This window comes from Oncorhynchus tshawytscha, linkage group LG22 (genome assembly GCF_018296145.1).
Source record: "Oncorhynchus tshawytscha isolate Ot180627B linkage group LG22, Otsh_v2.0, whole genome shotgun sequence".
In the NCBI taxonomy this organism is placed as follows: domain Eukaryota; kingdom Metazoa; phylum Chordata; class Actinopteri; order Salmoniformes; family Salmonidae; genus Oncorhynchus; species Oncorhynchus tshawytscha.
This window is the reverse complement of record NC_056450.1, coordinates 21,048,224-21,175,121: the sequence shown is the minus strand read 5'-3', so window position 1 is coordinate 21,175,121 and position 126,898 is coordinate 21,048,224. Positions and strand designations below refer to the sequence as shown.

The following is a 126,898-nucleotide window of genomic DNA, read 5'->3' as shown; positions in this document are numbered from 1 at the left end:
GTGGTAGATTGTTCCACTCAACAGTGCCGGTATATTAAAATGTGTTCTTACCAGATAAAACAGTGAATATTAGAGTCTCAGGTATTATGCTGGTGGACATCTCTAACAAATGAAAAAGACACTGAACAAAAATATAAACGCAACATGTAAAGTATTGGTCCCATGTTTCATGAGCTGAAATAAAAGATACCAGAAGTGTTGCATATGCACAAAACCTTATTTCTCTCAAATTATGTGAACACATTTGTTTACATCCCTGTTAGTGAGCATTTCTCCTTTGCCAAGATAATCCATGCACCTGACAGGTGTGGCATATCAAGAAGCTGATTAAACAGTATGACCATTACACAGGTGCACTAAAATGCGCAATTTTGTCACACAAGATAATACCACAGATGTCTCAAGTATTGATGGTGCATACAATTGGAATGCTGACTGCAGCAATGTCCACCAGAGCTATTGCCAGATCATTTAATGTTAATTTCTCTACCATAAGCCTCCAACATTTAGCAGTACGTCCAACTGACCTTACAACCGCAGACCACATGTATGGAGTCATGTGGGCGAGTGGTTTGCTGATGTCAACGTTGGGAACAGAATGCCCCATGGTGGCGGTGGGGTTATGTTATGGGCAGACATAAGCTAAGGACAATGAACAAAATTGCATTTTATCGAGGGCAATTTGAATGCACAGAAATGCACAGAGATACCGTGACGAGATCCTGAGGCCCATTGTCATGCCATTCATCCGCCACCATCACCTCATGTTTCAGCATGATAATGCACAGCCCCATAATGCACACAATTCCTGGAAGCTGAAAATGTCCTAGTTCTTCCATGGCCTGCATTCTCGCCAGACATGTCATCCATTTTTCAAATTTTATTTCACGATTATTTAACCAGGTAGGCCAGTTGAGAACAAGTTCTCATTTGGAAGGAGAGTTTACAGTCTAACCAGACACCTAGGTATTTGTCGTTGTCCACAAGTCAGAACCGTCCAGAGTAGTGATGCTAGGCGGGCAGGTGCAGGCAGCAACCAGTTGAAGAGCATGCATTTAGTTTTACTAGCATTTAAGAGCAGTTGGATGCCACGGAAGGAGTGTTGTATGGCATTGAAGCTCGTTTGGCATTGAATGGCATTGAAGCTCGTTGTTAAAACAGTGTCCAAGGAAGGGCCAGATGAATACAGAATGGTGTCGTCTGCGTAGAGGTGGATCAGAGAATCACCAGCAGCAAGAGCGATATCATTGATATATACAGAGAAAAGATTAGGCCCGAGAATTGAACCCTGTGGCACCCCCATAGAGACTGCCAGTGGTCCGGACAACAGGCCCTCCGATTTGACACACCTCCGATTTGACACAGTCTATCTGAGAAGCAGTTAGTGAACCAGGCGAGACAGTCAATTGAGAAACCAAGGCTATTGAGTTTGTCGATAAGAATGAGGTGATTGACAGAGTCGAAAGCCTTGGCCAGGTCGATGAAAACAGCTGCACAGTCCTGTCTTTTATCTATGGCGGTTATGATGCACCCATGACCAGCTCGGAAACCAGATTGCATAATGGAGAAGGTACGGTGGGATTCAAAATGGTGGGTGATCTGTTTGTTAACTTTGAAGACTTTAGAAAGGCAGGGCAGGGTGGATATACAGTGGGGAGAACAAGTATTTGATACACTGCCGATTTTGCAGGTTTTCCTACTTACAAAGCATACTATATCATTGTGTTTACTTGATAGCTACCTACACAAATAGCTAGCTAGAACAAAGTGTTAATAAGATAAATTCATTAAAAAGATTAAAAGCAATACAAATAAGTTCTCCAGTAGGCATCTACTGTCATTTTTTATCATAGGTACACTTCAACTGTGAGAGACGGAATCTAAAACAAAAATCCAGAAAATCACATTGTATGATTTTTAAGTAATTAATTAGCATTTTATTGCATGACATAAGTATTTGATCACCTACCAACCAGTAAGAATTCTGGCTCTCACAGACCTGTTAGTTTTTCTTTAAGAAGCCCTCCTGTTCTCTACTCATTACCTGTATTAACTGCACCTGTTTGAATTCGTTACCTGTATAAAAGACACCTGTCCACATGCTCAATCAAACAGACTCCAACCTCTCCACAATGGCCAAGACCAGAGAGCTGTGTAAGGACATCAGGGATAAAATTGTAGACCTGCACAAGGCTGGGATGGGATACAGGACAATAGGCAAGCAGCTTGGTGAGAAGGCAACAACTGTTGACACAATTATTAGAAAATGGAAGAAGTTCAAGATGACGGTCAATCACCCTCGGTCTGGGGCTCCATGCAAGATCTTACCTCTTGGGGCATCAATGATCATGAGGAAGGATAGGGATCAGCCCAGAACTACACGGCAGGACTTGGTCAATGACCTGAAGAGAGCTGGGACCACAGTCTCAAAGAAAACCATTAGTAACACACTACGCCGTCATGGATTAAAATCCCACAGCGCACGCAAGGTCCCCCTGCTCAAGCCAGCACATGTCCAGGTCCATCTGAAGTTTGCCAAAGACCATCTGGATGATCCAAAGGAGGAATGGGAGAAGGTCATGTGGTCTGATAAGACAAAAATAGAGCTTTTTGGTCTAAACTCCACTCACCGTGTTTGGAGGAAGAATTAGGATGAGTACAACCCCAAGAACACCATCCGAACCGTGACGCATGGAGGTGGGGATGGGGATGCTTTTCTGCAAAGGGGACAGGACGACTGCACCGTATTGAGGGGAGGATGGATGGAGCCATGTATCGCGAGATCTTGGCCAACAACCTCCTTCCCTCAGTAACAGCATTTGAGATGGGTCGTGGCTGGGTCTTCCAGCATGACAACGACCCGAAACACACAACCAGGGCAACTAAGGAGTGGCTCCATAAGAAGCATCTCAAGGTCCTGGAGTGGCCTAGCCAGTCTCCAGACCTGAACCCAATAGAACATCATTGGAGGGAGCTGAAAGTCCAGATTGCCCACAACAGCCCCGAAACCTGAAGGATCTGGAGAAGGTCTGTATGGAGGAGTGGGCCAAAATCCCTGCTGCAGTGTGTGCAAACCTGATCAAGAACTACAGGAAACGTATGATCTCTGTACTTGCAAACAAAGGTTTCTGTACCAAATATTAAGTTCTGCTTTTCTGATGTATCAAATACTTATGTCATGCAATAAAATGCTAATTAATTACTTAAAAATCATACAATGTGATTTTCTGGATTTTTGTTTTAGATTCCATCTCTCACAGTTGAAGTGTACCTATGATACAAATTACAGATCTCTACATGCTTTGTAAATAGGACAACCTGCAAAATTGGCAGTGTATCAAATACTTGTTCTCCCCACTGTAGGTCTGTAACAGTTTGGGTCTAGAGTGTCTCCCCTTTGAAGAGGGAGATGACCACGGCAGCTTTCCAATCTTTGGGGATCTCAGACGATACAAAAGAGAGGTTGAACAGGCTAGTAATAGGGGTTGCAACAATTTCGGTGGATCATTTTAGAAAGAGAGGGTCCAGATTGTCTAGCCCAGCTGATTTGTAGGGATCCAGATTTTGCAGCTCTTTCAGAACATCAGCTATCTGGATTTGGGTGAAGGAGAAAAGCGGGGGGGCTTATTGAAATTCTCGATTTTCTTAGATTTATCGGTGGTGACAGTATTTCCTAGCCTCAGCGCAGTGGGCAGCTGGGAAGAGGTGCTCTTATTCTCCATGGACTTTATGGTGTCCCAAAACGTTTTGGAATTAGTGCTACAGAATGCAAATTTCTGTTTTAAAAAGCTAGCCTTAGCTTTCCTAAGTGACTGGGTATATTGGTGCCTGACTTCCCTGAAAAGTTGCATATCGCAGGGGCTATTCGATGCTAATGCATTATGCCACAGCATGTTTTTGTGCTGGTCAAGGGCAGTCAAGTTTGGAGTGAACCAACGGCTATATCTATTCTTAGTTCTACATTTTTTTGAATGGGGCATGCTTATTTAAGATGGTGAGGAAAGCACTTTTAAAGAACAACCAGGTATCCTCTACTGACAGGATGAGGTCAATATCCTTCCAGGATACCCGGGCCAGGTCGATTAGAAAGGCCTGCTCGCTGAAGTGTTTTAGGGAATGTTTGACAGTGATGAGGGGTGGTCATTTGGCCCCGGGCCCCTTACAGATGCAGGCAATGAGGCAGTGATCGCTGAGATCCTGGTTGATGACAGCAGAGTTGTATTTAGAGGGCAAGTTGGTCAGGATGATATCTATGACGGTGCCCATGTTTTACTGATTTAGGGTTGTACCTGGTAGGTTCCTTGATCATTTGTGTGAGATTGAGGGCATCTAGTTTAGATTGTAGGACGGCCGGGGTGCTAAACATATCCCAGTTTGGGTCACCTAACAGTATGAACTAGTAAGATAGATGGGGGGCAATCAATTCACATATGGTGTCCGGGGCACAGCTGGGGGGCTGAGGGGGGTCTATAATAACAAGGGGCAACAGTGAGAAACTTGTTTCTGCAAAGGTGGATTTTATAAAAGAAGAAGCTCGAACTGTTTGGACACAGACCTGGATAGTATGACAGTAGATTGCAACTCGAGGCTAGCTCAAGGCTAACTGGTGCTTGCTTCGGGACAGAGGCGTTAGCCAGCGGTAGCCACTCAATTGCAGTTAGCTATCTGCGATGATCCGGTGTAATGGCCCAGAGCTTGAGGCAGGAATCCGGTGATGTGGTGGAGAAAAGCAGTCCGATATCACGCTGTGCAGACTGGCAGGTGTCGACCGAGCTAAAGCTGGCTGGTGACCGAGCTAAAAGTAAAGTTTGCTAGACGTGGCTAACAGTGACTACTAGCTAGTAGCTAGTTAGTTGGCAAGCTGCTGATGGAAGTTCCACTTATAATGAATAAAAATAGCAGATCCGTACCACAGTGGGTGGGGAGTTTTGCAGGAAAGTATATTTAGATCATTGAACATGTTTGGGATGCTCTGGTTCGACGTGTACGGCAGCGGGTTTCAGTTCCTGCCAATATCCAGCAACGTCACACAGCCAAAATCAACAGCCTGATCGACTCTATGCGAAGCAGATGTGTCGCGCTGCATGAGGGAAATGGTAGTCACACAAGATACTGACTGGTTTTCTGATCCATGTCCCTACCTTTTTTTAAGGTATCTGTGACCAACAGACCTAATTCATTTATTTAAATTGACTGATTTCCTTATATGAACTATAACTCAGTAAAATCTTTGTTGCATGTTGTGTTTATATTTTTGCTCAGTAAAGTTGGATCGGTACTTGGGGGCTGAGTCCATGATAATTGTGTGGAGCAGACCTAGCTGAATTAATAATACAATTTTTTCCACAGATAGCCAGCCTAGCTGCTTAAAATGTTCAACCACCAGATGAGTGTGAGGGGTAATTTAAGTACAATTCTTACAAGCTTGTTTTGGCTGGTCTGTAGCTTATACTTGAGATGTTTGAGGTTGCTGGTGAACCATGATGTGCATGCCATGATGTCCATGATGTGCATGAAACTGCATGCTTTAACATAATGTTGTGACATTTTTTTATCCAACATGTACAGTTGAAGTCGGAAGTTTACATACACCTTAGCCGAATACATTTAAACTCAGTTTTTCACAATTCCTGACATTTAATCCTAGTAAAAAATCTCTACATTAGGTCAGTTAGGATCACCACTTTAGTTTAAGAATGTGAAATGTCAGAATAATAGTAGAGAGAATGATTTATTTCATCACATTCCCAGTGGGTCAGAAGTTTACATGCACTCAATTAGTACTTGGTAGCATTGCCTTTAAATTGTTTAACTTGGGTCAAACGTTTCGGGTAGCTTTCCATAAGCTTCCCACAATAAGTTGGGTGAATTTTGGCCCATTCCTCTTGACAAAGCTGGTGTCATGACGTTGGCCTGTGGGTAGGTTTATGACAGTCATAAATACCTCTTCCCCCCTTTTTCCTCTCTCTACCCTACTGATGTGAAATTTGAAAACCCCTTGGTTAACATAGGAACATCAGAAGGTGGGGGGAAATGAACTATATTCTGGTAATCTGACCAATTGAACATATGCGGTGGTACTTAATGAATATGATGTCAGTTTGGTTGTCATCTGAGACATTCTCATCAATGATAAGATGACATAAACTCTACAGTGGAAAGTCTGCAAATTGTAGTTATCGGATTCACATGGAATTGTTGTTCAATTTAAATGTTTGTATATAAAATTATTGGTGAAGAGATTAAATGTAATTTTAGCTTCCAAATGAGAGATTTGGGTTTTCATAAGGTTAGGGCTCTGCTCAATCAGTGGCCCGCCCCTGTGAAGGGACATGGGTTATAAAACAGAAGTTTCTAAAGCCATGACATAATTTTCTGGAATTTTCCAAGCTGTTTAAAGGCACAGTCAATTTAGTGTATGTAAACTTCTGACCCACTGGAATTGTGATACAGTGAATTATAAGTGAAATAATCTGTCTGTAAACAATTGTTGGAAAAATGACTTGTGTCATGCACAAAGTAGATGTCCTAACTGACTTGCCAAAACTATAGTTTGCTAACAAGAAATTTGTGGAGTGGATGAAAAATGTGTTTTAATGACTCTAACCTAAGTGTATGTAAACTTCTGACTTCAACTGTACTTTCCTCACATAGAAAGGTTGGATGGAACCCTGGTTAATGCCAAGCCATTTTGAGGATGCTGGAATTATATTTTGGACAAATGTACACATGCCTATAGGAGACTTATGGTACATTTTAAAAGTTAAATGACGCTTGGATTGGAGAGGAAGCAGAGCGCATCTCAGTATCAAAAGTAAAAACACTGCCAGACTGACCTGCTACTGTGCCTTTCTAGACCTTATAAACTGTCGAGAGTAGACCACAACTGATCCAAATGGAATTAAACATTCAAATCACAGGGATTACTCGTTGTTATTCATGACATTTTCACTGCAGCCTAGAGTAGAATGTTGTACTCCCTTCAAAATAATAAGGCAATTGTTCATTGCATTGTGGTGTTGTAGGCTAGTCTAGGTAGGGTTATTGTATTGTCCCTAAACAAGATATTTTAGGGGAGCTTTTTGAGCTGCGTGTCTCATGTCTTCAATGTTCTTTCATGCACAATGTTGCACCTGGGCTTTCCACTGCCTATCAGCTATTCCTATTTGTTCTGGTGGATTCATATTGAAAATGTATGCAGCTATTAATTTATATTTTATTTAACCAGGTAGGTTGACTGAGAACACATTCTCATTTACAGCAATAACCTGGGGAATAGTTACAGGGGAGAGGAAGGGTGATGAATGAACCAATTGTAAACTGGGGATGATTAGGTAACCAGGATGGGAATTTAGCCAGGACACTGGGGTTAACACCCCTACTCTTACGATAAGTGCCATGCGATCTTTAGTGACCACAGAGAATCAGGACACCCGTTTAACATCCCATCCGAAAGACGGCACCCCTACACAGGGAAATGTCCCCAATCACTGTCCTGGGGCATTTTATTTTAGACCAGAGGATGGAGTGCCTCCTACTGGCTCTCCAACACTACTTCCAGCAGCATCTGGTCTCCCATCCAGGGACTGACCAGGACCACCCTGCTGAGCTTCAGAAGCAATCCAGCAGTGGGATGTAGCAACTGCAGATTAGCCAATGTGGTTTGATTTCTAGTTAGCCTATAGCAGATCTGAACAAATGATCCATCTACCACTTCTGTGGATAGAGGGCAGGCTAGACAGAATAGACACTATATTGACCTATGGTATTGTGAAAGTTAGCAGTCGGAAAAGTGTGGGGCATAAGGGAAGTACCAAAACACCTTGATATAGGGGAGGCGCATGCAAGCCGATGAGTAAATTCAGCTAGGATGCAATAAATTATATAGTAAAACCTGCAAGAGTGAATGTAAACCAGGGAAAAAAATGTAATACCCTCCTGTGTACAATTTTTTTTAAAACACACAACCTTGCCGAAAGCAACAATAAAAAGTTTGGATGGCAAACCCCCCCAGTAAATGTCGAACTGTCCCTAATTTGTAAATAAACTTCATATCACCCATCATAACCCAAACACATGAATCCTGTTTTTGTTGTCATAAACAAACAATGCATCTCATGTACAGAAACATGTGTGTTTTTACCTAGCCAACTGTGTTTAGATCAAAGATTACTTCAAGAGAGAGAACTTCGAAGAAGGAAAGGAGTGTCTGGTTTACAAGAATTCTAACACGAACCAAATTTGAGATGTACTAGTCTAAACCATTGTAACCCGGATGTTAATACTGCGTAGTGTACCGGATGTTCTTTCATTTTAGCTGAGATACGAAAATGGGCATGCTAATTGTTAGCCTCGTGAAAGAGTGTGAAATTATACACTTTAATTGTGTTTTCTGATCTTGAAGGAGCTAGTTAAGGGTTCAACCAAAAACGTTGAGTAAGTATCTACGGTATTTCAAGTTAAATTACTTTGAATCAAGGTATTAACTCAAGGAAACGTAGCTACGGTAAGCATCAATAGCCAGGTAACGTTATCTACTTTGCCAAAGTTAGCCAACAAGCATAAGCGACCAAGTCCTTGTTAGCTAACTAGCTTTTTTTGAAAACTAGTTAGTTACTGGTGGTGTCGTTTTAATGATGACTAAACATTTTTGTTGCATTTTGTGTGTAACTGAAATATTTGGCTAACTAGTTCATCTAAATTTAAACTAGTTGCCGTAACTAACGTTAGCTGGCTACGTTTTCACAATAACAAGCTGCTTATTTGTAACACTGTGGCTATCCAGTTAGCTGCATGGTTTAGCCAGCTAGCCATTTAGGGTTAGCGACAGTCAACAATGTCATAATGTAGGTAGCTAGTTAGTACCCTAGCGTTAGCTAGCTGGTCATTACTGTTTACAACAAGCTACGCTAGCTTCCCGACTGTTGTGATTAGTTAGCGGTAGCTTAGTTGAGGAACGCCTCAATGTAGCCAGTTTTCCGAGGCGGAGGTGAGTATTGATAACTGGTAGCGCAATTATCTAACAACATTGGGTCACCATCAGTCGATACTTGTGAACATGTCAATTCTGAAAACGCTTACATATACCTATGTTTGTCCTGTACAACTGCAGTCTATCCGCGGGGTAAGAGTTACTGACATTCATACTTAAGAAAAACTTTGATTCCCAACCTTTTTCGTTTACTGTAACATCAAGTACATTTTGCTCTGCCCAGGGTACCTTTGAAGTACCCCCTCATGTGCACTTTACCAATAAGCCTATGGTCTCATGAGTCTTCTCAAGTACCCCTGGTTGGGAAACACTGGAATACAACAACCGACGTTTTCCTAATTTTGTGTTGCTTAACTGGAGACGTAGCGGTGGTGACTGACGTACTACATACACAGATATTCAATTGGCACAAGCGCATTCGCGCTAAATTGAACTCCCAGGAAAATTCGGTGTTTGCGTTCAATAATTTAAAAAATACAAGTATGAATTTCAACACATAGTTACAGGTAAGCGTTTTTCAGTTAGACATTCCAGCGTGTCTTTTGCAGTCACTTTGCGTTTATGAAAATGTACATTTCATAAGGATGTGGTAGCCTAAACCTACCGGTGACGTTAAAACTCAAATGTATAAGGTAATTTCGTCAATTTTGTGAGGCTCATCAGTTGCTTATTCAATATATTTGCAGCTACTTCACTCAATCCCGTTTTAAGTCTCCCTTCCCAGCTGTTTTACATTCCCTGAGAAGAACCAGAAATATTCCCAGATTTTCATAAAACAGCCACCATCTGCTCTAATGTATTCACGAAACAGCAATTCAAGAACATCTAATCTATATTCCCAATTAAACTGATTGAGATCAAACGATTAGAATGCAGACACATTTTTTACATTTCACTGGTAAAACACGATTGACATTGATCATGCCATGGTCTATTTTGAAATGTATTATGCCTAATTTGGTGTTTGAGGGTAGCCTATTAAAAATAGAAATGTTGGGCATATGCAAACGTTGCAATTGAAGGATGCATTTTTATGCATATTCTATAAATATATTCAATAAGCTACATTTGTAGGTACAACCTTTAAGAAATTATGATGAAACCATTAACATTTGGCGGGGGGTGTGTGTGCTACCAAATGTTTGTATTTATGTAAGCTCACACTGTCCTGCAAAATCATTCTGTTGTCCCGCATTTGTGTATTTTAAATGTGGTCACTTTAGGTGTGAATAGTGTTTTGTCCCTCCTTTTCTTGTAGGAAAGCAGTTGAAGTATTCAGACACAACACAGAAGTTGTTGGGATCGTCCACCCCTAACACAGTGATGACCTCACAGCAGCATTCCCTCCCCAATGCAAATGTCAACCCTCCCCTCCTCATCCCCCAGAACTCAATAGCTCACCCGGGTAGGCCTCACATTCATCCAAACCAGCTGGACTCTACTCAGAGTAGTGCTGCGGGGCACCCTGCCTCCCACACAGGTCTGATGGGCGGTGTGGGGTCCTCGTCGGTGGGGACCTCCAGCGGAGTTGCAGTGAATAGGGGCACGTTGGCCTCCTGCACTAACTCTGCCTCCTCAAGGACGCCCTCGTCAGGACGCTTTGAACCCTGGCCCGAGGAGGCCGTAGACAATACTTACGGCTTGTACTCACTGCACCGCATGTTCGACATAGTGGGAGCCCAGCTCACGCACCGCGATGTGCGAGTGCTCTCGTTCCTGTTCGTGGATGTCATTGACGAGTATGAGCGCGGTGGCATCAGGAGTGGCCGGGACTTCCTGCTGGCTCTGGAGCGCCAGGGGCGATGTGATGAGACCAACTTCAGACACGTCCTGCAGCTGCTTCGCATCATCACACGGCACGACCTGCTGCCCTACGTCACACTCAGGAAGAGACAGACCGGTAAGTGTTGGTTTCCTTCTCAAACTTTGCCTTTTTCAGGCCCACTGTCATTTTATATTAAAAAAAAATATGAAAGACCAAACTACATGTAATGGTGTTGAGACCAAGAAACGTAGATTCCCCATCTGCAAAATGTGATGTTGTCAATCTCCTAAATGTTATTCCGAATATTTCACTCCACTTCTCGCCATCTTGAAAACACACTTTCTAGTCCCTTAATTAACAATTGACAGTTTACGTTAAATTGAAATATTTTAAGTCACTAACCAAAAGCCTTCATGTGCTTTACATTTCAGTGTGCCCAGACCCAGTGGATAAGTACCTGGAAGAGACGTCGGTACGTTATGTGTCCCCCAGAAGAGGAGGAGAGAGCAGGGAGGCTGCACCCCACAGAAGGACAGGTGGGTTTGACTCTGCATGTATACAGCTACATATATACAGTATACTGAAGTATGTGGATACTGCTTCAAATTAGTGGATTTGGCTATTTCAGCTACATCAGTTTCTGACAGGTGTATAAAATTGAGCACACAGCATGCAAACGCCATAGAAAAACATTGGCAGTAGAATGACCTTACTGAAGAGCGTGACTTTCAACGTGGCACCATCATAGGATGTCACTTTTCCAACAAGTGAGTTAGTCAAATTTCTGCCCTGGTAGAGCTACCCTGGTCAACTGTAAGTGCTGTTATTGTGAAGTGGAAACGTCTAGAAGAAACAATGGCTCAGCCGCGAAGTGTTAGACCACAAAAGCTCACCGACTGCGAAGTGCTGAAGCGTGTAAAAATTCTGTCCTCAGTTGCAACACTCCCTACCGAGTTAAAAACTGCCTCTGGAAGCAACGTCAGCACAAGAACTGTCCGTCGGGAGCTTCATGAAATGGGTTTTCATGGCTGAGCAGCCGCACACACGCGTAAGATCACTATGCGCAACGCCAAGCGTTGTCTGGAGTGGTGGCCTGCCACCATTGGACTTTGGAGCAGTAGAAACGCGTTCTCTGAAGTAATTAATCGCTTCACCATCTGGCAGTCTGACGGACTAATCTGGGTTTGGTAGATGCCAGGATAATGCTACCTGCATTACAGTGCCAAATGTACATTTTGGTGGAGGAATGACATGTTTAACGAGCAGGTGTCCAAATACTTTTGGTGATGTAGTCTATGTGTGTTGGGGGAATTAATAGAATTGGTGGAAATAGTGACATAAATACATCTGTAAATGTCTTTGCCCCCCACTCTACTAACAGGTCCCCAGCCAGTGATCTGCTGTTCTCCATCGGGGACCCAGGTGGGCCCTTCCCGCACCAAGCCAGGCCCCCCATTACCCAGCCGCAAAAGAAAGAGGGCCTACGCCACAGGTGACTGCAGGGAAAAGCAAACCTGTGGTAAGGGCATTTTGAGTGTGTATCATGAAAGCACGGAAGAAAAATACTTCTTAAGTAACTTTATGCTTTCAAAGGTTGTATCTACTTTTTGTCAGTTATTTCATGACAATGAATGACAAAGGACTTGGCTAAAGCACATGCATACAGATCTGCGCCAAATTATACAGACGCTGATTAAAAATTAATGATTGCGTCATGATTCATTGACAGTATAATTTCCAATAGACGGCACACCTCTTCCTCTGTGTCACCCCTCCCCTTGTTCTTCCCTATTCACCCCACACCCCTGCAGACATCCGCCTACGAGTGCGTGCTGAGTACTGCCAGCATGAATCAGCGCTTCTGGGAAACGTTTTCTCCAACAAGCAGGAGGCTCTGGAGAGGCAGTTTGAGAGGTTCAACCAGGCAAACACTATCCTCAAGTCCCGGGACCTGGGCTCCATCATCTGCGACATCAAGTTCTCGGAGCTCACCTACCTAGATGCTTTTTGGCGGGACTACATCAACGGCTCCCTGCTGGAGGCCCTGAAGGGTGTCTTCATCACAGACTCACTCAAACAGGCAGTGGGCCATGAGGCCATCAAACTCCTAGTCAATGTGGATGAGGAGGACTATCAAGCTGGCCGCCGCAAGCTGCTCCGGAATCTGGTCACAGGAGTGGGGGCAGGGTCTGCAGCTGAAACCGCAGCCGCACTTGGAGGGAGCAGAGGGACTCCATCCTAGAAACGCATGCGTCTGCTGCTTTTAGCAGAGGGGGAACCCGTGTCCCAAATAAGAGAACTTGACTTCATGGTGAGGACAGGAGCAAGAAAAGTGAAAAGGCTGTTCTGTTTCAGGAAGACGTGTGAGGGAGAATGCTGGGTGCCCTGCCCTTTCATCTATGAAGGGAATGTGAAATAAAAGTGATCCAAAGCAAGTGAGTCAGGAGATGTGGAACACAGACCGAAGAGAAGTGCTTTGAAAGTTGAAGGGCTTTGTTCTTTCTGCTGGAGGGACAATGCTAATATTTTCTATTGTAACTTGTGAGTTGACTATAAAATCAGATTTTACATTTTCTTTTGTTTTCACACATCTATTTCCCAAAAAGTGTTTATGAAATGTCCCCTTGTAGACTTTCTTCACATGGCTATAAGCAGGCAAGTCACTGTTGGGACATTTTGCATTTTGTTTATTGCCAGGCTAGGACAGAATCCTTGTAAGCCAGAGACATTACCATCATACAATTATTTGGTAGTAAATAAGTCTGATATTTTCTCACTGCTGGTACCTTGCTGTCAAATGAACAAATATTGTGAACCAAATCAACAAGAATGATTCACAATATTTGCTCATTTGACAACAAGGTACCAGCATTTTGAGAAGGGAAAAAAATATTAACCTTACCGAGAAGTGCTTGAAAATTGTTGCATCACAAACATACATTCAACAAAATATAGAATGCAATTTTTTTTAAGCGGTAAGTCATGTTGAAGTCATTTTGCTCCCTAAATACTGTATCTGGGCAATTCCACGGTAGCAGTAACACTGAGATGCCGATGTTTCACTTTAAAATGTATGCCAAACAAAAACCTATGATTACAAAGTTAAACAAAGCATACAACTCTATGCACAAGAACTTGTTTTAAAAATTTCCACAGAACATTGCATATGCAACGTTTGGTAACTGAATTACAGCACAAATTGTTATTCTGTTACCAAACTTTGCATCGGTACTGTTCTGTGTTTTTGTAACATTTTCAGTTGGAATTGTAAAAATAGGCATAGAGTTGTAAGGTTTGATTAATTTTGCAATCATTGGTTTTTGTTTAACGTACATTTTAAAAAGTCTCAATAGCTATGTTTCCAACTTGTCAAGTGAATTATATATATTTTTTGCTGTCGACATTTACAAAGTTTGCATAGAAAATGGTTGCGACAATTGCCTGCTATGGTGCGTTTCCATTTAACTGTTGTGTGTATTAAAAAAAACAGCTGGGCGTAATGACGGCACTTTAAAAAAAACTGAAAGTGTTGAATAAAAATGAAATGGTTGAAGTGTTTCCATTATCCATTTAGGCAAATTGCGCGTGACTAAATTGGCGACAGCCTGTATGCCCTCCCACCTATCTGTTTCATGTCTCAGGTAGACCAAGTTATCTGGATAGAATGCAATAGTTGACCAATATTTGCCGTAGTCTTTTTTAAATATTTATATATTTTGGGGGGGGGGGGGTACATTTTACCCCTTTTTCATAATATCCAATTGGTAGTTAGTCTTGTACCATCGTTGCAACTCCCGTACGGACTTGGGAGAGGCGACGGTCCAGAGCCCTGCGTCCCCTGAAACAAAACCCTGCCAAGCCACACTGCTCGCTTAACCAGCCGCACGAGTGTGTTGGCGGAAACACAGTCCAGCTGGCGACCGCAGTCACCGTGCAAGCACCCGGCCCGGCACAAGGAGTCGCTAGAGCGCGATGGGACAAGGATATCCCGCCGGCCTAACCTGGACGACGCTGGACCAATTGTGTGCCGCCTCGTGGGTCTCCCGGTCGCCTGCGACACAGCCTGGGATCGAACCCAGGTCTGTAGTAATGCCTTTAGCGCTGCGATGCAGTGCTTTAGACCGCTGTGCCAATCGGGATGTCTTACTTGCCATATTCTAATCATAATCGTGCCAATGTAGCGCCACGGACCGTGCCATGGTGACTCCTGTAGATTTGTAATAATTGGATGGTGAAACTTCCAACCAGAAAAGCAGGGCGAAGCAATTCAGGGAATTTTGAAAGTCAAAACAATCCTTGTTCTGCAAAGAAACATTTTTTAAGTTGAAAAATAGATTTAGCAAGCAGTAGGCATTTACAATGAAATGTGGAGTGGAGCTTTTGTAGTTACGTGTATCACATGCCCGCATACATAAAAAATTGCCAATCATAATTCATTTGAAAAAGTTTCCATAATTTGTTGCAATAAATAGAGTTAGACGACAGAAAAATCCACCTATGTCGAACGGATAATAATTCTCATATCTGCCGTTTCCATTACACGTGGCACATTCTTTTGACGTGACATTGCTTGGTCAATGGAAACCTGCCTCATGTCACTTACCGTACTGTGGAATTGCCCATCTACTCTCCCGTATGAAAAAATGTTAAATTGTATTCACCCATGGCTCAGATTTCTTACTGATTTTGTATGTCAAAATTTGCATTTAATTTGAAAAAATGCTACATTTATTCTTTAAGCAATTGTTTTGTTATCGTTATATTTGTAAGAGGTACAACCTCTCTGTCTCTTCTAAATCCACATGAAATCAATCATCCGTTTACTATACCTTTTTGATGTCAATGTAAATTATCATGAATATTCGCCTCTAATAGAGAAGCAGGTTGGCATTTATTGTCATGAGTCCTTAACCAGGAGACAGCGATTCTGCAGAGGTCACTATAGCTGGCACAGCCACAAAGTCATAAGATCTGATTTTAAACCTAACCTTAACCACACTGGTAACCCTAATGCCTAACCTTAAATTAAGCCCAAAAAGCAAATATTTGTTTTCATGAATTTTTCAATATAGCTAATTTTGACTTTGCAGTTGGCCCATCTAGTGGAATTTACTCTGACATTACTTACATTAACCAATCAGGATTAGACATGATGTTATTTTGGAATTTGAAATGGAAAAAATACTTCATTTTGATAATGAAATGCATAAATCAAACTTTCAGGGAAAAAAAGAAAATTGATTCAGTCTTGATCTGCTTTCCAAGTCATCTCAAATTTGACAATTGCTCATTTTGTTTCGTGCAAATGTTCAAGACCAAAATAATTGGTGATTTATTTTGGACCAAATTTTCAGGGCATGTCTGCGTTAAGGATTCTATTATGTTTGGCTGGCATAGATTAATCTTTGTCCACAGTTCAATAGCCTACAATCAGACACAATTTAGCATGTGCTACCCCAGTTAAGAGCCTCCAATACTTACTTTAGGAAGTTAACATTTTTTTTTTACATTTGACCTTTATTTAACCAGGCAAGTCAGTTAAGAACACATTCTTATTTTCAATGACAGCCTGGGAACAGTGGGTTAACTGCCTGTTCAGGGGCAGAACGACAGATTTGTACCTTGTCAGCAATGACCCTAAGCACACAGCCAAGACAACACAGGAGTGGCTTCAGGACAAATTTGTACCTTGTCAGCTCAGGGGTTTGAACTCACAACCTTCCGGTTACTAGTCCAACGCTCTAACCACTAGGCTACCCTGCCGCCCCATTGAGCAAAGACTGCCATTTGAATATTTAATACAGTTCCCCTCATTTTGTAATTTGTTGGTAAATTAATGTTATAGATGAGCATTTTTCGCACTTTTGCAGAGCAGCCATTAAATGTTTTATGGAAGATGAAACCGCTTTCAAAAATCACTCTTGATTTTAACTCTAGTTAATAAAATGATCAGGGACATTCCCCTTTACATGGTCATTTAATAAAATAGCTAGTCCTAATTGGTGCTAAAATCTTATCTTGGTACATAAAAGGTTATGTCTGGTAGTTTGAAGTAAGAATGCCAGAAATTAGGGTTGTTTAGCAATTTGACACATGCCATCTTTTATTTTAGGATCAGTTTTACTGCTACCTTTTCTTGCTAACCCAATTATCTTTAGATAGATAGTTGTATAAATAAGTCCCCTCGGCCAACTGAAGTTATTGAGGAGTTTCCCATACCAACCCTTGGGCACATGTCAGAAAAGGACACACCACACTTTAAAGCCACTGTTACGATGGGATATGTTTTTCTAATGGAATATAGCAAAGTTGCAAACTGGTATCTATTGTACACAGTGTACAAAAAAATTAGGAACACCTTTCTTTTTGAGTTGCACCCCCTTTTGCCCTCAGAAGAGTCACAATTCGTCTGGCATGGACTCTACAAGGTGTCGAAAGTATTCCACAGGAATACTGGCCCATGTTGACCCCAATGCTTCCCACAGTTGTGTCAAATTGGCTGGATGTCCTTTAGGTGGTGGACCATTGTTGATACACACGGAAAACTGTTGTGTGAAAAACCAGCAGCATTGCAGTTCTTGGCACCTACTGCCATACCTCATTCAAAGGCACTTAAATATTTTGTCTTGCCCATTCACACTCTGAATGACACATACACAATCTATGTCTCAATTATTTCAAGGCTTAAAAATCCTTCTTTACTCTGTCTCCTCCCCTTCATCTGCACTGATTGAAGTGGATTTAACAGGTGGGATCATAGTTTTCACTGGTATTCACCTGGTCAGTATGTCATGGATGGAGCAGATGTTCCTAATTTTTTGTGCACTCAGTATATAGGTTCTATATTAGTTTTTAAATATCTGACTTAAGATAGATTGCATGTCTGATCATGATCCCTAGAAACTTGAGACAACTTTTGTAACCTGTAGATAATTCATTAGGTTATATTTAATTTGCTTTGCAAATTTTTTACTGCATTTTTCGTGCGTAGTGCAAGCAAATGGGACTGTTCATAAATTGGAGAGATGTGTATTGTCAATACCATACAGCTGATGGGCACTTTATTTTTTTAACTGTTTAAAATATTTAGCTGTACCACACAAACATTAGTCAAATCCACCACTCAGAAATCTAGGACATAAAAGCAAAAAATGCATCACATTGTTGTCGACCATTTTATTTTGTAATTATTTTGTGTTGACCAAGAAAGAGATTGTGGTATTATCTGAATATGAACATGGTTATAGGTGATGGGTACATTTTAATGTCTGGAGAAAAAAAATAAAGTTCTTTAAAAATCTATAAAAATGTTGTATTAGCAATATTGTGACATTGACAAGATTGCATTGATTTAACATTTGCTAAATTGCTCTTTTTATTTTATTACAAGAAAGAGTGATTGATTAATCATCTATAGTCTGATTTTGACAAAGTTTCATGCCCATTTGTCTTGTAGTGGATTTCAATTGCACCAGATAATTTTAATGTACTGTAGAATGTAAAACAAATTCTTCAGAAATTACTGCACTTTTTCCTTTTTCTTTCGGCAAAGAGCCCTGCGTAAAACCTTGCAAGTCATTAGCGTTAGTAACAGGACAGAGACTACAACAGTCAGGAGAAGTACCAGCACATCCACATTGTGGTAAGCATACCAGGGCATCTTGTAGGACTCAGTGCGCAAGTGTGCTGCACCCTTGTGTCTCACAGCAAATTCTAGCCAGAAAATGGCGTTGTCCATTGGTTTGAGAGGTGTATCATGGTGGAGCTTTGACATCCTGCGCATATTGTTTCTATAGTGCTTCCTGTTGTCCAGGATGTCTGTCAGTGCCTGTGTCATAGGTTCCACCTTTAGGGTTGTCACCTCGAGAACCTTAGCCACACCCCTGGCCTGTAGACGCAGCATGTTGTCAAACTGGTCAAAAATTAGAGGAAGGCCTAACATGGGAACCCCATGGTAGATGGCCTCATAGATCCCATTGGTGCCCCCATGTGTCACAAAGGCTCTAGTTTTGGGATGGCCCAGTAGGTCATTCTGAGGCAGCCAGTTCACCAACAGTGTGTTGTTGCCTAGAGTAGAGGGCTTCTCTCCCGTGTGTCTCCACACCACCTTCTGAGGCAGGAGGGCAAAGGCAGTGGCAATGACCTCTGAGATCTCCGGTAGGAGGCTACCCAGCAGACTCCCCAAAGACATGACCACAACCCCATGTTCCCCCGAGCTTTGCATAAATGCCTCTAACTCTGCTGGCAAAGGCTTAGAAGGCTTACACTGGAAGCCCCCCATGTAGACCACGTTGGGCATGGTGGGGCGTGGGAACTCGAACACAAAGTCCACTCTCATCAGCCATAGGTCAGCCCCTTGAATGAGAGAATAGATGTTGGTGTTTGGATCAATGAATTTGTTGATCACACCCTGGTATAAGGGTCTTGTTATGCCATAATCAATATAAAGAGCGATTCCATAATGCAAGAAGTTTTTCAGTTTGTTGGCAAAACTCATTTTATCTGTGACCAGTGACCCGATAGTTGGTATGTAAGAAAGGGGCGAAGGTGCAATTGCAAAGTGTCCCTCTGCATTAGTGATCCAACGAACGTTAAGCACAATAGGAAGACCCAAGTAAGTCCCTAATACAACTCCTCCTGCAAATCCAGGATCAGTCAACATTAAATCAAAGTTGGCTGCCTTCAGCTTCTCCATTAATTGTTTGTCCTCCATGGCTAAGAGGGCCATTTCAGCACTGCTGCGATGGGCCTCCTCCAGCAAATTAATAGTCTCCTTCTGTAGCTCAATGAAGGACAAAACGGAGCGCTCTCGTGTCCATATCTCCAGGCTCCTCTTCAGGAAGTATGCCATGTACTGTGGGTCCTCCAGTCTGCTGGCCCTGGGCACCCGCACTGTGACGGAGGAGTAGTGGGGAGCGTGTTCAGGGACGTACCAGCTGGTGGACGAGCGGACCACCATTAAAGAGTGCCCCCGCTGGTGCAGCTCTCGCAGGAGGATGTCCATGTTGAGCCAATGGCTGCCGTCCACAGGGTACACCAGGATGTTGCCAGCATGGCTCTGAGCTGGGAACACCCACAGGAGACAGGTCAGGAGGAAGAGAGCAGGATGTGGAGGGAAGCAAAGTGGGGCTGCCACGGTGACTAGCATGGTTTGTCTGGAGAGGACAAAGAATGTAACAAATATTGTTGCTTTCTGTGTTTGAACAGTCTAAAAGTGTTTTCATCCACCACACACAAACACACACACACACACACACACACATTAAGTAATGTGACTAGTTGTTTATTATCTCAAACATGAATTCAATGCATTGGTTGCATATGTTCTTTTATATTTTAGCTACATTGGCGGTAACAGACTGATAAAAAGATAAATCAGTGAGATGCTGCAACTTTAAGATTGCCCGGCAGAAGAGGATATGAAGCAAGCTAGGCAGATATGTTGGTGAGGCCATTATTGAGAATAAATAGTGGTTAGGCCAAACACAATTGATTCACTGTTTAATGGATTTAACCCCCCAGAAAAGTGAGGCAAGTGAGAAAAAAACCATTAAGTGGATAAGGAATAACTTTACCACATTGTCCTAGGCACTTGTGCAGGCTCTAGGCCTAATGTGAGCTTCAAAAGTTATATTATTCCATGGGAAAACCTACAACCTATTTTTCTTAAAAAGAGTGCAGATGTTACAATGTTGTTATAACCATGAGAAATGAAACACAATGGGAAGTATAACAGTTTCTTTATTCCTATTTATTTATTTTATTCCTATTTATTCCTATTAAAAAAGTGCAATCCAATCTCCTAATTGAATGTGATGCATAGGGCAATAGAGTAAACTACTTTAAAAAATCTAATTACAGAATGATTGACAATACATGTGTAATAAATAAATGTTAATGTATAATAATAAGTTAATTACTTGAATGCATCTCTATAGCCTATAGGCGAAATAAACAAAATATCCATACAAATATGATTAGGCCTGTCATAGACTAGGTCTTGAAGAAAGAGGGTCAATCAAGTTAGGTCTGCCAAATTAATGTTAAAAAAAATACACATATCCAGCCGTAGAGTATAGCCTATCATCATCAAAATGGGGCGGCAGGGGTAGCCTAGTGGTTAGAGCGTTGGACTAGTGACCGGAAGTTCAAATCCCCGAGCTGTTGTTCTGCCCCTGAACAGGCAGCTAACCCACTGTTCCTAGGCCGTCATTGAAAATAAGAATTTGTTCTTAACTGACTTGCCTAGTTAAATAAAGGTTAAAAATAAAATAAATGTTGTTTATAACATGCACAATTAGAGGCATCAATCTATAGAGCTAAAGACTAAATTCGAGCCCAGTAACTTTGCTCAACGCATCCTCCTTCGATTGTCTCGTCTGGCTGCCCCACCTTGGAGACCTCATATCATATCATGGATCTGCGCGAAGCGTGTGCGCACTTCAAACGCATTCTGTCTTGGTGTTATCAGTTGACCTAGTAACGGTAAAATGTAAATTATGAATCGCAAAACACCATACAGCTAACACACTTCGATTTCATCAATCATTTTGACTTCAATTTGGTTGTCCAAAATACTATCAGCTTGCACTGCGTCTTTGCTGATGAATATATCTGAATATATCTGAAATTGATGCATTTAACTGACTGTTTGTTTATAATGAGGGACGTCCCACGTTTAACCTGGACACATAAATAGTTCAATGACGTTGTTGTTTCGTCTATTAATCACTTCTAATATATCTGAAATTGATGCATTAACCATGCATTTAACTGACTGTTTGTTTATAATGAGGGACGTCCCATTATAGTAGGCATTTGGCGCTGGCTTCAGCCATGACAGTATGAGATAAAAATTAAACATCGGCAAGTGATCTGCAGATGCAAGCCTGTGTGTTTCACTGTCTCGAAGCTCGAACATGATCTGAGCACGTGATCTGAGGCTGTTTGGTCTCTTGAGCTTCAATTTGGGAAAGCCTCAAAGGAGAGCGGACAGTGCATTACAAGCAAATCATACATTGCCCATATATTTGTGGGGTGTGGAGAAAAGTAAGGCGGGGCATCCGTTAAACAGTAATTCAACTTTGGCCGGCCTTAGATTATAAAAAGCGAGACTAGCATTCAAATAGCAGTAGTTGTTGTCCCATGGAGGCTCTTCAGAGGAGGAAGGGGAGTACCATCCTCCAGTGAATTTCATTTAAAAAATGGTTAAACATTTAAAAGGTTATCCTTTTTAGATAAAACTATACTAAATGTATTTACGTCACCAAATAATTTATTAAACACAGTTTTTTTGCATTGAAGGTCTACAATAGCCTCAACGGCACTCTTTAGGGTGGCACCATGGTGTAGCCGGAGGACATCTAGCTTCAGTCCTCCGCTGGGTGCATTTACTTCATTACAAAACCTAGGAAGCTAATGGTTCTCCCCCTTCCATAGACTTACACAGTAATTATAACATCTTACGGAGGACTTCCTCCAACCTATCAGAGCTCTTGCAGCATGAACTGACATGTTGTCCACCCAGTCAAAGGACCAGAGAACAAATCAAGTACTGAAAGCATAAGCTACAGTAGTTGACTCAAAGAGAGAAAGACAATAGTTGAACAGTTTTTAACAAATGAATTTCTTCCAAAATGAAAGACAAGAAGGAGAGAGAGATTATTATTTTATTTTTTTACTTTAAGTTTCACTTACTTAGCTAGCAAATGCAGCTAGTGAGTTTAGCCTACTCAAGCACCCTGCTCAAACAGAGGGATGCTATGTTAGCTAGCTGGCAATGACTATCCAACACAACACTGGAACTCCTCCAAGTCAAGGTAAGCTTTTGGTTTGACTAATTTATTGCCACCGGGCCCTCCGGTTTAAGTGCTAAACTACTTACTGACTACACTAACGTTACTGCATGATCGTAGCGGGTTTACTAACGCATTAGTTGTATTAGCTATGTTGACTATGACGTTACTTTAGCTAATATGGTGACAACGATGTAGGATGTGTGTAGAGGTTAAGATATGGTTTGGCTTGGAAAGGTTTTTTGTCTGGTCACGCACAACTGATGTGTTGTGGATTGAAATCCACAAGCAAAGGGAAAAGGTGAGAGGAGGAGAGCGCATAGATGCGAGAAGGAATACAACATGGCTGCTATGAAAGTGAACTGTCTTTACACGTGATCAGGGGTGTATTCATTCCGTCGATTCTGTTGAAAAACTTTTCTTAAACAGAAGCAAACGGAACAAAACGGGAATATACATACCTACATTTGTCCTATACAAACTCTGGTTTGCAACTGTTTGACTAATGATTACACCCTACATCAGCTAGATGCAGGCAAGAGTGTGCAAGGCAGTATTGAACGTGTCACTGTTTGTCCATGTGTCACTGTCTGTTGCCCCAACATTTTTCTCTCAACCTTCTGTCGCCTCAACATTTTCTCTCAACCTTCTGTCGCCTCAACATTTTCTCTCAACCTGTTTGCACCTACGTTGTAAACTTTCATTCATAGGCTAGGTTGTAGCAACTTCATGATAGGCATAGAGAAAATTTGAGTATCATGTAGTAGCCTTAATCTATTGTAGTTAAATTGAACTGGGTGAATGGAATATGAATGACAGTCATCCAATACGCTGTAATAGAAATAAGGCCATGCTCATGAAAAATATATATTGTCCTCCCTCATCTTAAACTGCACGGACTGCCACTGTTGTAGTCACGGTGTACACTTGAACTGAAGTTGGATCCCTTCCTTCACCTGACACCAACCTTTGTGTGAGCCACAATGGACATGGCCAAACAAGTTTTTACAAGATAATGGACTTTTATGTGATGATATACACTGCACATAGATATCTCATTCAGTGTAATCAGAATTTAGTTGTTTGAAGGAGGGGAGAACAATGTGCTCATAAATGTGAAGCTCTTTAGGCTTGAGGATGTTATGTATAGGTAGCAGTATACCTTTGTTACTCATTTGCAGAAAGTCATAACATTTTGCATCCACTTGTGTAACGTAACTTTCCCTGAACCCAAAGTAGGGGCGGCTCTGCAAAAAGCAGGGGTTGGACCACATTTATTTGAAGTTATTTGGTACAGTATTATGGATATTTTTTTTCAAAGAACAGAATGTAACACACACACATACTATACCAAAATAAAAGGCCACATCTTACCTTGGGTAGGAAGATATGAGCACCTTGTTGAAAGTGGCCCCAAAAAGTCCCTTTAAGTATGAGAAATAGGGATGAATATCTCCAAGGCAAAGAAAAATGCAATCCTGTCAGTGGCTGTTTCTTCACTACTGCTCAACACAGTTTTTCGGAGACTACTAAAACAAACACATATGTTGCACTTTGACACACCACAGGAAAAGTACAAATTAACTTTGACCCAGATATGTGACATTGTCTGGGCCATAGCCAAAGGAGAGAAGGTGTGCCTGATCTGAAGCATGTGTTCTGGAATATAATGCCTGCCCCAAAAACAGATTATGCATAGGGGATTATGTACAATTCATTCACAATGACTCAGCCTCTCATAATCCATAATCCAAAAACAATGTGATCATGAAAAGTGCAAGATACGAGATTTATTCCCATGCAAGTATATTCATTCATAATTAAATATTGTTTCAAAACCAATAGTAAAAGCATTAGCAGTTATATGATCTCTAAAGGGGAATTATATATCTAACATTGTCACGATCGTTTGAAGCATACTCGGAGCAACGTGCAGCGTGATCTGGGTTCCACATCTTAATTTAGTGAAATGCACAAAACAATAAAGCAAGAATGAAACGTGATGACAATAGAGTGCTGACATATAACTACCCATAAACAATATCCCACAAAACACAGATGGAAAAAAATGCTACTTAAATATGATCCCCAATTAGAGACAACGATTACCAGCTGCCTCTAATTGGGAATCATACAAAATCACAACATAATCAAAACATAGACAAACAAAACTAGAACCCCACATAGAAATAATAAACTAGACTAAACCCAGAGTCATGCCCTGACCTACTCCACCATAGAAAATAAGGGCTCTCTATGGTCAGGACGTGACAGTACCCCCAAAGGTGCGGACTCCGGCCGCAAAACCTGAAACCAGCCTCGGGGGAGGCTTTGGTGCGGGACGAAGAACCTGCTCATCCCGCGGATCCAGCTATGGACCCAGGCTGAACACTGTGCCTGGACTGGACCTAGATACCGAGGAAGGCTCCTGTCATGGAGCGGGACTGGACGCCGTGTCTGGACTGGACATCGGCGCAGAGGAGGGCTCCTGCCATGGAGCTGGACTGGATGCCGTGTTTGGACTAGACATCGGCGCAGAGGAAGACTCCTGTCTTGGAGCTGGACTGGACACCGTGTTTGGACTAGACTTCGGCGCAGAGGAAGACTCCTGCCTTGGAGCTGGACTGGACACCGTGCTCGGACTGGGCATCGGCACAGAGGAAAGCTCCTGCCCTGGAGCTGGAGGTTCCGGACCGTGGACCATCGCAGGAGGTTCCGGACTGTGGACCGTGGCAGGAGGTTCCGGGCCGGGGACCATCGCCGGAAGTTCTGGACTGGGGACCATTGCCGGAAGCTCTGGACTGGGAATCGTTGCCTGAAGCTCTGGACTGGGGAGGCGCACTGGAGGCCTGACGTGTGGGGCCGGCACAGGTGGCACCGGACTGGTGACACGCACCTCAGGGCGAGTCCGAGGAGCAGGCACAGGACACATCGGACTGGGAAGGCGCACTGGAGACCTAGTTCGTGGAGCCGGCACAGGTGGTGCCAGACTGGTGACACGCACTTCAGGGCAAGTGCGGGGAGCAGGCACAGGACGTACCTGACTGGGAAGGCGCATTGGAGGCCTAGTGCGTGGAGCCGGCACAGGTGGTGCCAGACTGGTGACACACTTCAAGGCGAGTGTGGAGAGCTGGCACAGGACTTATTGGGCTGTGAATGCATACTGGAGACCTGGTGCGTGGATCCGGCACAGATTTCACCAGACTAATAGCACGCTCCTCAGGACGAGTATGGGAGCCACTCAGGTGGCATTAAACTGATGACACGCTCCTTAGGGCAACTGTCGTGCATCTCCCACCAACTCAACAACTCTCTCTGCTCTTTCTCCTCCAATACCTCCATCCACTCCTCTCTGACGTTCTCTGACTCTCTCCTTTCACTCACCTCCAGTTTCTCCCTCTTTTCCCAGACTGGCTCTGGTTCACTCCTCAGCTCTGCCAATCACCCCATGTGCCCCCCCCAAAAAAATTTGGGCTGTCTTTTGGGCTTTCTCTGTGGATGCAAACCCCGGCGTCGTCGCTGTCCTCCCTTCTCTCCTTGCGTCCCCCGCCAAGGAAGGCGATCCTGTCCTGCCAGGTTTTCCTCCCAAGTCCAGGATCCCTTCCTGTCCAGAATCTCCTCCCAAGTCCATGTTACCCTCTCCTCCTGGGCACGCTGCTTGGTCCTGTTGTGGTTGGATATTCTGTCACGTTCGCTGGAATAATTATCGGACCAAGCTGCAGAGTGATATGGTTTCCACATATTATTTATTAGAAACGCACAAAACAATAAAGCAAGAACGAAAGGAAGGTGACGACAATGGAGTGCTGACATATAACTACCCATAAACAATATCCCACAAAACACAGGTGGAATAAAATGCTACTTAAAAATTATCCCCAATTAGAGAACGATTACCAGCTGCCTCTAATTGGGAATCATACAAAATGACCAACATAGACAAACAAAACTAGAAGCCCCACATAGAAATAATAAACTAGAGTAAACCCCCAGTCACGCCCTGACCTACTCCACCATAGAAAATAAGGGCTCTCTATGGTCAGGACGTGACAAACACGCAATTTGCGCATCACCAGTTAGAAAACAACTTTGCATAAAGCGTTTTATGACTGGCTTGAACTGAGTTATTGTGGGTGGCATTATATTTCTGTTATATATCTAACATGCAATTTGCGAATTACCAGTTAGAAAACAACTTTGCATAGAGCTTTTTATGACGGGCTTGAACTGAGTAATTGCGGATGGCATAATTTTTTATTTTTTTAAATAAATTGTTTTCCCCCTGCTTTATTCTCTCATTTACATAATGCATGTGCATGAATCCTAATTTAGAATTGGGTCCTTAGTGAAAAGGGAGTTTCATTTTAAGGTGTAAGTAAGTGACCCCACCCCACTATCTATCATGAAACAGGCCTACCCCTCAAGGAATTGAAAGTGGGAAGAGGAAAGCACCTCGAACATACTCATTTGGCTCTGAAACAACCATTTCCCAATTAAATTCATTATTTTTTCCAAATCTTGTATTCCGTTTTGATAAACAGTGTGTTAGTCTTATTCCTAGAGAAGATGCCTTCATGTTGTTTCTTCAAATAGTAATATTCACGGGTGTTATATAATGTGTATTCAGTGATAAATATATGCCACGTTTTGTTAGATATCAGTTTTTTTCTTTGTAGGAATCAGGTGACACACAACAAAAGGTAACAAAATCTGTCTATAAAAAGGTTCATACATGACAATACACTCATTCTCAACGTTGATCATGACTCTTACACCCAAGCGCAAATGGTACGTAGCATTTGTGATTGCAGGTGAGCGAACTGTATTTTAACAATACCATTTATTAATATTTATGTTAACTATTTATGAATGTGTTTGTCCCATATGAGCAAATAGTGTGTTTCACAAAATACTTAATGCACAATTCATATTGTGTGTACTACATGTTTACACAGGGCTCTAAGATTTCATGTAGTAGTTTTGTGCATAGGTTCTCAGCAAATAATAATTTATTTAATATTATTGGGTTAATCGACATGTGACTCTACTCACTAACATTTCCATTGTATAAACACCCTATTGCTTTGCGGAAGAAACAGCACTGTTAGGTATATGACTACTAATATCCTGGTCTACTTTGCTTTCCAATTAATCTGTTAACTAAAAGCAAATGAGAACTGAAACACGTCCGCGTCCATCTCTTATCAACTCACACAGACACAGGACTTTTGACATGGCAATACAATATAACATCTTTACCTCATTGTATGTTTATCATTATTTTCCACTCATGTAGTTGTTTGCACCAATGAAGGAGCATCTCGAGTTCTAGATAGAAGTAAGTATAGTGAAGCAGACTTGCAACTAATTCTGTTATTAAGTTTAATCTTAATAAAAATACAACATCAAATGTACAGTGCCTTGCAAAAGTATTCACCCACCTTGGCATTTTTCCTATTTGTTGCATTACAACCTGTAATTTAAATTGATTTTTATTTGGATTTCAGGCAATGGACATACACAAAATAGTCCAAATTGGTGAAGTGAAATGAAAAAAATAACTTGTTTCAAAAAATTTAAAAAAATAAATAAAATATGGAAAAGTGGTGCGTCCACCTGTGTGCAATCTAAGTGTCACATGATCTGTCACATGATCTCAGTATATATACACCAGTTCTGAAAGGTCCCAGAGTCTGCAACACCACTAAGCAAGGGGCACCACCAAGCAAGCGGCACCATGAAGACCAAGGAGCTCTCCAAACAGGTTAGGGTCAAAGTTGTGGAGAAGTACAGATTAGGGTTGGGTTATAACAAAAATATCAGAAACTTTGAACATCCCACTGAGCACCATTAAATCCACTATTTAAAAAATGGAAAGAATATGGCACCACAACAAACCTGCCAAGAGAGGGACGCCCACCAAAACTCACGGACCAGGCAAGGAAAGCATTAATCAGAGAGGCAACAAAGAGATCAAAGATACTCCGCAGCGGAGATTGGAGTATCTGTCCATAGGACCACTTTAAGCCGTACACTCCACAGAACTGGGCTTTATGGAAGAGTGGCCAGAAAAAAAGCCATTGCTTAAAGAAACAAAATAAGCAAACCCATTTGGTGTTCGCAAAAAGGCATGTGGGAGACTTCCCAAACATATGGAAGAAGGTACTCTGGTTAAATGAGACTAAATTTGAGCTTTTTAGCCATAAAGGAAAACGCATTGTCTGGTGCAAACCCAACACCTCTCATCACCCCGAGAACACCATCCAGTGAAGCATGGTGGTGGCAGCATCATGCTATGGGGATATTTTTCATCGACAGGGACTGAGAAACTGGTCAGAATTGAAGGAATGATGGATGGTGCTAAATACAGGGAAATTCTTGAGGGAAACCTGTTACAGTCTTCAAGAGATTTGAGACTGAGACGGAGGTTCACCTTTCAGCAGGACAATAACCATAAGCATACTGCTAAAACAACACTAGAGTGGTTTAAGGGGAAGCATTTAAATGTCTTGGAATGGCCTAGTCAAAGCCCAGACCTCAATCCAATTGAGAATCTGTGGTGTGTCTTAAAGATTGCTGTACACCAGCGGAACCCATCCAACTTGAAGGAGCTGAAGCAGTTTTGCCTTGAAGAATGGGCAAAAATCCCAGTGGCTAGATGTGCCAAGTTTATAGAGACATACCCCAAGAGACTTGCAACTGTAATTGCTGCAATAGGTGGCTCTACAAAGTATTGCCTTAGGGGGGTGAATAGTTATGCACACTCAAGTTTTCTGTTTTTTGTCTTATTTCTTGTTCGTTTCACAATAAAAAAATATTTTGCATCTTCGAAGTGATAGGCATGTTGTGTAAATCAAATAATACAAACCCCCCAAAAATCTATGTTAATTCCAGGGCAACAAAATAGGAAAAATGCCAAGGGGGTGAATACTTTCGCCCAGCCACTGTAGTTCCATGATGACAATCATACACTGTAGTTCCTATATATGTGACTATCATATAAATACCCAGTCACTTAATGTGGGACTTAACAAAACAATTATTTTCCAGCCTCCACAGTCAGTGCTGGAGGAGTACGTTTAGTGGATGGCCCAAACAACTGCTCTGGCAGGGTGGAGGTTTATTATGCAGGCCAGTGGGGTACAGTGTGTGATGATGACTGGGACCTGCTGGATGCCAAGGTAGTGTGTAGAGCGCTGGGCTGTGGGGTGGTGCTGGAGGCCCCGGACCAGGCTCACTTTGGCCAAGGCAGAGGGGAGATCTGGCTAGATGATGTGCAATGTTCTGGGAATGAAGAGGCACTGCTTGGCTGCAGCTCAGATGGACTGGGGTCACACAACTGTCGACATTCTGAGGATGCAGCAGCGATATGTGAGGGGCAGTCAGGTAAGTGTGGGGTTGAATCTTCTCAGAAGATTTATCTAAACTACCAACACCAGCCAGGGGCTTGTGTAATGCTACCATTTTTCCTCTCTCTCTCTCTCTCTCTCTCTCTCTCTCTCTCTCTCTGTCTCTCGCTCTCCCTCCCTCTCTCTCTCTCTCTCCTCCTCTCTCCCTTTCTTTCTCTCTCCCTCTCTCCCTCTCTCTCGCTCTCTCAGGTCCATCCCCTTCAGATTTCCATTGTGAGTAATTTCAAAATTATTCCCCAGACATCAATTCAACGTATATTCCACGTTGGTTTAACGTAGTTTCATTGAAATGATGTGGAAACAATGTTGATTTAAACAGTGCGTTCCCAGTAGGTCTTTATGTTTCAATTCCAGAAAAACTCACTATATGCAAAGAAATTATAGTCACATCAGATATCTTGTATATTCACACGTCCTGAGAAGAAACCCTTTACTGCAAGGGCATATCGACAGACTTTTCACCTAGTCAACACAGGAACGCTATTACCCGCTTGGCTACCTACCGCCTTTAACCTTTGACAATGGTAGATGCTGTCTGTCTCTCCAGCTGTAGTTGAAGAGGAAAGATTCAAATCAAATTTATTGGTCACATACACGTGTTTAGCAGGCTGCTCAGCAAGGAAGAAGCCACTGCTCCAAAACCGCCATAAAAAATCCAGACTACAGTTTGCAACTGCACATGGGGATAAAGATCGTACTTTTTGGAGAAATGTCCTCTGTTCTGATGAAACAAAAATAGAACTGTTTGGCCATAATGACCATCATTATGTTTGGAGGAAAAAAGGGGAGGCTTGCAAGCCGAAAAATACCATCCCAACCGTGAAGTACGGGGGTGGCAGCATCATGTTGTGGGGGTGCTTTGCTGCAGGAGGGACTGGTGCACTTCACAAAATAGATGTTATAGTGAGGCAGGAAAATGATGTGGATATATTGACGCAACATCTCAAGACATCAGTCAGGAAGTTAAAGCTTGATTGCAAATGGATCTTCCAAATGGACAATGACCAAAACATACTTCCAAAGTTGTGGCAAAATGGCTTAAGGACAACAAAGTCAAGGTATTGGAGTGGCCATCACAAAGCCCTGACCTCAATCCTATAGAAAATTTGTGAGCAGAACTGAAAAAAGTGTGTGCGAGCAAGGAGACCTACAAACCTGACTCAGTTACACCAGCTCTGCCAGGAGGAATGTACCAAAATTCACCCAACTTATTGTGGGAAGCTTGTGGAAGGCTACCTGAAATGTTTGACCCAAGTTAAACAATTTAAAGGCAATGCTAACCAATAAGAATTGAGTGTGTGTAAACTTATGACCCATTGGGAATGTGGTGAAAGAAATAAAAGCTGAAATAAACCGTTCTCTCTACTATTTTTCTGGCATTTCACACTCTTAAAATAAAGTGGTGATCCTAACTGACCTAAGACATCTAATCTTTACTAGGATTAAATGTCAGGAATTGTGAAAAACTGAGTTTAAATGTACAGTGGGGCAAAAAAGTATTTAGTCAGCCACCAATTGTGCAAGTTCTCCCACTTAAAAAGATGAGAGAGGCCTGTAATTTTCATCATAGGTACACTTCAACCATGACAGACAAAATGAGTGAAAAAAATCCAGAAAATCACATTGTAAAATCACATTGTAGGATTTTAAATGTATTTATTTGCAAATTATGGTGGAAAATAAGTATTTGGTCAATAACAAAAGTTTATCTCAATAATTTGTTATATACCCTTTGTTGGCAATGAAAGAGGTCAAATATTTTCTGTAAGTCTTCACAAGGTTTTCACACACTGTTGCTGGTATTTTGGCCCATTCCTCCATGCAGATCTCTTCTAGAGCAGTGATGTTTTGGGGCTGTTGCTGGGCAACACGGACTTTCAACTCCCTCCAAAGATTTTCTATGGGGTTGAGATCTGGAGACTGGCTAGGCCACTACAGGACCTTGAAATGCTTCTTACGAAGCCACTCCTTCGTTGCCCGGGCGGTGTGTTTGGGATCATTGTCATGCTGAAAGATCCAGCCACGTTTCATCTTCAATGCCCTTGCTGATGGAAGAAGGTTTTCACTCAAAATCTCATGATACATGGCCCCATTCATTCTTTCCTTTACACGGATCAGTCGTCCTGGTCCCTTTGCAGAAAAACAGCCCCAAAGCATGATGTTTTCACCCCCATGCTTCACAGTAGGTATGGTGTTCTTTGGATGTAACTCAGCATTCTTTGTCCTCCAACACGACGAGTTGAGTTTTTACCAAAAAGTTCTATTTTGGTTTCATCTGACCATATGACATTCTCCCAATCTTCTTCTGGATCATCCAAATGCTCTCTAACAAACTTCAGACGGGCCTGGACATGTACTGGCTTAAGCAGGGGGACACGTCTGGCACTGCAGGATTTGAGTCCCTGGCGGCGTAGTGTGTTACTGATGGTAGGCTTTGTTACTTTGGTCCCAGCTCTCTGCAGGTCATTCACTAGGTCCCCCCGTGTTGTTCTGGGATTTTTGCTCACCGTTCTTGTGATCATTTTGAACCCATGAGGTGAGATCTTGTATGGAGCCCCAGATCGAGGGAGATTATCCGTGGTCTTGTATGTCTTCCATTTCCTAATAATTGCTCCCACAGTTGATTTCTTCAAACCAAACTGCTTACTTGCAGATTCAGTCTTCCCAGCCTGGTGCAGGTCTACAATTTTGTTTCTGGTGTCCTTTGACAGCTCTTTGGTCTTGGCCATAGTGGAGTTTGGAGTGTGACTGTTTGAGGTTGTTGACAGGTGTCTTTTATATTGATAACAAGTTCAAACAGGTGTCATTAATACAGGTAACGAGTGGAGGACAGAGGAGCCTCTTAAAGAAGAAGTTACAGGTCTGTGAGAGCCAGAAATCCTGCTTGTTTGCAGGTGACCAAATACTTATTTTCCACCATAATTTGCAAATAAATTCATAAAAAATCCTACAATGTGATTTTCTGGATTTTTTTCTTCTAATTTTGTCCGTCATAGTTGAAGTGTACATATACGGCAGTGTAGCCTAGTGGTTAGAGCGTTGGGCTAGTAACCGGAAGGTTGCAAGTTCAAATCCCCGAGCTGACAAAGTACAAATCTGTCGTTCTGCCCCTGAACAGGCAGTTAACCCACTCTTCCTAGGCCGTCATTGAAAATAAGAATTTGTTCTTAACTGACTTGCCTAGTTAAATAAAGGTCAAATAAAATAAAATAGTATAGAATGCAGTATATACATATGAGATGGGTGAAGCAATATTTACACACAATTACAGTGACTAAGATACTGTAGAATAGTACAGTTTATATATATGAGATGAGTAATGCAAGTTACGGAGACATTATTTAAGTGTTTAATTTCCTTAAAGTGGCAAGTAATTTCTAATCTATGTCTATAGGCAGCCACCTTTGATGTGCTAGTGATGGCTGCTTAGCAGTTTGATGGCCTTGAGATAGAAGCTGTTTTTCAGTCTCTTGGTCCCAGCTTTGATGCACCTGTACTGACATGGATGATTTTGGGGTGAACAGGCAGTGGCTCGGGTGGTTGATGTCCTTGATGATCTTTTTGGTCTTCCTATGGCATCGGTGCTGTAAGTGTCCAGGAGGGCGGGAAGTTTTCTCCCGGTAATGCGTTGGGCAGACCGCACCACCCTCTGGAGAGCTTTGCAGTTGTGGGCCGTGCCGTTGCCCTATCAGGCGGTGATACAGCCCAACAGAATGCTCTCAATTGTGCATCTGTAAAAGTTTGTGAGGGTTTTAGGTGTTAAGCCAAATTTCATTAGCCTCCTGAGGTTGAAGATGTGCTGTTGCACCTTCTTCACCACACTGTCTGTGTGGGTGGACCATTTCAGTTTGTCAGTGATGTGTACGCCGAGGAACTTGAAACTTTCCACCTTCTCCACTTCGGTCCCGTTGATGTGGATAGGGGAGTGCTCCCGCTGCTCTTTCCTGAAGTTCACGATCATCTCCTTAGTTTTGTTGACATTGAGTGAGAGGTTATTTTCCTGGCACCACACTCCCAGAGTCCTCACCTCCTTCCTGTAGGCCGTCTCATCGTTGTTAGTAGTCTAGCCTTCTACTGTTGTGTCGTCTGCAAACTTGATGATTGAGTTGTCTGGACCGGCAGCCTTGCAAAGGTTAACATACTTAAATGTCCTACTCATGTCGGCCATGGAGCAGGAGAGCCCACAGTCCTTGATAGCGGGCCGCATCGGTGTCACTGTATTATCCTCAAAGAATCGAAGAAGGTGTTCAGCCTGTCCGGAAGCAGGAAGCAGGATGTCGGTGTTCCTGGTTTTCCTTTTATAATCCGTGATTGTCTGTAGACCCTGCCACATACGTCTTGTGTGTGAGATGTTGAACTAGGACTCAACTTTGTCCCTATACTGACGTTTAGCCTGCTTGATTGCTTTGCGGAGGGAATAACTACGCTCTTTGTATTCTGCCACATTCCCAGTCACCTTGCCATGGTTAAATGCGGTTCTTTGCACTTCCAGTTTTGCGCAAATGCTCCCTTCTATCCACAGTTTCTGGTTGGGGTAGGTTTTAATAGTCACAGTGGGTACAACATGTTCTATGCACTTCCTGATAAAATCATTCACCGTATCGTTATATGTGTCAAAATTATTTTCTGATGTTACTCTGAACATATCCCAGTCCGTGTGATCAAAACAATCATGAAGCGTGGATTCCGATTGGTCAGACCAGCGTTGAATAGTCTTCACGACGGGTGCTTCCTGTTTGAGTTTCTGCCTGTAGGAGAAAGATGTAATCGTGGTCCGATTTGCCTAATGGAGGGCCGGGGAGGGCCTTATATGCACTCTGGAAGGTAGTTTAATAATGAGAGAGTTTTAGCAGCGCGAGTACAACAATCAATATGTTGATAGAATTTCAGGAGCCTTTTCCTCAAATTTGCTTTGTTAAAATACCCAGCTACAGTAAATGCAGCCTCGGGATATGTGGTTTCCAGTTTACATAAAGTCCAGTGAAGTTCTTTGAGGGTCGTCTTGTATCAGCTTGAGGGGGGAAGTAGACCGCTGTGACTACTATTGAGGAAAATTCTCTCGGGAGATCAGCATACCGTCAGCATTTGATTGTGAGATATTCTAGGTCAGGTGAACAGAAGGACTAGAGTTCATGTATGTTATCACAGTTACACCATAAGTCGTTAGTCATGAAACATATACCGCCACCCTTCTGCTTCCAGGAGAAATGTTTGTTCCTGTCGGTGCAATGTACTGAGAACACAACTGGCTTTACAGAGTCAGATAGTATGTCTCGAGAGAGCCATGTTTCTGTGAAGCAGAGTGGGTTACAATCCCTGGTGTTTCTCTGAAAAGCAACTCTCGCCTTGAGCTCATCAACTTTATTATCCAGAGATTGGACATTAGCGAGTAAAATACTCAGGAGTGGTGGGAGGTGTGCAGAAGACCGCCTTGAGTACCTTAATTACTCTGGGGAGAGCAAACAAAGGATCTGCTCCAGGGAAGTCGTAATCCTGGTCGTAATGCTGGAAGTTCTGGTGAGTTACCGTCGCTCTAATATCCAATAGTTCTTCCCGGCTGTATGTAATGACACCAAATAATTCCTGAGCTAACGTAAAAAATAGTACATAAACAAACAAAATACTGCAAAGTTTCCTAAGAGCTAGTCGCGATGCTGCCATCTCCGTCGGCACCATCATAACACCATACCATACTCGTTCTCTCTCTCTCTCTCTCTCTCTCTCTCTCTCTCTCTCTCTCTCAGGTACGTACCCTTCAGATCCAGATTCCCATTGTGAGTAATCTAAAAATGATTCCTTACTTTGTTTCAGTTGCAAAACAAGTTATAATATGTATTTGTAAAACAAAAAGTCAGTGCCGTTACAAGTTTCTTCCTTTCCCTTCCTCTTAACTCAAACAGCTGACTTGACAGTGCGCCTAGTTGATGGTCCCAACCGCTGCTCTGGCAGGGTGGAGGTCTACCAGGATGGGAGTTGGGGGACAGTCTGTGATGATAACTGGGCTGTGCTAGATGCCCAAGTTGTATGTAGAGAGCTGAGCTGTGGACCAGCCACAGAGGCTCCTCACCAGGCTCACTTTGGTGAGGGGAGTGGCTCAATCCTATTGGATGATGTGGCGTGCATGGGAAGTGAGGGATCTTTACTGGAATGCAGCTCAGGAGGGATAGGAAACCATGACTGTGGCCATGATGAAGATGCCAGTGTAACTTGCATGATGGGTAAGTCTCAGTCTACATTTACAGTAGACAAAAAATAGTTTATGTTCAGATGAATTAAGGATAATTTAATACCTGTTTTTCACAATATCTCACTTTCATTGTCAATGTCCCTTCTCCATATTTTCCTATTTTCATAACCTCCAATTCAAGAACAAGAAGATGCATTTAGAAACAGTAAGATAAATTCCATACAACTATATTATACGTGTGTCATTGGGGGCAGTGTGTGATGATGACTGGGACGTGAGCACTGCTGACAGCTCCACTGTATGTGGGCAATCTATTTATTTATTTTTTACTAGGCAAGTCAGTTAAGAACAAATTATTATTTACAATGATGGCCTACCTCGGCCAAACCTGGACGACGCTGGGCCAATTGTGCGCCGCCCTATGGGACTTCCAATCACAGCCGGATGTGATACAGCCTGAGTTTGAACCAGGCACTGCATCTCAGTGCAAGAGATGCAGTGCCTGGTTCAAACCCAGACCGCTGCGCCACTCGGGAGCCCTTAGGATGGCCCCGGATTGACCTAGTTTGGTATGGGAGGTGGTATTCCCATTCTGCTAGAAAACATGGCCTGTGTTGGACCAGAGGACTCTCACTTTGACTGCCTCTCTGATGTGATAGGTCAGTCATGGTTATATGCTGTGGGATCTGAATTTATTGACAACCTTGATAAAGATGAGCAAAAATGACTGTATGAAATAAATAATTAAAATACTGAACTAAATTGTATGCTCAGAAAAATGGGGAAATTATATTATTTATACTAATAAAATTTCTTAGAGAAAGAGATTTTGTTTAACAAGTAATATTTTTTTCTCTCAAAAAGGTAGGGGTCAAAATGATTGACACCCTTGTTTTCAATACATTTCAATGCTTCACCTTGCGAGGATAACAACACTGAACCTTTTTCTAAAATGGTTAATGAGTTGAGAACACATTGGGAGGGATCTTAGAACATTCCCCATACAGAATCCTTCCAGATCCTCAATATCCTTTCTCTGAGCTTATGGCCTGCCCTCTTCCATTCAAACCACAGGTTTCCAATGGCTTTCAAATCCGGAGACTGAAATGTTGATTTTTGTGGCTAATTAACAATTTCTTTGTGGATTTTGATGTGTGTTTGAGATTATTGTCTTGCTGGAAGATCCACTTGCTGCCAAGTTTCAGCATCCTGGTAGAGGCAACCAGGTTTTTGTCTTAAATGTACTGGTTTTGGGTAAAGTTCATGATGTCATTGACCTTAACAAGGGCCCCAAGACCAGTGTAAGCATAATAGCCCCATAACATAAAAAATACACCACCATATTTTACAATAAGTCTGGGCTTCCTTTCTGCTCATGCATTTTCATTTCGAAGCCAAACCCCACCACTGGTGTGCATATCCGAAGAGCTCTATTTTCATGTTATCCAACAAATAACAACACCTGGAGTTTGCTAAACGGCATTGGCACTTGGATTAGAACCGGTTCTTTGGTCAGATGACATGAAAATAGAGCTCTTTGGCCACACACACCAGTGGTGGGGTTTGGCCTCGAAATGAAAATGCATGGGCAGAAAAGAACCCCATACTTATTGTAATATATGGTGGTGTATTTTTTATGTTATGGGGCTATTATGCTTCCACTGGTCTTGGGGCCCTTGTTAAGGTCAATGGCAAATAATCCTGGAGCAATAGGAAATGTGAATTATTATGTGCATTATACTTACTTTTCATTTTTGTAGAAATTGTTAAATATTTCATAACGGCAAATCAAGTCTGAGATTTCAAAGTGAAAATTGCAAACTTCAGAAGCCTTCTTAAACCTCAAATAAACTACAAGTTCTAAATTTACTGCACTGCAGGAAAGTTATCCTACAGCAGGATGATCAAATTAAGATCCGTTTCCATCAGTTTTCAACTCAACAACAGTCCCACACCCTGTCATCTTCACAGTTCTACCTGTCTATTACAGATGGCATTTCCAGAGTGCGTCTGGTCAACGGTCTCAACAACTGCTCTGGTAGAGTGGAGGTGTTTGACTCTGGCCAGTGGGGTACAGTGTGTGATGATGACTGGGATCAGAGGGATGCTCAGGTGATGTGCAGAGAGTTGGGCTGTGGAGAAGCACTAGAGGCCTTTGGATCTGCCAGGTTTGGAAAGGGCAGTGGCTCCATCTCTCTGGATGACTTGGCCTGTTCTGGCTCTGAAGACTCTTTGCTACAGTGTCCCCACAGTGGCCTGGGTAACCATGACTGTGGCCACCATGAAGATGCAGGAGTCACCTGCGCTGGTGAGATAAATGTTTGTGGCAGGACGTTTATACATCATGATATTGTCTATGTTGGTAATAGGGCTAGTGTTACACTGTAAAAACCAAATTCTACAACAGGTATTTCTGTAGACATCCAGCCATTGAACTCCCTGTGGACTTTCCTATTCTCTTTTTGCAGTATTGGCTCGATCTAATACGGGATCTTACTTTATTAGCTGGATCAAAACCATGTATAAAAAACCTAGCGCCATATTCACTAATGATGTCCTTTAAAAAGAATTCCTTCAGTGTAGAGGAACTAGTCAAATTTGCAGTATTTTGCCTTTGCTTTTTGCAATGTTTATAAAGCTATGGTATATGCAAAGAAAAACAATGCAAAATTGATGAAACATGCACTCACCTCAGTATTGTTCGTTAACCCAATTGTACCTTAATAAAGCGAACAGGGATGCACCTAATTTCTAATCAAATCACTTAGTAAATGGAGTTAACAGTTATCTTTGTTTACAGGTCCTACAGAGAACAGCAGCATTTCCAGAGTGCGTCTGGTCAACGGTCCCAACAACTGCTCTGGTAGAGTAGAGGTGTTCTACTCTGGCCAGTGGGGTACAGTGTGTGATGATGACTGGGACCTGCTGGATGCCAAGGTAGTGTGTAGAGCACTGGGCTGTGGGGTGGCGCTGGAGGCCCCGGACCAGGCTCACTTTGGCCAAGGCAGGGGGGAGATCTGGCTAAAGGATGTGCAATGTTCTGGGAATGAAGGGTCACTGCTTGGCTGCAGCTCAGATGGACTGGGGTCACACAACTGTGGACATTCTGAGGATGCAGCAGCGATATGTGAGGGGCAGTCTGGTAAGTGAATGGTTGAAATTTCTCAGACAACTTATTTAAACTACCAACACCAACCAGGGGCTTGTGTAATGTTACCATTTTTTCCCTCCCTCTCTCTTTCTCTCTCTCTCAGGTCCATCCCCTTCAGATTTCCATTGTGAGTCATCTAAAAATGAATTACCACTGGGCACAGACAATGTCTATTTCACATTGGTTCAACGTAGTTTCATTGTAATGATGTGGAAACAATGTTGATTTAAACAGTGTGTTCCCAGTGGGTCTTTACTTTATGTTTCAATTGCAGGAAACCTCACTATATGCAAAGAAATTATGATTCACACATCATGAGAAGAAACCCCTAACTGACATAACCAGTTTGCCTCAGTGCAGTTTGTTTTCACTTAATCACCATAAATCTGAGCATTGTTTATGGTCGGTATATTTTAGGTTTGAATAAGAGATTTACATTTACATTTGAGTCATTTAGCAGACACTCTTATCCAGAAAGATTTACATGTGCAATTAGGGTTAAATGCCTAGCTCAAGGGCACATGAACAGATTTTTCACTTAGTCGGCTCGGAGATTCAAACCAGAGACCTTTCGGTTACTGGCCCAAAGCTCTTAACTGCTAGGCTACCTGTCTCCCTTGACCTGGGTCCTGTAATTCAGCTGGCAGACAATGGCAGGGGCTGTCTGTCTCTCCAGCAATAATTGAAGGGGAAAGATTTAACACCATACGATATTCTCTCTCTCTCTCTCTCTCTCTCTCTCTCTTCATCTCTCAGGTCCATCCCCTTCAGATTCCCATTGTGAGTAATCAAAAAATGATTTTTTACTTTATGTTTCAGTTGCAAAATGAGTCATAATACGTATTTGTAAAACAAAAAGTTAGTGCCCATTACACATTTCTCCCTTTCCCTTCCTCTTAACTCAAACAGCTGACTTGACAGTGCGCCTAGTTGATGGTCCCAACCGCTGCTCTGGCAGGGTGGAGGTCTACCAGGATGGGAGTTGGGGGACAGTCTGTGATGATAACTGGGCTGTGCTAGATGCCCAAGTTGTATGTAGGGAGCTGAGCTGTGGACCAGCCACAGAGGCTCCTCACCAGGCTCACTTTGGTGAGGGGAGTGGCTCAATCCTATTGGATGATGTGGCGTGCATGGGAAGTGAGGGATCTTTACTGGAATGCAGCTCAGGAGGGATAGGAAACCATGACTGTGGCCATGATGAAGATGCCAGTGTAACTTGCATGATGGGTAAGTCTCAGTCTACATTTACAGTAGACAAAAATAGTTTATGTTCAGATGAATTAAGGATAATTTAATACCTGTTTTTCACAATATCTCACTTTCATTGTCAATGTCCCTTCTCCATATTTTCCTATTTTCATAACCTTCAATTCAAGAACAAGAAGACCCATTTAAAAACAGTAAGATCAATTCCATACAACTATATTTTAAGTGTATCATCCGGGGCAGTGGGGTACGGTGTGTGATGATAACTGTGACGTGAGCCCTGCTGACATGGTCTGCAGACTGCTCCGCTGTATGTGGGCTATAGATGCCCCCGTATGGGCCTGGTTTGGTATGGGAGATGGTATTCCCATTCTTCTGGACAACATGGAAGAGAGGAATCTCTCTTTGACTGCCCCTCTGATGTGATAGGTCAGTACAACTACTTGCATCCTGAGGATGCGAGTGTTGTCTGCTCAGGTAAGATTTAAGGGGAAGTTCCATATTCAACTGCTAGATGGTTCCTGATCCTGAAAGTAGTTTATTGGCCAGGAGAACTGTAATCTATGTTTCAGTTTTCTTTAAACAGCCACTGCAACCTTTAGCTAATTTAAAACGCAGGTAGCTTTATTTATTATATAGCACATTTTAAGGTTACATACAATGGGTTCCAAAATGTTTTGACAACCTTGATAAAGATGAGCAAATATTACTGTATAAAATAAATCATTAAAATACTAAGCTATATTGTTTCTTTGAAATTATGTTATTTTATACTAATAAAACTGCTCAGGGAAAGAGATTTTGTTCAACAAGTAAGACTTTTTTCTCTCAAAAGGTCAATACCTTTCAATACCTCACACTGTGAGGATAACTGCACTGACCCTTTTTCTAAAATGGTTTATGAGTTGGAGAACACATTGGGAGGGATCTTATACTATTACTCTATACAGAATCCTTCCAGATCCTTGACTTATGGACAGCCCGCTTCAATTGTTTTAGTATTTTACCCCCTTTTTCAATCTTGTCGCATCGCATCAACTCCCCAAAGGGCTCGGGGAGAAACGGTCAAGTCATGCGTCCTCCAAAACAATGTCCCACCAAATCGCGCTTCTTAACCCAGAAGCCAGCAGCACCAATGTGTCGGAGGAAACACTGTTCAACTGACGACCGGGGTCAGCCTGCAGGCAGCTGGCCCGCCACAAGAGCGCGATGAGCCAAGTAAAGCCCCCCCAGCCAAACCCTCCCCTTATCCGGACGAAATTGGACCAATTGTGCGCCGCCCTATGACAGCCGGTTGTGATACAACCCGGGTCTGTTGTGACACCTCTAGCACTGTGATGTAGTGCCTTAGACCGCTGTGCCACTCAGGAGGCCCTGCGCTCTTCAATTTAAACCACATGTTTTCATGGAAAATGTTGATTTTGTGGCCAATTTATAATTTCTTTGTGGATTTTGCTGTGTGTTTGGGGTTATTGTCTTGCTGGAAGACCCACTTGCAGCCAAGTTTCAGCCTCCTTCACAGGCAACCATGTTTTTGACTAAAATGTCCTGGGACTGGGTAAAGTTTCTGATATCATTGACCTTAATTAACAAGGGTCACAGGACCAATGAAAGCAAAATAGCCCCATAATATCAAAGATCCTCCACCCTATTTTACAGTACATATTGTATGGGTTATTTTCTGCTCATGCATTCTATTTTCGACACCAAACCTACTACTGGTAGATTATTACATATGGGAAGAACTATTGGATATCAGAGTGGCGGTAACTCACCATCACTACCAGCATTACAACCAGGAATACGACTTTCCCGAAGCGGATCATTTGTTCACACCACCCAGAGCAATTGAACTGATTCCAAAGAGCGACCCAAAACAACGCCTGTGAAAAAGAGGGACTGGAAGTGGTCTTCTAGTCCAATTTAGGGGAGCGCACACCACCCTCTGCTTCCGAGTATATTACTCGCTAATATTCAGTCCCTGGATAACAAAGTTCACGAGTTCAGGGCAAGGGTTACTTTCTGGAGAGACATCAAGGATTATAACATACTCTGTTTCACGGAAACATGGCTCTCTCAGGATATACTGTCAGAGTCGGTCCAGCCATCTGGATTCTCAGTTCATCGCGCCGACAGAAATAAACATCTCTCCGGGAAGAAGAAGGGCGGGTGTGTATGTTCCCTGATTAACGACTCATGGTGTAATGGTAATATCATACAGGAACTCAAATCTTTTTTTTCACCCGACCTAGAATACCTCACAATCAAATGCCGACCGTATTATCTCCCAAGTTAATTCTCTTTGGTTATTGTCCCAGCTGCGTATATCCACCCTCAAGCCGATACCACAACTGCCCTCAAGGAACTTCACTGGACATTATGCAAAATGGAAACCATATATCCTGAGGCTGCATTTATTATAGCTGGGGAATTTAACAAAGCAAATTTTAGGAAAAGGCTACCTAAATTCTATCAGCATATCAACTGTAGTACTTGCGCTGGAAAAACACTCAACCATTGTTATTCCAACTTCCGGGATGCATACAAGGCCCACCCCCGACCTCCTTTCAGCCAATCTGACCACAACTCCATTTTGCTCCTCCCTTCCTATAGGTCAAAACTCAAACAGGAAGTATCTGTGCTAAGGACTATTCAACGCTGATCTGACCAATTGGAATTCACGCTTCAAGATTGTTTTGATCACGCGGACTGAGATATGTTCTGGGTAGCTTCTGAGAACAATATTGATGTGTACACTGAGACGGTTACTGATTTCATCAAGAAGTGTATAGGAGATGTTGTACCCACTGTGAATATTAAAACCTACCCTAACCAGAAACTGGATAGAATGCAGCATTCGCGCAAAACTGAACATGCGAACCACAACAAAGTAGTCATTCCCTCTGCAAAGCAATCAAACAGGCAAAACATCAGTGTAGAGAAAGTGGAGTCTCAATTCAATGGCTCAGACATGAGACGTATGTGACAGGGTCTACAGACAATCAGGCTACAAAAGGAAAACCAGCCATGTCATGGACACCAACGTCTTGGAACCGGACAAGCTAAACACATTCTTTGCCCGCTTTGAGGATAACACAGTGCCACCTACATGGCCAGCTACCAAGGAGTGTGGGCTCTCCTTCTCCGTGGACGACGTAAGTATGACATTTAAACTAGCTAAGCCTCGCAAGGTTGCCGACCCAGATGGCATCCCTAGCCACGTCCTCAGAGCATGCGCAGCTGGCTGGTGTGTTTTCGGACATATTCAACCTCTCCCTATCCCAGTCTACTGTCCCCACATGCTTCAAGATGGCTACCATTATTCCTGTACCCAAGTATGCAATGGTAACTGAACTAAATGATTATCGCCCCGTAGCACTCACTTCTGGCATCATGAAGTGCTTTGAGAGAATAGTTAAGGATCATATCACCTCCACCTTATCTGTCACCCTAGACCCACTTCAATTTACTTACCACCCCAATAGATCCACAGACAATGCACTCGAATGCTGTTCATTGACTGTAGTTCAGCATTCAACACCATAGTACCCTCTAAGCTCATCATTAAGCTCGAGGACCTGGGTCTGAACTCCGTCTTGTGCAATTGGGTCCTGGACTTCCTGACAGGCTGTCCCCAGGTGGTGAAGGTAGGAAACAATATCTCCACTTCGCTGATCCTCAACACTGAGGCCCCACAAGGGTGCTTGCTCAACCCCCGCCTGTACTCTCTGTTTACCCATGACTGCATGGCCATGCACTCTTCCAACTCAATCATCAAGTTTGCAGACGACACAACAGTAGTATGGTTGATTACCAGCAACGACGAGACAGCCTACAGGGAGGAGGTGAGGGCTCTGGGAGTGCGGTGTCAGGAAAATAACCTCTCACTCAACGTCAACAAAACAAAGACTATGATCATGGATTTCAGGAAAGAGCAGAGGGAGCACCCCCCTATCCATATCGACAGGACAGCAAAGGAGAAGGTGGAAAGTTTTAAGTTCCTGTGTACATATCACTGACAAATTGAAATGGTCCACCCACACAGACAACTTGGTGAAGAAGGTGCAACAGCGCCTCAACACCTTAAGAGGCTGAAAAAAATTGGGTTGTCACTTAAAACCCTCACAAACTTACAAAATTGAGAGCATCCTGTCGGGCTGTATCACCGCCTGGTACGGCAACTGCACTGCCCACAATCGCAAGGCTCTCCAGAGTGTAGTGCGGTCTGCACAAAACATCACCGGGGGCAAAGTACCTGCCCTCCTGGACACCTACAGCACCCGATGTCACAGGAAGGCCAAAAAGATCATCAAGGGGAACAACCACCTGAGCCACTGCCTGTTCACCCCGCTATCATCCAAAAGGCGAGGTCAGTACAAGTGCATCAAAGCTGGGACAGAAAGACTGAAAAAGAGCTTCTATCTCAAGGCCATCAGACTGTTTAATAGCCATCACTAGCACAGAGAGGCTGCTGCCTACATACAGACTTGAAATCATTGATCGCTTTAATAAATGGAACACTAGTTACTTTAATAATGTCACTTTAGTAATGTTTACATATCTTGCATTACTCATCTCATATGTACAGTGGGGCAAAAAAAGTATTTAGTCAGCCACCAATTGTGCAAGTTCTCCCACTTAAAAAGATGAGAGAGGCCTGTAATTTTCATCATAGGTACACTTCAACTATGACAGACAAAATGAGAAAAAAAATCCAGAAAATCACATTGTAGGATTTTTAATGAATTTATTTGCAAATTATGGTGTAAAATAAGTATTTGGTCACCTACAAACAAGCAAGATTTCTGGCTTTCACAGACCTGTAACTTCTTCTTTAAGAGGCCGCCAGGGACTCAAATCCTGCAGTGCCAGACGTGTCCCCCTGCTTAAGCCAGTACATGTCCAGGCCCGTCTGAAGTTTGCTAGAGAGCATTTGGATGATCCAGAAGAAGATTGGGAGAATGTCATATGGTCAGATGAAACCAAAATATAACTTTTTGGTAAAAACTCAGCTTGTCGTGTTTGGAGGTCAAAGAATGCTGAGTTGCATCCAAAGAACACCATACCTACTGTGAAGCATGGGGGTGGAAACATCATGCTTTGGGGCTTTTTTTCTGCAAAGGGACCAGGTCAACTGATCTGTGTAAAGGAAAGGATGAATGGGGCCATGTATCGTGAGATTTTGAGTGAAAACCTCCTTCCATCAGCAAGGGCATTGAAGATTAAACGTGGCTGGGTCTTTCAGCATGACAATGATCCCAAACACACTGCCCGGGCAACGAAGGAGTGGCTTCGTAATCAGTCTCCAGATCTCAACCCCATAGAAAATCTTTGGAGGGAGTTGAAAGTCCGTGTTGCCCAGCAACAGCCCCAAAACATCACTGCTCTATAGGAGATCTGCATGGAGGAATGGGCCAAAATACCAGCAACAGTGTGTGAAAACCTTGTGAAGACTTACAGAAAACGTTTGACCTCTGTCATTGCCAACAAAGGGTATATAACAAAGTATTGAGATAAACTTTTGATATTGACCAAATACTTATTTTCCACCATAATTTGCAAATAAATTCATAAAAAATCCTACAATGTGATTTTCTGGATTTTCTTTCTCATTTTGTCTGTCATAGTTGAAGTGTACATATGATGAAAATTACAGGCCTCTCTCATCTTTTTAAGTGGGAGAACTTGCACAATTGGTGGCTGACTAAATACTTTTTTGCCCCACTGTATATACTGTATTCTATACTCTCTACTGTATCTTAGTCTATGCTGCTCTGACATTTCTCGTCCATATGTTTATATATTCTTAATTCCATTCCTTTCCTTAGATTTGTGTGGATTAGGTATTTGTTGCAAATTGTTACATATTACTTGTTAGATATTGCTGCACTGTCGGAACTAGAAGCACAAGCATTTCATTACACCCGCAGTAACATCTGCTAAACACGTTTATGTGACCAATAAAATTTGATTTGATTTAATTTGGTGTGTGTGGCCAAAGAGCTCAACTTTCATGCCATCCAACAAATGTAAACACCTGGAGTTTGCTTAATGGCATTGGCACTTGAATTGGAACCGGTTCTATGGTCAGATGACATGAAAATAGAGCTCTTTGGCCACGCTCACCAGTGGTGGGGTTTGGCCTCGAAATGAGAATGCATGGGCAGAAAAGAACCCCATACTTATTGTAATATATGGTGGTGTATTTTTTATGTTATGGGGTTATTTTGCTTCCACTGGTCTTGTGGGCCTTGTTAAGGTCAATGGCAAATATTCCTGCATCAACATGAAATGTTAATTGTTATGTGGATTAGAAATAATGGACATTTTTGTCGGGGTTGATACATTTTTCAGAAGGGAAAATCAAGTCTGAGATTTCAAAGTGGAAATTACAAACTTCAGAAGCCGTCTTAAACCTCAAATACACTACAAGTTCTACATTTCCTGCATTGCATGTTATCCTACAACAGGGTGATCTAATTAAGATGCTACATCTGTATATTTTCTACAAAGTTTTTAACTCAACATCAATCCCACACCCTGTCATCTTCACAGTTCTACCTGTCTATTACAGATGGCATTTCCAGAGTGCGTCTGGTCAACGGTCCCAACAACTGCTCTGGTAGAGTGGAGGTGTTTGACTCTGGCCAGTGGGGTACAGTGTGTGATGATGACTGGGATCAGAGGGATGCTCAGGTGATGTGCAGAGAGTTGGGCTGTGGAGAAGCACTAGAGGCCTTTGGATCTGCCAGGTTTGGAAAGGGCAGTGGCTCCATCTCTCTGGATGACTTGGCCTGTTCTGGCTCTGAAGACTCTTTGCTGCAGTGTCCCCACAGTGGACTGGGTAACCATGACTGTGGCCACCATGAAGATGCAGGAGTCACCTGCGCTGGTGAGATAAATGTTTGTGGCAGGAAGTTTACATATCATGATATTGTCTATGTTGGTAACTGTACTTACATTTGTGACACAAATCCTATTCAAGTCATGGTACTGATATTAACATTTTTCCCACGTCATGTTCAAATCATCTATAGGTGACTTTGTTGATTTTCACAATACATATTAGATACTTTCGGATGATTTGGACATGATTTACAAAAAATGTCGGTGCCAGGATTTGGATGGATTCGTGCCACAAATTCTAAAACGTTAGCATTTGTAAAACAATCCCAGGGAAATGAACCAAAGCATGGATTTCTGTCAAACCTTGTTCTTTATCCTTTACAGGATAAAGAAACCAATTTGATTTTGTACTATGGGTGAACTATCCCGTTAAGCAGAAATCAGTCAAGAAGTTGTTGCTTGCTCATACGTAGATGCTGTGTAAAAGTCTGTGTGAAAAGTAATACTTTTGCTCATTTTAATATGTGGTGACCCTATGTGTCAATGTTTCACTGTTTTTCTCATTTTAGGTTCTGCTTCCGGGGCCTTCTGAATGCATGTACTGTAGAGCTCTCATCCATCCAGTCTAGTAGAAACAATGGTCAACCATATATACTGTATGTACATTCAAATTCTATTTCTATGATACCACCTCTCTCCTCCTGGGACATGCTGGTGTGCAAATCAAACACACTATTAAAAATACAGTACGGAAAACCATTATCTGTAACAATTGAATTCTGACCAGAGGGGATTTTCTTGCTTTCAGCAGGGAATGTGGCATCCAACTATTTAAAATCCTGCCTCATGTATCATTCATAAAAGCCCTCTTTAATGACACAATGCCAAGAAGGTTGCTGTGTCAGAGTTTCCAGACTGAGAAGGTGAAGACAACCCAGGCCAGCCAAGCCCCAAAGGCCTTCTAAATTTGAACTCCAATATAATTAAAATGCAATCACATGAGGTATAAGATTAGTATGCATAAGGTGTTGAAAATTATTTGTGTAGTGTTGACAATACTGTAACGTCAATTAGGAAGTGAACTGAAATACAATTTTTTTAAATCATCAGAGAAAATAATGGGCCATTTTTTATTCATGGTTTTAATTTAAATTCATTACATGATATTTAGACATTTAAAAGTTTGTGTTGACATTTTTCTAGTTCTACAAAACATTGTATTTGTTATGTCCCTTGCATAGTTTGGTTTCTACAAGTAACAGGACCTTGAGTCATATTACCAGGCTAGTGTACTGTGAATTATTATAATTGACTGTATCTTGGATTAAATCAAAGTAATGAATACTGTATTGTTCTTCCAAGGTATTTACCATTTCTTTATTTTCTTTGGGATTTTACCCATATATTCACAAAGTTGCAAGAGTAAAGTTCACCTGCTAAATTCCTCTCCATCCACTCCATCAATAGAGAGCAACAATAGGTCATTGTTAGATGATCAAGGTATCTAATTAAGCTTTACAATATAGGCTAACTTGAACATTAGACTTTTCCCAAAATATCAATAGGAATATATTTTTCATTTTACATTCTTATTGTCCTCCTATTTCTCACCCACAATCACCATAATGGTTTCACATTGTCATGTTAGGCTTATGGGAGGTGCACTGCTGTTCAATGAATTAACATTAGTCAGACAATCACATTTATGACATGAAAGAGGCCCAGCAACTCAGCTCATTTCACAGGGAGCCTTAATAATCTCTATTTAGATTCTGAATATGCAATCAGGCAATTCCATTTTATGCCAGAAGAGGGATACAGTCCAGTTGTGGTGTGCTAGAGCCGGCAGATCTCAATTCACATCTGCTACAATTCTGATAGGACATTTAAAGGATTTCAAATTAATTAATTGATTGTGTAAATTGTTGTTTGGGCTTTACTTTAAAAAAAGATGGTCTCTTTTTATAGAGGGATGAAGAGACCAAGTGTATGCCAGACTCATGCAGGTGAAGGTCATGGACTCAATAACTTCCTTCCTCCTTCCTCTTCCTTCTTCCTCACCCCACTCCTGTGTTGGCACTGGGCTATGTTTTATTAATGGGGAAGTCGCTGGCTACATGGCTACCTCTATAATTAATGTAGTTTAGCATTAGAAGGCAATGTGTTCTGGGGAGAAGGACAGGAGAAATCTGATTATGATGAATGGACAGTGCATATCAATGAGACCAGAGAAACAACCTGTCATTTTGTCTATGTGTAATAAACTACGTAACACTATATGGTCTGATTGTTTATTACATGTTCTGTAGACAAAATGTTTAGCTAATTATTATGATGATAATAAAAATATTTAATTGTGATGAGGCAACATAAACATGTTACAGAGCCGTTTTCAACGTAGGGCTATCAAGTAGCTTATATAGGCCTATCTACCTCCATGAATTGATGAAAGTCATTCTGATTATTATTTATTGTATGATGATTTGATTATTATTTTTTATTATATTGACATTTTGTTTTACCAATGGCTGTCTAAAGCTCAGACAGTCTATATAGGGATATTAGTACCAATATTCTGGACTAACGTGGTTGTAAAGTCTGGGTGAGCAAGGGGAGGGGTTGCAGGGAGGGATAGCTAGGAGCGTCAGCTCGGCAGTCGCAGCATCCATCCACCCCTCCCACTCCTACCCGTCGCATAGAACAGCCCATTTTAATGTTGCCATCATCATAGGACGAGTGCGGTAAGCGAGGAATCGTTTCAGCATGTAGACCCAAATTCTTGCTCACCAATTGGAGCTTATGTTGTATAATCAATTAGACGAAAAAATTACAGCAACGAGAATAATTGGGACCAACGACCAGAATAACAGTAATAATATCAAATAGCTACCTGCGGTCCTTAACCGTTAATTTATGCAAACACGCTAATATCTGCCTTCCATCATATAATTTTATTCCGCATTAGAGGAATTCCACATATACGTCTGCACAATTCCGTGCTATACATTGTTATCTCCTGACCAGAAACAACAGATGGAACATCACGTCAGTACAGTCTACATCCTTCAAACGTTTTTGTCTGTCGGATATGAAGCGAATTTAAAAGTAAAGAACATTGGATTTCCTGTTTTTCGAAACTCTCCTTTGACGTCCTTGGACATGGCCGGGTGAGTATTTTTTTTTTTATCTCAGTTCAATGGTGGTGTATCATTATGGTGGACTAAGGATAATATGGCATCAAAATGCCTCATGATATTGGAGTGACCTGTGAAAATGGCGAATATTTGCACCATTTATTAGACCTAGGCCTATTATTATAGCCTATACCTTTCTCGGTAGAACACTAGTATTGATAGCAGTCATCCAAAATAGTATGGTACAGGTAAGCTATGAGATAAAATGTATTCATGAATCCAATATAGTTAATTGGCTACGTAACCTTTATCAATACGACATGCTATAAAACATTTATTTGTCAGTTATTACAGGCAATTATAATTTATTACCGAGTAGACTAGGTAGGCTACATTAATGTTGTGTGCAACAAGAATAGATTATTATTCATAGTAGGGCAGCATTGCCATCTGGAATATATAAAATCCCGATTTGGCGTATTCTGGGAATAGGGTATAGGTTTACGGGTCACTTCTATGATTTTTATGAGTATGCCGTTATTTTATGTCTGAATGAGTCAAATCCGTGCACAGAGATAAATTAGTCCGCAAATGAGCCAGTCAACACGGTTATAACCTTGTAGTAGGCCAGCTCACAGATTAAATGTAGAACATTCACTCGGGCAAAATTGTATAATTTTCCCACCATAAAGAAACACACTATGTTCCAATCGTATTTTTCCATGAGCTGCAATTCCTCTGAAATCTGTTGCCTCGAAAATATGTTCTCATTCATATTGGGCCCATTATATCCCCATTCACCTCTGGAAAAACAATTATAAAAATTATAAATATAAGGAAAGGTGTTTATTTCCCTACTTTAGTGTGCATTTCTATCGTAAGGGATGGATATCGCTGACATAAGAGAGAATTTGTGCAGACCAAGGTTAACACTGATATCTGAAGGTTACAAGTAAAGGGCATGGTGGATTTTGACAATGTACTAAAACATGCTCCGTCTTGCAAGGGAAATTGAGGATTTTTTAAAGTTATGATATATAAACACATGTTTCCATTCACATTTTGATACCGTGGAAATATAAAAACATCTTAATAAAGCCTACTCCTTCGTGCCACGATGGAGGCAATTTTCGCCTCGCATCACTCGGAGGAGAGTATCCTCTGTATCCCAGATCGCTGAGCATCATGGCTGTGCGCGTCGCCTTGGTAAAAGCCCATTCTAGACATGGATTGGCTATTTCCATACGAGCGTCACGACGCTCGTTTAGGAGACTGTACTGTGATAACAAATATTTTCTGGAAATGTGTTTAACCTTAAAAATGTTGTTGGGATTTTGATGATTCCTGGGCCCATATAGCAAGTATGGGTGGAATAGCATAAAGGGAATGCAATTCACTGTTTGAAGATGAGGAGGAGAGGGGTTATTATGCAAAGGTCATTATACAATACTCAGAATAGTGTAGGTCTGATGCATTACCTAAAGGCTTGTAAAATTCATGAGGAGACAAAATAATCAGATAATTCCATGCACACCTTTAGATTATTTGCAAATGCCTCTAAAACATTGAATAGGTCCTAAAACGTATAAAATCATGATCATGATCGTGATTACAATTTGATGCCAAGATTCAAGGATGTAACTTAGAGTCATAGATAAATAACATTATGAAGATATTGTATATTTGCATGGGTTTTCATCCCAGTGCCTTTCTCCTCCTATTTTTAGTATGAACATTCATTGCGGTTAAATATGTCCTCCTGATCAGAGAGCCAACCCGCTACTAAGCAGTTAGAGGCCATAACATCCTAAATCAATAAACTAAAAATCAATAGACTTTTTATAAATAAATTATATCTGTTTTTTTGTTTCGTTTGATTTGTGTCCCAGTGAGGGAGGGGGTGGGATGGCAGCAACTCCTATTGGCTCATTAATAATTCTCTTTGGTGCAAATTATAGACTACATTTTTATATGATAGAGTGAAATCCTGTCAAGATGCTGAAATCCTTACAATCTGAGAGTTCTTTTCAGACTTAGGTTTATTGTAGCAAATGTTGACAACTCAACATCTAGATAGGGTTTAATGATGTAAGAATATTCCCTACAAAACCCATCTTCTCCATCTTCTCCAGCCTTTAGGTGAATCCTACACAGCACCTGCCAAAGCATCTTTCTCTTCACCTCCAAACGCTTGAGCCCTTCTTTCTGTTTCTCTCCTTACAAATATCTGTTTCTATGGATTGGTATCCCCCTTATCATTTTGTTTGATTCTCTTTTCTCTTCTGGGGTTGTGAGACAGACCAGATTAAAGTCTTTGGTGGAATAAACCCCCAACAAATCACACAACAAAAACATTTCCAAATGTTCTTCCACACATGCCCTGATATGGAGAATCATAGAAGGGGCAAAGGAGGGAGTGGCATGGGGGAACATTAATCTAAAAATCACATAGTCAAGCATTTCCTACCCGGGCCTATCCTGGCCTATCCTGGCCTACCCTGGCCCTTTTCAAAGAAGTCCATCAGAGAATCATTGTTTTTTGAAGAATCAATACACCTCTATTACCACACATTATCATGGGGGACTTAGCCAATAGTTCGGTGGAGTTCAAACCCAAGAAGCGAGGTAGTGGAGGGGGAACAGAGGTCAACCATGCAGGGGACTTTGGGGCCACCCTGGAGGACCTGCGGGACCTTATGGAGCTGAGAGGTGCAGAGGCCATTCAGAAGATCCAGGAGAACTACACGGACACAGAGGGCCTCTGTCAGAGACTGAAGACCTCCCCAGCCGATGGTGAGAGTCTCACTCAGACACACCACTCTCAGTGACATACTTCACTGGAAACATACAATGCACTTTATTAGTCTACCTTACTAATAAAATTCAAACCAATAGGTCAAATCAACTGGATTTTTTATGAACAACCAGTTGATGATATTTTATGCTATAGCGCCACTGCCATCTTGTTTGCATAGATGGTTTCTACCAGATGTCCTCATTTGTACTGTCCTCATCCGCCTGGTTTTCTATCTGTATTTGTGCATTCCCAACTCAGTCTGCCCGAACAGGCTTTCATGTTATGTTGCTAAGCTACAAAAGCATCAGCAATCTGGTGGGTGTGAGGCAGAGAGACAGACACCTCCTCTCATTCATCATGGCCTCCTGCAGCAAACATAAAATAGTCCTGAGGAGAGATGTTCAAACCACTATATGAGCCGTTAATGTTTTCAGCGTATTGCTTTATTTTCACCATTATAGTTTAAAATTATGTAATTTGTCACTTTTTAGATTTTGTTAAATTATACAAGCGCCTATGATTCAACAAACTTCTAATATCGGCACACTTTTATGATGATTACAAAACTATTTTTATAATTCAGTAGAGATAAATGTAGGCTGTTTCAGTTAGAGAGATGAAGGGGAAATTGTTCATGAACCTTTCATTACCATGGCAACTGTGAGAATATTGTCTGAATGAGTAAAATGTGACTTTTCACAGAGAGTCAGATTAATTATTCATTTGCATATCTCATCGCCCTGAAATGTTCCTACTCACGTGTCTTTTTATCACCAGACTGTTTCACACATCATTTCTGAATTCGGTTATAGTGCGACTACATTTTGACTACCCCCCAAATGGGATTGGGTGAAAAAGTGACAGAGAAAGAGAGAGGGAGAGAGAGAGAGAGAGAGATGGCTGGGTTGACAGTAGCAGCAGGTGATGTTTGGCAGAGGAGGACATGAGGTGGGTGTGCCAGAGCACACACCCCACAGAGAAGCAGACACACACTGACTTAGCCATCTGTGCCATTCCCACCCCATCTATCTCATTCTACTAAAAGAGCACCCAGCACCCAGTGTCAACACTCAAACATTTATATGTCTGTTATATGATTCATATGAGTGAGTCTATTGCAATGTATTTACAGAAGTAATTGAAAGATGGTTATGCTGTGTTTTGTCTGCTCTAATGTAGACATTTTGAAAGCATGTTATTTTAATGCTCTGTCATAATGCCTACACAAGGCTGTAAGAAACATGGCCTAAACTGTAACTATCTCAAGTTCTATGACCATGTCCTATATAATGTAATGACTGTTTATGACAACAGTATTTTTATGGTCAGTTTCTAATATGAACCCTATTATGAAGTGTTACAGACTAATTTTCTGAAGCATGATTTGTTGAAACGGATTCCGATTCGTGGCAGAGACCTACAATTTGACAAATGTTTGGTCGTTTGTAGGCATCCTGATAAAACATCCAAATAACGTTTCACTCTACAGTAATCTTCAACAGTTCCTTAACTACCCACTTACCTACTGAATTCACACACGACTCTGATACCCTCAAATAGTGTTTTAAATGAAATCCAGTGAGGTGGATGAAGGGATGCCATGCACCATGTTCAGTAGCAGCATTCCCTGTCCTCTCTAGGCCTATCGGACAACCCGTCAGACCTAGAGAAGCGTGGCCAGGTGTTTGGCCAGAACTTTATCCCTCCAAAGAAGGCCAAGTCGTTCCTGGAGCTGGTCTGGGAGGCCCTACAGGATGTAACTCTCATCATCCTAGAGATAGCTGCCATCATCTCCCTCGCACTGTCCTTCTACCAACCGCCTGGAGAGGAGAGCGAAGGTAGGTGTGACTGACTGTCCAGGTATCAGACTTTGGCCTTCCGCATGCCTTAATAAAGCATTAATTAGCCCTCTGAGCTAAAGCCTAGGCATTAGCTATGGGAGTTAACACAGGTTTTCAGTTCTCTCAGTTAAGGTAACTCATCAGGTGAGCGGAGTCCCCTCTTCCCTCACTTCTCTGCCCTATCTCTCTCACTCTCTCTCTCTCTCTCTCACCTCTTTCTTTCTCTCTCTGCTCTATCTTTCTTCCTATTTCTCTCTCTCTCTGCAGCGTGTGGGAATGTGGCATCCGGTGCAGAGGACGAGGGCGAGGCGGAGGCTGGCTGGATTGAGGGCGCGGCCATCTTGCTGTCTGTCGTCTGCGTAGTGCTGGTGACGGCCTTTAACGACTGGAGCAAGGAGAAGCAGTTCCGGGGGCTGCAGAGCCGCATTGAGCAGGAGCAGCGATTTGCCGTGGTGCGGAATGGCACCGTCATCCAGATCCCTGTGGCTGAAATGGTGGTTGGGGATGTGGCTCAAATCAAATACGGTCAGTCCAGGATCAGGAGAAGTCCCCTGATGTAGTATACCTGGTTGGACTATCTATGTAGCTACCTGTGTATAATGCATTTATAGTTCCTTTGACTGTATCTTACCGAAGGTCTATTAAGAATCAAACATTCATAACAGCTCAACTATAAATGCATAAATAATACATTAAACATATCTGGTTTTGTGTAGATTCCTATTAAGCAGTCATAACGATGTTTGGATCCTTATATTTCCTTATAGATCCTTATAAGTCTCTGGTCCCTTGTCTCCTCCTGCTTCCACTCCCATACAGGTGATCTCCTGCCTGCTGATGGGATACTGATACAGGGCAACGACCTGAAGATCGATGAGAGCTCGCTGACCGGAGAGTCTGACCATGTAAAAAAGTCTGTTGACAAGGACCCCATGTTGCTGTCTGGTGAGTTGTTTGCATATAATACAGTAGTCATGTTACAGTTGGGCGAAAGAGGCCATGCCAGAGGTGTTTGCCTCTGTGCAGTATATTTGTGTGTGTCTCTGATCACAGAGATAGTAGATTATGTAAACCAGCTAGTAAGCTAGCTAGCTAGTTAGCTATGCTGTTGAAACAATCTAACTAGTCTTTGACCCGTGATTGGAGTTTGTTGTGCTGCTGACACCTGCCTCTTAAGCATACTATCAAATTGAAACCTTCCCTTTTACTGGCTGTGATATGACACATGCAACTCAAAACAGAGCCACTACTTACACTACCGTTGGGTGCCAGTAGCTTCTGCCTGCAGGATGAGTGCTGTCAGTGGGCAGAGGAGCGGGGGAGGGCGACTTTGTGTCTCTGTGTGCTGGCTGCAGTGCCGAGAGGGGAAATCTCATTGCCTCTCCCAGTGAGAGAGCGACTCCTCCCTGTTCCCTGGAGCCTGACAGGGCTAATCGGATTGTAGCCCCTGGTCAGCATCCTGAGCACCGGGTCATGAATCCATTAGATCCACAGGGGACCCTCACTCATCCTCTACCCAATAATGATACTCGGAACTGGACTCTGCTACTCACTCCATAGGTCCACCAGGCTAGGTCTATGCAGAGATCTAAATTAATCATGCTGTTGTGATGGTGATGTAGCAGCCTAATCCACATTGGTGATGGTGCAGAAGATCAAATATTGAAAGAATTCAGCTGCAGGTTCAGCAATATGTATGATGTGATTTTATCAATCAATATACACAATTCCCTTGTCTTACCATTGATTGTTTTTTTTTCCCAGTATCTGTCACACTTACCTCTCGAGGTGCTCATACATCACTTGATGTTTAGGCCACCACACATTGGATTAATGCAAACTCTGTAAATGCTGTGGAATTTTTTATTTTATTTATTTTATTTATTTCATCTTTATTTAACCAGGTAGGCCAGTTGAGAACAAGTTCTCATTTACAATTGCAACCTGGCCAAGATAAAGCAAAGAAGTGCAACAAAAACAACAACACAGAGTTACACATGGGATAAACAAACGTACAGTCAATAACGCAATAGAAAAATCTATATACAGTGTGTGCAAATAAAGTAAGGAAGTAAGGCAATAAATAGGCTAAGAGTGGCGAAGTAATTACAGTTTAGCAATTTACACTGGAGTGATATATGTGCAGATGATGATGTGCAAGTAGAAATACTGGTGTGCAAAAGAGCAGAAAAATAAAAATACATTTGGGGATGAGCTAGGTAGTTGGTTGGATGGGCTATTTACAGATGGTCTGTGTACAGCTGCAGTGATCGGTATGCTGCTCTAACAGCTGGCACTTAAAGTTAGTGAGGGAGATATAAGTCTCCAACTACAGTGATTTTTGCAATTCTTTCCAGTCATTGGCAGCAGAGAACTGGAAGGAAAGGCGGACAACTTAGGTCGTGGCTTTGGGGAGGACCAGTGAAATATACCTACTGGAGCGTATGCTACGGGTGGGTGTTGTTATGGTGACCAGTGAGCTGAGATAAGGAGCGGGGGAGGGCTATACAGTGCCTTGCGAAAGTATTCGGCCCCCTTGAACTTTGCGTCCTTTTGCCACATTTCAGGCTTCAAACATAAAAATATAAAACTGTATTTTTTTGTGAAGAATCAACAACAAGTGGGACACAATCATGAAGTGGAACGACATTTATTGGATATTTCAAACTTTTTTAACAAATCAAAAACTGAAAAATTGGGCGTGCAAAATTATTCAGCCCCCTTAAGTTAATACTTTGTAGCGCCACCTTTTGCTGCGATGACAGCTGTAAGTCGCTTGGGGTATGTCTCTATCAGTTTTGCACATCGAGAGACTGAATTTTTTCCCATTCCTCCTTGTAAAACAGCTCGAGCTCAGTGAGGTTAGATGGAGAGCATTTGTGAACAGCTGTTTTCAGTTCTTTCCACAGATTCTCGATTGGATTCAGGTCTGGACTTTGACTTGGCCATTCTAACACCTGGATATGTTTATTTTTGAACCATTCCATTGTAGATTTTGCTTTATGTTTTGGATCATTGTCTTGTTGGAAGACAAATCTTCGTCCCAGTCTCAGGTCTTTTGCAGACTCCATCAGGTTTTCTTCCAGAATGGTCCTGTATTTGGCTCCATCCATCTTCCCATCATTTTTAACCATCTTCCCTGTCCATGCTGAAGAAAAGCAGGCCCAAACCATGATGCTGCCACCACCATGTTTGACAGTGGGAATGGTGTGTTCAGGGTGATGAGCTGTGTTGCTTTTACGCCAAACATAACGTTTTGCATTGTTGCCAAAAAGTTCAATTTTGGTTTCATCTGACCAGAGCACCTTCTTCCACATGTTTGGTGTGTCTCCCAGGTGGCTTGTGGCAAACTTTAAACAACACTTTTTATGGATATCTTTAAGAAATGGCTTTCTTCTTGCCACTCTTCCATAAAGGCCAGATTTGTGCAATATACGACTGATTGTTGTCCTATGGACAGAGTCTCCCACCTCAGCTGTAGATCTCTGCAGTTCATCCAGAGTGATCATGGGCCTGTTGGCTGCATCTCTGATCAGTCTTCTCCTTGTATGAGCTGAAAGTTTAGAGGGACGGCCAGGTCTTGGTAGATTTGCAGTGGTCTGATACTCCTTCCATTTCAATATTATCGCTTGCACAGTGCTCCTTGGGATGTTTAAAGCTTGGGAAATCTTTTTGTATCCAAATCCGGCTTTAAACTTCTTCACAACAGTATCTCGGACCTGCCTGGTGTGTTCCTTGTTCTTCATGATGCTCTCTGCGCTTTTAACGGACCTCTGAGACTATCACAGTGCAGGTGCATTTATACGGAGACTTGATTACACACAGGTGGATTGTATTTATCATCATTAGTCATTTAGGTCAACATTGGATCATTCAGAGATCCTCACTGAACTTCTGGAGAGAGTTTGCTGCACTGAAAGTAAAGGGGCTGAATAATTTTGCACGCCCAATGTTTCAGTTTTTGATTTGTTAAAAAAGTTTGAAATATCCAATAAATGTCGTTCCACTTCATGATTGTGTCCCACTTGTTGTTGATTCTTCACAAAAAATACAGTTTTATATTTTTATGTTTGAAGCCTGAAATGTGGCAAATGGTCGCAAAGTTCAAGGGGGCCGAATACTTTCGCAAGGCACTGTACCTAGCAAAGACTTATAGATGACTTATAGATGACCTGGAGCCAGTGGGTTTGGCGACAAATATGTAGCGAGGACCAGCCAACGAGAGCATACAAGCCGCAGTGGTGGGTAATATATGGGGCTTTGATGACGAAACGGATGGTACTGTGATAGACGGCATCCAATTTACTGAATAGATTGTTGGAGGATAATTTGTAAATGACATCGCCAAAGTCAAGGATCGGTAGGATAGTCAGTTTTACGAGGGTATGTTTGGCAGCATGAGTGAAGGAGGCTTTGTTGTGAAATAGGAAGCTGATTCTAGATTTAACTTTGGATTGGAGATGCTTAATGTGAGTCTGGAAGGAGAGTTTACAGTCTAGCCAGACACCTAGGTATTTATAGTTGTCCACATATTCTAAGTCAGAACCGTCCAGAGTAGTGGTGCAAGTTGGGCGGGCGGGTGCGGACAGCGATCGGTTGAAGAGCAGGCATTTAGTTTTACTAGCATTTAAGAGCAGTCGGAGGCCATGGAAGGAGTGTTTTATGGCGTTGAAGCTCGTCTGGAGGTTTGTTAACACAGTGTCCAAAGAAGGGCCAGAGGTATACAGAATGGTGTCGTCTGTGTATAGGTGGATCAAAAAATCACCAGCAGCAAGAGCGACATCATTGATGTATACAGAGAAAGAGTCGGACCGAGAATTGAACCCTGTGGCACCCCCATAGAGACTGCCAGAGGTCCGGACAACAGGCCCTCCAATTTGACACACTGAACTCTATCTGAGAAGTAGTTAGTGAACCAGGCGAGGCAGTCATTAGGGAAACCAAGGCTGCTGAGTCTGCCGATAAGAATGTATCAGTTCCAGTTAAAATACATTCACTTTACTTGTTATAACCATTTTCATGCTGTGGTTTAGTGCACAAGTTCATAACAGTCCCAAGCCATTACATATGAAAGCAATCATCAACATCAAACATATTTAGCAGTATTCTGAGCTATTCCACTCCCTGGTATTAGGCAGTGTGAACACTGTTATTGAACAACTCCTGTTCTCTTGTGATAAAGTATTTTAATTAATGGGAACATAATGGAGCTCTGCTGTACAAAAGTAATTAGATCACCGGTCAGTAGGCGAAACAGAGGAAAGTGACCTTACTCAGTGATTAAAAACACAAACTTGCAGTAGCTCCAGAGTGTAATTGGTGAGTGTAATTCTGCGTTGCCTCTGGATTCCAACCTGCCTTCCCAACTGCACACCACACTCAAGCCACCCATGCAAAACTCTAGAACAAGAGTTGAGCTTGTCACTCCAGGAATGAGAATTGGCTTTTAGGTCTCAGCGAAGATGACGTCACTGTGTAATGTGAACTTAGCAGTCAACTATGTCTACATCATAGAAATAAACACAGATTTTTCCACAATAACCTTCTTTGAACAGCATATCGATTGCAAACAATATTAATGGAAATTCTCCCTTCTGTTTGAGGTGCGACATGATTAATACAGTGCATTCGGAAGTATTCAGACCTCTTCACTTTTTACACATTTTGTTATGTTACAGCCTTATTCTAAAATGTATTAAATCATTTTTTCCCCTCATCAATCTAAGCACAATACCCCATAATGACAAAGCAAATTTATTCAAAATAAAAACAGAAGTACCTTATTTAAATAAGTATTCAGACCCTTTGCTATGAGTCTCGAAATTGAGCTCAGTTGCATCCTGTTTCCATTGATCATCCTTGAGATGTTTCTACAACTTGATTTGAGTCCACCTGTGGTAAATTCAATTTATTGAACATGAGGTCTCACAGTTGATAGTGCATGTCAGAGCAAAAACCAAGCCACGAGGTCAAAGGAATTGTCCGTAGAGCTCCTAGACAGGATTGTAATAAAGGCACAGATCTGGGGAAGGGTACAAACAATTTCTGCAGCATTGAAAGTCCCCAAGAACACAGTGACCTCCTTCATTCTTAAATGGAAGAAGTTTGGATCCATCAAGACTCTTCCTAGAGCTGTCCGCCCGGCCAAACTAAGCAACGGAAGACGGAAGCCACTCTTCAATAAAAGGCACATGCCAGCCCACTTGGAGTTTGCCAATAGGCACCTAAATACTCTCAGACCATGAGAAACAAGATTCTCTGTTCTGATGAAACCAAGATTGAACACTTTGGCCTGAATGCCAAGCGTCACATCTGGAGGAAACCAGGCACCATCCCTACGGTGAAGCATGGTGGTGGAAGCATCAAGCTGTGTGTGTGTGGGGGGGGGGTTCAGTGGCAGGGACTGCAAGACTAGTCAGGATCAAGGGAAAGATGAACGGGGCAGAGTACAGAGATCCTTGATGAAAACCTGCTCCAGAGCACTCAGGACCTCTGACTGGGGTGAAGGTTCACCATCCAACAGGACAACGGCCCTAGGCACATAGCCAAGACAACGCAGGAGTGACTTCAGACAAGTCTCTGAATGTCCTTGAGTGGCCCAGCCAGAGCCCAGACTTGAACCCGATCAAACATCTCTGGAGAGACCTGAAAGTAGCTGTGCAGCGATGCTCCCCATCCAACCTGACAGACCTTGAGAGGATCTGCAGAGAAGAATGGGAGAAACTCCCCAAATACAGGTGTGCCAAGCTTGTAGCGTCATACCGAAGAAGACTCAAGGCTGTAATCGCTGGCAAAGGTCCTTCAAAAAAGTACTGAGTAAAGGTTCTGAATGCTTATGTAAATGTGATGTTTCAGGGGGGTTAGGGTTTCAAAAATTGGCACAAATTTCTAAAAACCTATTTTTGCTTTCTCATTATGGGGTGTGTAGATTGCTGAGGGAAAAACAAACAAATAATTTAATCAATTTTATAATAAGGCTGCAACGTAAAAAAAATGTGGGAAAAGTGAAGGGTTATTCCCATGTCTATTTAGGAATTTCATCTTTGTATCCCTTTAGGAACTCATGTGATGGAAGGCTCAGGAAAGATGCTAGTTACTGCTGTGGGAATCAACTCTCAAACTGGAATCATCTTCACTCTACTGGGGGCTGGAGAGGGGGAGGGGGAGGATGAGAAGAAAGACAAGAAAGGTAAGATAATAAGACAGGCTGAAAGTGTAATGTCATTAAGACGTTCGGTATAATTTTTGTGAGTATGAAGCAAATATAGTATATTTGAAACACAATACATATACCAGGGATGCTTAAAATGGATATGAAGAGTTTCGTTCCAAAACGCTATATATCCATTTTCAGAAATGTTAGTAAATGAGCTTTTTTGAAGAACTTATTGAAAGTGATTGGTGTGTTTTTTTCCCCATATCTAATCATGGCATGTTCAATGACAGACAGGTATTTGTTAAAAATCGATCAATTGATGGTTTTATTTCAGAGAGACAATCACATTTTGTTGCAAAATTAGATATATCCTCCTCCCTCTCAGAGACAAAAGTAGCAGTGCAAGGTTTTACACAGTCAAATGTGACAATAATTACAACTGTACAAATGATACATTTGTGACATACATTTTTTGTTATATCTTTTAAACTGTATCAATACAGTAATATGAGATCTGTGTTCTTGTCACATTTGTGTTGAGATCTGTAATTGTAATTTGAGATCTGTGTTCTTGTGCGCTATATAGGGAATAGGGTGCCATTTGGGACGAGGCCTAACTCTAACCAAAGACTATAGCCTCAGGCTAGATTTATGAGGAGTTGAATTTATATGTTAATTATACAGGATATGAACAATCCATTCCAGCTAAACAATGGATATACAGTTGAAGTTGGAAGTTTAAATACACCTTAGCCAAATACATTTAAACTCAGTTTTTTTTTTTTTTACAATTCCTGACATTTAATCCTAGTAATAATTCCCTGTCTTAGGTCAGTTAGGATCACCACTTTATTTTAAGAATGTGAAATGTCAGAATAATAGTAGAGAGAATTATTTATTTCAGCTCTTATTTCTTTCATCACATTCCCAGTGGGTCAGAAGTTTACATACACTCAATTAGTATTTGGTAGCATTGCCTTTCAATTGCTTAACTTGGGTCAAACGTTTCGGGTAGCCTTCCACAAGCTTCCCACAATAAGTTAGGCAAATTTTGGCCCATTCCTCCTGACAGAGCTGGTGTAACTGAGTCAGGTTTGCAGGCCTCCTTGCTCGCACACGCTTTTTCAGTTCTGCCCACAAAATTTCTAAAGGATTGATGTCAGGGCTTTGTGATGGCCACTCCAATACCTTGACTTTGTTGGCTTTAAGCCATTTTGCCACAACTTTGGAAGTATGATTGAGGTCATTGTCCATTTGGAAGACCCATTTCCGACCAAGCTTTAACTTCCTGACTGTCTTGAGATGTTTCTTCAATATAGCCACATAATTTTCCTGTCTCATGATGCCATCTATTTTGTGAAGTGCACCAGTCCCTCCTGCAGCAAAGCACCCGCGCAACATGATGCTGCCACCCCCGTGCTTCACGGTTGGGATGGTGTTCTTCGGCCTGCAAGCCTCCCCCTTTTTCCTCCAAACATAACGATTGTCATTATGGCCAAACAGTTTTTTTTCATCGGACCAGAGGACATTTCTGCAAAAAGTATAATCTTTATCCCCATGTGCAGTTGCAAACTGTAGTCTGGCTTTTTTATGGCGGTTTTGCTTTATGGCGGTGCTTCTACACCTGCATTGCTTGCTGTTTGGGGTTTTAGGCTGGGTTTCTGTACAGCACTTTGAGATATCAGCTGATGTACGAAGGGCTATATAAATAAATTTGATTTGATTTGATTTGATTTTGGAGCAGTGGCTTCTTCCTTGCTGAGCGGCCTTTCTGGTAATGTCGATATAGGACTCGTTTTTACTGTGGATATAGATACTTTTGTACCTGTTTCCTCCAGCATCTTCACTAGTTCCTTTGCTGTTGTTCTGGGATTGATTTTCACTTTTTGCACAAAAGTACGTTCATCTCTAGGAGACAGAACACGTCTCCTTCTCGAGCGGTATGACGGCTGCGTGGTCCCATGGTGTTTATACTTGCATACTATTGTTTGTACAGATGAACGTGGTACCTTCAGGCGTTTGGAAATTGCTCCCAAGGATGAAAGAGACTTGTGGAGGTCCACCATTTTTTGTAGAAAGTAGATGTCCTAACCGACTTGCCAAAACTATAGTTTGTTAACAAGAACTTTGTGGAGTGGTTGAAAAACAAGTTTTAATGACTCCAACCTAAGTGTATGTAAACCTCCAACTTCAACTGTATATCGTTTCGCAACAAAACTCATTTTAATACACATCTAAAATATATTAACCAAAATATGAGACCAGTGATATTTTACACACCCATAAGCATTCACTTCTGATGAAAAAACACACATGTAAAAAATGTGTGCATATAACGTTTTGGAAATGAACTTTTCATATGGATGTATTTACATATGATTGACTCACAATGTCTGTTTCTTATACTGTATATACACAGACATATGTATATAAGTATCATGCATTGGCAGTTTCAATAGGTGTATTGAAGAGATGCTCCATTAAGCTGTGTCATTCAAGGCCTGATGTTCCTTCTGCTTATGAGAAAGAGAGAGCAGAGCATCTCTGAACTGTACAGTGTGCATTTACAGTACATGGGCAGAGACTTTTCTCCTCCCTGTCTCCCTCTCCTTGATATGAAGAGTGGTAGCTAGCTGCTTAATAATTATATCTAAAAGCATAGGAGTCTGCAAAGCAATCAATACTTGAATGGAAAGAGGGAGAGCAAGATGGGGATGGGGTTACACAGAGGGGGGAGCCTCTGGTTAGGACGAAGCTTCACAATGAAGACCACAGATGATGCAATGGTTTACTTATTTGCTGCTCCAGAGGTCTCATACATTCATTTTTTTTCATTCCTTGTTTGTTGTTTCTGTTGCTCATCCTTTTTACTGTTTTGATTGTTTTTGTCTCTTAATTTGATAAAATCTCTTATTGTCCCTGTCCCTATCTCAAATCCCAAACCACTATCTCATCAGAGGGCAATAATACCCCTGCAGTCGAAGCAAAACAGATCAGCATCACGAATGGTAGGTGTTTCCCCTACTAGACTAGTTAGATTGGTGAAGGGGTTTGCTAGAGATATTCCATGGGACTCCCATGGGAAATTGTGGACCCCTATAATGTAATTGAAAAAAATAAATAACAAACTGTAAAATACTTTGAAAAGTTTAACATGTTTAAATAAGTCGTTGCGATTTCTTCACACGTTTCTGTCACTTTCATTTTGTCTATTCATTTTCCCATTCGATTTTTACTCCTTTAGGGGGGTTAAAAGGGGAGCAATGTTTGCCTCCCATGCAGCAATATGTCTGTCACATTCAGATGTATCAGTCTAGATATTTCTCTCTCTCTCGCCTAATCTCAGGCAAGCAAGACGGGACACTGGAAAACAATCAGAACAAAGGTAAGAAACAGGGGGATTCCAAAGCAGAGGAATCATCCATAATTTCAAGTAGGCTACTTTATGTAAATCCTTTGGGGAACTATGCAAACAACAGAAGGCATGAGGTAATAATTTATACAAAATAGTTTAAAACATTTTACTTCTCAAATAAGATGGAAGCAATATCTTGATTTATGTTGAAAACATATTACCTGTACGTTTGATAATAATGGGTTGTATGTTTACAGCCCTTTTCATTAGGTATCATAAGTGCTTTACATCCTGTTACAGTTGCATACTGTAGCTGTAGAACCCACCTGGGGGAAGCATGGCAGCCATTTTGTGCCGATAACGCCCACTAGACCTCTTGGCTTTTCTCTAACCGTCCTAACCACTCCCTAACTTTGTGACAACCCCCAACCTTAGCCAAGAAACAGGATGAGGCTGTTGCCATGGAGATGCAGCCCCTGAAGAGCGCTGAAGGTGGGGAGGTGGAAGCGGAGAAGAAAAAGGGCAACGTGCCTAAAAAAGAGAAGTCTGTGCTCCAGGGCAAACTCACTAAACTGGCCGTGCAGATCGGGAAGGCAGGTGAGGGCTGATTCTAAACGTTCAGCATTCATAATCTATTTTTTGCTGGCCTGCTTGTTCACTCTGACTTGACCTGTGTATGCACAAGGTTGGCTAGCAGTGCATACTCTACTACCGACAAACTCTTCACATTGTTCTTTGATCTAAGTAGCCATGTCTGTGTGTCTGTCTGTCCTCTTCCTCAGGCCTGGTCATGTCAGCCATCACAGTGATCATCCTGGTGATGTACTTTGTGATTGAGACCTTTGTGGTGCAGGGCCGGGAGTGGCTCACTGAGTGTACCCCCGTCTATGTGCAGTACTTTGTCAAGTTCTTCATCATCGGCGTCACAGTGCTGGTGGTGGCTGTGCCTGAGGGGCTGCCACTGGCTGTTACTATATCACTGGCCTACTCTGTCAAGGTAAGGGTAATAAACTGTGTGTGTGTAATGTGTGTTGTGTGTGTGTGTGTGTGTGTGTGTGTGTGTGTGTGTGTGTGTGTGTGTGTGTGTGTGTGTGTGTGTGTGTGTGTGTGTGTGTGTGTGTGTGTGTGTGTGTGTGTGTGCGTGCGCAAGTGCTTGTCTGCGTGCGCGCTGCTGTAGACATTATGTGACAATCATGTTAAATCGTGTTTTTGCTCGAATATCCCCATATGGCAAAATCAAGGCACGATTACACTATACTATATATTGTACATGCAGCTGAATTGTATTGTAGTTTCTCAGGTGGAGGCCTAACAGTAAGATCCATCTCCATCTGTTTCCTCCTCCTTCCCTGTAGAAAATGATGAAGGACAATAACTTGGTGCGCCACCTGGATGCCTGTGAGACCATGGGCAATGCCACGGCCATCTGCTCCGACAAGACAGGCACCCTCACTACCAACCGAATGACCGTGGTGCAGGCCTACGCGGGCGACCAGCACTTCCACAAGGTCCCACACCCTGACCAGATGAATCCTAAAGTGCTGGACACACTCGTCAATGCCATAGCTGTCAACAGCGCCTACACCTCCAAGATTATGGTGAGAGGGTGGATTAGGAAAGATCGATAGATACTTGCACATTGTTGAATGCTCCCACATTTTAATGTCTGTAATGCGGAATGGTAAAGGGACACAACTTTATATTTTCTGGTTATTTTCTGGTTAACTTGCAAAGACATTTACATCTTTATTGGCCATTTGGATGGAAAAGTATTTTGTTCATGTTAACCCAACATATATAAACCATTCATAGAATTCAGAATTTACATACAAATTTACATACAAATGTGCGTTTTGCCCAGTCTCCTATTCTCTTTTTCCTCCACACGTATTGAGCAAAAACATGGTATCTTCATCTTTTAGCCCCCGGATAAGGAGGGAGGCCTACCCAAGCAGGTGGGCAACAAGACAGAGTGTGCCCTACTTGGCTTCATCCTGGACCTGAAGAGGGACTATGCCCCTGTGAGGGAACAGATCCCTGAGGAGAAGCTCTACAAGGTCTACACCTTCAACTCTGTGCGCAAGTCCATGAGCACGGTGGTGCAGCTGCCTGATGGATCCTTCCGCCTCTACAGCAAGGGGGCCTCTGAGATCCTGCTCAAGAAGTGAGTCTGACTTTCAGGCTGGAGACGGCCTGCCTTGTCTGCCTGCCTTGTCATGACAAGTAGGAAAAGTTGTTTCCTTGTGAATCACGCATACAAATAAAGGGCTCTATTCAATCCCTACTGCTGAAGCTTGATAGAATTGTAAAGGTAGATTCCGATTGAGCCCAACATATGCAGCATTTACCGTGAATGCAGTCTCTAACATGAGAACATTGCCTTTAAATTTAAATCACGCTGTAATGCGGAACTTCCGCAATACGGATTGAATGAAGCCCAAAGTTGGATTTGATAGAGGCTACAGCTTTGATAGAGCAAGGGGTGGTAGGAGCCTCAAGATAAAGTGGGCCTTGAATGAGAATTGATGATCAAAACAAAATGACAAACATTAATATTGTGCCCTAACATACAGAGCATCTGTGTCCTGACTCTCTGTCTCTCAGATGCTCCTCTATCATGGCTGGTGGTGGCGATCCACGAGGTTTCCGCCCGCGGGACAGGGACGAGATGGTGAAGAAGGTGATCGAGCCCATGGCCTGCGATGGCCTGCGCACCATCTGCGTGGCCTACAAGGACCTGCCGGCCAGCCCTGAGCCCGACTGGGAGAACGAGGCTGGCATCGTCAGTGACCTCATCTGTATCACAGTGGTGGGCATCGAGGACCCTGTCCGCCCAGAGGTAACCAAGAACTTACGCAGAGGGATTCTCTATTGGGGTGCATTTGTTTTCACAGATGTAGGTAGATTTGGAGTGGAGTTTTTCCACAGGGATGACAATTGCCTGTTACTTGCTCTTCATTTCAAGTGGATAATTCTGTTGAAAAATGTCTAAATAAGAACTTGTAAAAACCTAGGATTATAGTGGGGATGACACAACAGGTTTTGTTATACTGTAGGTATATAATTATAGGTATTGTAATCTCTCATGGACCGACGCACTTAACATAAATGGCACCGTAGCGTCTGTCAACAGACTGGAATGCGACAACTAACAAGGAACATTGTTCCAGTACCTTGATTTTTTGTCACTGATCATTTTGACAAATCACAATGTTGCAAGATTTTAATTCTGGGTTTCCAAATGATAGGTTTTGTTATAGTTGTAGGTTTAGTAAATATTCAATCATTTCTCTGTAGTATCATGTACATCAGCAAGTAAGAGGGTGTGCCAAGTCTTTAGCAAAACTCTGGTGTCTTTTCTAACCAGGTCCCAGATGCTATCAAGAAATGCCAGCGGGCAGGTATCACCGTGCGTATGGTGACAGGTGACAACATCAACACAGCACGCGCCATCGCTGCCAAGTGTGGCATCATCCAGCCTGGGGATGACTTCCTGTGTATAGACGGGAAGGAATTCAACCGACGAATCAGAAATGAGAAAGGAGAGGTAGAGTTCATCATTCATGTGTTGTTTGATACTCTTTTACTGACAAAAAATGCAAGTGCCCTGACTCAATTCATTAGCTTCAATAACTCAGTGTTACAAGACTCAACAGTTTCTGTGGATACCCCTATAATACAATCTTTATTTCTTACAGGTTGAGCAGGAGCGCATTGATAAGGTTTGGCCCAAACTAAGAGTTCTGGCTAGGTCTTCACCTACAGACAAACATACACTGGTCAAAGGTGGGTCAGAGACACTCCACTCAAAGCTACAGTACGATTTTTGTAAACAGATGGTAAACCATGCAGCTGTATAATTTCCAATGATAACTTTCTCTTCCTGCAGGCATCATAGACAGCACTGTACTGGAGCAGCGGCAGGTAGTGGCAGTGACAGGGGACGGGACAAACGACGGACCTGCCCTGAAGAAGGCCGATGTTGGCTTTGCCATGGTGAGTCATGTAAATGATGATTATGATGATGATGATGATGACACCCATCTTTAGTAATTTTAGTACATTTTGGGAGATATTAAATCCCATACTTAATGCTACATTTCACTAAATGTACCCTATGTATTTACAATATAGTTACATAGGCATGGTATGTACTTTAGTATTGTTACATTAGTACTTACAGTACACTACTACTATGTAACTATCATACACATAAGTAGGTATTACTGACATGTATTGTTTTTTAATGTGAGACCTGTGAATACTTTTCAAAGCAGTGTACATTTAAAGTGGCTCTTTTTTGTGGCTCTGTGTAGGGCATCGCTGGTACTGACGTAGCCAAGGAAGCCTCTGACATCATCCTGACTGATGACAACTTCTCTAGCATTGTGAAGGCGGTCATGTGGGGCCGCAACGTCTATGACAGCATCTCCAAGTTCCTCCAGTTCCAGCTCACTGTCAACGTGGTGGCTGTCATCGTGGCCTTCACCGGCGCCTGTATCACACAGGTACTCACTCCATCTCTGACTCTCGCACTCCACACCACACCACAATTCACTGTTGTGTAAATTACAAATGGACCACTTACTGTAAGTAACTCACTAGGAAATGGTCAAAGATATACACTACTGTTCAAAAGTTTGGGGTCACTTATACATTTCCTTGTTTTTGAAAGAAAAGCTAATTTTTTGTCCATTAAAATAACATCAAATTGATCCAAAATACAGTGTAGACATTGTTAATGTTGTAAATTATTATTGTAGCTGGAAACGGCAGATTTTTTATGGAATATCTACGTATGCGTACAGAGGCCCATTATCAGCAACCATCACTCCTGTGTTCCGATGGCACATTGTGTTAGCTAATCCAAGTTTATAATTTTAAAAGGCTAATTGATCATTAGAAAACCCTTTTGCAATTATGTTAGCACAGCTGAAAACTGTTGTTCTGATTAATTAAGCAATACAACTGGCCTTTTTTAGACTAGTTGAGTATCTGGAGCATCAGCATTTGTGGGTTTGATTACAGGCTCAAAAGGAAGAGAAACAAAGACCTTTCTTCTGAAACTCGTCAGTCTATTCTTGTTCTGAGAAATGAAGGCTATTCCATGCAAGAAATTGCCAAGAAACTGAAGATCTCGTACAACGCTGTGTACTACTTCTTTCAAAGGACAGCGCAAACGGGCTCTAACCAGAATAGAAAGAGGAGTGGGAGGCCCCGGTGCACAACTGAGCAAGAGGACAAGTATATTAGAGTGTCTAATTTGAGAAACAGATGCCTCACAAGTGCTCAACTGGCAGCTTCAATAAATAGTACCCGCAAAACACCAGTCTCAATGTCAACAGTGAAGAGGCGACTCCAGGATGCTGGCCTTCTAGGCAGAGTTGCAAAGAAAAATCCATATCTCAGGCTGGCCAATAAAAATAAAATATTAAGATGGGCAAAAGAACACAGACACTGGACAGAGGAACTCTGCCTAGAAGGCCAGCATCCTCTTCACTGTTGACGTTGAGACTGGTGTTTTGCGATGACCCCAAACCTTTGAACGGTAGTGTAGGTAACGGTCTACGGACATTCCAAACAAGCTTTAAAGCTAAATGATCTCTCCCTACCTCTCTCCCTCTTTACCTCTCTGCCTCTCTCCTTGTTACCTCCCTCTCTCTGCCTGCCTCCTCCCCTCTCTCTGCCTCTTTCTCTCCCTCTACCTCCCTCTCTTCTCCATACCCCCTCCCTCTCTCTCTCCCCTCCAGGACTCTCCCTTGAAGGCTGTCCAGATGTTATGGGTGAACCTGATCATGGACACCTTTGCATCCCTGGCCCTAGCCACCGAACCACCCACTGAGTCCCTGCTCCTGAGGAAGCCTTACGGACGCAACAACCCCCTCATCTCCCGGACCATGATGAAGAACATCCTGGGCCACGCCATTTACCAGCTCACCATCATCTTCACCCTGCTGTTCGCAGGTACGCACAGCGGAGGAGGAGGTGGGAGACTGGAGACTAGGGGGAGGGTAGGGGCCTACAGGTGGGGGTGGGGGAAGGAGACTGGAGATGGGAGCAGGGACGGAGACTTTAGATGGGAGGAGGACAGAGGGTGGAGATGGGAGGAGGGACGGAGACTGGAGATGGGAGGAGGGACGGAGACTGGAGATGGGAGGAGAAACGGATACTGGAGATGGGAGGAGGACAAAGGGTGGAGATGGGAGGAGGGACGGAGACTGGAGATGGGAGGAGGGACGGAGACTGGAGATGGGAGGTGGGATGGAGACTTTAGATGGGAGGAGGACAGAGGCTGGAGATGGGAGGAGGGACAGAGACTGGAGAATGGAGGAGGGACGGAGACTGGAGATGGGAGGAGAAACGGAGACTGGAGATGGGAGGAGAAACGGAGACTTTAGATGGGAAGGAGGGACGGAGACTGGAGATGGGAGGAGAAACGGAGACTTTAGATGGGAGGAGGACAGAGGCTGGAGATGGGAGGAGGGACGGAGACTGGAGATGGGAGGAAGACAGAGGCTGGAGATGGGAGGAAGGACGGAGACTGGAGATGGGAGGAAGACAGAGGCTGGAGATAGGAGGAGGGATGGAGACTGGAGATGGGAGGAGAAACGGAAATAGGAGGAGGGATGGAGACTGGATATGGGAGGAGGGATGGAGACTGGAGATGGGAGGAGATATCGAGACTGGATATGGGAGGAGGGATGGAGAATGGAGATGGGAGAAGGGATGAGACTGGAGATGGGAGGAGGGACAGAGACTGGAGATGGGAGGAGGGATGGAGGAGGGAGATGGGAGGAGGGATGAGATGGGAGAAGGGATGGAGACTGGAGATGGGAGAAGGGATGGAGACTGGATATGGGAGGAGGGATGGAGACTGGAGATGGGAGGAGATATCGAGACTGGATATGGGAGGAGGGATGGAGAATGGAGATGGGAGGTGGGATGAGACTGGAGATGGGAGGAGAGACGGAGGCTGGAGATGGAAGGAAGGACAGAGGCTGGAGATGGGAGGAGAGACGGAGACTGGAGATGGGAGGAGGGACGGAGACTGGAGATGGGAGGAGGGACGGAGACTGGAGATGGGAGGAGGGACGGAGGCTGGAGATGGGAGGAGGGACGGAGACTGGAGATGGGAGGAGGGACGGAGACTGGAGATGGGAGGAGGGACGGAGACTGGAGATGGGAGGAGGGATGAGGGATGAGACTGGAGATGGGAGGAGAGACAGAGGCTGGAGATGGGAGGAGGGACGGAGACTGGAGATGGGAGGAGGGACGGAGACTGGAGATGGGTAGAGGGATGGAGACTGGAGATGGGAGGAGGGATGGAGACTGGAGATGGGAGGAGTGATGGAGACTGGAGATGGGAGAAGGGATGAGACTGGAGATGGGAGGAGGGATGAGACTGGAGATGGGAGGAGGGACGGGGACTGGAGATGGGAGGAGAGACTGGGACTGGAGATGAGAGGAGGGACGGAGACTGGAGATGGGAGGAGGGACAGAGACTGGAGATGGGAGGAGGGATGGAGACTGGAGATGGGAGGAGGGATGGAGACTGGAGATGTGAGGAGGGATGGAGACTGGAGATGGGAGGAGGGACAGAGACTGGAGATGGGAGGGACGGAGACTGGAGATGGGAGGAGGGACAGAGGCTGGAGATGGGAGGGGGACGGAGACTAGAGATGGGAGGAGGGATGGAGGCTGGAGATGGGAGGAGGGATGGAGACTGGAGATGGGAGGAGGGACAGAGACTGGAGATGGGAGGAGGGACAGAGACTGGAGATGGGAGGAGGGACAGAGACTGAAGATGGGAGGAGGGACAGAGACTGGAGATGGGAGGAGAGACGGAGGCTGGAGATGGGAGGAGGGATGAGACTGGAGATGGGAGGAGGGACGGGGACTGGAGATGGGAGGAGAGACTGGGACTGGAGATGAGAGGAGGGACGGAGACTGGAGATGGGAGGAGGGACAGAGACTGGAGATGGGAGGAGGGATGGAGACTGGAGATGGGAGGAGGGATGGAGACTGGAGATGTGAGGAGGGATGGAGACTGGAGATGGGAGGAGGGACAGAGACTGGAGATGGGAGGGACGGAGACTGGAGATGGGAGGAGGGACAGAGGCTGGAGATGGGAGGAGGGACGGAGACTAGAGATGGGAGGAGGGATGGAGGCTGGAGATGGGAGGAGGGATGGAGACTGGAGATGGGAGGAGGGACAGAGACTGGAGATGGGAGGAGGGACAGAGACTGGAGATGGGAGGAGGGACAGAGACTGAAGATGGGAGGAGGGACAGAGACTGGAGATGGGAGGAGGGACAGAGACTGGAGATGGGAGGAGGGACAGAGACTGGAGATGGGAGGAGGGACAAAGGCTGGAGATGGGAGGAGGGACAGAGACTAGAGATGGGAGGATGGATGGAGGCTGGTGATGGGAGAAGGGATGGAGGCTGGAGATGGGAGGAGGGATGGAGACTGGAGATGGGAGGAGGGATGGAGGCTGGAGATGGGAGGTGGGATGAGACTGGAGATGGGAGGAGGGGTGAGACTGGAGATTGGAGGAGAGACGAAGGCTGGAGATGGGAGGAGGGACAGAGGCTGGAGATGGAAGGAGGGACGGAGACTGGAGATGGGAGGAGGGATGAGGGATGAGACTGGAGATGGGAGGAGAGACAGAGGCTGGAGATGGGAGGAGGGACGGAGACTGGATGAGGGACGGAGACTGGAGATAAGAGGAGGGACGGATTCTGGAGATGGGAGGAGGGACGGGGACTGGAGATGGGAGGAGGGACGGAGACAGGAGATGGGCGGAGGGATGGAGACTAGAGATGGGAGGAGGGACAGAAACTGGAGATGGGAGGGACAGAGACTGGAGATGGGAGGAGGGACAGAGGCTGGAGATGGGAGGAGGGACGGAGACTGGAGATTGGAGGAGGGACGGAGACTGGAGATGGGAGGAGGGACGGAGGCTGGAGATGGGAGGAGGGACGGAGGCTGGAGATGGGAGGAGGGACGGAGGCTGGAGATGGGAGGAGGGACGGAGGCTGGAGATGGGAGGAGAGACGGAGGCTGGAGATGGGAGGAGGGACGGAGGCTGGAGGTGGGGGAAGAGGAAGGGAGGGACGGAGACTGGAGATTGGAGGAGGGACGGAGACTGGAGATGGGAGGAGGGACAGAGACTGGAGATGGGAGGAGGGATGGAGACTGGAGATGGGAGGAGGGATGGAGACTGGAGATGTGAGGAGGGATGGAGACTGGAGATGGGAGGAGGGACGGAGGCTGGAGATGTGAGGAGGGATGGAGACTGGAGATGGGAGGAGGGATGGAGACTGGAGATGGGAGGAGGGATGGAGACTGGAGATGTGAGGAGGGATGGAGACTGGAGATGTGAGGAGGGATGGAAACTGGAGATGGGAGGAGGGACGGAGGCTGGAGATGGGAGGAGGGACGGAGGCTGGAGATTGGAGGAGGGACGGAGACTGGAGATTGGAGGAGGGACGGAGACTGGAGATGGGAGGAGGGACGGAGGCTGGAGATGGGAGGAGGGACGGAGGCTGGAGATGGGAGGAGGGACGGAGGCTGGAGATGGGAGGAGGGACGGAGGCTGGAGGTGGGGGAAGAGGAAGGGAGGGTGTAAGAAAAGGCAATAGTTAGGGACAAAAACGTTGAGGAAAAGCAGTCATGGAACTGTAGTGCTCTATTTCGCTTGTAGCATTTTACATGATCATTTAGTATACCTTTGCTTGGAAGTAGGAAGTATATCTTTAACTACATGTGACTCTATTGTCCACTTATCTTTTTTGTGTTCCTCTCCATCTCAGGAGAGAAGATCTTCAACATTGATAGTGGACGCAATGCCCCTCTGCACTCTCCCCCCTCCGAGCACTACACGATCATCTTCAACACCTTTGTGCTCATGCAACTGTTCAACGAGATCAATGCCCGTAAGATCCACGGTGAAAGGAACGTTTTTGACGGCATATTCCACAACCCTATTTTCTGCAGTATTGTGCTGGGGACTTTTTTAATGCAGGTAAGAGGACCATAAGCGTTTCCTTCTTATACGTTCAGGGATGGGCAACTTTGATGGGGGTGAGGACCACAAAAAATCTGAACTCATCATGAGGGGCTGTAGTTGCTCACAGGTCTACGTGCCCACATCCATACCTCTCTGCTATTCTAACTCGCAACAGTAAATTCAGACCCCGCATGAGTTCCGAGGGCTTTCAAAAGGGGAGCATGCGGCCCACAAGCCGCAAGTTGCCCATCCTTGCCTTACATTATAGCAATACTAGTAATGTTATTCAACCATGTCATATACTGTACCTAATAATCATTACTACTTAATTATTGTTGCACAGGATATGTTGTGCTAACCAATGGCAACCACTTTTTGGGATCAAATCTCTCTCATCCTGTGTCTTGTTCTGTACAGTTTGTGATTGTGCAGTTTGGGGGGAAACCTTTCAGCTGCACACCGCTCAATGTGGAGCAGTGGCTGTGGTGTCTGCTCGTGGGAGTAGGAGAGCTGCTGTGGGGACAGGTACTTATGCTGGAGTTCATATGTAAATGTGTTACCCAAACTGTGGTTCTACAGTGGTTTTGTGTCAAGAACTAATTAAGGTCTTTGACACAGACAAACCCACATATCCATAACCTAGTCTTTAGTTGGCTTTTACACAAGAAGGACTGCCTAACATGCTGACCAGACTGCACGCATGTTGATTTTGTCCACCCACTCCAGACGCGATCAGGACACGCAAGTCCTGCATGTCCCGTCTCCTAATTGGTTTTTAGGAGCCTATACCCATGTGGGTGATTGAAAGACGAACTGAGTTTCCCACTCCAGTCCAGTTGGTAGTGGTAATGCACCTTAAATTTGGTTGCCAAACGCCATATAAAGTCCAAAGAATAAGAAGAAGCCTGAAGGAGGAGAGATTCCTAGAAATGAACTCGGTTTACCCTTTCATCTATAGATTAATTGTTGGAGTAGAGGACCTTGTGCATTTCAGGTAAAATAACAACCCAATGTTTATATCCCAGGACAAATTAGCTAGCAAAAGCAAGCTAGCTATCTAAATTGCCATAAATGTTTAATGCTTTTCAACCTGTCTCCAAATTAATATAGTTGGTTCAGAGTTCATTTTGATATTTCAACCTGCGTGTCCTGATCATGTCTGGTGTGGGTGGACAAAATCAACATGCGCACGATGGCGTACGCAGACGTTTGGTCAGCATGTAATACCCAGACCCAGACCGAAACCCTTTGTTTTACAAGTTGTGTTCTTCCCCTTGTCAACTAACACTGACCCTGGCCCAAACAGCTCATCACCACGGTACCCACCAGCCGCCTGCCCTGTCTGAAGGAGGCTGGTCATGCGCTCGGTAAGGAGGAGATGATTGATGATGACATGGCAGATGATGAGCAAGAGATTGACCATGCCGAGAGGGAGCTGCGTCGAGGGCAGATCCTCTGGTTCAGGGGCCTCAATCGCATTCAAACTCAGGTACAGTGCAATTCCCTGTCCCTTGTCTTTCTCCAACAAGGGCTGTACTGTAGTATGTACTGTACTGTCCTATGAAGAGGAGGCTTTTTTGCTTGCTCGACTCATCTCTGTTGATTTGTGTCTCTCTTTATTCACCTTTTGATGCCTTAATTCATTTCACCACAATTAATTCCTTGTTTTTTTTATATGATATGAACACAGTGATGTGAACAGAGTAAAACATGCACGTAATATTCTCATTCAAAAAAGTTATATTTGATGAAATCTTATTTAAAATACAATGGGTTTGGATCATTCTGTCAGATACCAAAGACGGTTTCCTATACAGAGCCTTCAGAAATTATTCACACCCCTTTACTTTTTCCACGTTTTGTTGTGTTACAGCTTGAATTTTGTGTATCTGCCCTACACACATAAAGTCAAAGTGGAATTTTGGTTTTATATATATTTTTGTATTAATTAAAAATGAAGTGTGTGTAACCCATACTGTACAATTATCTGTAAGGTCCCTCAATCAAGTAATGATTTTTCAAGAACAGATTCAACCACAAAGACTAGGGAGGTTTTCCAATGCCTTGCAAAGAAGGGCACCCAGTCACTACAAAGATACAGGCATCCTTCCTAACCTTCCTTCCAGTTGCAGGAGAGGAAGAAAACCGCTCAGGAATTTCACCACAAGGCCAGTGATGATTTAAAAACAGTTACAGGGTTTAATGGTTGTGATATGAGAAAACTGAGGATGGATCAACAACATTGTAGTTACGCCACAATATTAACCTAATTGACAGAGGGAAAAGAAGGAAGCCTGTATAGAATCAAAAATATTCCATAATCATCATGTTTGCAACAAGACACTTAAGTAAATGTGGCAAAGAAATAAACTTTTAGTCCTGAAAATAAAAATAGCTAACAGCTAAGCACAGGCAAAGTCTTATAGGAAAACCTGGTTCAGTCTGCTTTCCAATGCACACAATGGACACTGGGAGACAAATTCACCTTTCAACAGGACAATAACCTAAATCACAAGGCCAAATCTAACCAAGAGACTTGCTAACCAAGATGGCATTGAATGTTGAGTGGCCAAGTTACGGTTTTGACTTAAATCGGCTTGAAGATCTACGGCAAGACTTAAAATGTCTGTCTAGCAATTATCAACAGCCAATTTAAGATAGCTTGAAGAATATGGAAAAGAATAATGGGCAAATATTGTACAATCCCAGTGTGCAATGCTCTTGAAGACTTACCCAAAAAGACTCACAGCTGTAATTGCTGCCAAAGTTGTTTCTAACATGTCTTGACTCAGTGTTTTATTTTGTATAAATGTTCACAGAGTATTTTGTGTAGATTGAAGACAAAACATTACAATCACATTCATTTTAATCCCACTTTGTAACACGACAGAATGTGTTGTGTTACAAGGTTTGAAGGGGTGTGAATACTTACTGAAGGCACTGTGTTTATCGATAGGACAAACATAGTTATGTATATTGTTGTAACCTATGAGTCATTTTGATTCCATTGCATGTTCAGATTTCTCACTAAAATACCTTTTCTCCTTCCTCATGTCATTGCTATTATTACAGATTCTGTCATTATTTTTTATGTACCCTTTGTTCATTGTTAATCAATCCTAAAAACAAGTATATGAAATATTTTACAAGTGTTGTAATTGTTGCCTTTCTTGTACACATACCAACATCTAGATGAGACATAGAAAACAATTACCAGTCCATATTTTGAGGGCAACATCATTGATTAAAAACAGAGGTCTAAATTGGATTAGGTTTGTCTATTAAAATGCCTTTTTGTATTTAATACATGCTTTTGATACCTCCATAGTGGAACATGACCTCTACAAAACTACAAGTTCCACTATACCATCCCTTGCTGGTTCCCTCCGATATGCATCACAGGGCCACCTACCAACTGACATGAGTTACTGCACGACTGTCATGTCCTCTCTTTAATATCCTCTCTCTCTTCTCCAACAGATGGAGGTAGTGAGTACCTTCAAGAGAAGTGGTTCCTTTCAGGGTGCTGCGCGACGTCGCTCCTCAGTTCTCAGCCAACTCCATGACGTAACCAATATTTCTACTCCCACTCACGTAGTTCTCTCCACTGCCAATGCAACTGGTGCGCCTGGGAGTGAGTTTCTGCCATCCATTAACGGCACACAACAAAAAACAGTCCACTCACCATCATCAAAATGAGCATGTTGAAATGCACCTTTGCCTGCCCAGAAATACAATTAAGCATCAAAGATACGTGTGTTTGTCTATGTGCGTGTTTGTGTGATGGGGAGTGGGGGAGCCAACACTGAGGCGCCTGACCCACTGACCTTTTCATTTGACTTTTTGTTGTTGTATTAGTTGTTAATTTAACATTTCTTTACATCCTTTTCACTACTACCTCATGATCTTAGTCCAGGATTCAATCAGAACCGTGCTAGCCGACAACCGCATGACTCTTGTTCGAGTGTCAGGCTGCATACTCGTTTGTCTTCGTAATTCAGTATAGACTACTTCACTTCTTCAAACATGATCATTAGCTGGCCAGCAGTATTTAATGAATGCATAAAGAATATAATTGTTTTTTTGTTATATTTTTTATGTGTGAAGATTTTATAGTCCTGAATGTTTTCTAATTTATGCTTTTCTAATGCACAAATAAGGAGAACCGTAGGCTATGAATTTCTTTTAACGATTTTACATTTGAGTGTCATTCTTTTTATCATTGATATAGTCGACACATGAAATCTCCATTTTGAACTACTAATGTGGTAGGGAAAGGAGGGGTGGTTTTTGACAATGACCATCACTAATTTGACAGCTCATACCCCAGTTATACCTCCAACACCGCCTGAACAAGAGCCATGCGTTTGTCGGCTAACACGGGTTACCCTTAATCTGATTTAATCCTGGCCGTAATCTATTTCTTTATCTTGCTGCTTTGTTTGGCTTGACACAGTCTGTGATCAATTGTGTTTCAAACTGCCCAGAGAAGACTGTCTGTCTGCTCCTTATTTTCAATGAGATTGACATTTTATTCAGAGCATTACAATGACGCAGCCAATTTCTGAGATGACAAACCAAGGTAAAAAGGGACACACAAAAGAAAAATAGTTACATTTATTTTCCAGTGTAAAGTTGTAAACCTTCGAGTATAACCTGCAACAGTGACATTTCTGAGATATCTGTTTTTGGTCACCTTACCAATAAAACAATTTCTCTGTCCCTAGGTTCGATCAGACTGCCAAATAAGGATCTGCAGTGTTGCTTTGTACAAATAACTACCCTCATTTTACTTGCTTTCTTTTGTTCTCTCTTGTTGTAGGTTCTGCATCTCATGAAGGAAGACGTTGTTATTTCCTTTCTATTTCCTAACATATGCCTACTTTTTTGTGTGTTTTTTTGTCAGGTGTAGATGATTAAAAGACTAATTGTGATTTGATTGTGATTAGATCTCCCTGACCACCTCCGGTGGTAGTCAAGGACCCATTGTGTCTGGATATCAATCAAGTGTAAACAGATCTGGATGGGCAAACCATTTAAATCATCATTATATCGGCCACTAAAATCATTGACCGCTAGCACCATTGATTTATAGCATCAGTAATCATCTTAAAAAATACATGAATTCATATTATTGTGAAAGAATGTTTGTCAAATAATTCGCATACAGGGAGGCACCAGGAAATCTGGTCAAATTGTGGACACAGTTGATGGATAAGAGACACATTTTTCACCATGTATAGACACGACAAACATTGATCAGATAGTGATTGGATCCTATTGATCAGGTCACAAAACCCACATGTTAGCGCAAGGTGTAAACCATGCAAGAGACAGGATTACACATCAGACTAGATTGTATTTGGGTGTAAAAGGTGTGATTTGGATGTTTTCCTTTCCTTTGATCTGTTGACTTTGAAGGAGGTTAATTTGGATGTATGTGGTGTAATTGGTATAATGCAATATCCATGCATTCATCCAACCAACCCACATAAAAAAAACAGTCCCTCAAGTGTTGTGCATTTTGCCTCATTTCCATTAAGGACTTCTTTATTTTTATTTGTCTCATTTATAAACAGCTCCAGATTACCTTGTCTATAAGGACGATTAGTAGACATCTGAATGTAGGAACTCTAACTTCTAACTCTAACTATAGAAGGAATTTGTGTTGATCCAAGCAAGGTCTTTTACTTATTATTTTGCTCTTCAGCTTTATAGGTACTTATCATTTCCCCTTAATGTTCTTTACTTTCCAGACAGTGTGGTTGTCCGTTCAGGGATCATAGGTAGCTCTCTATGGGCTGAATCCTAACTTGAGATCCATATGTGTGCAACACTCCAAACACACTTCCCAAATTAGGAGTCTGACCTATATGTTTATTACCACAATGTCTGTTTTCCTTGTCCTATGTTTCTGTTTCAATGTTTCCCCTGTCCTAAGTTTCTCATGGCTTTATGAAGACTATGAATCACACCTACCTGTCCTATGTTTCTCATGGCTTTATGAAGACTATGAATCACACTCACCTGTCCTAAGTTTCTCATGGCTTTATGAAGACTATGAATCACATACACCTGTCCTAAGTTTCTCATGGCTTTATGAAGACTATGAATCACACTTACCTGTCCTAAGTTTCTCATGGCGTTATGAAGACTATGAATCACACCCACCTGTCCTAAGTTTCTCATGGCTTTATGAAGACTATGAATCACACTCACCTGTCCTAAGTTTCTCATGGCTTTATGAAGACTATGAATCACACTCACCTGTCCTATGTTTCTCATGGCTTTATGAAGACTATGAATCACACTCACCTGTCCTATGTTTCTCATGGCTTTATGAAGACTATGAATCACACTCACCTGTCCTATGTTTCTCATGGCTTTATGAAGACTATGAATCACACTCACCTGTCCTATGTTTCTCATGGCTTTATGAAGACTATGAATCACACTCGCCTGTCCTATGTTTCTCATGGCTTTATGAAGACTATGAATCACACTCACCTGTCCTATGTTTCTCATGGCTTTATGAAGACTATGAATCACACTCACCTGTCCTAAGTTTCTCATGGCTTTATGAAGACTATGAATCACACTCACCTGTCCTAAGTTTCTCATGGCTTTATGAAGACTATGAATCACACTCACCTGTCCTATGTTTCTCATGGCTTTATGAAGACTATGAATCACACTCACCTGTCCTATGTTTCTCATGGCTTTATGAAGACTATGAATCACACTCACCTGTCCTATGTTTCTCATGGCTTTATGAAGACTATGAATCACACTCACCTGTCCTATGTTTCTCATGGCTTTATGAAGACTATGAATCACACTCACCTGTCCTAAGTTTCTCATGGCTTTATGAAGACTATGAATCACATACGTCTGTCCTAAGTTTCTCATGGCTTTATGAAGACTATGAATCACACTCACCTGTCCTAAGTTTCTCATGGCTTTATGAAGACTATGAATCACACTCACCTGTCCTATGTTTCTCATGGCTTTATGAAGACTATGAATCACACTCACCTGTCCTATGTTTCTCATGGCTTTATGAAGACTATGAATCACATTCACCTGTCCTAAGTTTCTCATTGCTTTATGAAGACTATGAATCACCCTCGCCTGTCCTATGTTTCTCATGGCTTTATGAAGACTATGAATCACACTCACCTGTCCTAAGTTTCTCATGGCTTTATGAAGACTATGAATCACACTCACCTGTCCTAAGTTTCTCATGGCTTTATGAAGACTATGAATCACACTCACCTGTCCTATGTTTCTCATGGCTTTATGAAGACTATGAATCACACTCACCTGTCCTATGTTTTTCATGGCTTTATGAAGACTATGAATCACACTCACCTGTCCTATGTTTCTCATGGCTTTATGAAGACTATGAATCACACTCACCTGTCCTAAGTTTCTCATGGCTTTATGAAGACTATGAATCACATACGTCTGTCCTAAGTTTCTCATGGCTTTATGAAGACTATGAATCACACTCACCTGTCCTAAGTTTCTCATGGCTTTATGAAGACTATGAATCACACTCACCTGTCCTATGTTTCTCATGGCTTTATGAAGACTATGAATCACACTCACCTGTCCTATGTTTCTCATGGCTTTATGAAGACTATGAATCACATTCACCTGTCCTAAGTTTCTCATTGCTTTATGAAGACTATGAATCACCCTCGCCTGTCCTATGTTTCTCATGGCTTTATGAAGACTATGAATCACACTCACCTGTCCTAAGTTTCTCATGGCTTTATGAAGACTATGAATCACACCCACCTGTCCTATGTTTCTCATGGCTTTATGAAGACTATGAATCACACTCACCTGTCCTATGTTTCTCATGGCTTTATGAAGACTATGAATCACACTCACCTGTCCTATGTTTCTCATGGCTTTATGAAGACTATGAATCACACTCACCTGTCCTATGTTTCTCATGGCTTTATGAAGACTATGAATCACACTCACCTGTCCTATGTTTCTCATGGCTTTATGAAGACTACGAATCACACTCACCTGTCCTAAGTTTCTCATGGCTTTATGAAGACTATGAATCACATACACCTGTCCTAAGTTTCTCATGGCTTTATGAAGACTATGAATCACACTCACCTGTCCTATGTTTCTCATGGCTTTATGAAGACTATGAATCACATACACCTGTCCTAAGTTTCTCATGGCGTTATGAAGACTATGAATCACACTCACCTGTCCTATGTTTCTCATGGCTTTATGAAGACTATGAATCACATACACCTGTCCTAAGTTTCTCATGGCTTTATGAAGACTATGAATCACACTCACCTGTCCTATGTTTCTCATGGCTTTATGAAGACTATGAATCACATACACCTGTCCTAAGTTTCTCATGGCTTTATGAAAACTATGAATCACACTCACCTGTCCTATGTTTCTCATGGCTTTATGAAGACTATGAATCACACTCACCTGTCCTATGTTTCTCATGGCTTTATGAAGACTATGAATCACACTCAAATTAATCTTGATCACTAGCTAAATGTCTTGGTTTAGAAAAAGGACTCGTGAAGAAAATCCTACATTTTGTGTCAGGGTTGGGATCATTTCAACTGAATTCAATTCAGGAATAGAATGTACATTGATGTACATTGATGGATGGTCCATTATCTTCACTGAGAATTGTTTTACCAATTCATGAATTTAATTTCCTCTTTGTTCCCTGAATTGACCGAGTGGAAATTAATTGAGCACAACCTTGACCATCATTAATACCCGTCTGTCCTCCCCTCCAACATCCTCTCTTCCTTTGTCTAGTGTCATTCAATACGTCTGGAGCGTCCATGGGATTCAACCGCCACCGCAAAAAAATCAGGCATTCTCATTTTCTTCTCAAAGTTAGGTGGCCCTTTTCAAAGAAACCAAGTGAATACATTGACTTGAATAATATTTCATTTTCAACAGCTGTTTGCTATTGACCATTGTGGGACCTATACTCGAAAGTTTACAACTTCCGCAAGGGGACATTCATTCAGAGGGTACCTAAGAATGATGTGTTTTTCTAAATCATTTACTTAATGGAAACAAACAGCTCTTAGGAGAGAAAAAGAATTAGCACAAGTCAACCTTAACATTGTCTCTGTGTTGCCTCAATCCCTCTTCACAACATGGTTATTGGGTCATGTCGCTTCTTGTCCAAGATCTTTGTGGTCATTTTCAGAGGTAGAATGGGTATTTTTTGGTTGTGCTTGCTACAAAAGTTGGCCTTTTTGGATGTGCTTGCTGAAGAAATGTTTTTTTATGGCTATGCTTGCTGGGGGAATAAACAAACCAATCTTATTGTTTGTGCATGCTGAAGTACAGTACACTGAGCACACAGAATTCCTAATGCTCATCAATAACTCTGACTTTCGCGCGAATCCCTCTTTTTAAATCAGCGTATGATTTAAACAAGGGTTACTTGCATGTACACTATATATACAACAAATATGTGGACACCCCTTCAAATTAGTGGATTTGGCTATTTCAGCCACACCCGTTGCTGACATGTGTATAACAGCAAGCACACAGCCATGCAATCTCCATAGACAAACTTTGGCAGTAGAATGGCCTTAATGAAGAGCTCAGTGACTTTCAAAGTATCACCGTCATAGGATGCCACTTTTCCAGCAAGTCAGTTCGTCCCATTTATGCCCTGCTGGAGCTGCCCCGGTCACCTGTAAGTGCTGTTATTGTGAAGTGGAAATGTCTAGGAGCAACAACGGCTCAGCGAAATTGTAGGCCACGCAAACTCACAGAACGTCACCGCCAAGTGCTGAATCGCGTAACGCATAATAATTGTCTGTCCTTGGTTGAAATAGTCAGCACCGAGTTCCAAACTTCCTCTGAAAGCAAATTCAGCACAAGAACTGTTCATCGGGAGCTTCATAAAATGGGTTTCCATGGCCGAGCAGCCGCATGCAAGCCTAAGATCATCATGCACAATGCCAAGCGTCGGCTGGAGTGGTATAAAGCTTGGACTCTGGAGCACTAGAAACACATTCTCTGGAGTGATGAATCACGCCTTCGCCATCTGTCAGTCCGATGGACTAATTTGTGTTTGGCGTATGCCAGGAGAATGCTACCCGCCCCAATGCATAGTACCAGCTGTAAAGTTTGTTGGAGGAGGAACAATGGTCTGGGCTGTTTTTCATGGTTCAGACCCCTTAGTTCTAGTGAAGGGAAATCTTTACACTATAGCATACAATGACATTCTAGATGATTCTGTGGTTTCAACTTTGTGGCAACAGTTTGGGGAAGGCTCTTTCCTGTTTCAGCATGACAATGCCACCATGCCCAAAGCAAGGTCCATACAGAAATAGTTTGTTGAGATCGGTGTGGAAGAACTTGACTGGCCTGCACAGAGCCTTAACCTCAACCCCATCGAACACCTTTGGAATGAATTGGACTGCAAGCCAGACTTAATCGCCCAACATCAGTGCCCGACCTCACTGATGTTCTTCTGGCTGAATGGAAGCAAGTCACTGCAGCAATGTTCCAACATCTAATGGAAAGCTTTCCCAGAAGAGTGGAGGCTGTTATAGTAGCAAAGGGGCGTCAACTCCATATTAATGCCCATGATTTTGGAATGAGATGTTCAACGAGCAGGTGTCCACATACTTTTGGTCATGTAGTGTATCAAGTTAGGATTCAGCCCGAAGTGTCCATCGCAACATAATATGATTGCATTCATGTTCACATACTTATTTGCTCTACATCAAATTCTCCGTGGGAATGAATGTATTATTATGATTTGATTATACTTCACAATATGCACATCTCTTTGCAATTTAGGACCAGTCATAGCAATTGCAGGAACACCTTATTTATGTTTTCCTCATTAACAATATTAAAGTCAACTTCACCATAATGCCTTTAAGACCTATGTTGAGTTCTGTGTCAATGGGTCCTGACTTTGAGTGGATGAATAACCCGTCATTTGTTATTATTTTTGTACAGGGACAGGGGTACACTCTTAGAAACAAGGGTTCCAAAAGAGTTCTTTGGCTGTCCCCATAGGAGAACCCTTTTTGGTTCCAGGTCAAACTCTTTTGGGCTCCTTGTAGAGCCCTCCGTGGAAAGGGTTCTACTTGGAACTAAAAGGGTTCTACCTGGAACCAAAATGGGTTATTCAAAGGGTTCTCCTATGAGGACAGCCAAAGAACCCTTTCAGGTTCTAGATAGCAATTTTTTTTCTAAGAGTGTAAGTTGTGGCTGGACACAGAAAAACTGGTGGTATATCATACATGTTTCACACATGCTTATTATGTGAATATGAGGAAAAGTGTTGATACATTTGTTCTGACATTGGAGGTAATGGTTTGTTGTACAACACTTGCAATTCCAGTGTGGTGACTATTGTGCCTTATGAAATACAACCAATGTCTACTATATTGACATGTTTGTACTGATCTGGTTGACTGTATTAATGTCCTTAAATCTAAAACACCCGACTTGAGATATACCCAAAACAACTTACAAAGTACATGTTCAAGATATTCAATAGAAAGCTACAATTCACTTACAATAATTATTTTTAAAAGTTGAACTGATTAATTCACATACACTGTTATTACTGTGGCTGGTCTCTATTGTGGATGATTTTGCCTTTGATTTACTGGTGGCAAAGCAGCATTATGGCTCATTGGACATTGCAACAGTCAGTAGATACAGTAGCTCATCCAACTGCGCCCATAAGCATTTTCTTCTGCATCAAGACAATCTCATGCACGACCACATTGAATGTGTTTTTTTTGTACAGCATGGCAGTAAATGAGGCTCTCACATGATCAGCCTGTCAGCATGTCAGTGGTTGTTTGGTTTGCAAACTGGTCTCAATCCCATGCTCTGTGTTCTAGTTGTTTCACCTGTCCCGTATGTACGTTTTATAGCTCTGTACAAAAAGGTTTCTATATATGTGTGTGCGCGTGTGCGTGTGAGTGTGTCAGACAATGTTGTACATCCATCAATGAGTATTTGATACATTTAAAATGTCTTATATTGAACTGACAACAGCAACTTTGATCTTTCATTATTTAAGTTACCTTTTCATTTGTTTTACTTCCCCTAAATTGCTTTAAAGTTACAGAGTATTCCCAGACGGACATGTACATATTGTACAAATACAGTAGGCTTAATCCGGTCAGTGAGGCATTTCAATTCATAGGTAATTGATTGCCTTTAAAGAGACTGTACAGAAATGTTGCCTCTGGGCATGCTCCTGAACAAAAGGGGTTCCATAAATCAGGGTTTCCCAAACTCGGTCCTGGGGGGAGGGTCCTGGGGGGTGGGACCGAGTTTTGCCCTAAATGGACAAAAATAATATCTAGGAATTACCTCAATGGACAGAAAGAAACACACCTGCCCACACCCAGGCAAACCTACAACAATAAAACTTTTGACTAAGAATTTAACTAACATTAAGTGGAATTTTCAGAAGAATCAAAAGTTGTATCTTTTCATAACAACTTTTTCAGGTAAGTTTAGTCAGATAAATCTGCCACTGTGACGCTTTTTAAATACTAAATCTCTCTCCACTTGTTTGTCCCATCTATTCCCTTTTCCGTTCCGCATTTTCCCCCTTGTATGACCATTATTATACCAAACTCAACATAGATCCAAGTGGTGAAAGCATTCCGTAGTCCACTTTATGATGGCATTGAGAAGCCGGAATCCAAGAACTCCATCCACGACTTCATGGCACACCCGGAATTTCTCATCAATGACTCGGTCCACAACATCCCCTTGATTGACGAGACAGACATTGAAACCGAAGAATCAGAGCGCTCAGACTGCAACAACGTTCGCCTGGCTCTTCGTCAAGCTCCTCCCCTTGCCAAGCCCCCTCAGCCACCCTCTCGCCACCGCTCTGCCTCCCGCCCTGCCCCCTACCGCCAGCAGAGCCTCCCCGTTACACTCAACTGCAACAACAACGCCACTGCTGCTGCTGAGAATGGAGATCATCTGACCCCAAAAGATGCAAGACTACCAGCTGCTTCTCTCTGCCGCCCCGCCAGCCCATTGCACAACGTGGAGACCTGTTTATAACTACGATCTGGGGACATGGTTGATAAGAAGGGAGAGGAAACACCAATGACTTTGATGGACATGGATGTAACCCAACAAAGAGGGAATGAAGATGAACTGGACACAGAAAGAGAAAGTATTACCTGGAAATGACATTGTATAGACCAATGGTTTTATGGATAGTTTCATTGCCCGACCTTTCCCTCCACAGCCACTGCTTTTAGCCTCACTCTCTGCTTCAAAGCACTCTCAAATCCTCTCAAAAAGCTCCACAGTCCAACGATGCTAACCCCACCAGACTCTGATAAAGACACTTTTGAAATGTATATCTAGGCACGCTATAGAAGAGTGATTGGTGTAGTAGAGACAAGAATGAACTGGAATTGATTCTTTTCCTTTTGATTGAAATGATGAAAGACTCAATGGAAAGTGGAATGGGGTTAATTCATTCGGCTTTTTAAAAATATTATTGTCCAAATTATTACTGTTGTTATTACTACTGCAATTACTACTGCAATTATTATATTCCAGTTAATGACGCTTCATTGATTAGCTTTATCTATCCATGTATGTATGTATGATGTATGTTTGTATGTATTGTTTGTTTGCTTAACTGCTGTATTTGTCTCCTTGTATTTCTGTTTTTATATACTCCTTCTGGTCATGTCCTTCTTTTCCTTTTCTGTGTTTACATGTGTTGTGTATGTCTTGAAAAAAGAAAAAAAGAAATATAACTATAGAAATACATTTATAAACACATACAACAACTTCAAAACACAAAAAGGTAACAATATAGTACATCTGCTATTAAAACAAAGTCACAAATTAAAAGTAGTACTCATGGTTTTGGTTCTTCTCTTCATGTAGATATGTCTTGAATTAAGTTATTCATTTGGACACTACCATGAACAGAGGGGACAACTTAACTGAGTATTCAAAATATTAAGTTGCGCATAAAGATTAAAGGAATTTATTTAAGTGATTATTTTATTAATCCCTGTTCATTCTCTTTATTTTTGTTTTTCATAACACAAAATGAAAAGGAAATTATTACTTTATGTACTTTAGAATCCATCAAACAATATCAGTGTGTATGTTTTATGTATTTCTACTCGACTATGCTTTACTGCTGTCAACTGTGATCAATAGTGACAGCTTTTTCACAGGGGCACAGATAGATATCAGAACAATATCCATTGAATACGTCTTTACTTTAAGCTTCACTTACGCTTCTACACTACATCGTTTTAAGAACATTTTAGTTTTTTGAATGTTGCAAATAGGATGTCTCCCAGCTTTGTGGAGCACTTATTAAAGCCGTCTGAAAGTTTATATTTCAGCAACCATGAGAAATAATTCCTTATATCACAGTGTATGTTCGTAGGGAGTGATGTGGTTACAATAGAACTGAGGTATCTGTAAGGTGTATTAACATTTTTTCTGATGTGAGCCGCAATTGATACCAATGCTGTTTTGCACTAGTCTGACAAGCTACTACTGTCAACCCAAAACATCCCAGGTAAGTGTAAAATCATGAACATTTATATTTGAACAAACTTCCTCTTTAAACTCCAAGAGAACACTGTGTAACAGACCTACCAGAGCACTGTGTGGCAGTATAATGACCAGGTGGTTGATTCCGCTTCACCATGAAAACAACACAAATAGGATGACTGCCAAGGTATGATAAAATACCTTTTTAATACCTTAATCTGTGTTCTCCATATAACAAAACTCACTTTGGTTTAACACCGGTCGGTGATTCAAACTTTACAGTAGAAACCAATCACTTAGAAGAATGGTATTGGTATTTTTCATTATAAACATAACATAGTGTTACCTTAAATTGTTTGGTACAAACTTGATAAATCATTGAACATGAAGCAAAATGTAGATTATTTAAACCATTTGTTTGTGTCTGTGTCTCTCTGTTCTTCGTACTCAGTGTCTGTCTCAAGGCTGACTGTCCCAGAGCTGCTGTCGGAGCAGGGTGAGGTGGTTGTGTCGTAGCGTGCGCAGCTCTGTGAGTCTCCCCAGCAGGCGAGCGAAGCGCTGGGCTCCCTGAGGGCCCTGGGCTCCATACCGGGCTCCGCACACCCTGGACAGCAGCTCCATGGTCAGCTCCTGTAAGCTCTCCACACACACCACCGCCTGCAGCGACGCTTCGTCTGCTAACAGAGCCAGATGACAGAACGACATAGAGTTGGTCGTCACTATCTGGCCAAGCTAGAGGAGATATTCAGACACGCTTGGAGGAAAATGATAAGTCAATAAAGAGTGTGTCTTTATCAACTAAACATCTTGTGTTATAGTATTTAAAATAAATTAACAAATACATTTAGCCTTTCATACAGTAGTGTGTCAGGCTTAGAGAGCCAGTCACCTGAGCATAGCAGTGCTGTAGCAGTGAGCAGGGCATATTCAGCCTCCGTCACCCCCAATGCAGCCATGCTGTGGAAGAAGTTGAGCACCGGTCCTAGCAAGTCGTCATTGACTCCTGCACACAGACAGACTACCTAAGACTCAACATGGAAGGAAACAGTACAAAACCCAATTTCCCTTATTTTTCACTGTACGCTTGATTCATTTTAATATCTTTAAAGGGATAGTTCACTATTTTGAAGTTTTAGCATATTTTCGACCCACCTGGGGTGTTGTGGTTTCATCCAAACAGTTTTTAGTTTTTTTGCCTGTTATTTAAGTCCAGATTCTCGGACTAGGATTTTTAAAGCCTGTAACAATACTAGTGGAAAATAAGATAAAATGTCAAATAAACTATCCCTTTAACTTGAACCTCTCTTCAAATAGTACTGTAAATAAAGCTCATAAGATGGGATACTATGGTGGTGAGTACACTATTTAGATAGGACAGTGTGCCTTACCTGAGTTTACAGGGCCGGTCCCACTATGAATGTTTTCCTTGGACTCTAAGGTTTTCAGCCAATGATGAGTTGAGATGTTGAAAGGTTGTAGTGCTTGTAAAATAAAATAAAACAATGAGCTCTCTGGCATAATCGGCCCGGTTCCATTTCCATCCCTAGCTCCTACCTTTTCAGTACACAGTAAATCAAGGAGAGTTGGAATCATAGTGTTCACTGGAGTTATCTTAACTATCTCATTATATTTCCCAGCATGCTCTGTTGCGGGTTGATTTTTATAATTATTTGTTTCAATATCTGTGTTTGTTTTTGCATGTACTTTGATTGTTATTGATCTTATGCTACACAAAGATATATAACTTACATTTTTCTAAACAAATCTAATCCGTAAGAGGTTACTGAGATGGTTATTCCAGTTTAGGTGATCTAGGTGTTCTCAATATACTCAGTCTTTACTCTGATAATCATTCTGAATGCAGGTTGCGGGTGATGAAAAGATCAAATTGTTGGATAGCCTCGCTAGAGATCACTAGACATCACTTAGCAAGCCAGCATAACGTAATAATTTACTCAAAAGGCACACTGGGAAATATACAAATAAGGCTTTACACCCTACAGTAAAAGGTAATGAACTGCTAGAGTAATGTACTCTGATGGAGTTGATTGTTAATTTAAAACACATAAAAGTGTGAAATGGCATGTAGTTACATTTAATCAACTCTGAGAGTTTAATGTGATTGGATATGTACTCTATTTAGTGGATATGTACAAAACAAATTGTAATCTACCCCATGACCAGGTTGGTTTTAACAAAAAATGTGGTTGGAACCATTAACCCCCAAATGGTGTTGAATGTGACCCCATGGGAGTTAAATGAACTCTTGTAATTGTACTGTGTAGCATGCTGAAATGGAGCCAGGACAAATGAGTCAGTCACCCACAAGCCTCATGTTGGTGTGGTGGTGTCAATACCTGGGCTAGAGGCTGCTGGGTTCTGGGTGAACTGCTGAGCTGATAGCAGAAACATGACTTCCACAGAGGAACTAGAGAGGAGGGTGGTCTGGTCCGAGCAGTCCAGGAGCTCAAAGCCTACATGGACACCAGACACTAGATTAGTTTACACTACAGGAGGTATCAACACAGAGTGGCCTCAGAGAGAGAAACAGGGCTGTTTTTATTTTTTATTTATTTAACTAGGCCAGTCAGTTATGAACAAATTCTTATTTACAATGACGGCCTACCTCGGCCAAACCCTAACCCGGACAACGCTGGGCAAATTGTGCACCGCCCTATGGGACTCCCAATCACTGCCGGTTGTGACACAGCCTGGAATTGAACCAGGGTCTGTAGTGACGACTCTAGCACTGAGCTGCAGTGCCTTAGACCGCCACGCCACTCGGGAGCCCTTTTGATTTTGGTTTTGATATGAAAACATATGGTAGGTGAAAGCAACATGGTGTAAGCTTAGCAGGTATATGCTTTCCATATCACTGCAGAAACAAGAAAGGAGAGAAAGCTTATGTATGAGGTGTGGCCCAACTCACCAGGTACACTCTTGGCGAACTGCAGCAGCCTCTGAGAGGGAGGGCATGCCATGTCTGTTAGTCTGTCTCCACCAACCTCCGTACAAGTCCACTCAAACACCTGCAGAAAAAAACTGCCTGAATAAGCTCTCAATGAGATTAGCAGAAAAATTATAACATATCTTTAAAATCTCAATCCACAGACAACAGAATTACTATTCTTATCAGCGACCCACCCTACAGTGTGTAGTGTCCTGCGCACTGTACTGCCGATGAGCCTCCACCATCCTGTCCAGCACATGCTTCTGTTCTACTGACAAATTTGCAGACACTACCTGTAACAGGAAAACATTTATTACAAACAGATCATTTGATGGCTGAGTGAAATTACCCCACAGGGCACAGACGTCAGTTCAACGTCTAGTTTTGATTTACATTTGGATGAGTTGTAAAACTAAATATGTCACCATGTCATTGGATTTAGGAAATTCCCTTACGCTGAGGAACTTTGGCAAATCCAATCTGGGGCGTATACATTATGCCGAGTCTGTTCCAAAACGTTTCTTAAACAGAAGCAAAAGGAACGAAACGGGGAGGGACCTACCTGAATTGTCTAATATAAACTCTTGTTTTTGCTCTACTGGCTTCTGTTGGGTTCTTAACGGTAAACTGTTTCCGTAATAAATATGCCCCAGTTTTCCACTCTGATTTAGCGTCATCACATTGAATGTTTTGGTTGAAATTAAGTGAAAACAACGTTGATTCAACCATTGTTTGTCCAGCGGGACCATTCTGACACAGACTTGGAGTATAAGCAGCGTCGTATTACAGGACACCCCAATTAGAAATCAGTCAAAAGTGTTACAGGTTGCTGGTCCATCCTACTATTAAGAGGCCATTCCAAAGACCTATGCAATGTTAAAATAAATTGATCTGCGACATCCCCCTGACGGTCCCAGAACTTAAACAGGAAATCCAAGAAAGTGATCTGGGAGAGGGCCACCTCTGAAAAAAGTAAGGAACAGATTTGTGGTTCTCCATTGAAACAATCCATCTGACAAGATGATCATCCAAGGGTCTGTAACTATCTAGACCCTTCGATATTTGATCTTGGTGTATCTTTCAAAAAGCGTCAGGCTACAATGTCCTTGTCGTTCAGAATATCCAAGAAATGTAACACAATGGCGAAAGGTCAGAAAACTAGATGAGAAGGTTTGAATGTAGGAGGAAAAGAGAAAGTGATGTACCTGTCCTGATAGCCTGCTGGTGGAGCTGACTCTTCTGCTCCCCATGTTCTCCTCCTCCTCAGGCCCTCCTCCTCTGTGTTTGGTCCCCTTCCTCAGCCTCTTGGACTGGCACTGCACCTCCGTCAGCAGACCTGGCAACACAATTGCCTCTGTCACACTCACATAGGCAAATATATTTATTTACTTATTGTTTATTTACATAAGGGTATTGAGATCATACACATTTTTCCAAGGGATCCCTGTACAAGGTATTTTGGTTGTCTTAGCAATTAAATTATGTCCGCCTGGCTATAAATTGGAGATATGAAGATTCAAGATCTTATTGTTAGCTTACTCTGCCTCTCTTCAAATGATTGACATTGCTTTCAGCTAAATACAGTTTCAAATATCCCTACAGCCTTTTTGATATGGTATGTTCCCCTCACATTCAGCCAGCATGCCCACAGCACGACATTTCTGCAGGCGGCAGTCCTGGCACTTTCTCCGCATGTACATGTCCATCTCACAGCCTCCGCCACTTTTACACCGGTACACTGCTTTCTTCGTCACACTCCTTCGGAAGAAACCTGAAACACAGGAGTATCACAACCTCTAGTTGGGGTCCATTTCAATTCAAGTCAATCCAGATAAAGACGTTTTTTAAATTTAAATTTAAACCCCATATTCAGACAGATACCGGAAGTGACGGGCTCTGTGATAAACTTTCAGGTTGACCACCCAAATGTTGTTGTAAACATTGACGAAAACACTGCCTCCCCTACCTTTGCAGCCTTCACAGGTGAGGGCGTTGTAGTGGTAGCCAGAGGCTTTGTCCCCACACACCACACACAGCTCATCCTGGCCCCTCACCCTTCCTCCTGGACCCAGCCTGGTCCTCTTGACCAGGGACAAACCTCCCCCACCTCGCCCCTTCCCCAGGCTTCCACACTGGGGCTCCGGGCTGGGCTCGCAGGGAGTGTCCAGGCAGTGTGGGCTGTAGGGGTTGGTGGAAGGTGGGTGGAAGGGCTGGGAGGGCGGCGGTCCGTAGACAGAGAACTGCACATTGATGGGGCTGTACTGCTGCTGGCTGAAGGCTAGGCCCTGTAGGTCTGGCTCCTGGAAAGGGTAGCCCAAAGGGTCCCCCAGCACATCTGTGTGATGAGGAAATGACACAAAATAAATGGATTTGGTGCTTTGATCCTGAACCCACCGGTTAAGTTTAAGTGCCCCACAGGGGTGGACCTAGGAATGTCTAGTGGCTAGCAAAGAGGGTCCACCAGAGCCATTATCCCAGTCACACTGGTTTCAAGTCAAAGTGCATCACAAGAATGTGATCGTTGTCCACCATCTTACGGGATTCATGCATGACTTAATGTATTTTATTGGTCCTATGGGACTTAATAAAACAACGTCAGAGCGAGACCTTGTGAACCAGTTTGGACTGTGGAAACAGGATGCAGCTGAGAGGTTACAGGGGCATTTTACCATTTACATATTTTTATAGAGTTTTATTCAGTATTTTATTGCCGCGTAGATTGGTGTCTGATGATGTCTTATGAGCGTAGTGGGGGGAGGGGCGCTGGAGCTGTGAAGCATTTAGCAAATTCAAGTCCCGTCTCCACAGAGGGAACATGTGTCACCACTGGTCACAGATCAGCCCTAAATCAGTCACTCTGATCAGAAGGATCCACTTCCATAAGTTGAGTCTCTTAGCGTTTTATTAGTTCAGATAAGAACTGAAATAATGAGAGGTTATTTCTTTTAAGCACAAAAAAATGGAATGATTAATGTCCATCCTTTCTCAAAATGCATCAATACTACTGGATGTATAAGTTACATTGTACTCAGGTGCACATCAAGTGTCTTCATACCATATCAGCCTGGATATTCATCCATAGCTATGAGCTCTTATAAGATGTCCTGACATGTACTGAACACCACAGTGACCTCTAGAATCCAACCTATGACCCTTCCTTTCTGAACAACAACACTCACCCTATCCTCAGCCACAACCCGACTCACCCCTTCTCTTTTAGAACCATGACTCTCTCTATTTTTCCTCCCCTCTATATCCTTCTCTCTCTCTTTCTCTCCATCACCACTTTCCTCACGCATCCCGTCTTTCCTCTGCGTCTCACAGATGTTTCCTGTCCTGGCGAGGATGGAGGCCAGTACTGAGTTTGTGCTTGCGTGACAACGCTGTGGTGAGCTCTGTTTGTAAACCGTTTCAGCACTATGTAAACACCCAGACCCTCCTCCCTCTGTCCCACGCACACTAACGCTACCCCCCATTATGTAGCCATATCATATCCACCCCTCAGCCAGGAGAGGAGAGGACCACAATGTGAAGAAGCCACATAATTAGGGTTAGGTCACAACACTCCACTGCAACCATTATAAATAGGCCCTAGTTCCAATGCAAATTCTTTGTTAGCTAACATCCTGTGTACTGGAAATGTGGCAGGCTATCCTGTAAGTATTTTCCATTCAGATTTATTTAATAAAAACAGTTGCTTCTAAATGTATAAGGTTACGCCCAGACTTTATGTATTCTTGCAAGTCTCCCCCTCTAATCTACAGGCCTATGGCACTACAAATGATGATAACAGAAAATGATAACAGCATAAACATATTATATAAATGAAATATAAATGTATAATCATGACATTTTGATTTGATTAGGTCATCACCACACAATTACAGAGCATGTATGAGGATACATTGTGTTTGGATAAGCACACCATCAAATCGGACTAGATTGCTTTAGTATAATTGCAGAGTCCAGATAAAAAGAGTCCCTCACCGTAGTACTGCAGAGGCTCGGTGATGCCATATCCATCAGAGGCAGAGAGGTAACCACCGGTAGACATGGTCATCTCCGACTCACTCCACTCTCTCATCTGGACAGCTGATCCACAGTCAGTCTCTGGGAACACCCGCTTAATCTATCAACACACATACGGGGAACCACACACCTGAGGAATCTGCAACTCTCCAAACATTTCTTTATATCAATGCTTGACGACAGGTCTCCTCAGTCTCCTAGCTGTGATATCATTGCCTATTTTAAGCTGCGCTCTGAGATGCAAACCTAAAGGTTACTGTTGTCCACAGTGAAGGCGTGCAGCTGAAGTCTGTGGCAGTGCGATGGATCTCTGCTCCTTTGGGAGGCATCAGGGGGAGACGAGGGACAGACAGGAGAGTGTGAGAAGAAGAGAGAGATTGGACTCAAGTCCAAACAGCTGTCCTGGCTTGGAGTTCAGAGGAAAGAGAGAGGTCCTGTCATATGGGGGCCTGTCCCTGGTGGGGAGCTTAGGTTTGGCATGGGTGGATGGATCCCACCCCACCACGGACCAGGAGTTCACAGAGTGGGATCAATGAGTTAGCTGGAGCTGGCAACTCACCCCAATCTTGTCTCTGTACCAACATAACTGGACATGACCAGTGGTCAATCTTTATAATATTTATTATTTTTTCCATAAACATCTTGATACCTTTAATACTCTTCCCCATCTACACTATATACTATTAGTATGCTGTAGTTACTCTTCCTGGGTAAGTAGTGTGTGTGTGGGTGTGCATGCACGGCCGTTTGCATGCTTGTTGTACGAGTGTGCATGTGAACACAATTGTGTGTATGTGTTCATGTGAATGACTGAGTGTGTTGTGTATGTGTCTGAGAGTAAATGTATGTGGATATGTGTGTACATGTGTATGTGTGTGTGTTGTAAGAGTGTATGTGAAAGCTCATCTTTGCGGCCCCCAGGGAGTGTTTACTCGGATTCTGTTTGCTCTGTTTGTGTTGCAGTTAATATTTGACACTAGTCAGGTTTTGAGTTTGGGAAACTCGCCCCCCTCCAAAGTTGACTGGGTCATGTCGAGCCCTGACGAAAGAGAGAAGACCCTAGATTTGCCCTAACCTCTCCCTGATGGGGTTTGACATGTAGCATGATTCTAGCAAACGAATGGTGTCCTTCCCACCCTGACCCCATTCCTCAACTGTCAAATTACACTGGCCTGTCTGTGAACCAAGCCGACCAACGAGCAGCATTTCATTCAATTATCTACCCCACGTGCTGAGCGTCTGTGCTGAGCAAGCCGTGCAAAGGAGAAGGTACACCGTAGGTAGGATGCATTTACAGTATGCACACATGCATAACATTGAGTATTAACAGTGATGATAGTTATGGTGACTATTTAGTTATGTTTCACTAATTCATGATCGGGCATGCAGTCCTCTGTTCATCTCTAATGGGCGATTCCAAGCCAGGAAGGCCCAAAAATATTTAAAACCCTTTTAAGACCAATGCATGCCTCTTGTAAGACAGCATGATCCCTGAACCGCAGATGATACAGACAATATATTGGTGTCATTATCCTCTCTATAGTGTGCTCTAAAATATGGAGTGTGTCTAAATTCTGAAATAAAATCACATTGATTTATTCATCATAAAAAAATATTAATATGAATATCTCAAAGCACCCTTTTCGATTTAGCCAATTTTTAGGACATATTGTTTGGAACAACATAGTCTTCAAACACTTCACATTTCCAGAGTGGTGCTCTGCTACCTTTGAAGCAAACAAAGCAACCTCAAATTAACATGGTGTCGTCTTTGGATCCAACTAATCTCACTCCATCTGGTACCTAGGCACAACTGACTAGCTAAGGTCCCCGATTGAAAGAAATCCCAAATACACTAATGTCATTATTACATTTGTTTGAATTTCTTTGTCATTGTACAATTACCTTAACAAATCCCAGGAGAGGCTTCTGTTGTCATATTCCTCTGTTACGTGTACTGTTGCATTAGTCATGTCTTCACAAAGCTTGCTACCCCTTATACTGTACTCTACCTCCAAGAGAGTGAGAGAGCATGATAACGGAGGGAACGCATACACTACAGTGGATGTGGCTGCGCATTCATTCATTTCCCTCATCATAATGAGTGATGGGGACAATTTCTTGGAGTGTATACATGTGGCCATGGATCTTCTAGTGTGGCCCAGTTGTCACTGTCGGACAAGGGCCTGAGCATGTACATCCCCAAGGGAAGCGTACTGGAGGAGGAGGGTAAGGGTGGGATAAACACATTACCCTTGATTCACTCAACATTTGGACTGAAGGCTGTAAGCACACAATAAATATATCTCTTTCTCTAAACCTCTAGTACGTCTTCCCAGCTTGGCTCTTTATCACTGCACACTGTTTGCTGGTAGCCTGACTCAGATAGCACAGTGTTTACTGATTTAAACAGGAAACTGACGCTTAGATTAGAGTGGCCTTGCAGGGAGGGCCAGGGGATGGATTTGTGGTTAAAGTCCAGTGCTAAAATAGATCACATGATTTGTAAATACTTGTAAATACTCTAAATGTTACTACAGTTAATGCGAATTGACTAGACCGTTGTTGTGAAATGTGAAAAGGAACATAAATGCTTGCTTAGTACATCACATTTTCACCTCTTGAAGTTATCGCCCTAACTAGATCCAAACAGTTTATAATCTGTTTTAGAAATACATTCTAGGAACGCGAAGCGAGGCGGCCATCTCTGTCGGCGCCGGAACTCTGAACATACTGAACATACTAACATAATATACACAATGAAAGTCTTTGATTTCAGCTTATCTGTTGTTGCTTTAGAACGCTTGAGCCATTTTCACTATAGTACAAATGCAGTTTTCAGAAAATGTTTCTCTCTCAAATGGATTCCAAAGAATCAAGATGTTTGTTTTTCCCCCCTATTGTACTGTAGATGCAAGCCTACTAACTTAATTTTCCTTATCCATTACTTGTTTGTAACAGCAGGTCTTAAAAACATTTACAAACGAGTTAGGATACTGTTGTCATGACTAAACGGACACAGAATCAAGTCAAAACACTGGCTTGACATTGTGGCAAAAATATTTGTAAAAGTCCAAGTGTAACCACCAAACCTCTCGAACCTATCCAATGTCAGTTCCTTAATGTGTGCATCAATAATGTGTCTTTTTTTAAATTAAGACTTAGTTGGAGTAAATTACCCTTCCAAAGCACACTGTTAAAACTTCTTAAATCTCTCTGTAAGTCCGTAAGATAAGATGCACTATGGCACCTTGGCACTTCATCTATCAGGTAGCAGGTTACTCAGGAGAAGTAGGACAGCTAAGCCTCTTCACATCAACAAGACAACTTTACAGCAACAGTCAACAAGGAACATGATAGATAAAACTATGTTTTTCAAATACACAGTCCATAGTAGAGTTTGAATAACGGATCAAATTGAAATAAAATTATAAATATACTCTTCATCGAGTAAAATGTATTAAAAAGAGTGATATGAGCTCACCAGTGGTGGTCTTCTCCTCGTGTGCTGACTTCTGATAGCCTCCTGATTTTTCCTCCCCTTACATTTGTAATGTTGACTGCAGTTCAGCCTCTGGCATTCTACACTTGCCAAACACGCACTCGTACACAATCGCACACACACACACACACACACACAATCGCACACACACACACACACACACACACACACACACACACACACACACACACACACACACACACACACACAAACTTTCTCTCTCAATCAAGAGAGAGTCACTCACTCATGCACATTACCTTGCTTAGGACCCAATATCAGAAACATTGTATGAGGTGGATAAGGATATTAGATACCATGGATGTCTTTCAAGAAGACAAGGGGCACTCAAAGTAGATTTTGCACAGGTATCTATGCAATATGTTATTATAATGGTCCTTTGTAGCTCAGTTGGTAGAGCATGGCACTTGTAATGGCAGGGTAGTGGGTTTGATTCCCGGGACCATTCATACGTAAAATGTCGCTTTGGATAAAAGAGTCTGCTAAATGGCAAAAGGTTATTATTAAACTGTGTAATGTATGCAATTATTTATAGAAAGGAGTAATGCCTGAAAAAATATATACGCAACTACCACTATGCACTTCTACAAAGGTCACAGTAGGCAAACCTTACAATTTAGCTCAAGTGAAAGCATCACTTTCCTGAGAAAATGCACACCTTGCTTTGGCCTACTCCATAAGGTGAAATCTTAAACAATAGTTGATACACCCCTCAATGAATTGCATTATGTTAAACTAGAGAGCATAGAGGGATATATAGGAAGTATGCGGAGCGGAGGGGAATGTGTGTGTGATGGTGTGGGCTCTGGCCCTGCAATGAGAGAGAGCAGGCTCATTAAGACATTCCCAGTATTGTGTGTTTATAAACAGCCTCTTGTTCGTCCCAGTGATGGATGATGGCCCACTATCACTGGCTCTTCCTGCTGCCCTCTGTAAGAAGCCCTGGGACTGCCTAGGAACACAACCTCTTTGCCACTGTTTCACAACCGACTACAACTACATGCACGCACACACTCCTACTCCCTCACTGTCACTGCATGAGATCAGCCCCCCACACAGTTCATCTCCTTTTAGAACCCATCGTGATAGTTTTGTTCTGACCTTTCCTCCCTCGCTGGGTGGGCCCTCAATGTCACGTATATGTGTGTACGTGTGTGAGGGAGAACGTGTATGTGTGCGTGTGTGAGAGGAGGGTTTCTCAGGGTCAGAATTCCATAACTAGTTTTTTTCAATAACAGGACAGTAATAACAATAACTGCACTAATAAAGAGAAACAACATGGCTGTGTCTTCCAGGAACATTAGAGTCAGTGACAGATCTACCAGGGTCCCCCAGGGTCTACCAGAGTGTGGAGTGGAAAGGTCAGAGGTCAGCTTGACCTCCACATGACATGATAAATTAAGGTTGAGTGTACACGGGGTAAAGTCAAGGTTACAGTTGGGTAAAATGGTGAAATACATGTTACTATTGAAATACAAGATAGTATTTAAAGGGTGGTGCATTGCATCTATTTCTAGATGTTTGATTACCAATGCCATGATTATTGTATATATGTGATAACCTTTGTATGCTTGCAATGCGCAATGATGAAAAAATACTGGGTAATGGAGATGTACTGCTTTAGTTCTCAGGCTGAGGACTAAAGCACCTGCTGATAGTCACACCGCCTCAAGGATGAGATAGTAGAGTGAGAAACCACAGTCTAGACATGTTTTTCTCATCTTAGATCATCTAACAAGGCTCCCTACATTTTATCAGCATATCGAACGCGTGACCCGGGCTGGCAAAATTCTGGATCATTGCTACTCTAACTTCTGCGATGCATACAAAGCCCTCCCTTGCCCTCCTTTCGGCAAATCTGACCATGACTCCATTTTGTTGCTCCTAGCCTATAGACAGAAACTAAAACAGGAACCCCCGTGCTCAGGTCTGTTCAACGCAGGTCCGACCAATCTGATTCCACGCTTCATGATTGCTTCGATCATGTGGACTGGGATATGTTCTGAATAGCCTCAGACAACAACATTGATGTATACGCTGAGTCAGTGAGCAAGTTTATTAGCAACTGCATCGGTGATGTTGTGCCCACGGTGACTATTAAAATCCTCTGCAACCAGAAACCGTGGTTTGATGGCAGCATTCACGCAAAACTGAAAGCGCGAGCCACTGCTTTTAATCATGGCAAGGCGACTAGAAACATGACCGAATACAAACAGTGTAGCTATTCCCTCCGCAAGGTAATCAAACAAGCTAAGCGTCAGTATAGAGACAAAGTAGAGTCTCAATTCAACAGCTCAGATACGAGATGTATATGGCAGGGTCTACAGTCAATCACGGACTACAAAAAGAAAACCAGCCCCGTCGCGGACACCGATGTCTTGCTCACAAACAAACTAAACAACTTCTTTGCTAGCTTTTAGGACAATACAGTGTCACTGACACGGCCTGCTACCAAAACCGGCGGATTCTCCTTCATCGCAGCGAAAGCGAGTAAAACTTTTAAACGTGTTAACCCTCGCAAGGCTGCAGGCCCAGACGGCATCCCTAGCTGTGTCCTCAGAACATACACAGACCAGATGGCTGGTGTGTTTACGGACATATTCAATCAATCCCTATCCCAGTCTGCTGTTCCCACATGCTTCAAGAGGGCTACCATTGTTCCTGTTCCCAAGAAAGCTAAGGTAACTTAGCTAAACGACTATCACCCTGTACCACTCACTTCTGTCATCATAAAGTGCTTTGAGAGACTAGTGAAGGATCATATCACCTCCACCCTACCTGACACCCTAGACCCACTCCAATTTGCTTACCACCCCAATAGGTCCACAGACGACGCAATCGCAATCACACTGCACACTGCCTGATCCCATCTGGACAAGAGGAATACCTATGTAAGAATTCTGTTCATCGATTACAGCTCAGCATTTAACACCTTAGTACCCTCCAAACTCGTCATTAAGCTTGAGACCCTGGGTCTCGACCCCGCCCTGTGCAACTGGGTCCTGGACTTTCTGAGGGGCCGCCCCCAGGTGGTGAGGGTAGGAAACAACATCTCCACCCCGCTGATCCGCAACACTGGGCCCCACAAGGGTGCAATCTCAGCCCTCTCCTGTACTCCCTGTTCACCCATGACTGCGTGGCCATGCACGCCTCCAACTCAATCATCAAGTTTGCAGACGACACTACAGTGGTAGGCTTGATTACCAACAATGACGAGACGGCCTATGGGGAGGAGGTGAGGGCCCTCGGAGTGTGGTGTCAGGAAAATAACCTCACACTCAACGTCACCAAAACAAAGGAGATGATCGTGGACTTCGGGAAACAGCAGAGGGAGCACCCCACTATCCACATCAACGGGACAGTAGTGGAGAAGGTGGAAAGTTTTAAGTTCCTCGGCGTACACATCACGGGCAAATTGAAATAGTCCACCCAAACAGACAGCATGGTGAAGAAGGCACAACGGCGCCTCTTCAACCTCAGGAGGCTGAAGAAATTTGGCTTGTCACCATAAACACTCAACACTCAAACATTTACAGATGCACAATCCAGAGCACCCTGTCGGGTACGGCAACTGCTCTGCACACAACCATAAGACTTTCCAGAGGGTAGTGAGGTCTGCACAACGCATCACCGGGGGCAAAGTACCTGCCCTCCAGGACACCTACACCACCCGATGTCACAAGAAGGCCAAAAAGATCATCAAGGACAACAACCACCCGAGCCACTGCCTGTTCACCCCACTATCATCCAGAAGGCGAGGTCAGTACATGTTCATCAAAGCTGGGGCCGAGAGACTGAAAAAGCTTCTATCTTAAGGCCATCTGTTGTAACTCCCCATCCCGTGTCCGGGATCGTTGTCATCATCTGACACTAATTAGCATAACCAAACGGACATAAATGTTACTAGAAAATATTCCTATTCATGAAATCACAAGTGAAATATATTGAAACACAGCTTAGCCTTTTGTTAATCACCCTGTCATCTCAGATTTGGAAAATATGCTTTACAGCCAAAGCAAGACAAGCATTTGTGTACGTTTATCGATAGCCTAGCATAGCATTATGTCCAGCTAAGCAGTAGGCAACTTGGTCACGAAAATCAGAAAAGCAATCAAATTAAATAGTTTACCTTTGATGAGCTTCGGATGTTTTCACTCACGAGACTCCCAGTTAGATAGCAAATGTTCCTTTTTTCCCAAAATATTATTTTTGTAGGCGAAATAGCTCCGTTTGTTCTTCACGTTTGGCTGAGAAATCGACCTGCGTCTCTAGAACATGGCGTCTCACAGTACGGACATTGCAATTTATTGCCCTGGCCACATCTGCAGTCCTCATGCCTCCTTGCAGCATTTTTTAAAACATTTTTTATTTATTTTACCTTTATTTAACCAGGTAGGCAAGTTGAGAACAAGTTCTCATTTACAATTGCGACCTGGCCAAGATAAAGCAAAGCAGTTCGACAGATACAACGACACAGAGTTACACATGGAGTAAAACAAAATACAGTCAATAATACAGTATAAACAAGTCTATATACAATGTGAGCAAATGAGGTGAAAAGGGAGGTAAAGGCAAAAAGGCCATGGTGGCAAATAAATACAATATAGCAAGTAAAACACTGGAATGGTAGTTTTGCAATGGAAGAATGTGCAAAGTAGAAATAAAAATAATGGGGTGCAAAGGAGCAAAATTAATTAATTAATTAAATACAGTTGGGAAAGAGGTAGTTATTTGGGCTAAATTATAGGTGGGCTATGTACAGGTGCAGTAATCTGTGAGCTGCTCTGACAGTTGGTGCTTAAAGCTAGTGAGGGAGATACGTGTTTCCAGTTTCAGAGATTTTTGTAGTTCGTTCCAGTCATTGGCAGCAGAGAACTGGAAGGAGAGGTGGCCAAAGAAAGAATTGGTTTTGGGGGTGACTAGAGAGATATACCTGCTGGAGCGTGTGCTACAGGTGGGAGATGCTATGGTGACCAGCGAGCTGAGATAAGGGGGGACTTTACCTAGCAGGGTCTTGTAGATGACATGGAGCCAGTGGGTTTGGCGACGAGTACGAAGCGAGGGCCATCCAACGAGAGCATACAGGTCGCAATGGTGGGTAGTATATGGGGCTTTGGTGACAAAACGGATTGCACTGTGATAGACTGCATCCAATTTGTTGAGTAGGGTATTGGAGGCTATTTTGTAAATGACATCGCCAAAGTCGAGGATTGGTAGGATGGTCAGTTTTACAAGGGTATGTTTGGCAGCATGAGTGAAGGATGCTTTGTTGCAAAATAGGAAGCCAATTCTAGATTTAACTTTGGATTGGAGATGTTTGATATGGGTCTGGAAGGAGAGTTTACAGTCTAACCAGACACCTAAGTATTTGTAGTTGTCCACGTATTCTAAGTCAGAGCCGTCCAGAGTAGTGATGTTGGACAGGCGGGTAGGTGCAGGTAGCGATCGGTTGAAGAGCATGCATTTAGTTTTACTTGTATTTAAGAGCAATTGGAGGCCACCGAAGGAGAGTTGTATGGCATTGAAGCTTGCCTGGAGGGTTGTTAACACAGTGTCCAAAGAAGGGCCGGAAGTATACAGAATGGTATCGTCTGCGTAGAGGTGGATCAGAGACTCACCAGCAGCAAGAGCGACCTTATTGATGTATACAGAGAAGAGAGTCGGTCCAAGAATTGAACCCTGTGGCACCCCCATAGAGACTGCCAGAGGTCCGGACAACAGACCCTCCGATTTGACACACTGAACTCTATCAGAGAAGTAGTTGGTGAACCAGGCGAGGCAATCATTTGAGAAACCAAGGCTGTCGAGTCTGCCGATGAGGATGTGGTGATTGACAGAGTCGAAAGCCTTGGCCAGATCAATGAATACGGCTGCACAGTAATGTTTCTTATCGATGGCGGTTAAGATATCGTTTAGGACCTTGAGCGTGGCTGAGGTGCACCCATGACCAGCTCTGAAACCAGATTGCATAGCAGAGAAGGTATGGTGAGATTCGAAATGGTCGGTAATCTGTTTGTTGACTTGGCTTTCGAAGACCTTAGAAAGGCATGGTAGGATAGATATAGGTCTGTAGCAGTTTGGGTCAAGAGTGTCCCCCCTTTGAAGAGGGGGATGACCGCAGCTGCTTTCCAATCTTTGGGAATCTCAGACGACACGAAAGAGAGGTTGAACAGGCTAGTAATAGGGGTGGCAACAATTTCGGCAGATAATTTTAGAAAGAAAGGGTCCAGATTGTCTAGCCCGGCTGATTTGTAGGGGTCCAGATTTTGCAGCTCTTTCAGAACATCAGCTGAATGGATTTGGGAGAAGGAGAAATGGGGAAGGCTTGGGCGAGTTGCTGTTGGGGGTGCAGTGCTGTTGACCGGGGTAGGAGTAGCCAGGTGGAAAGCATGGCCAGCCGTAGAAAAATGCTTATTGAAATTCTCAATTATGGTGGATTTATCAGTGGTGACAGTGTTTCCTATCTTCAGTGCAGTGGGCAGCTGGGAGGAGGTGTTCTTATTCTCCATGGACTTTACAGTGTCCCAGAACTTTTTGAGTTAGTGTTGCAGGAAGCAAATTTCTGCTTGAAAAAGCTAGCCTTGGCTTTTCTAACTGCCTGTGTATAATGGTTTCTAGCTTCCCTGAACAGCTGCATATCACGGGGCTGTTCGATGCTAATGCAGAACGCCATAGGATGTTTTTGTGTTGGTTAAGGGCAGTCAGGTCTGGGGAGAACCAAGGGCTATATTTGTTCCTGGTTCTAAATTTCTTGAATGGGGCATGTTTATTTAAGATGGTTAGGAAGGCATTTAAAAAAATATCCAGGCATCCTCTACTGACGGGATGAGATCAATATCCTTCCAGGATACCCCGGCCAGGTCGATTAGAAAGGCCTGCTCGCTGAAGTGTTTCAGGGAGCGTTTTACAGTGATGAGTGGAGGTCGTTTGACCGCTGACCCATTACGGATGCAGGCAATAAGGCAGTGATCGCTGAGATCTTGGTTGAAGACAGCAGAGGTGTATTTAGAGGGGAAGTTGGTTAGGATGATATCTATGAGGGTGCCCGTGTTTAAGGCTTTGGGGAGGTACCTGGTAGGTTCATTGATAATTTGTGTGAGATTGAGGGCATCAAGTTTAGATTGTAGGATGGCTGGGGTGTTAAGCATGTTCCAGTTTAGGTCGCCTAGCAGCACGAGCTCTGAAGATAGATGGGGGGCAATCAGTTCGCATGCCTAAGGCACATTCACGCAGATGAGCAGGGACCCTGGGCATCTTTCTTTTGGTGTTTATCAGAGTCAGTAGAAAGGCCTCTTTAGTGTCAAATCAAATTGTGCCCGCTGAGAAAAAGTTGTGCGTGGCAGTGCAGAGGAACGTCAGCGGGTGAATTTAGATGGAGCCCTTGGAAAGATGATACCCCAAATTATTATTCTCGGATATAAATACTATGTTATATCAACAAAAAACAGATTTCAACTTGATAACATGCGGGAAGAAAATGACAGACAGGCGCAACAACTTCCAAATTTGTTTGACATTTGAAGCTGCACAAAGAACAGTAAGTCGTGGATAATGTAGCCGACACCTATATAGTTCATAACTTTGCTAGTGTAGCATGTTGGCTAACATAACATTAAATCAATGAGTCTCCACACAGTCAGTCAGTGCGGGAACGTGATCATTGCACCCAAGATTGAGCTACAAATGGTTAGGCAGTTGGTAGCCTAAACCCTGCATGATGTCAATGGCTTTAGGAACAGCAGTAACATATGTTAGCCTACTGTAACCATGAATATCCATGGAAATATAAAGTTTATTTGGAAAGAAAGAAATATATTTTTAAAAGCATTCATGATTTGCATAAATGTAATATATTAACTATTACTCTTGTTAAAAATATGAAATGGTATTACATTTGGTGAAGAGCATGTTGTGACTTGTTTAGGACTCAAAACTCTGTCACACCCTGACCATAGAGAGCCCTTGGGGTTCTTTATGGTGCAATAGGTCAGCTTGACAAGGGGGTGTTCTAGTCTAGAATTTCTATGTTGGTGTGAGTATGGTTCCCAATTGGAGGCAGCTGATGATCGTTGCCTCTAATTGGGGATCATACTTAGTGTGGTCCTTTTCCCACCTGTCACGTTCTGACCATAGTTCTTGTGTGTTTTCCTTGTTTTAGTGTTGGTCAGGACGTGAGCTGGGTGGGAATTCTATGTTGTGTGTCTAGTTTGTCTGTTTCTGTATTTGACCTGATATGGTTCTCAATCAGAGGCAGGTGTTAGTCATTGTCTCTGATTAGGAACCATATTTAGGTAGCTTGTTTTGTGTTGGGGGTTTGTGGGTGATTATTTCCGTGTCTGTGTTTGTTTCACCGCACAGGACTGTATTCGGTTTTCACATTTATTGTTTTGTATATTTGTAGTGTTTTCTCGGTATTCGTCTTTATTAAAGATGTTTAACCCTAACCACGCTGCATTTTGGTCCGCCTCTCCTTCCCAGGAAGAAAGCCGTTACAACACCTGCGTTTGTATTGTTTCATTTTGGTTCAGTGCTTTGTGCGCTACGAACTTCACGTTCGTTTATTCTTTGTTGTTTTTTGAAGGTTCACTTTAATAAATATGTGGAACTCTACTCACACTGCGCCTTGGTCCGCTCATTATGTATACGACGAACGTGACAAACTCAAAGTTTAGGACTTGAGACTTGTTGGTCTTGACTTGAGACTTGACTCGGACTTGCCTGTCTTGACTTGGGACTTGACTTGGGACTTGAGTGCTAAGACTTGAGACTTACTTGTGACTTGTAAAACAATGACTTGGTCGCACCTCTGGTAATAAATATCAAAGACTCAAACCATCTGCCTCCAGGGTCTTGCCTTGTGCCCTTATACCATGACAGATTCAACCAAAGGCAGTGTAGAGACAGTGGGTCCCACACCAATTAAACATATTAGTCCTAGAACATATGATAAGACTAAGTGTAATGTGATAAGTCACATAGTCAAGGGAAGGCAAGCCAGTAAGAAGAAGAGTAATAAGAAGGTTACCATACTGTCAACCACTATATTGGGACTAATTCGGATTGAAGGACAGACGTTTTATGCTCAAAGTCAGTTGAAACAGTTGAAGGGTAAATGGGTGGCGGAACAAGGGAAAAGAGAGACCCAGGATGTGGGCCCCTTCATCCTACAGCTCGCCCACCTTATGAAGATAAAGAAGGTATGGAAGTGAGAGAAGGTTTATACCCTTTAATAGCTAATGGTACAAAGGTAATTTATTAAGGGTAAACTAATGAAAGGAGGAGAGGGTGAGAGTCTACAAATGGGAAAAAAAGAATAGAATAGATGCAGAAAAAAGTTTCAGTAATTGCCGAATATGCCGGAATTAGGGTCCACTGGGTCCTCGTCAACCCCTCTAGGAAACCCAGGCAAAGACAAAGACAGGAAGATTCCGCATATGGTCAACAGTTCATATAAAGGCAGTAGTGGACCCTGGGATCCGGAGAAGGACTGGGAAACAGGCAGTAAGAAAAAGATCTCATACAAATCAGCAAGAATTGCCAGACATATGATGGAAGATCAAAGTTTGGAACGAGTAAAAGAATAGTGTGTTTTCAAAGAACAATGGAAAGACTTAAGGTGTAAAGTCTGCGAACACCGAAAACAACTGAGGGATTTACAGGATGACAATTCTGAGGAAAACAGGAGACAATATGACAAACTAAGAGAACAACTCACGGAAGAGGAAAGAATGGAAGGTGATATAGAAGAGAAAATGGAAAGAATGAAAATGGAAGAGGAAACGCGTAGAGGGGCAAATGCATGCTGAATAGAAGCCCTGGAGTTTTGGCGATATTGCAATTGCTGCTAAATCCCTACCAATAATGTCGAAAGGAGCCGAAGTCTGGATAAGAGAATTTGAAACAAGGCAAGGCCACCAGACCCTATGCCTTGGAGATATGAAAGCAATTTTATCCCGGGCGTTCACCCATGGACAGTTCACTGATGTAATGATCCGTTGTGGGTTGATGAATCAACCCGCTGAGCTGGAGTTAAGCCAGTGCAGACAACACCTATGGGACTCCTTGAGCGATATGCAGGGTTTTGTATTGTGACAAATGATAGAATCCCTCACATACAACAACCATTACCAGATACTTTCTCAGCTCAACAGGCTGAACTTTTGGCACTAACCACTGCCTGTAAACTGGTAGAAGGAAAAAGGATTACAATTTTCTCTGATTCTGCTTATGCAATAGGGGTTTGTCTCTCCTGGTGTGGTGTCTGGAGAAGTAGGGGTTTTCACAATGCTTGTGGAAGTCCTATTCGTAATAGAAATAGGGTTTTAGATCTCTTGGAGGCTATGATGCTGCCCTCTGCTTTGGCTATTGTGAAGGTTGCTGCTCACACTGGGGTGAAAGATTTTGTGAGTATGGGTAACGCCATGGCAGATGAGGCTGCTAAATTGGCTGCCTCAAAGTATCATAGCCACTCCATGTTCTTCTCTGTTACTGTTGGGAAAGACACTGACGATTTGGCATCTAAACAGGCTTTGGATGTTGGTTCTCATTTGGTATGGCAACAGCGGGGTTGTAAACTTGACCCCATTTCTAGAATTTGGAAACAGACTGTCTGACAGACCATGTCTGCCAGCTTGTCTTATCGCCTTTGTTTGCCAAGTGGCCCACGGTATGGCCCATTTGTCAAGGGAGATATGATAGAGGCAATTTCTTTGGATTGGTTTTGTCCAAATTTGACTCAGCATGTGAAACAGTTTCTTTCGATTTGCTACGTGCATGCAATTTAACACTGCCAAAGGAGCATCTCTAAAACCAGGTAATTTCCCTACGCCAAGAGGACCATTTGTCCATCTTGCCATGGATTTCATAGATCTTGTAGAAAGAAAAGAAAGGAAAAGGTACTGTTTAGTCCTTATTGACAGGATTCACTAGGTGGGTGGAGGCATTTCTCACCACACACTGTGATGCTAAGACAGTAGCAAAGCTACTAGTAAAGGGAGATAATACCTAGATTTTGTGTTCCTGAGGTTTTATCTGCAGACAATGGTACCAGATAGTAGAGTGAGAAACCACATTCTAGACATGTTTTTCTCATCTTAGATACTTTGTATCTAATCTAATGCAACAATGTTAAGATATGGTTGACGGTAGGTTGTATAAAGAGTGCTGTCTCCTGTTTTGCCACATAAATATTTACTATAGACTACTGAGGTACTCTGTATGTGAATCTCTGTCTGCAATTGCATTTTATTACTGAAAAGTTGTATACCAAGGTTCTTGTGTCTGTGTCATCTATCTGGAAGACTGATTACTGAAGGCAACTTACATCACCCCATGCAAAGGACCACCCAACACACCCATGCCTTGATGACAGCTTTGCACACGCTTGGAATTCTCTCAACCAGCTTCATGAGGTAGTCACCTGGAATGCATTTCAATTAACAAGTGTGCCTTCTTTCCTTCTTAATGCGTTTGAGCCAATCAGTTGTGTTGTGACAAGGTAGGGGTGGTATACAGAAGATAGCCCTATTTGTTAAAAGACCAAGTCCATATTATGGCAAGAACTGCTCAAATAAGCAAAGAGAAGCGACAGTCCATCATTACGTTAAATCAAATCAAATCAAATTTATATAGCCCTTCGTACATCAGCTGATATCTCAAAGTGCTGTACAGAAACCCAGCCTAAAACCCCAAACAGCAAGCAATGCAGGTGTAGAAGCACGGTGGCTAGGAAAAACTCCCTAGAAAGGCCAAAACCTAGGAAGAAACCTAGAGAGGAACCAGGCTATGTGGGGTGGCCAGTCCTCTTCTGGCTGTGCCGGGTGGAGATTATAACAGAACATGGCCAAGATGTTCAAATGTTCATAAATGACCAGCATGGTCAAATAATAATAAGGCAGAACAGTTGAAACTGGAGCAGCAGCACAGTCAGGTGGAAGTTGAAACTGGAGCAGCAGCATGGCCAGGTGGACTGGGGACAGCAAGGAGTCATCATGTCAGGTAGTCCTGGGGCATGGTCCTAGGGCTCAGGTCCTCCGAGAGAGAGAAAGAAAGAGAGAAGGAGAGAATTAGAGAACGCACACTTAGATTCACACAGGACACCGAATAGGACAGGAGAAGTACTCCAGATATAACAAACTGACCCCAGCCCCCCGACACATAAACTACTGCAGCATAAATACTGGAGGCTGAGACAGGAGGGGTCAGGAGACACTGTGGCCCCATCCGAGGACACCCCCGGACAGGGCCAAACAGGAAGGATATAACGCCACCCACTTTGCCAAAGCACAGCCCCCACACCACTAGAGGGATATCTTCAACCACCAACTTACCATCCTGAGACAAGGCTGAGTATAGCCCACAAAGATCTCTGCCACGGCACAACCCAAGGGGGGGGGGGCACCAACCCAGACAGGATGACCACAACAGTGAATCAACCCACTCAGGTGACGCACCCCCTCCAGGGACGGCATGAGAGAGCCCCAGTAAGCCAGTGACCCAGCCCCTGTAATAGGCTTTAAGACATGAAGGTCAGTCAATCCGGAAAGTTTTTTCAAGTGCAGTCACAAAAACCATCAAGCATTATGATAAAACTGGCTCTCATGAGGACCGCCACAGGAAAGGAAGACCCAGAGTTACCTCTGCTGCAGAGGATAAGTTCATTAGAGTTACCAGCCTCAGAAATTGCAGCCCAAATAAATGTTTCACATGGTTGAAGTAACAGACACAGCTCACCATTAACTGTTCAGAGGAGACTGTGTGAATCTGGCCTTCAGGGTCAAATTGCTGCAAAGAAACCACTACTAAAGGACACCAATAATAAGAAGAGACTTGCTTGGGCCAAGAAACACAAGCAATGGACATTAGACCAGTGGAAATCTGTCCTTTTGTTTGATGAGTCCAAATGTGAGATTTTTGGTTCCAACCACCATGTCTTTCTGAGATGCATATTAGGTTATGTCCACGTGTGTGGTTCCCACCGTGAAGCAGGAAATGTGATGGTCCCACTGTCTGTGATTTATTTAGATTTCAAGGCACACTTAACCATCATGGCTACCACAGCAATACACCATCCCACCTGGTTTGCACATATTTAACCAGGTAAGTTGACTGAGAACACATTCTCATTTACAGCAACAACCTGGGGAATAGATACAGGGGAGAGGACAAATGAGCCAATTGTAAGCTGGGAATAATTAGGTGGCCATGATGGTACAGTATGAAGACCAGATTGGGAATTTAGCCAGGACACCTAGGCTCCTACAATAAATTCCATGGGATCTATAGTGACCAAAGAGAGTCAGGACACCTGTTTAACATCCCATCCGAAAGAAGGCACCCTACACAGGGCAATGTCCCCAATCACTGCCCTGGGGAATCAGGACATTTTTTTCAGAGCAGAGGAAAGGGTGCCTCCTACTGGCCCTCCAATACCACTTCCAACAGCACCTGGTCTCCCATCCAGGAACTGACCAGGACCAAACCTGCTTAGGTTTAGAAGCAATCCAGCAGTGGGATGCAGGGTAGTATGCTGCTGGCTTAGTGTGACTATAATTTGTTTTTCAACAGGACAGTGACCTAACACACCTCCAGGCTGTGTAAGGGCTATTTGACCAAGAAGGAGAGTGATGGGGTGCTGCATCAGATGACCTGGCCTCGACAATCACCTGACCTCAACCCAATTTAGATGGTTTGGGATGAGTTGGACTACAGAAAACACAGCCAACAAGTGCTCAGCATATGTTGGAACTCCTTCAAGACTGTTGGAAAATCATCCCATATTTAGCTGGTTGAGAGAATGCCAAGAGTGTGCAAGGCAAAGGGTGGCTACTTTGAAGAATCTAAAATCTATTTTGATTTGTTTAACACTTTTTTGGTTGCTACATGATTCCATATGTGTTATTTCATCGTTTTGATGTCTTCACTATTACTATACAATGTAGAAAACAGTAAAAATAAAGAAAAACCATTGAATGAGTAGGTGTGTCCAAACTTTTGACTGGCAGTGACCCCTTGACTTTTTCCACATTTAGTTACATTACAGCCTTATTTTCAAATTAATTAAATTTAAAAAATGTTCACCAATCTCCACACAATACCCCATAATGACTAACCAAAAACAGGTTTTTAGAAATGCTTGCAAATGTATAAAAGATTTAAAACAGAAATATCTTATTTACATAAGTATTCAGACCCTTTGCTTTGAGACTCAAAATTGATCTCAGGTGCATCCTGTTTTCATTGATCATCCTTGATATGTTTCTACAACTTGATTGGAGTCCACCTGTGATAAATTCAATAGATTGGACATGATTTTGAAAGGCACACAACTGTCGATATAACATCCCACAGTTGACAGTGGATGTCAGAGCAAAAACCAAGCCATGAGGTCGAAGGAATTGTTGGTAGAGCTCCGAGACAGGATTGTGTCGAGGCACGGATCTGGGGAAGGGTACCAAAACATTTCTGCATCATTGAAGGTCGCCAAGAACACAGTGTGGCCTCCATCATTCTTAAATGGAAGAAGTTTGGAAACACCAATCAGGGGAGAAGGGCCTTGGTCAGAGAAGTGACCAAGAACCTGATGGTCACTCTGACAGAGCTCTAGAGTTCCTCTGTGGGGATGGGAAAACCTTCCAGAAGGACAACCATCTCTGCAGCACTCCACCAATCAGGCCTGGTGGCAGAATCATGCTGTGGGGATGTTTTTCAGTGGCAGGGACTGGGAGACTAGTCAGAATCGAGGCAAAGATGAACGGAGCAAAGTACAGAGAGATCCTTGATAAAAACCTGCTCCAGAGCTATCAGGACCTCAGACTGGGGCGAAGGTTCACCTTCCAACAGGACAGCAGGATTCTTCAAAAACCAGGGATGCGACACTAATACGTAAGCATTGTGTGGAATGCTAAACCAAACAATGGACGGATCTAAAAGAAAAAGTAAACAAAAGGACGATACCACAACTTCAGGTAAGATACTGTATTTATTGTTAGCCCACTTTTACGAATCTGACTCACTTTGAAATGTTAGTTTTCTTGTGTAATAACACAGTGGGCCTAAATTTATTTGTGACAGAAATGTAAAACAAACTATCATACATAATTACTAATATAATTTTCTATATTGTGTTGGCTTTAAGGACCTTAAAGACGACAAAATCAACTTAAAGACGACAAAATGTTGTTACTCGTAGGGAGTGTTTCAAGACTGGAGGCGGACCCCCACTAAGACCAGAGACAGATGAGCTGGGGGACTTTTTCGCCCTGGATCATTGATAGCCAGCAACCCCTGGAACTCCTGATGATGACAATCTGGACAGTTCAGGTGGAAGACCATTCCAATCCTCATTTCGTTGGACACATTCATTTAACATGTGCCATCCCTGTAATGTTTTCAGTCATCTCTTTCACTCCCATAATACAAATTATTTAATGCACTCAACTCTTGAAGAAATAATGTCTGTAATGCAGTAATATAATCATTTTCTAGAGGCAGATCACCATAGCTTGGAGGGAATAAGCGCAACCTAATGTATTTAAAAGAAGAGCATGATACACTATACATAGAAAGTATGTGGTGTTGGTAAAGTAGCGGTATTGCTTTAAAACACCGAGGTGCATTATGGGTAACGTAGTAAGGTAACTTTTGATGCAATCGTGTGTGACGGGGATGTAGCCGAACTGTGAGCCAGGCTCATTTTCTCCGTTAGCCCACTATTTTATTTTGTCATTCGGACTACCTCAAATTATGTACAAATTTTAAAAGTGAACTTCTTCTGTGGAATTCTAGACTAACTCTTCATTAGCAGCGGATAAGTTCCCCAAATGCGGGAATTACCCCAGAACATCCGTAAATTGAGCAGGCTCTGAGCCGTCCCGAATACGGTCTGGAGGCGAGGCAGGAAAGACAACGGTGTTCCCTCTAAACTGCGCTCGGGTGCGCAGTTGTCCGATACGGTCACGCAGCTCATCCGGGACTACTGCTCAGAATAAACTGAATATCAGCCATAAAGAGAAGCACGATATTGAATTTCACTCAACTTTCCAGAGCAGTGGTCACCAACCGGTCGATCTCCAAGTCATTCCTATTCAATCGCCAAACATTAAATGTAAAAATGTGTTCCTATTTTTTTTTATTCGTCTTGGGCTGTTGACGGTAGGTGCACCTAATTCAGCTGTGTCTTGTGCGCTAGGTAGGGGAACTGTTGCCATTTTAACCATTGCACGTGTCTGAAGTTACAACCTCTGCATTCCCGGCGAGCCTTGAGAGCAAATCAAGTGCACTATATGGTTACCCACCGCTAGCCAATCGGATGGCCCAGATTACGGTGTCTGCAGTAACCTAGTAGGCATAAAAGAAAACTACAGCAAAATGGATACTGTGAGATTTCAAAACGTTTAAAACGATGACAAGAGAGAGGCCGTCAACGAATACAGCAAAGAGCGTCTGTTTTTTTCAGTGAGTTCGTGTTTTAGTTCTTACTCAGCATTATTCAACACTTTTATAAACCACTTCCTATTTCCACTCAGCGCTACAAAAAGCACTGCGTTAGTAAAGAATGAATAGGAACGTGAATATATAGGTTTGCGTTGTAGTTATTATTAGCAGCTTGAGTCTTTTTTAATATAAAGTAATATTTCACTTTCTCTGCTCATAGGAGTAACAACGTGAATTTGTGCATGAGGCACACATTATGGGGTGTGACTCATCATCCAGTTGGTGTCCCTTTTTGGTCAGTGTCAGTGGAGGAAAGGGAGAGCGGAGGGATGTTGCAAGGCGGACCCTCAGTCTGCTGCTCTCCCTCTGCCGAGACTGACCATCAGATGCAGGCACCATCAGCCCAGTAAAATATATTTAAATGTATGCTTCCTCAGCTGTGCATCACAAGTAATACAACAAGGGATCGATTACCAGTGTGATCATATGCCTACCTCAAATTTTGAAATATATTTTGTGAAATGGCCCCAACAACAGTGCATTGGCAGGGCAATTCAAGCAAAGCCAATATGCGGTGATAATGTATTGAGCCTATAGCTTACTACATAAACCTCATTGCTACAGTACCATTTTTAATTAGTTAATGTTGCATAGGCTTACATTTCTGTTTACATTTTTACTCAAAGTGATCTTGACTCAGAAAAGGTTGGTGACCCCTGTTCTAGAGTTTTCCCTGTTAACACTATCAATGTTTCCCTTTACAGTGCAATTGTGATTGATTGAACGCAATATTAGCCACTTTCAATGCAACTTACAGAAACAAAAATAACTGCAAGAGATTTTGTTATAGGGAGAATGCATCGGAGTAGGATTCTATTGTATTGACACGCACGACTCAGCCAATAAGAGATGCATATATGGATCTGTGCCATTTACTTTGAACTGGACTGTGTTTACAGCATAAGCGGTCTTGAGTAGATGCGCTGGTTTTGAGATCAAAGCAAGAGCTGCATGTCAAGTGTGTACATTTTGTTCATATCCTTTGGTAGTTAGTGAGTTATTAGTCAAGTTATACAGTGCATTCGGAAAGTAATAAGACCGCTTGACTTTTGCCACATTTTGTTACAGCCTTATTCTAAAATGTATTCAATTTTTCCCCTCATCAACACACAATATCCCATATTGACAAAGCAAAAACATGTTTTTAGACATTTTTGCAAATGCAAATAAAAAAACTGAAAAATTACATTTACATAAGTATTCAGACCTTTTACTCAGTACTTTGTTGAAGCACCTTTGACAGCGACTACAGCCTCGAGTCATCTTGGGTATGACGCTACAAGCTTGGCGCACCTATATTTCAGGAGTTTCCCCTATTCTTCTCTACAGATCCTCTCAAGCTATGTCAGATTGGATGGGGAGCGTTGCTGCACAGCTATTTTCAGGTCTCTCCAGAGATGTTTGATCAGGTTCAGCCACTCCTAAGTTGTCTTGGCTGTGTGCTTAGGGTCGTTGTCCTGTTGGAAGGTGAACCTTTGCCCCAGTCTGAGGTCCTGAGCAGGTTTGCTAATCTTTCCTCTCGATCCTGACTAGACTCCAAGTCTCTGCTGCTGAAAAACATCCTCACAGCATGATGCTGCCACCCCCATGCTTCAACATAGAGATGGTATTGGCCAGGTGATGATCAGTGCCTGGAATTCCTCCAGATGTGACTCTTGGTATTCAGACCAAATAGTTCAATCTTGGTTTCATCAGAACAGAGAATCTTGTTTCTCATGGTCTAAGAGTTCTTTAGGTGCCTTTTGGCAAACTCCAAGTGGACTGTCATGTGCCTTTTACTTAGGAGTGCCTTCCATCTGGCCACTACCATAAAGACCTGATTGTTGGAGTGTTGCAGAGATGGTTGTCCTTCTGGAAAGTTCTTCCATCTCCACAGAGGAACTCTGGAGCCCTGTCAAAATGACCATCGGTTTCTTGGTCACCTCCCTGACCAAGGCCAATCTGCCCCGATTGTTCAGTTTGGCCAGCTCCAGGAAGAGTCTTGGTGGTTCCAAACATCTTCCATTTAAGAATGGAGGCCACACTGTTCTTAGGGACCTTCAATATTGCAGAAATGTGAGACAGGTGTGCGTCTTTCCAAATCGTGTCCAATCAATAGAATTTACCACAGGTGGACTCCAATCAAATTGTAGAAACATCTCAAGGATGATCAATGGAAACAGGCTGCACCTGAGATCAATTTCAAGTCTCATAGCAAAAGGTTTGAATACTTAAGTAAATAAGGTGTTATTTGTAATACATTTTCTTAAAATATCAAAAAAACATGTTTTTGCTTTGTCTTTATGGGGGTACTGTGTGTAGTCTAAAAAAAAACACATTTTAGAATAAGTAACAAAATGTGGAAAAGTGAAGGGGTCTGAATACTTTCCAAATGCACTGTATATGAAATTCTCATGTTTTATGAATTGGATTATATAATCTTTAAATCCAGTCAAAAACAGTATAGGATATGGAAGGCAGCAAATAACATCACTTTCTCAGCATATCTAGCAAACGATCAGAGTTCCATAACCATTTTCAGTTTCATTTAAAAACTTGATTTAGGGGGGCGGAGCTAGCATGTTGGAGTGAACGGCTGTGCGTGAGAGGCTCCTGCAACTTTTTTGCGAAATAATCTAATTTAACCTACTTTATGGCACTTTTTACAACAAACGTTTCTTTCTAATACAAGATTGTAACTTTTTATATGAAAATGCCGAGTAATAAGCGACCAAAGGACAATAAATCCACAGCGGAGGCCTACTCCCCACTAAACAACGAGACAGACATGGCGGGAGGCACATGCAACAACGTGACACTTACAGAACTTACCCGGGCTTTGGGGGAGCTACGTGTTGCTATAGCTGAGGATCTTAAGGCCACTATTGCTGAACTGGACACCAAAATCGAGAGCATCATTCGAACGATCGCTCGCATGGCCAGAGTATTGTGGACCTTGAGAAAGCTTCTGAATTCAACGCTGGTAGGATCGACGAGTTAGAGAAGCTATGCACGTCATTGCAGGATACTGTGCAGAGGCTTTCTGTGAAAGTGGTGGACCTGGAGGGCCGATCCAGACGTAATAACCTTCGCGTTGTTGGTCTGGCAGAGGGGGTAGAGGCGGGCTCTCGCCCCACCGACTTCTTCGCCAAGCTATTGAAGGATGCAATGGGATCGGATGTTTTGGATTCGGATCCCCAGCTGGACCGCGCACATCGCTCCCTTGTCCCAGTGCCTGGACCGGGCCAACGTCCTCGCCCAGTAATCATCTGTTGTCACAGTTTCAAGACCAAGGATCTTATCCTGCGTGAAGCTCGAATGAGGGGCAACCTGTCACATAAAGGGCATCCATTCCATGTCTATGAGGATTATGCGCCCGATGTGGCAAAGCATCGCGCCGACTGCAGAGATGTCATAACCAAACTCTACAAACTCCATCTTCGCCCAGCCTTACTCTTCCCTGCAAGACTAAGAATTACCCCGCCTTCCGGTGAGAAGATTTGGCTCTCCTCGGTTTTGGACACAGAGAAGTTTATCCGGGGATATACACCAATCCCCCGTACAGGTTAGAGTGCCTTGTTATTGCGTGTTAGGGTCTGCTCAAGGACTCGAATCCATACTATACCATATCGGGTGAAAACATATTAAACGGGCTCAACAAGGGCTACCGAACATGTAAGACGCTGAGCAGACCAATGAATGGCGGTCAGAGCTCTCATTTAACGTTAAATTCACTTTCATCCCACCTGTGCTCAGAGTGATGCATATTTTTTACTTCCAGGTTTGATCACTGACACCTTCGGACGGATATACTTATATTCCCCCACTTTTGTTTTGTTTCGTTATTTATTTTACAATCCTTACATTATTCTTACTACCATACCATTTATTTATTGCTTGCGGGGACTGGGGTGATGGTTGGGAGGGGGCAGACACCTGGTTAGCAAGTTGATGTTTTGTGCCGTTCTGCCTTTGTCTGGCCGTGGGCCTCTCTCCCGACTAGAGTCCCACCAGCCCTCTGCAGTGCTTATGTCTGTGTAGGTGTGCGTACATATAATTACTATTTGTACTTTATTACTATTTTCTCTTAGCATTTTAGTATTATGTATGTGTATATTGTAAATCAGTGTAGATTGTTATTCTGGGGTATGAATGTGTGTATGTGTATGTGTGCATATGGATGTATATACATATTCTTTAAATATATATATGATTTTTTTGTGTGGGTATGTATACATACATGTATATGGTGTGTATGTATATATATGTATGTATATGTGTGTATGTGTATGTATATACAGTGCCTTGCGAAAGTATTCGGCCCCCTTGAACTTTGCGACCTTTTGCCACATTTCAGGCTTCAAACATAAAGATATAAAACTGTATTTTTTTGTGAAGAATCAACAACAAGTGGGACACAATCATGAAGTGGAACGACATTTATTGGATATTTCAAACTTTTTTAACAAATCAAAAACTGAAAAATTGGGCGTGCAAAATTATTCAGCCCCTTTACTTTCAGTGCAGCAAACTCTCTCCAGAAGTTCAGTGAGGATCTCTGAATGATCCAATGTTGACCTAAATGACTAATGATGATAAATACAATCCACCTGTGTGTAATCAAGTCTCCGTATAAATGCACCTGCACTGTGATAGTCTCAGAGGTCCGTTAAAAGCGCAGAGAGCATCATGAAGAACAAGGAACACACCAGGCAGGTCCGAGATGCTGTTGTGAAGAAGTTTAAAGCCGGATTTGGATACAAAAAGATTTCCCAAGCTTTAAACATCCCAAGGAGCACTGTGCAAGCGATAATATTGAAATGGAAGGAGTATCAGACCACTGCAAATCTACCAAGACCTGGCCGTCCCTCTAAACTTTCAGCTCATACAAGGAGAAGACTGATCAGAGATGCAGCCAAGAGGCCCATGATCACTCTGGATGAACTGCAGAGATCTACAGCTGAGGTGGGAGACTCTGTCCATAGGACAACAATCAGTCGTATATTGCACAAATCTGGCCTTTATGGAAGAGTGGCAAGAAGAAAGCCATTTCTTAAAGATATCCATAAAAAGTGTTGTTTAAAGTTTGCCACAAGCCACCTGGGAGACACACCAAACATGTGGAAGAAGGTGCTCTGGTCAGATGAAACCAAAATTGAACTTTTTGGCAACAATGCAAAACGTTGTGTTTGGCGTAAGAGCAACACAGCTCATCACCCTGAACACACCATTCCCACTGTCAAACATGGTGGTGGCAGCATCATGGTTTGGGCCTGCTTTTCTTCAGCAGGGACAGGGAAGATGGTTAAAATTGATGGGAAGATGGATGGAGCCAAATACAGGACCATTCTGGAAGAAAACCTGATGGAGTCTGCAAAAGACCTGAGTCTGGGACAGAGATTTGTCTTCCAACAAGACAATGATCCAAAACATAAAGCAAAATCTACAATGGAATGGTTCAAAAATAAACATATCCAGGTGTTAGAATGGCCAAGTCAAAGTCCAGACCTGAATCCAATCGAGAATCTGTGGAAAGAACTGAAAACTGCTGTTCACAAATGCTCTCCATCCAACCTCACTGAGCTCGAGCTGTTTTGCAAGGAGGAATGGGAAAAAATTTCAGTCTCTCGATGTGCAAAACTGATAGAGACATACCCCAAGCGACTTACAGCTGTAATCGCAGCAAAAGGTGGCGCTACAAAGTATTAACTTAAGGGGGCTGAATAATTTTGCACGCCCAATTTTTCAGTTTTTGATTTGTTAAAAAAGTTTGAAATATCCAATAAATGTCATTCCACTTCATGATTGTGTCCCACTTGTTGTTGATTCTTCACAAAAAAATACAGTTTTATATCTTTATGTTTGAAGCCTGAAATGTGGCAAAAGGTTGCAAAGTTCAAGGGGGCCGACTACTTTCGCAAGGCACTGTATATGTTTATGTGTGTGTGTATGTATGTATGTATGTATGTATGCATGTGTGTACATATGTGTATGTATATATATATGTCTGCATATATTTTTATTTCTTTCTTATTAAACATGTTTTTTTATGGGGGGAACGTTTAATTTAACAAATCCTTGTTCCGATCTCCTGACCCACAGTATGTAAAGGTACGGCTGACTATGTCGGTTGCGGATGGTTTATTTTTTGACCGGCAGTGCTTAGCAATATAATCTTGAGGCTATATCTTGCTTATCTCTGGGATTGACCCAGGATGACGCTTAAATGCGCAATATGTTTAAGTTGCAACTTATTCGGTTTAGGTTTATTAGATGCTAACTGAACACTTAACTCGCGGGAGCCTCCTCAGTTCATATGTTAGTAGAAGTACTAGGATAGTGAGAGGTGAACGTATAGTTGGGATTTTATTTTTGTTTTACCTCTTGTTCGAGGTCGCGCCGTGCTTTTTTGGCATCGGCCAGACAATGTGTTTATTATTTTTATTTTTCCTTTTTTTTTCTCCTGTTTGTACATGCCTGTTGAATGTGGGTTGATGGGGGGGTAAGTGTTGGGGAAATTAGGGGTACAGGGTGGGAAGTAAAGGTGCTTGCAGGGGGGGAGGGGTGGGTTGGATACTGCTCAGGTGTAGGTGCTACATATGCTGATTGTGATGGTTTGGTGCACTTTCTTACCTTTTTATCAAGTTACATGGCATGCAGGCCACCATAGGAACTACAAACGAGAGGAGGGCGGGGCTTACATTCACTTCCTGGAATGTCAAGGGTTTAAACGAACCAATTAAGAGGGGCAAGGTCCTAGCCCACTTGAAAGCACTCTCGTCTGATATTATATTTTTGCAAGAAACCCATCTGAAGAATAACTCTCATAGCAGACTTAAGTGTAGGTGGGTGGGGCAAGTGTATCACTCTAACTTCTCTGCCAAAACGAGAGGCACATCGATTCTGGTACGGAAAGGAATTCCCTTTCTACATAAAACCACTATTGCGGATAAAGAGGGTCGGTATGTGATCGTAATAGGAGAAATCCACTCTACCTCAGTAACTCTACTAAATATCTATGGGCCAAACATTGACAACCCCTCTTCTTTCAAAAGAGTCCTTGCCCTGATTCCAGATATCTCCCATACTAACCTGGTCATTGGAGGGGACCTTAACTGTGTGCTAGACCAATATTTGGATAGATCCTCTACCCGGCGAACCCCTACCTCCTATTCAAGCGAATTCTTGAATACCTACATAAAAAATTTGAACTTATTTGATATATGGAGGATCGCTAACCCTACGGGTAGGGAATACTCCTTTTACTCTCATGTTCACAAGGTTTACATTCGAATTGACTACTTTTTTGTTGGATGCTAGACTACTCCCCTATACCTGTAATGTGAGGTATCATGATATTATAATCTCGGACCACAGTCCACTCACCTTCTCCCTGAGATTGGGTGACATTGTACCAAACGAGAGGGTCTGGAGGTTGAATCCTCAGCTCTTCACAGAACCAACATTCTGTGAATATCTTAAAGACCAAATTACATTTTTCTTTGATACCAACGACAACACAGAGACCTCCCCAGCATTATTGTGGGAAACACTGAAGGCTTATCTGAGAGGCTGTATCATCTCATTTCAGGCTGCCAGGAGTAGGCAAAACAGAGGAAAACTGGAAGAACTGGAGGGACAAATTCACTTACTGGATAGGGAGAATGCTAGCCACCCATCTATGGAGAAACATTAAAAAATTACCTCTTTAAAATTGGAATATAATCAGATTCTCTCAGCTAAAATTGCTAAATCTTTTCTCTATGCCAAGCAAAAATATTTTGAGTTTGGTGACAAACCACACAAATTACTCGCCAGACAACTTCGAAAAAATGTGAGTGACCGAATGATTCACAGGGTTAAATCTGCATCTGGGGAATTACTCTCTTCCCCCAAAGACATCAATGACAGATTCCGGCAGTTTTATGAGACTCTATATACATCTAAAGCGGATCCTAACCCCTTAATTATGCAAACATTTTTGGAGGACTGTAATCTTCCTGCCCTGAACCAGGAAGATTCTAACTTCCTGAATAAGGAAATATCTCTTGATGAAATTCAAGAAACAATTAAATCTCTAAAGAGTGGCAAGACCCCGGGCCCAGAGGGATACCCTGGTGAATTCTATAAAACATTCAGCAACATGCTCTCTCCCTACCTGCACAAAATGTTGGTTCAGGCCAATGAGGATGGAGCTCTCCCTTCTACTTTGGACGAAGCGTTCATTACAGTTATACATAAGAAGGGTAAAGATCCAGAAGAGGTAGGGTCATACAGACCAATATCTCTCCTTAATACAGACCAAAAGATTTTAGCAAAAACTCTGGCTAACAGGCTTAGCACTTTAATTGGCAAATTGGTCCATTCGGATCAGACCGGCTTTATCCCTAACAGAAACTCATTCTTCAATCTCAGGCGCCTCTTCAATATTATGTATTCTCAGAGGTTACCCAACGTGGACCTTGCCGTCATATCTCTTGACGCCGAAAAGGCCTTTGACCAAGTTGAGTGGCCCTATCTATTCAAGGTCCTACAGAAATTTAATATTGGAGATAGGTTCATAAATTGGATCCAGCTTTTATATAGGAACCCCTGTGCCAGAATACTCACTAACCAATCATTGTCGCCCCGATTTAACCTCAATAGGGGGACAAGACAGGGTTGTGCGCTGTCGCCTATGCTCTTCGCCCTAATTATCGAACCGCTCGCTCAGACGATTAGATCTCATGCAGCAATACACGGCTATAATACTAAAGATACCCTAAATAAGATCTCCCTATACGCAGATGACATCCTCCTCTATGTAACAGAACCCCAGGCTAGTATCCCAGCTATTCTTGATGTGATCAATTTGTTTGGTACCTTCTCGGGATACAGAATAAATTGGAACAAGAGTGAATTAATGCCCATACGGTCGCAAAATACCTCCTAGCTAGAACATCTCCCATTTAAGTTATCTTCAGAAAAATGTACCTACCTAGGAATTGTAGTTACCAAACAATACTCTTTACTATTTAAAGAGAATTTCCCCTCTCTGATACAAAAACTCAAAGCAAACATACTATTTTGGAGAACTCTACCAATTTCTCTGCTCGGAAGAATTAATGCCATTAAAATGGTCTTCCTCCCACAACTGCTCTACCTATATCAGAACATCCCAGTATTCATACCTAAATCCTTTCATAAACAACTGGACTCAATTATCAATCCTTTCATCTGGGATTATAAATCACACAGGATAGGTAAAAAACACTCTCTCCCAAATGTTATATTTTATTACTGGGCCGCTAACCTCCGCGTTGTTACGTTTCTGTTGGACGACGTACTTCCGGCATCCAGCTGGCTTAGTATGGAACGTGAGGAGTGTCACCCCTTCTCTATTGGCGCTGTGATTTTGTCGCCTGTCAATCTGGAGATGTCACTTTATTGTAACAATCCTATTATACATAGCACAGTCCGAATCTGGAAGCAAATTAAAGTCCACTTTGAGCTTAGACCAATGTCATTCATGCTCCCTGTCGCCAGGAATCCCTCCCTTGCCCCTTCTAACCTTGATAACACCTTTGAGCGATGGGGAGAGTTGGGGATAAGTACCATAGGGGATTTATACATAGAGAGGACCTTTGCTTCCTTTGAGTTGCTGAGGGAAACTTATAATCTTCCCAGAAGTAATTTTTTCAGATACCTACAAATTAGAGACTACATTAGAAAACACCTC

General features: G+C 42.8%; 5 protein-coding genes across 15 annotated transcripts; 3 read left to right on the top strand and 2 right to left on the bottom strand.

Moving 5' to 3' along the window:
* The first annotated feature begins 8,278 nt into the window (after positions 1-8,278).
* On the top strand, positions 8,279-14,307 carry LOC112222044 (death effector domain-containing protein). Of its 2 annotated transcripts, none has more exons than XM_024384603.2 (5): positions 8,279-8,436; positions 10,251-10,892; positions 11,189-11,293; positions 12,139-12,276; positions 12,569-14,307. In XM_024384603.2, the coding sequence occupies exons 2-5, from the start codon at positions 10,316-10,318 to the stop codon at positions 12,997-12,999; spliced, it is 1,251 nt and encodes a 416-aa protein (XP_024240371.1). In that variant the 5' UTR covers positions 8,279-8,436; positions 10,251-10,315; the 3' UTR covers positions 13,000-14,307. The 2 variants fall into 2 exon arrangements, with proteins under 2 accessions (XP_024240371.1, XP_024240372.1); XM_024384604.2 differs by having other exon boundaries at positions 8,279-8,506.
* A 3,146-nt stretch (positions 14,308-17,453) lies between these two features.
* Positions 17,454-24,126, bottom strand: LOC112222043 (UDP-glucuronosyltransferase 2C1-like). The gene is made up of 2 exons (XM_042303918.1): positions 23,927-24,126; positions 17,454-19,912 (listed from the first exon to the last, which is right to left on the bottom strand). The coding sequence occupies exon 2, from the start codon at positions 19,903-19,905 to the stop codon at positions 18,277-18,279; it is 1,629 nt and encodes a 542-aa protein (XP_042159852.1). The 5' UTR covers positions 19,906-19,912; positions 23,927-24,126; the 3' UTR covers positions 17,454-18,276.
* A 3,188-nt stretch (positions 24,127-27,314) lies between these two features.
* Positions 27,315-49,628, top strand: LOC112221545 (deleted in malignant brain tumors 1 protein-like). Its single transcript, XM_024383670.2, has 15 exons — positions 27,315-27,363; positions 27,849-27,890; positions 29,603-29,938; positions 30,151-30,174; positions 35,706-35,735; positions 35,862-36,179; positions 36,330-36,353; positions 38,139-38,456; positions 38,949-39,290; positions 39,403-39,426; positions 40,056-40,079; positions 40,209-40,526; positions 40,676-40,699; positions 47,080-47,397; positions 47,921-49,628. The coding sequence occupies exons 1-15, from the start codon at positions 27,315-27,317 to the stop codon at positions 47,941-47,943; spliced, it is 2,214 nt and encodes a 737-aa protein (XP_024239438.1). The 3' UTR covers positions 47,944-49,628.
* Positions 49,629-50,047: 419 nt separating this feature from the next.
* LOC112222041 (plasma membrane calcium-transporting ATPase 3) lies at positions 50,048-89,558 on the top strand. Of its 7 annotated transcripts, none has more exons than XM_024384592.2 (23): positions 50,048-50,518; positions 52,785-53,278; positions 54,923-55,120; positions 55,391-55,648; positions 55,943-56,068; positions 62,181-62,312; positions 65,237-65,287; positions 65,626-65,664; positions 66,070-66,231; positions 66,417-66,631; positions 66,990-67,232; positions 67,557-67,798; positions 68,239-68,473; positions 69,002-69,181; positions 69,333-69,420; positions 69,524-69,630; positions 69,951-70,142; positions 71,385-71,598; positions 75,450-75,661; positions 76,064-76,171; positions 76,953-77,135; positions 79,127-79,213; positions 88,304-89,558. In XM_024384592.2, the coding sequence occupies exons 2-23, from the start codon at positions 53,062-53,064 to the stop codon at positions 88,733-88,735; spliced, it is 3,921 nt and encodes a 1,306-aa protein (XP_024240360.1). In that variant the 5' UTR covers positions 50,048-50,518; positions 52,785-53,061; the 3' UTR covers positions 88,736-89,558. The 7 variants fall into 7 exon arrangements, with proteins under 7 accessions (XP_024240360.1, XP_024240359.1, XP_024240364.1 ...); XM_024384591.2 differs by having other exon boundaries at positions 52,618-53,278; XM_024384596.2 differs by having other exon boundaries at positions 52,618-53,278; positions 79,127-79,280; positions 88,304-88,420.
* LOC112222042 (bile acid receptor) lies at positions 89,446-100,756 on the bottom strand. 4 transcript variants are annotated; one of them, XM_024384601.2, is made up of 12 exons: positions 100,672-100,698; positions 97,434-97,503; positions 97,146-97,287; positions 95,125-95,493; positions 94,789-94,929; positions 94,364-94,494; positions 93,353-93,451; positions 93,138-93,237; positions 92,566-92,682; positions 91,597-91,689; positions 91,098-91,211; positions 89,446-90,885 (listed from the first exon to the last, which is right to left on the bottom strand). In XM_024384601.2, the coding sequence occupies exons 3-12, from the start codon at positions 97,240-97,242 to the stop codon at positions 90,668-90,670; spliced, it is 1,479 nt and encodes a 492-aa protein (XP_024240369.1). In that variant the 5' UTR covers positions 97,243-97,287; positions 97,434-97,503; positions 100,672-100,698; the 3' UTR covers positions 89,446-90,667. The 4 variants fall into 4 exon arrangements, with proteins under 4 accessions (XP_024240369.1, XP_024240367.1, XP_024240370.1 ...); XM_024384599.2 differs by lacking the exon at positions 97,434-97,503 and having other exon boundaries at positions 100,672-100,756; XM_024384602.2 differs by lacking the exon at positions 97,434-97,503 and having other exon boundaries at positions 89,446-90,882; positions 100,672-100,756.
* Positions 100,757-126,898: the final 26,142 nt, after the last annotated feature.

Bases quoted from the DNA above. Each gene is read 5' to 3' on its own strand.
- LOC112222042 (XM_024384599.2), bottom strand. From the start codon at position 97,242: ATGAGAGAGTGGAGTGAGTCGGAGATGACCATGTCTACCGGTGGTTAC. The intron at 92,683-93,137 runs GTGAGTTGGGCC...GTGTCCATGTAG, and splicing joins GTTCGCCAAGAGTGTACCTG to GCTTTGAGCTCCTGGACTGC. The intron at 91,690-92,565 runs GTATTGACACCA...TTATTTTACAAG, and splicing joins CCCAGCAGCCTCTAGCCCAG to CACTACAACCTTTCAACATC.
- LOC112221545 (XM_024383670.2), top strand. From the start codon at position 27,315: ATGACTCTTACACCCAAGCGCAAATGGTACGTAGCATTTGTGATTGCA. The intron at 36,180-36,329 runs GTAAGTCTCAGT...CTCCAATTCAAG, and splicing joins CAGTGTAACTTGCATGATGG to AACAAGAAGATGCATTTAGA. The intron at 38,457-38,948 runs GTGAGATAAATG...CTTTGTTTACAG, and splicing joins TGCAGGAGTCACCTGCGCTG to GTCCTACAGAGAACAGCAGC.
- LOC112222043 (XM_042303918.1), bottom strand. From the start codon at position 19,905: ATGCTAGTCACCGTGGCAGCCCCACTTTGCTTCCCTCCACATCCTGCT.
- LOC112222041 (XM_024384592.2), top strand. From the start codon at position 53,062: ATGGGGGACTTAGCCAATAGTTCGGTGGAGTTCAAACCCAAGAAGCGA. The intron at 66,232-66,416 runs GTGAGGGCTGAT...CCTCTTCCTCAG, and splicing joins CGTGCAGATCGGGAAGGCAG to GCCTGGTCATGTCAGCCATC. The intron at 68,474-69,001 runs GTAACCAAGAAC...TTTTCTAACCAG, and splicing joins AGGACCCTGTCCGCCCAGAG to GTCCCAGATGCTATCAAGAA.
- LOC112222044 (XM_024384603.2), top strand. From the start codon at position 10,316: ATGACCTCACAGCAGCATTCCCTCCCCAATGCAAATGTCAACCCTCCC. The intron at 10,893-11,188 runs GTAAGTGTTGGT...TTTACATTTCAG, and splicing joins ACTCAGGAAGAGACAGACCG to TGTGCCCAGACCCAGTGGAT. The intron at 12,277-12,568 runs GTAAGGGCATTT...ACACCCCTGCAG, and splicing joins CAGGGAAAAGCAAACCTGTG to ACATCCGCCTACGAGTGCGT.